General features: G+C 39.6%; 3 protein-coding genes across 5 annotated transcripts; 2 read left to right on the top strand and 1 right to left on the bottom strand.

The window, feature by feature from the left end:
- The first annotated feature begins 13,686 nt into the window (after nt 1-13,686).
- Nucleotides 13,687-37,998, top strand: WBP4 (WW domain binding protein 4). Its single transcript, XM_059821931.1, has 10 exons — nt 13,687-13,712; nt 19,928-20,000; nt 21,547-21,609; nt 21,708-21,831; nt 22,633-22,854; nt 23,741-23,796; nt 26,932-26,998; nt 28,959-29,119; nt 30,163-30,389; nt 32,787-37,998. Coding segments are annotated over exons 1-10 (1,203 nt in total). The 5' UTR covers nt 13,687-13,710; the 3' UTR covers nt 32,995-37,998.
- A 5,952-nt stretch (nt 37,999-43,950) lies between these two features.
- On the bottom strand, nt 43,951-59,600 carry MTRF1 (mitochondrial translation release factor 1). Of its 3 annotated transcripts, XM_059818000.1 has the most exons (10): nt 59,578-59,600; nt 56,493-56,951; nt 52,504-52,595; nt 51,582-51,663; nt 51,247-51,354; nt 50,985-51,157; nt 49,668-49,785; nt 48,334-48,470; nt 46,612-46,710; nt 43,951-45,254 (listed from the first exon to the last, which is right to left on the bottom strand). In XM_059818000.1, the coding sequence occupies exons 1-10, from the start codon at nt 59,588-59,590 to the stop codon at nt 45,132-45,134; spliced, it is 1,404 nt and encodes a 467-aa protein (XP_059673983.1). In that variant the 5' UTR covers nt 59,591-59,600; the 3' UTR covers nt 43,951-45,131. The 3 variants fall into 3 exon arrangements, with proteins under 3 accessions (XP_059673983.1, XP_009813271.2, XP_059673990.1); XM_009814969.2 differs by lacking the exon at nt 59,578-59,600 and having other exon boundaries at nt 56,493-56,976; XM_059818007.1 differs by lacking the exons at nt 51,582-51,663; nt 52,504-52,595.
- Nucleotides 59,601-77,606: 18,006 nt separating this feature from the next.
- On the top strand, nt 77,607-136,806 carry NAA16 (N-alpha-acetyltransferase 16, NatA auxiliary subunit). Its single transcript, XM_009812694.2, has 19 exons — nt 77,607-77,727; nt 79,969-80,073; nt 84,257-84,414; nt 85,548-85,682; nt 91,754-91,907; nt 93,434-93,553; nt 95,692-95,787; nt 99,468-99,574; nt 125,677-125,749; nt 125,991-126,160; nt 126,533-126,685; nt 127,556-127,684; nt 128,256-128,469; nt 130,517-130,710; nt 131,447-131,555; nt 132,059-132,157; nt 132,744-132,887; nt 135,577-135,674; nt 135,944-136,806. The coding sequence occupies exons 1-19, from the start codon at nt 77,607-77,609 to the stop codon at nt 136,142-136,144; spliced, it is 2,580 nt and encodes an 859-aa protein (XP_009810996.2). The 3' UTR covers nt 136,145-136,806.
- Nucleotides 136,807-144,179: the final 7,373 nt, after the last annotated feature.

Raw genomic sequence — 144,179 nt, 5'->3', positions numbered from 1 at the left:
GGATACTAGGCATGAAGTGAAATTAAGAAATACTGTTAAAATTCAAAAACATATGTATGAAAGAAAAGGTTAGATTTTTCCAAGAATAAGGAACAATCTTTCCAGAAAGAAAGTCAACGTTGATTCTTGAAGTAGATCAGTGATGGACATCATCCCACAAGGTGAGCTTCAGATCCCCCACTATTCTACTCCTTCAGAGCTCTGTTGCTTTAATGGGATGGTTATGTTTCACAGAATCACTAAGGTTGGAAAAGACCTGTAAGATCATCAAGCCCAACCATCAACCCAACACCACCATGCCCACTAAACCACGTCCCTCAGTGCCACGTCCACACGTTACTCGAACGCCTCCAGTGATGGTGACTCCACCACCTCCCTTGAGCAGCCTGTTCCAATGCTTCACCACTCTCTCAGTAAAGAAATTTTTCCTAATATTCAGCCTAAACATCCCCTGGTGCAACTTGAGGCCATTTCCTCTTGTCCTGTCGCTAGTCACTTGGGAGAAGAGACCAACAACCCCCTTTCAGGTAGTTGTAGAGAGCGATAAGGTCTCCCCCCTCAGCCTCCTCTTCTCCAGACTGAAGTAATCTTCAGACTGAAGCTCAGGAATCTGTGCAAAGATATTTTTTAAGAATACAAACTCAGTCTAAAACTATTAGAGATGCTACTATGCCAGCAGTGGTAAACTTAAGTCTTTGCTCTTTTCCTTCCTTACACACACACACAAAATTTTAAAAATCCAGAACTATTTGTAAACATGTTGTTCTGTGGGTTTTGTTTTGTTTTTAATGTTGGAATTTTGTCATCCCTGATATGACAGAAAAAAAAAATATTAGGCAAATGAATGAATAGAAATATATACCAAGTGAAACTATGTTGCAAATACACACAGAAGGAACAGAAAAGCAAGGATTGGGTGGGTGTTATATGGTCAAACAGTGGTTTCTTAACTGGGACACTCTGTAGTCCACTGAGGAATCCTCATTAAAAAGCTATAACTGTATTTTTCCTCTTCTCATTCTGTGAGTCACTCATTACATTTTTGGATGTTGCAACACATTAAAGAATAATAAACACATAGTGGGAAAAAGAAAAAAAAAAAACCCAGTGTTCACATTGGATTTTTTAATGTCAATATTTATCAGTATAAAAATCAAATCAAGAAGGAAGCTGAGATTTGTAAAAGTTTCTATGCAAGGAATGCTATTAATCACAGACAAAGTATTTGGTATAGCCAGAGACAAGCGTACAGATATGCACAGAAGTTACAGCACAGCAACGTTAGTATTACTATTATCGTTCGGCCTTTATACAGAGCGAGAGGATAGGGGGAGGGATCATAATGTTCCCCATCAAACTCTCTCCTAAGGGAGAACAGCCAGGCACCGCCCTTAGCTAGACAATTCTGGACCCAAAGCTGTACTTCTGCAGCTGCCTTTTTTTTAATTAATTTTTTTTTAAAGGCTAGGGAGTTAGGTTGCAGAGACTGCGCAACCCCAGAAAGTCAGCTGCGCTATAGGAAATTATTGTTGATATCTTGAAAAAGTACCAGGGAATTATTTATCCGCGCTTGTGTTTTAGACAGTAACAAAGAGCACTTAGCATATGCGCAGGTCGGGGTGGTTGCTGCAAGGTTTTCCACTGCTCCAGTCAGATGAAACACTGTTTGCTTCTCTTCCAATTTTTGTTGCCCTTTCAATCCCGCCGTCCCAGGCAAGCCATATTGGCTACCTCGCACACTTGTGCCGACTCCCTGTATGGATACAGGCCAAATTTATGGAATTAATGAAATCCAGATAAACATCAGTTTTAGAAAAATGTTGAGCTAGAGTTCCACAAATATTTTAGATGCTCATGAGAATGCAACAGGGTATTTCTGCACTGTTCAGGATGTGAAGACAAAGGAAAGGAAAGAGTGTTTATTACTGCTCTTCCAGCTGCTCTAATTAAAAGAAAAAGATAAAAGTGCTAACTTGGAGAGACAGGAGGAAAAAAAAAAAGTTGTGCAAAAAAGTAAACTCATGTGAATGAATCCATTTTCCATCGCAACTCATTCAGATAGAGAACTGGCTATTGAAGAACAGTTAGCTAGAAACACGACCCGATTACTTGCTTGTTCAGGAAACAATCAATACTTTTAGTAGCAGGCTTACCTATGTAAATACATGCTGTATTAACCAATTGGTGAATAAATAAATCATGGAGAAGAGGATAGAGACACTGAATATACCTCCATTGTACCCGGAAAAAGGAACAGAATTGTCTTTGTCTCATCTCTAAACCTTCCTGAGACGACGACGACATTTTGATCTCTCAACTATATTTCAAGTTGCACAAACAGCAGCCTTGCATCTCCACACTGATCTTCAGCCGGGTGAGCAGTCCTACCAGCAAATCCTGTAAGATTACAATCCTGTGGATCACTCCAAGAAACCAAACCATCACGTCTACTATTGTCACTTGCCCATAAAAACGAGGAACAGCAGTCGGGCATATCCTAGAAGATACCATTGCACACACACGTAGAGGCTTGGTTCCATAGAGAATTGCTGCTATTACGATGTGTTTTCCAAAAGCCTCCCAGGAATCATCCTTCTTGACTCTGTGGTTTAGGGAGCCCTGAAAACAAAATTGGGAACTAGAAGCTAAGAGAATGAGAGGATATTATGGTAGGCATGGTTTTACAGATGTAATTTTTCTCTTGCTTCCCACTAACAGAGGTCATTTATTTAATGGAGGGAACTCAATATTCTCCACGAGTAACCTGTCATAAAGACTTAGTATTCTCAATGCTCCATCCAAAGTCCTATGTATACATTTCTGTTTATTATTTTAATCTAATATTGTCAATTTAGCTTTTCCGTATATATTTTTAACCTTATAACCCATTTTGTCCTGCATTTACTGAGGGTCCATCAGCTTTAAAGATGTCTGTGCTCTGGAAAACATCCCACTAGCCAGAGTGGAATGCTTTCAACTCCCTCTACCTTCAAGGGACAGAGACCTAAATTTGAGGGCAGAGTGCTCACGTTCTAGGATGGTAGCCTAAATTCAGAGTGTTTCATCCACTGTAACAAATTTTATTTCTTCAACTTTTACTTTTAATGCTCTCCCTTTTTAGTGAGACACATTAGAAATGTTTTCCAGCTTTGCATATCAGACAAAAATATGCTATTTGTGACTGTGGTCACGGAAATCTTCCTTTATTTCAACCACTACTGAAGAATAATATCAAACTAATTTAATTTTAAAATTCAGAATAATTAAAACTGCTTTTCTGAAGACAGATCTCACTCAGGAAGGTGAAAGAGTAAAGAAAATGACTTTTTTATTTTTATTAATTGCCCACATCCTCAGGCCTGTTGGTTTTATGATACGCGCCCTTGCTCCTTTGCATGAGCTAGGCACAGCTTTGTCCCTGCTACTCTCTATTCTGTGAGAAAACTAACTCTGCTACCTTAAACAAGCATCCTTTCATTCCTTTATTGCTAATCCTTAATAGCATGCAGCAGGCTGCTGCTTCACCAGAAGATCCCAAATAACCTATCCGAAGGTTTTGGTTCCAGGTGATTCTAATAGGGTTAGGCACATTATTTCTACCTACTTTCTGAAAATACACTAATTTCCCTCCATCCTGTTTGATTAAATGACATTATCCAGTGAGCATTTTCAAAGCTACATGCCTGTATCGTATGTGCACCATTCCAGCAAAAGTCAGATCTGGAGGTGCAGTAATTATGCAACAAAATTATACAATACATTGGAAAATTCACTTGTACCATTAAGCGCCAGCTAGCAACAGCAGGCAGCAAACAGGAAAGATACCACCTGTATCATCAGGAGATGCACATTTGCATTTTTGAGGTGAAATGGCAGCTAGATACCATATAGGAAGGGAAACGGGGAGGAGGGAGCACCACGCTTTGGATACAAATCCACAGGAAACCTGCGTGTTTACTTTTAATGCCCAGGGAACAATCCATGTTTAAAGGCAGAAAGTAGCAGGCTGAAGATCTGCAGGCCAAAGTTAATACAGCAAAGACCTTTTAATCCTACATAGACAAAACAAAACAGAAGAATGGGGAAAACAGCATATAATCATTGACTAGTTGTGCTGGCTCAAGGATTGTTTTCTTCCACACTTCTGTATTCTTCAAAATGGTGGGGTGGGGGTGTAATATAAGGTGTAAATATATGGCCTTCTCCCTCCTAGTACTACCTAACTAAAGAAAATTACAGTCAGGCTCTCACCCCTTTGCCCATCAGCCTTCCACCTTGCAGAACATCATTACTGGCATAACCACACAAGCCTTAAGAAAAGGGAATGACATTTACTAACATGAGGTCATTCCCCTTACTCCTATGACCAAAATAGTCAAAAAATGCTGCAAAGTCAGTTCTCCTAATGGGATTTGGATGCCAGTATTTCTGCATGAGAAGACTTGTGTTAGGTGGTTAGAAGGTTAGGCACCTTCCTCCCTGTTTGTAAAGCACGGCAAAGTAAGCCCAGACTATCTAAAAGGAATTGGGAGATCTTGAGCTTGAACTCTTGGTCATACCCACTGGGAAAGCTCTTGTGCTTCACTGATGGCTACTGCTCACGTAGAAAATCTGATCATTAATTAGGTGAAAAAACTGCCTGTCCACACTTCATGCTCTTAATCTCCTCAAAACTACATCATGCTAACACAATATTTGGGAAAGGAAGGGAAAGAAATCTAAGCTGTAACTACAGATGATTGTTCTTCAATGTTACTTGGTAGCAGCGTTCAGATTTGAGTCCAATTTCCTCACGTTTAGTAAAAGCTAACATTTTGTTCTTAAAAAGAACCCAAAAAAATCCTTTGATAAACAACTGTCCACACACTAAGTTGGGCGAGAGGAATTTAAATTTCTTACTCTGGGTAATGAATGCAACTCAACGTTCTTCTGTACGCACTGATCTAGCTCCCAGTTATTCTATAGCAGTTTAAATTATCTCCATTTTATCAGCAGGACTATTCAGAGACTACAAACCCCCATTTCTGATGCAGCTTTTATTTCAGAGGGACAAAACACAACACGTACAAAAGTTAATGTACGGGTTTTCTCACAGAAAAAAATATCGAGACCTCTTAAGCAAACAACATCCTGAAAACATGCTGTGACTGTTCAGCTGCCCAACCTCTGTTTTAGACTGCCCCAGAAACTAGGTCCAGAGGCAAAGCAAGTAGCTAGATCAGACTTAAGGTAATATATTTGCCATACTTCACCTTGAATGAGGTACATAATGATGCAATCACCCTCTCCCCTCCTCAAAGAGTACAAAAATGATAAAAGTAAATTTGATCACAAGGAAATGAAAAATATTTAACATCAATAGATGTGTCCTGGAAAATTTTCACAAATGGTAATTTGCCAAGAATATAAAAGTATATTTCTGGCTCTCCCCATCTTGGCTGCAATTTATTTATGGTCAGAAGCCAGTTCATTCATTCATTAAAATACACCTGTAATGGTTGAAAGTTTTTACTATGCCGTAACATTAACATTTGAAAACTGAATTTGAAAAAGCCTTAGTAAAATGTTTACAAACCCTAAAGACTAAATCTGTTAACCCATAAAATTTGTTCAACTAGGAAAACCTAAAAAAAACCCCTAAAGGTTTGTTTTGGATGGCTCTTTCAAAACAAACGTATCTGTTGTCATTCTTTTGACCAACACTGAAAGACCTTGCAATTTCTCATTGAACTTCCCCTCTTAACAAAATTCCAAGAGCAGAGAACAGATGCCAGGATGCTGTTCAACCCCCTCTTGCCCAAAAAAGGTCTCTGAAGGTCTGCAGCAAGTTGCGGGTCCTACAACTTTCCTACCAGCAGTTCCACTTCTCAACCACCAACTCGTGTCCCACCCTGTAGAGCCCAAGCACACCCCAAAAGCATCCGATACATGCTTAACGTGTGAGCTGCTGGAAATGACACAGGAGCAGCGTCTCTCCAAGCAGCGGCAGATGTTGAAACACAAGCTGCAGCAGCAGATACCGTGTGAGCGACCTTGGAGCATGCTGGGCTTCCTACCTGAATACATGACGCATAAATGAGTTGCAGAACAAGGTCAAGCAAGCTGAAACACCTCATTAAATTTTGTCAATGCCTGTATAACCAGGTACTTCAGACACTGTAACTGTTTAATATCACTGTTGTATTAAAGGAGGAAAGAGACAGGAATATCACGCTGCCTAGAGCACACAGGGGAATCTGAAATAGTAGGTTTTAAAAAGAAAAAAGATATTTCTGTATACAGACATACATAAAAGAAGGAAATTAAACTAATACTGGGGAGCAGGCAAACTTACATCTTCACTGGCCACAGATGTGCTGGACTAGGGACTGCATGGGAAGTTTGCACACACACGGCAGGTACAGAATAATACACTGAATAAGAACACCTAACGTGACTATCTTGATTATAGTTACATTTGGCACCAGTGAGGGGATAAAATCAAACCTGGCAGAGAACTTGGTCCTACTACTATTTCTAGCCTTTGTTAATTAGGTTGTCTGGGTGCATAATTATCCTACGTGCACACAATTTGTGCTGCTAGGCACACAGTCAGTTATATAGCTCGGCTATTTAATAGTACTATGTTCAAATTTGATATGCCCCCGAGATGGACATAGGTCACTTAACAAGTCTGTAAATTTTTATCTCAGCCTAAAACACTGCTTCACTTCACAGCCAGCAAGGGAGTAAAGCTCATTAAATATTACAAACACAATAAGGTGTCATCAGGTGGGAAACTACAACCCATGACTGCACTGTCAAAACAGATGCCATGTGGCGATACTCATTACCATCTCCATATTAACCCGTTTTATCCAACTAGTGGAACTTTAAAATAGGATTCAAAATTTACTGTTGATCCTTTGATTTTGCCATTTTCCAAGAAGTTGTTTATTAAGTAACCTAACTAGAGCTCTTAAAAACTGAAAACTTCCAACCCGATTTGTACTTTATTAGTGAGTTGGATCGTGTATCTCCTGCAAATCAATAGAGCATTATTAACTCCAACGAACGTAGCGATAGGCTTATGGGCCAAACCCTAGAAGGCTGTACTGTCATTATTTTCTCAAACATGCACATCTCAATAAGGCAGCTGAGGAAAGTGTTTTTAGAAATCGTGTTTGAGAGGAGTACTTTAGCACTTAAGTATTTCCAAGTAAGTGGAAATACTTATATGCATGATTTCGAGAAGTCTAGATACTGATTTACAAGAACTTAGGCTCCTCAAGTTTCAGTTCTTCTCAACAGGGAAACTTCCAGTAATGTCATCCTGTACAGAAAATGCAACTTGTTACCTTGAAAGATTCATAGGATATTTTAAAGTGTGAATGAAAAAGTCCAAATCGAGACCACTGTGTGAAATATTGCACCTCAGATCCTGGCATGCTTTTTCATACCATGTACCCTAGAGTAGGTAAAATAAAATAGATTTCCTACAGAAATAAATACTTTAACATTAAAGTATATTTATTCTAGTTCAGATGCCAGAGGAAAAAATGTGTCTGCTTGTTATATTAAAAAGAATGAACTATGGAACTACAAAACATCATCTCATAACTATCTAGGCTCAAGTGCAATTCCCAGGCCAAATTAAACCTTCAGCTTTATTGTGAAGCTGCCTGAAAAGGAACTCTGCAGGTAATGCTTGAACTTGATTCGAGCAGTCAGTCATGTGTTTCAGGTTACAAAATTATTTCACTGCCACAACTTCGGTCGTTTTAGTGACTGTGGGGGTGCTACGCTGCCAAGCCATATGCACGCGTACCTCCGTCCCTGTCTCTGGTGCCTGCTTGCGGCAGGAGATCTGGCGGCAGGAGAGGCATGCCCAAAGGACAGAGAGGTGGTTAAGGGGAGAGTGGGCTTTCAGGCACCCTGAGCCCTCAGCAGCTGACTTCTGAACGGTGAGTGACATCCTTGCCTGTCTAATGGTGTGGAAATTTCTTCATCCCTTGATATAGCTGTCTGTATGCTGAGCAAAGGAAGATGGTACACCAACCTGGAAATATGAGGGGGCTCTGTACTACTGTCAGAGAGACGTAAGTGAGAAAGGTGAATACCCAATATCCTGTCTCAGCTGCCACCAGATGTTGATGCTCTGGAGGAAAGTGAATAGTATGCAATAATTAATCATAATCCCAGAAGTCAAATTGAGCACCAAGAAAAAATGGTCTTCCTGACCCAAGAGAAAACCAGCCAAGTTCTGAAGCATGACATTTTATTATAATCTTGTCCAAGATAGCAACATGTGCCACAATACACAGAAAGCACTACAAATAATCTTGTTTTATCAATCCAGTGAAGAATGTAGGTGGATAGAGCACAGTCCTTCCCCCTTCTACACACACTGGAAACGTCCTCCACCGAACCAAGCCAAAGCCCGCCCATCTTTGAGAAGGAAATCCCATCTCACTTTAAACACTCCCAGCAACAGCAAATCCATTACAATGCTTTGTGGCCCTCATTGCTACTTATTATTTCAAGGAACAACATATCTAACTTCAGCTCACGGACACTGGATGCCTCAGTAGGGTCAAGTAAGTATCATGCATTTTCCTTACGCATACGAACAATATATACAGGCATAATTTCCCCTTTCAGTTTCTTCTGAGCTGAATAAACTCTGTACACCCTGCATTGTGAAGCTTGGTTTCCAAACTCTGGATCACTTTTGTCACTGCGCTCTTACTAATATGTCACATCATTCCTCACATGTGAGCGGCAAAACCAGATACAGAATTCCCGTGATCTTACTAATGCCACGTACTTTCCTATTTCTGTGCAATATTTATATTGCTGTACTGCCAAAGACCACACTTCAGTTGCAGCATTACAATGAAAACTCCTGTTGAGATGATTCTCCGCACAAATTCTTAAGCCTTCTTTCAAGTTACCAGTTCCGAAGACAGTCTCCTATCCTGCTGGTGTAACTGCATTCCTGGTTCCTTTGTATCTGGGTGCATGAAAAATGCCTTCTGCTGGATGCTACCCATTTAAAAAAGCGATTTGGAGTACGCTGTACTAGTAACTTGTTCCACACGTGCGCAAAACTGCATGTAATCTGTTGGTAATGATGAGATGTTGTCACAAAAACTGCGAATATAATGATATTAAACAGCCTTACACCAATATCCAGCCCCCGGGGGACCCCACAAGAAACAGCTGCACTCCCATAGAAGAAAGGCACGCCTAAGTTCCTCTCTAAACTAAGAAAGATTTATGAAGCAACTTTGCCAATGTTTGTGGTATTTATTCCACAGTGACTCCATGGCACAATTGTTTTAAACTCACACTTCACTGCAGACTTAATAGATATATCAGGGACACAATATAGGGTGAGTCTGCTACAATAGAACAGTTGATGAATAGCTTAGGAATTTGGGAGATGTGGTTTTTTACAATTCAAAACGCTGGGAAGCAATTTGCTCTAGTTCTACTGTAAATTGGTCTTTAACAATTGTTAAGTCATTCTGAAAGATTCAGAACGAGTAAGCCTTGGCTCGTCATTTATTTCAGAGGCTCCATTTTGGAGTTTTCAATTTTTCAGCCAGGAAAACAACAATGAATAGTGTGAGTAAGGAAAAGCATTCATACAATTAGCCAAAGAGTTTTAGGTTCTATTCTCTATTAAAAAAAAAATTCAGAAACAACTGGGTGCCAATTAGTCAACTGGGTAACCTATTAATTAATATTATAGTACAGCAGCATATTTCCATGTACACAAACATATACACAGTATTGATGAAGCTTGTAGCACCGCCTGTTAGGCGGTTGCTGAACACTTCCAATGCAAGATGCTACTTCCAGCTGCTTGTAACTTGGCCAGACTGTTTGGGTTGAAATTTTCCAAGTTGAATGTCTGCCTCAGGCTAAATTTTGTTCCATGTGTTGTAGAGGTTGCCTCTGAGGGAGGGGTGCAGAAAGAGGTAGACTGCAATGAGAAAAACTCAGCCAAAATACTTCAGCTGTTTTCAGAATAAGACCGGAGAAAATGCTATCTTTCAAGGTTAATAGAAATCTCTGGCAAACTTGGAAGGTTATAGCACCCTTCCAGCTCTTGGTGACAGATCTGAAATCCGACATGAGGGCTGGAGCCGCTATATTGGAGGTGTCCTTTGTGCTGCCCCCATGAAAAATCCACCTGCATTTGGTCAAGCGTCCTAAGACGAATTGCACTTTGTGCATTGTCAGTAGGTATTTGCTAGGCCACGTCCACATTATTCTCAACTCCTCATGCCGATCAGATGACATAGGCCATCCCCACAGCAATAAACAACTTCTTCCCCTGCAGCCGTGCAGGACAGGGCTGCAGCTCAAATAACCGCGCTCCAAGCCAGGGAACAGCAGCAGGCTCCAGGCTTTCCATGTAGGGGCTGGTGGAGGCCATGATGGCACGAGATACTTGGGACACGAGCGGGAGTCCTGCTTCTCCTTGCCCTTTCCCTGCCCCATCCTGTGGGTCTTCGCAGCAACACGGGCCACAGCCATGACCCACCACCACCAGTTATCCTCAACAGAGAGCTCCAACAGCAGAGTCCCAGGTGTTACATTAGGAATCCAGCCGATGAAGGATGGTGACACGAGCACGCTACCCTAGGCTGCCTATCTGCTTTTCAGCTCTTTTCCTAAGGGAAAAAAACCCTAGGAAATTACACACAAAAAGCAGTATTAAAAATGTGTTTAACATGGCAGAATTCAGGAATTATTAGAACTAAGTGGCCTATGGTAATTAAAACTGTCTCCTAGTGCTTATATGCACAGAGGTCCATCTCTAATTGCGAATGACCTGGGCACATTTTTTTCCCCATAGAAGCTTTGCTATAATTAACACACAAATTCCTCTTTTTGCCCTTGTTCTCTAGAGCATCACTATATACTTTCAAACCAGAGAGGGAGTTATTTCTTTTCTCCCAGGTTCTTCTATGGTTCCCATCACTGCAGTAATCCATAAGATAAAGCAAACTGTCACCCATGTTTTTTTAAAGATGGGAAACTAAGATACGAAAAGATTAAAGCAAAAAGATGTGGACCCTGAGGACCAATTTTGACGCTCAAGACTTGTATTTCCAACAGGCTTAGACCTACAAAACATCTTCTGTACGTCAAGAGCGAACAGCCGTTGACTTCTGTCCCATATGGACACGTTCAGCGTAACTGCACAGCAGATCCCAGGGACTCAGGCCAGGCACACAGAAAAACCAACAGCCCACGTGCAAAAACCTTTACGTTTACATGGAAACCCTATGGGACAGGCAGGGACTGCAAAATCCAATTCTCCAGCCATCTCAGGCGTGAAACTGCCTCTCCCTCTGCGTATAATCATCTGCCTTGGTCACATCACTTCTCACTGCTGCCCAGCCGGGGAGCTGCTACACCTTGGCGGATTCACCCGAGCTGGCCGGGAAGGACGATGGCAGGTCACGTCACGATGGACGCCATCATCACGCACAGGTCCAGCATGGCCAGATAAGCCCGGCATTTTTACAACTCCTGAGCATTTTGCTTTGCAAACTTACCGATGGGGTAGAGCTGGGCAGGGAGGAGAAGTAGTAAATGTATAGAATATAGAGTAATATAGAGATCAGCAACATCCACTGGGTGGCAGGCATGTTTCGCGCCATCCAGATACGTGTACATACAGAGGTACAGAAATGAAACCTCTTAAATACTGTGCTTGTTCCCTGTCTCAGAAGCAGCATTTGAACAGACAGGGTAAAAAAAAAAAAATACATCCCACAGAGCAAAGTTAACATATTCCGCCTTCATTTTAACACCGGCTTCTTGCCCGCAGCGCTCATGCATTCAAACCATCCTGCCACTCGACGGTCAGAGCTGTGCGGACACGCGGTGCCCCACGTCACTTCTGTAGGTGGGTGCCCTGACGCGAGGCGGCACGGACCACGCAAGACTCTCTCTCTTCAGAGAGTCTCTGCGGCACTAATTGACGCGTAAAGAGCAATGCCTGCAGAGGCCAAGCCTTTCAACTCTTCCCCAATTTAACCAACTTAGGGGGAGGAGAATTTTTTTTGGACTAACAGCTGTAAATGCATCCATGTGTGTAAGCAGCTAAGTTTTAAAGTTCAGAGCAACATAAAAGGCAAGTATTTTCCATGGATTTTCACTTAGCATCTAAGCACAGTAATTTCAAAGTTTGGTTAAAAGATGTTTCTGGAGAAGAGGCCGTCGACCAAGTTTCAACCCAGTGCATATTTTTATAACCAAGTTGTAAACTACATAAAAACTACACTTATAATGGAAACGCTGACAAATGCATAACTACTGCAGTTAGCTATGACAGTCTGACCACAAGTCCTCCTTCAGGAAAACGCAACGTTTAATGCCCCCCCCTCCTTTTTCAGGCTGCTGGATAGCAGTCTGGGGTGGGGGGGTGGTATGTACGGTTCCCTCTGTCTCACTCTTCCATTATGAATTTAAGCAACTCTTCTTCCACTTATTTCCCACATGTTGAATGAGCCACCCCCCGTTTTTGCCATAAACAACCAGAGGGCCTCTTAAGACCATGACTCACTCCGCAGGCTTCTCCTCCGCCCTTGTGCGCGACCATAGCAAAAAGGTTGCCAGCTGTAGTCGGTGAATTAGCATCAGTTTTTTCGCGGCACCGTCGGGAAATCAGTCACGCAGCGCTGGCGGGGGGGTGGAATACAAACCCGGTGTGACTTTTATTGGGGTCGGGGGGGGGGGGAGCGGCTAAGGAAGGGCTTCTCCGGCTTCACCAGCCCCGGCCACCCGAAGGCACGGCAGGAACGAACACCCCCGGGTGGCAACACGGCCTGTCCGGGGCCGACGTGCCGGGGGCGCCCGTGTCGTGTGCCGTTCCCCCCCTCTCGGCCCCGGGGCCGGGGCGGCGCCGGCCCTTGGCCCCGGCGCCCGCCCCCGCCGCCTCAGGCGCGCGCGCACACGCACGCGCCGCGGCCTCCCCGCGCCGGGGCGCGCGGCCGCCAACCGTCCCGCGCGCGCGCTCCCGCCCCGGCAGCGCGGAGCCGCCGCTGCCCCACGACGGCGGGGAGAGGCAGCCGGCAGGGAGGGCAGGGCGGCGGCGGCAGCGGGAGGAGGCGAGGTCGGCACGCAGCGCCCCCCGGCACACGCGCTGCCTCAACTCCTCAGAAAGTTGTCAGGGGTGTCCGGCGGGACGGGGCGCCGCTGTCCGCGGCCCCAGGGCGCGCACCGCTGTCCGCACGCACGGGGCCCGCCGCCACCTCCCTAGCCCCTTCGCCCCCCCCCCGCACCTCCAGTCTCCTACAGCCGCGGCGGGGCAGGAACAGCCCGGCACGGGGAGCTGCCGGCGGCGGGGCTCGAACCCGCGGCACCGGGAGGCTCGACCCCCCACGGGGGAGGGGGGAGAGCCTCCCCGTCCCCCCGAGCGCGGGGCTCGCCGCAACCTGTGGCGGGCGGGCGGCACTCACCGAGCGGCGGCAGCGGCGGCTCCCTCGCCGAGCGGCTCCCCGCAAAGCGCTCGCCTCTCCCGGGGGCGGGGGAGGAGGAGCGGGCGAAGGCAGGAGGTGGGGAAGGGCGGGGGAGGAGAGCGCGGATTGAGCCCTCCCGGCTCCCGTCGCCGCGCTCCCTCCCCCCGCCCCGGCCCGCCCCAGCGGCGCGGCGCGGCTGGCGGCGAGCGGAGGGGACCGGCGCGGCGGCGCTGCCGGGGACGCGGCGATGTGAGTGCGGGGGGCCGGGAGGGAGCGGGCAGCGCCGGCAACGCAGCTCCGCGCGCAGCCCCCCGCCCTGCAGGCCGGGGCTGGGGTCGGGCAGGGCCGGCCACGCGGGGTGGGAGCGCCGGCGGCAGGGCCGGGCCCGCCCCCGGTGCCCGCTGGCCGTGGGGAGGCCTTAGGCAGCCGGGCTGCGTCTGTGCCCCAGCTGCGGCCGGCGACCCCCGCCTCGCTGATCGAGGTATTTCCCTCTCTCTCTGGTCCCTCTGCTCCCGCCCGTTCTCCCCCCACCCCCCGGTTGTTTGTTTCTGCTGCGCTTTCGGTCCCTTATCTCTCCCAGACACGCCGGGCAGCTTCGCCTTCCGCCTGCGGGGGCCTTCCCGTCGTGCGGGGGTGGGTGTCCCGCCGTCCCCCCTGCCCCCTCCAACCCAGCCGCCTTTTGGCGCCTCTGGTCCTGGGTGAAGGGCGTAGAAGAAAGCCGCTATGCCTTGGCTTTGCTGGCCATCGGGATCTCTTTTAAGTGTTTAATTAGAGAATTTGTGGTAATACCTGAGCACATTTGGAGGGGGGAAAGATCCAAGCTTTGGGCTTTATTAAGTGAGGATGTCATATGAATGGCATTTGCTCGTTTCTGTTACTTTTCAAGATATCCTGAAAATATATTCAAGATATCCATGCTGAAAAAAAAATAATGAACCTGATCAAAAATATCTTCAGAGATCTTTTTGGGGAAGTCTTTGATGGTTAGGTTGTGTGAGCTTGGCTTGCAGACTGATACTACATACAGCAATGTTCTTAATTTTAGTTACTGCTAAAATTACACCTGAATGGTTTCTTGACCCAATTTATGTTGCTGGTTTTTTCCTCTCTCTTCTACTTCTTATCATATTCTTCCTGACATAGCCCATATCCTCCTCCTGCATCTAGAGCAGCAGACCTCTGCTCTCAGTAGATATGCCTGACTTAAGATATTTAACTTTTGAAGGCTGACTCAGGTAGTTCGCTTTAGGTTCCCTGTATATGGAAGAAACATGCATGTATGGAGTTCAGTTTGCTTCTCAGATGCCTATTTCGGATGGAAACAGCAGCATTTTGCAGATGACAGTCTCCATCTATTGATACAGAGAACTTAAGAAAACTTGATATCTCACTTTTTGGACAACTGAAGTTAGGGGAGATGAGCTTCGTTGGAGCTCTGTACATGCAGAGGACTGCCTGCCCTGATATTCTTGTGCATTCTTGTATATTGTTAAAAATATTTGTAACATTACCTTTCAAGTGATTTAATTTACAATTTAGAAAAGAGGTCTGGCAAAGCAGATCCATGCAAATGATCTTCAGCACCAGTACAGGTCAGACTGAGTGGCTTGTGCAGACTCTGCTCTCCGCTCAGACTGTCTTGTGGGGTATTATGATTTGTATGTTGTTCAGAGGGGGATAATATAAAAAGAAGCACCTGCTCAGGTTGTAAATTAGAATATACACAAGCATTGCAAAAAATATAATCTACTTGAAGGCCAGAAGAATGAAACCCTTCACAGAAATGCTGTGAAACTCCCATCCAGTATTACTGTCTGGGAGCCCACATATAGACATGTATTCTGCGGAATATTAGAAGGCCAACAAGCTAAGGTTAGGTAGAAGGACAGCCCCATGTACTCAGTGTGTCGGGAATGCCATTTTCCCGAGTCCTTATTTTTAAATACCAAAGAAAAATTAAGGGTATGTATCTAAGAAGAGTTTTTAGGGTAGGATTAGTGTGCTGTGAATGAATGTGGAATTGTTGTGAATCATTTGGGAGCGTGAGTCATTAGGGCCATGGCACTGGGACCTACTTTATGGTACAAGAAAACCCGTTCCTTTTTGGCCTCCTTCCCTGCCACTTTTAGCATTGCATTCTTAGGTCTTACCGATACTAGGATACTTGAGTTAGAATTATGGCTTCCCATGTGGAGGAGGGTCTATTGTGAAATAGATGTGATTTTTTTTTTTTCTTTTGTTCTTTCTACTTCTTTTCATTACAGAACTATTGCTTTTGGTTAGAAGTACACAGTATTCCCAAATAGAATTTATTACTATTTCCGAATACTGTCCTGTTGAGTGACTGTTATAGAGCAGCCACAATAGCTACTCTGAATTAATTTCCTTCTGTAGTCAGGAACTTGAATCTGTGTATTACTTACTTCACACACCTGTATTCAAGAAGATGATGTGTGCACAAGCTGTTCAGTGCTCAAACCTGCAGAAAGCTGTAAGATACTAATTTTATGTAAAGTCTTCAGATTGTAGCTGTTAAAGCCAAAGAAGGCTGCTAAGCATGTGTGTATTGGTTTTTACCCCCTAAAGGCTTACAGTTTAGACAGATACATCCCTGATACAAACCCCCCTGCCTGCCTGCCAAATTTCAAGTCTGATGTTTTAGAACAGACCTATTCAAAGCAAATGCTTCCAGATTTTGTTTGCATGGCTAAATTCCTTTTTTTCTTGTCTTCAGAACCACCTGAAATAGTTGTTTCTTTTTTTACCCCTCCCCCCCTTTTAATTTCAACCAGTGTGTGGTAGGAACAAAAGCCTCCAGCCGAGTCTCAAAGTAAAGTTTGGCAAAGCTGTCTCAGCTAAAGGTAGCTTCCCTATATAAGGAAGGCTGACTGCACCACCTATTAAAACATTAATAGTACTGTAAGTCACGAGGAGAAGCAGCTCACAGGTTGACAGTTTGGGGCTCTGGACCCCCAGTACTGCTGGAGTTACTCTGCAGGTTGCTTTCTGAACGTTGTCAACAGAACCTGTCCCCTTTGCGTGCTCCCAAACGCGTGGTTCACGTGCCATAGGAGAGTGTAACCCAGTCGTTGCAGCATAGGCTGCATGATTCTCATGGCTCAAGAAATTAATTAAGCAAAGTAAAAACACCTGAGTTTGGGAGTTTTCTTACCTTTTGAGATCGCAAATATGGTGGGCGCTGTTAATGCAGACTTGCTATTTGTTCTTCCTTGTCTTCTCGCTCCCTTTGAAGTTTTAAATAAATTTCAGAAATCTGAAAATGGTTTTAACATTGATACTATTTGCACTTTACAGCTGTTTGCAGCAAAGAGTTTGTCATTTCATTAAAGCTTCAAGAAAACGTTTTGATGTTCACCCCCTCTTTCTCCCTCCTTCCCCTTTAGCCCTCTAAACTGTTGCACATTCTGCCCCTGGGTGGTTTGACCAGTAAAAGTTGAAAGAAAATCACGGTTCTTTAGGAGACACATTTCTTGCAAGTTAGTACAGGATTTCCAACTCTGGCTGAAAGTTTACAGCAGTTTGTCTAGAAGTTGCCCAGTACCCATCTACATGGGCACCACTCTGTTCCCTGCGTGGCCAGTAGCAGGTTGCCAAGCTGACTTGCTCAGCCAGCTTTGGAAAATTGCGCTCCAAGTGGACTTTCAGAACCATTCCCGGGAGGTAGAGCTTCGCAGTAAAACTTGCACACCCCTCGGGTTCGGTGTCATCTAGCTCCCATTTGGATAGCCACGCCTGGGTGAATGTGTGCTGTGCTGTACCTCAACCCTGCAAACCTGGACAAGCCAGACTTGATGCACTTTGGACTGTCTCTTCGTTTTAGTGAAAGGAAGAAAGATGGTTGTGATGGTGATGGCTAGCTGGTCAGCTTTCTGGTCCTCAGCAGGTTGGCCCAGCTGTAAAGCTGACTTAACTTTACTGATGTAAGTGCAGGCAGAAGATAAGGCATCTTAAAGCTGTACCATTTTTGACTGCAATGACTTTTTAAAATAACTATGTTTCCCTTGATTTGTACACAATTATTCAAGTATAAAAGACCTCTATACCACTTTAACAACATCTACTCTCAAGCCTGTATTTGGCAGATTAATAAAATATTCACATACTTAAACAGTGTCATCGAGCTGGATTAACTTTCAGGCTTGTGACCAGAGCCTGTGAAGCACCTGTAGCATCTCACTGAAGTGGGGTTTCGGTTCAGTTGCTGCTCCTTTCCAAACACTCCTCTTTGGTTTGCTCTCGTTACAGCACCATTGATGCTTTACAGGCTCCATCGTTACAATGGCAGATGTTACTCAGGGGATATTTCAGCTCAGCTTGCTTTTTTTTTTGAGCACTATGAATTCAAGTGGAAAGTCTTTAAGAGAATTACTCAACATATAACATTCCTCATGCTTGTAAGTTGCAGAATTGGGACCATAATTTACACAATGAACTTCATTAATCATGAAATGCAAGATTTAAGGTTCCCAGGATATCAGGTCTTCTGCACAGAGTATCATTTACATTTATTTTATATGTAACAACAGAAAGCCAGCTCCAATCTTTATCAAAACCAATAGGAGATGAAGACAAAAGGCTTCTGTCATCAAGACATGGATTTGTACTTACGCCCCAGGTGTGCCTTCAGGTTCTCCAGCACGAGTACTCTATGCGTGGCTACAGTGGTTTGCAACAGATGTGATGTCCAGTAGTGTTTAGGAAAGAAATCAGTGGAAAATATAGCTGTGAAAATACAGTTCGTCACACTCTCAGGTCTTGACTTCTGGTGGGTGCAGCTGTACAGTCTTAATTTTAGCACTTAGGCTTGATTCTGTTGAAGAGAAGGAACCAGCCTTGTTAGGTTAAACTTGGAAATATGCGGATGTTCTTGCACCTCCAAAACATGCAGTGAGGCTCTTTCACAGTTTATGTGTTTTCTGTCAGAATTGGTCTATTGGCTTAGGAAGGTTAACCCAGCTTTTAGCTGGAAATTTATCTTAGATGATGTTGAAGGATTTAGAGACAATTTAGAAGCTATAGTTCAAATAGGAAAAAGGGCCTCGAGGTATTTCTGAGCTCTGAATTTCTCCCTCCTGCTCAGCTGGTTTTCCAGCCAGAGTGTTTGATTTCCCAGGCTTTGGCCCTAGTACATTTTGATATATAAATCTCAAAAGCCTTTTACTTAAATGTGTGACTAAGTAATCACCCAGTTTTAAAGTACACCATTTAGGGATGAGCAGATTTCTGTTTAAATCGGGGGAAGCCCAGATGCTTCTTTCTAGCTTTCCAGAAAATTGCTTGAAAAGCTGCGCATTGCTAACACAGTATTGCTTATAGGTTGATGTATTTTTGCAGAGCATATCCTTTGTACATTCACTTTTAAATAACTGTAGCCTCTTAGAAATTGTATTTTTACATTAAACACTGGTAGGAGAGCATATTTTGATATCTGCTTAAATTTTAAAGAGTTGAGTCAATCAGGTCTGTTTCTGTTATGAAAGATCTGCTTGCATGTATCATAAGGTTTGAGGGTGCTGTTGTTGTGCATGGAAGAAGTTTTGGTTTTATTGAATAAAAATGTCAGGAAGTATTTTCCTTGAACCCTGTACGTTGATGTTCAGACGGGAGGCAAAGAATCATCTTTTGGAGTGATCTTTTTTAATTCAGTGTGATCCTGAAATGTTTTTGTTCTCATCCCTCATTCTTTTTCATTTTAACTTACAAACATAGAAGTCTCTTGCTGGAATGTGTTCTGTTAACCAAAGCACTGCATGTGTTGCTGAAAGCCAATAAGAAATTGAATTATTTCTGCACAAGCCTCATCTGGCATTAGAAAGAGGTTTTTGATGAAGAAACAGTTGTTGAAGGGTTTGTTTGTTTTATTGTTAAATACTTTTATGTACTGACTTCTGAGCTCTGAAGAGTTTTCCCCGAGTTTCCTCACACATATGCAACTTGTCTAAATTGCATGGTTCAGAAATACTCATATTTTTACATTGAAACATCCAAACAATTTACTACTGTGTCTGTGACCCCACAGGTCAGAATCTGTTCTAGGATTCCCTGCAATAGCTCACGTTGCCCAGAACTGCACCTTTGTGTTGCTAAACTCACTGCGTACAGTTTCCAAAGTTCTGTGTTTAATTAGGGTATCCAGAGCTGCTTGTTTATCTCTGGCTTGCTTTCTCTTGTATTTCTAGTTCTTACAGCATCACCTCCATTGTAAAAATTTTGCAGTCTTCGGGGGTCAGATGGGCACAATCCCAGTACTGAACTGTGCTTTATGGGACACAGTAGTCAATATAGCTACTCTTGCTCCCCATGCTTTGTTAAAGAAAACCAAACTCTTAGCACTTGATCACCCAAAGAAGACTAGATTTAGTTTCTGAAGCTATATATGTATAAAAATCGGTGTCTTTGATTATTGGTTCAGATTATACATCTTTTTTTTTTTCTCTCCCCAGGGCCGATTACTGGAAATCTCAGCCAAAAAAATTCTGCGATTACTGCAAGTGCTGGATAGCAGACAACAGACCTGTACGATGGTCTACCGTACTATGTCAATGATTCTGAAATACGAGGAATTTGAATTAGTCTTTTAACATCACTTTTGATACTAATCTCTTGATGCATGAAATTTGTGGTTTAAAAATGCCTTTGTAATACTTGTGATATTTAAAATATATTACATGAGAGCCAGATACTGCGTACAAGATGGTGTGTGCTGTTCTACTTGGCAGTACAGATAAGAACTGAAATATCTGACCCTGCTTTTTTCTTCAGGTTCTGTAATTTAACATTTGGTCTGTCTTGAAAATTTGTCCACGCCTGTTCCTAGCCTTCGTATGCAAGTAGAAAGCAAAACCTGGCATACGTGCTCTTTATGTCTGGTAGGCCTGGTATAGCCAGCCCTCTGAGCATTAAAAGCAGATTTCTTTCATTTCACACAGCCCACAGAAACATTACTGGGTTACAGAAAGGTGTTTCTGACTTGCAGATGCCTTTTGCAGACTACTAGACCCATTGGTTTCTCACTTAGAAATAAGTTTTGCATTCCTGACTGGATGCCAGGGGTACTCCTGGAGCTAAGCTTCATCTGGCTTACAATTAGATACCTGCAGTACAGAATGACAAGTGTGAGCTGTTTGGTTTAGGTCTCTTCTTGTAGTCAGTGAAGAGAAATACAGGTTACAGGGGAGGATTTGGGTGACTTATGAAGTCTGTCTTTAAATGACATGAATCATCCCCTGGATGTACATCCTCTGCACATCAGTTTGTGCAAAGAAATTCTAGGGTTACTAGGTCAGGCTTAGGCACCTAACATTTGAACACCTAAGTGAGCTCAGATGTTTTTTGTGAGAACCACATGAAGACTTCCACTGTTGTACCTGTAGAGCTTCTGAACTCCTTCCAGTTCCTACTGGCTTCAGTCTTTCTGGCAGCTTTTTGGCTTGCAGACTGTTCTGTTGTCCTTAGTTACCCAGCTCTCCCACCTTGCCTTTTCCTCTCTCTCTCTCTCTCTCTCTCTCTCTTTCTCTCTCTCTCTCTCTCTCTCTCAGATTTGTGGACCTGCAGACTAGTCTAAGTTCATGGGATATTTGTGGAGCATAGCATAATCTAATTAAGGACCATAGCTAGTATTTGGAACTCTAAATAAGCCATATGGTTTTTAAAAGTTTGCATGAAAACAGAGTAAAAAAAAAAAAAAGGGATTATGCTTGGAAGGATAGCGTGGAGAGGGAGGCCAGATTCCCTGTTACTTATCTCTAATCTGTATGCTGAAAAGTGTTATTTGAAAAATTTTAATTCTTATAAATACAGACTATGAAATTTTATGATACCATTTTGGAGTGTTACTGAGTGTTACTGATTTTTTCATAATTTCTATGTTGAGTGTTTCTTAGTGTTCCTGAATTCCTATAGCCATTTTTTAGCTATAGCATTTGCTCCAAGTGTTTTCAGAACAGGATACGTTTAGGCTTGTTCAACTAAGTTTAGTCTAACTAAATTTTAAGTAACTAAAATTAACTAAATTAAAATTGTATAATACATATTACTTTTCTTGTTTTTTCTCGCTTTTAAGAGCATTGAATTTCATGAAAGAGGAAAGAATCATAAAGAAAATGTGGCAAAAAGAATTAGTGAGGTAACTCAAGTATCTTATTTGCACGAATACTTATTTTTAATCTCTTTCGTTATCAGGCTTGTTTAATTTATTCTCTTGGGTTTTTTGTTTTGTTTTAGATTAAAAAGAAAAGCTTGGAAAAAGCAAAAGAAGAGGAAAACATGTCAAAAGAATTTGCAGCAATGGAGGAGGCTGCAATGAAAGCATATCAAGAGGATTTGAAAAGGCTTGGAATTAAGCCAGGTAGTTCATATAGCTGCCAAAGGAATAAAAACAGAATTGAAAGAATATTGAATAGGAATGTTTTTTCTTAAATTAGGTTTTAGGAACATGAGAGGAGACTTCCAGGACTGTGTTTGCTCATTAGAAAAAAATAAAAAAAAAGAGTCTGCAAATTGCCAGTAGTAGAAGTTGCAGTACAGAATGTTTTCAGCTACGGTGTCCTCTGGTCCATAGAACAATCCAATTTGGAGTAGAAAAATCAAACAATGTCATAACAAAAAATAGGCTGTAGTTGGTGCTTTAAATCAGCAGTGCCGCTTGCCTTAGTTAATTTTATGTTTCACTTTTGCCAGTTGGACACAAAAGTTCCTGTTGAGTAGGAGAGGTTCCCACTGGTGTCAAACAGTGGAGATGAGAATTTCCTACTCCGCTTGCAGTTCAGCAAGTACCTTTGCTCTGTCCATGTGAAGACATTATCCTTTAAAAAAAATTTGTAGTTTCAAGCTCCTGTAGAAGCTATCTTTTTCATAACTCTTTTAGTTTCTTTTTTGTTGTTGTTTAGTAAGAGCTCATTGGTCCTTATAGTTTTTCTCTTTATGTTACTCATCTTTTGATATTTGGACTTTCTTATGACACTATAGTATTCCTACAATGCAAGATTCTTTGAATATAATCTTTTAAGTTAACCTGCTGTGAGTGTTATACTAATGAGTGCAAGTACTCATAAGAACAAAATTTCCTATTTGCTGTTGCTCAAGAGTGACTAATATTTCAGCTCAGAGTATTACTCTTTTTTTAAGAGAGTGTATTATTTTCTTTAAGATGATGTAGGTCCCAGTTCAACACAGATTAAAACACAGAGTAACACAGTGGAAACTAAAGGAAAGAAAGAAAAGAAAGAGAAGAAGGAAAAGAAGGAAAAGAAAGAAAAGAAAAAAAAGACACCTCAGGACACCTCAATGCCACCAAAAACTGAAACGAAGGAGTGGGTGCAAGGGTTTTCTCCCGAAGGCTATACATACTATTACAACACAAGAACAGGAGGTAAAAATGAGTGAGGAGCAAATGCAGATGTACTTATTGGATGTAAATGAGAGAAGACTACCTGCATTTCTTTACTCCTCTGCTCTCTTGAGTAGTAAGCTGATTATTAAAATGTGAACAATTAGATGGAGTTTTGATATTTAACATTCAAGGCTTAGGCATCCAGAACTTCAGACTGGTTTTGCTGTTTGTTAATAATGGGAGAATGCAGTAATTCCACAGTTTCTGGAAATGTTTAGCCTTTCAGAGGTTAAGTATAAAAAAGAAAGCTGTGTTCTTCCTAAAGAAGCTTTCTTATCAGGAATGTGAAATAAATTGGTTGTGCCTGACTAAATGAGAGTGGTTATGGATTGCTGTCTGATTGTTTCTTTCCACATTTACAGGATTTATCTAACTGACTGACTTCTGTTGAGGAGCTATTTGTTATGATCTACTTTAAAGCATAAAAGCAACCCTCTTTTATGATTAATGACTGTTACAAACTGTTTCTTAAAAATTTAAGGATTGACATTAGTATTTACTGTAGCCCTTCCTCACACAAGATAACTTCCAAAAGGTAAAAATCTTGTGTGTTTAGTTTCCTCTGGCCTATGCTACCATTTAAAAAACAAACACCTTTTTTGTACTAAAATTCCAGTATCTGTGTATCAGCCATAGTCTGGAAGGTGGTTAGTCCTGGTAAAACCAACTGTAATTATGATACTTTGGTTTATTGTTCATGCCATAATTTGATCAAGGATGATTTATATTCCAGTGAGGTGTATCTATATTACTTGTTTGTATGTGTGCACACATAGATGTCATATCCTTTAGATCTGTTTTTTCTAATTGTTATTAAACATAAACAGGATTGAATGATGGGTGAAACATGTTTTTGTTTTTTAAGAATCACAATGGGAGAAACCTAAAGGATTCCAAGGCAACTCTCAAAACTCACAAACGGTAATTGAATACTTTTATTCATACTTTTCTTTGTCCTTGTAAACACTTATCAGAAATAAGCTAAGCAATTTGCAAGTCTTCTGATTGCAGAAGATAAATTGTTCGGTCTTACTAAAGTTAGGAAAACATAATTTGAACATATAGAATGTTTTATGATATACTTGATGAAAACTGAAATTTTGCTATACAAATCTTTTTTGGCTAATTTGTTTATCAAGGGAAGAGAAGTGATAGTGGTGGTTGTGTTTTTACAGAATATGCTTTTTTAATGTTTCAGCCCATAAAATTGAAAGCTTTCGGGAAATTCTGAATGAATTCTGTTCAACCTTTTGTGACTGAAATGAAATTAAAAAAATTAAAACTTACACATTTGACATAGTTAAGGCTCCTTTATCTCAGGAAACATTAAGATTCCATTATCAGTAAAAAAAAAAAAAAAAGTGCCTATTTTTTGTGTTTGCTTTAGGATATGATGATGTGATAATTTGTCTTTTTTGTGGATTACTTATGGTCATGGAACCTATGTGCAAGCAACATTTTAGAATATTACTTTTTCTTTATTTAAGGCTCTGGAAAACTTGCAGGATAGTCCAAAGACAGAAAGATTTCTTATTATTTTTAATGGGCTTTCCCCTGATACTTAACCACTCCAGAATTTTTGTGCTTCACATTAAAAATAGGATTTTTACAACACTCCTGTGAAGTGATGTTACATTTCCCAATTTTCAAGATAGGTGTCATAGATACAGTATGATTTAAAATCAGTGTTGTTTGCTAATGTTGGATTTTATGTTAGAGATCAAAAAAGCCTGGCTTTTCTAGACTGCTTGACATTCTGTAGCTCTATATTGTTGCATCTGAGAAGGTAGCCTGTGCTTGGTACTGGTTTACTTACAGTCAGAGGAGAAAATGGTTATAATTGTGTATATTTTTAGACAATTCAATCAATTCAGAAAATATATGTGAACTTTTGTCTGTATTCCATCTCTTATTAAGGCAGTGTTTTATCTCAAAAATGCAGGCATTTTTCATCCAGTGTTCATTCCCAAGAGACTGCACACTTTGTGTCATAGCTGCCCATCACATGCTACTCTGCCTGATTCCTTTATCCTGCAGTTTTGCACAACTTGTTAACCAGCACTTCAACTTTATTTGTTCAGTCAAGGCATAGCTTTGCAATATTTATAAGCCAGTCTTACTTTATTTATAAGCCTTCCACTGAAAGAGGTGTTCCTGTGATTACTCTTCCGTGGTCTTTGGTGCATATTTACCCTGACAGTGAACTCGTTCAGGGAGTGAAGACATCAGAGTTTAGGTTGGTGCTTTGTAGGCTTACGTCCTTGCATCAGCTCTCTGGGTAATCAGAGAAATGCTGGTGCGGGGAGAGCAGATGGAGGAGAGAAGGAGCTCCCTGCTTGGCAACTATTTGAAGTTAGCTCATCTCAGCTATATCATAAACACACACCTTCAGCCTCGGATATCTCTAATGCCACATGGCTGTATTTTGCCATTCCTCCCTCACCCTGCTTGGTGACTTTGTGGTGTCTTGAGTTATTTTCACTATTGCTAAAAACAAGCATTTGATTGCTCCCTTATTTAGTCTGAGCTAAAGATATTGGGAACATTCCAGATCTCTAACAAGGACTCACACTGCCCAGAAATTAAAGGGCATGCTTGCAATACGTAGTGCAAGTGAGATTCACAGGCCCTTCTTGTTTTACAGCATGTAAGCTTGCTGCTTAGACTTCGTAAGAGGTGGAGAGAACAGAGTAATGAAAAGGCATGTTGAAGACTACCTACAACTTCAGTTAGATTGACATCACACATGTTAGCATTTATGTAGGATACTCGGTGTGCCTAATGTCAAATAACTGCTGAAAACCTCTTAAGAACTGGGTCTGAAACGGTTAGGATCTAACTCTTAACAGAAAGGATAGATTGTACTTAAGACTAGTCTTTCGTCCTCTTTCTACTCGTATAAAATAAATTTTCCTTTTGCTTTTTTTGTTGAAACTAGCTCACTGCAATTTTTGAGAGCAAAACCTTGAGGAAACTTGCTCACTGAAGGCTTTCTTCCTTTTCTTGCCTGCTCTGAACCTACTGATACAATTTTTCTGTTTCATATATAGCTTTCTACAGAGCAGGTGTGAGAACTTTAACTCCTGATTTTGTTGCATTTTAAAAACAAACCCCAAAGTTTTAATAGAGTATTAGGCAAATGCATAGGTATGTGTATGGAGAAGACTATCTAGGTATGTGTGTATATATGTGTACCCATAAAGACATTAATGCAAAATTAATGTCTGGTGAAGCTGTGTAGAAGTTCTGCCCAGTATAGGGGAATGGGCAGTATTAGTACTTAAAGAGCAGGGAAGTAGTGTATGTGTAAGTGTTGATGAAAATCAGGTTCTTAAAGAAGATGTTGTCATGTGTAATGACTGATTACCTAGCTGTGGCGGATTCTGCAAAACATCTTCATTTTAATTACACATCCACGAAGACATACCAGCAACTTCTGCTGCATTTCATATGTATTTATTAATTGTTTTGAAATTGATGCTTTACTAAGTAAGTAAAATCATGGCATACAGTCCTGCAAAGTTTGCTTCTTCAGTATTTTTGGTGAAGATCTATTGTGGAATAAATTTTAGAAGTTTTGGTCTTGTTTGTTTATGTTTAATTTGTGATAGTATTTATTGGTACTGCTTTTCTATAGCCCTCACAAAACCCTGAGTCTTCCAGAGAAATTTTTTCTTGGTCTGTACTTGAGACAGTGACAAAAACAGGAAATGTCAACTTCAGGTGTGAATATTTTGGAATGTAAAAAAACATGTAAAGTAATGGCCTTTATGGCTTTTATCATAATTTGAACTGTATGGCAACCTTTACTATACTGCCTCATATTAATTATCCGCTGTTTGAAAAAATTGTCTATGTGCATTTGCAGTACTTTAAGTTAAGCAATTTAATCTCATTTGAGTCAAAGGGAATACTTTCTAACAACTTTAGGGGTTCAAGCTTTAAAACAGTAATTATCATAAACAAAAAATACTCAAGGGTTGAATAGTCTTGTAAGTGATGCTTTGGCTGATTCTTAAAACTCTCTTTTAATTGGCTCCTGTATCTTTTTGTCAGGCAGCAGAGTGGGTAGAAGGTGTCACTGAAGATGGTCATACCTATTACTATAACACACAAACAGGAGGTAAGAAGAGCTTGTTTTCCAGTTAAGCTCTATTTCAGAAGAGAGGGTTTCCAGAGCAGCATTTTATTTTGCAAATAACTGCATTTTAAGGCTATTACTAAGTTTTGTATTTTTAAGCTGTTACCTTAGTTGAAATACAGTTGCTGCTTAAGTCAATGCTGGCTTTATAGCTGTATTGTCAGTGTGTATGCATTCGTGCTTCATAGGTTTTTTTAGACATTCAACTTACAACTCTAAAATATGGGTTCTTCTTTTCTACATATTGAAATTATAGTTTGGAAACCACAAAGGGTCAGGATTTTGTTTTGACAGGTATGTAGGACTGAATAAGAATCTCCTAAACTTTTCCTCTTGCTGACATAGCATTGGTAAGAGAGTCCCGAATCTTACCTCCTACTTCTTTTCCCCATTTTTTTCCCTACATGGGGAACTTTGTGGTAACTCCTCCAGAACAGGCATCTGTTTTCTAAATCTGTTTGAATAATGTTAAGGTCAGTGATGCCTCTCTGGAGAGCAAGTGATTTTATGCTGGCTATGAGTTTTCCTTCTGCTGTTGGGTATGAAGTGGCATTCCTGACAATGCCAAGAATAGAAAAAAAAAAACCCCAAACCTTTCAGTTTTTCAGCATGCCACTCCCCTGTTCAAATTATTTGCAATTTTTTTCTTTTGAAAAGGAAGTGAGATGCTGGTTATTTTTAAACATTGCCTTCTAAGTTCAGATACATTTTATGCCTTTGGTTGTATTGTTTTTTAAAGTTCTTTATGGACACGTGACACTCATGAAGAATGTCTTTGTAGTCATCATATTTAGTAAAATTTTGGCTTATGAGGTTTTAAAGCGATCCCTTTTGTATAGCTGTAAGTATCTTGGAAATGCTTGAAAATTAGTTGTCAGTTCTGTTAACACTTATCCCATCCTCTGAAGACAAGACAAATTGTTAACCAAGGGGACTGATTGTAGTGTCTCGTATGTAACTTAAAAGGCCGGTATCTCCAGGCTTAGCTCCTGTCACGCTTTGGCAGGCTGCACCTTACTCCACTGGCTTATGCGACACCTAGGAAAGTGAACCTTCTCAGTTACTGGTCTAAAGCTACATGACAGCAGTACTCTTAAGAGACTGTTTTGTTGGTTCAAAGCAACTCATTGCCAGTTTCTTACACCTTTACTTCTTCAAGAAGCATACCTGTTAAATGTTATTTTCAGTTAGGGATTTCCTTGGAAATAGATAAAATAATGTGAAAAATAGTAGTTTTATTACATTTGAAAGCGTAAATAAAATTATAGATGGAAAGTTGGTGTACTTTTGCCTTGTTGTTACTAAAAGCAGTTTTAAGACCATTGAGTCAACTTTTATTTAAATATTTCCTCTCCATATATTTGCTGGAATACTGCCTTCTCATTGAAAATGAGGTCATATCCCATAGATACTTTCATGTCTTTTCAGAATAATGTTTGTATTTCCTTGTTTATTTGACAGCTCTTTAATTAGAGACCTAATGTTACCGAGCAGAGTAGCACAGGGAAGGGGTTTATCTGCCGGGAGAGCTGAGGCTTGCAGTTAGCGTTCTTTCCTTATCCTGTCTTTGTAATGAATGGACAACTCAAATCAAACAGGTACCTCTAGAGGGCAATTTGTATGTCCTGTGTTAGGATGAGAGGGACCACAGTCTTGTGGACCGCAGTTCGCCGTGCATGATATTTCTCTTAAGCACTAATTACAACAAGCTTTATCAACAGTGAACTCAGCTGTCATGACAGTATCTCTGCTGGGAAATGAAATGTTACGTTTCTGTTTATGTTTATTAAAACAAACATACCAAACAAAGGCAAGAGCCTTGTGCTAAATTATTTGCTGTATTTTTGCGTAAGGCAGCACTGCTTCTGAAAGGTAATGTCAAAGCAATAACAGATCAGAATTAGCAACATGCATAATGTGGTTATTCAAATATCTTGGACAGTATCGACATGGGAGAAACCGGATGGTTTTGTTTCATCTTCAAATGAGAAGAGTCAACGTGACAAGCATTCTGAAGAGCTTGCAGAAACAGATTCCAAAGCGTCTGAATCAGACTCGGAAGATAGTGAAAATGAAGCACAGAGTTCAGAAACAAATTTCAAGGTAAGTTCTCTCTCCAGATTTATTTAACATAATGAATTTTCTAGCATAAGATGATTTATCTTTTATCTCTTGTAATAGGCTGTACTCATTGTATTGAGGTTAAACCATATGACTGAAAGTAGAAGTTTGCACTTGTTTAAATAGTAAAATGAATCTTTATTCAATTATTTGGCCCATTAATGGTACTGTTATGGAATAGAAAGCATGATCTTTCCTTCAGCCCACCAGAAGTAGATTTAATTCTGCAAGAAATGTGATGTTCTCTGAGAAAGGTCACTGTCATCTCTCTGAAATAATCCACAAAATTATTTGGATTTCAGTGTGAGGATATGACTTCTAACCTTTGTTGGTAAACATGACTGCCGAGAGACCTTCAGGGAATGCCTTTAACTGAAAATGACGTGGTTGTAGTTTCCTTATTAATTGAGAAAAACATTGGCAGCACATAGTACAAAACCTGTATCAATTATATATTTTTGTCTTCAGATTTAAAACATAAGATAAAGGGTGTGATTATGTCTCTGGTTGGGTCAGATGGCTTTTCTGGAACTGGTAGTTCAGAACAGGCAGAGACAGTGTAAATATAAAATGTATTCATAGACAGGTGTTAATTCTAAAATACGTATTTTTGTATCACTGTGCACCATTATAAACTACTACTAGGTATTAGCTATAAAGTGTGTGTATCTCTATGCACAGAAAGCTGTATGTGAAGTTTTGCCTCTTTTTTTTTTTTTTAAACATGCTACGCTTTGTTTTTGAGTAAGTTTGTACTAGCTACTCCTTGCTAACTTCAGCCTTGATAGACAGGATTTTCCAGCTTTAACTTTTTGTAACATTTAAGATTTTTTTTCAAATCTGTATGTGATGAAAGCTCAAGGAGAGAAATTTAAAGATTTTATTATAATAGGAGTTTATTGTTTCAACTTACTCTTGGTTGAAAACTATGAATAGTAGATAATAGTAAATAAAAAATGTAAAATAAAGATACATTGTGTTTTTATTTAGGCATTTTTGCTTAAGGTGGGTTTTTTCCTCTTTAGAGGAAAGGAGATAATGGTGACGAATCAGAGGAAGGGAAAAAATCTCCCAAAGCTAAAAAGTTAAGTCCTTATGGGAAATGGCGAGAAGTTAAGCCAAAAGAAACCGTTGATAAAGAGGAAAGTACGTCAGCTTCCCAAGAAACCTCCAGTGATGCATCTAACAAGACTAACCCTTATGGAAAATGGAAAGCAATTAAGGAAGTAGAAGAAGAAGAAGAAGAACCATGGTGAGGATCTTTTTACCGTAGTTATTTTCATAATATTTGTTTCCAGAATACTTGTTTCCAGAGCTGAAGCTTTTTCTTTTGAATTCTGGCAGAATTAGCACAGCAGTGATTTGAAACGTAGCCCAAGTACAATTCTTCCCTTGGTGATTATTTTAAGTAATAGCTCTCCATGGTGGATAGCGATGGTGTTTTGATTTTAGTGTAGAAGTTCACCATGAGTACAAAGTAAATTAAAGTGATTTAAAGGACCATTGTCATCCATTATTTTTCTCAGAGGCTGAGTATCAACTATTTAAATGTAGTTACTCTAAGCTTGTGTTCCTTAATGTCGTCTCCTTCAACAACCTGGTTCAGCTGCCTCAGGAGCTCTTACGATTGTTTTTTCAACTGCTTCCAGCCTTGGAACAGCATAGGCAGCTTTCTCAGGGCCTCTAGTTTCCAGGCTAAATTCTGTTTCTTTCTGATGAGTAATTAGTTGGGCTAACTCTGCCTGGAGTTCAAGATCTATCTTGATCTTCTAGGACCAGCAGCAACCTGATCTTGATCGTACTGGGTTAGCATTGCTTTGAATTCCTTCCCTGTGGAATCAATAGTTGGTGATGTAATGAGTATGCTTTTTTAGACTCCAAGCAATTTCTACTTAAGCCCAGTATGTTTGGCGGAGTTACTTCCACAAGCAGTGAATTATTTCTCACTTGTGTGGTATTGTACTGACTCTAACTGTTCACTTGAAGGACACAGCCTAAAAGACACTTAAATTTTTTGTCTTTCTTTCACCTACTAATTCAGTAAGAGACTTCTGGTTGAACTGTTTTTCTTGTTCCCTAATTTCACAGAATCACAGAATCACTAAGGTTGGAAAAGACCTGTAAGATCATCAAGTCCAACCTAAAAAAAAAAAAAAAAAAAACAAAAACCACACAACACACCAAAAACCAACCCACCCAACACCACACAGCACCATGCCCATCAAGCCACATCCCACAATGCCACATCCACACGCTCCTTGAATACCTCCAGGGAGGGTGACTCCACTACCTCCCTGGGCAGCCTGTTCCAATGTTTCACTACTCTCTCAGTAAAGAACTTTTTCCTAACATCCAGCCTGAACCTCCCCTGGCGCAACTTGAGGCCATTTCCTCTAGTCCTGTCGCTAGTCACTTGGGAGAAGAGACCAACACCCACCTCTCTGCAACCTCCTTTCAGGTAGTTGTAGAGAGCGATGAGGTCTCCCCTCAGCCTCCTCTTCTCCAGGCTAAACAACCCCAGCTCCCTCAGCCGCTCCTCATAAGACTTGTGCTCCAGACCCCTCACCAGCTTCGTCACCCTTCTCTGGACACGCTCCAGCACCTCAAGGTCTTTCTTGTAGTGAGGGGCCCAAAACTGAACACAGTATTCGAGGTGCGGTCTCACCAGTGCCGAGTACAGGGGCACGATCACCTCCCTGCTCCTGCTGGCCACACCATTTCTGATACAGGCCAGGATGCCGTTGGCCTTCTTGGCCACCTGGGCACACTGCTGGCTCATCTTCAGCCGGCTGTCAATCAACACCCCCAGGTCCTCCAGTAGAGGTTGGAGATCCTCCTTGGCTCTCTTTTTGTTGTTAATGTATTTATAGAAGCTTTTTTTGTTGTCCCTCACAACCGTGGCCAGGTTGAGCTCTAGCTGGGCTTTCGCCTTCCTAATTCCCTCTCTGCATGACCTAACGAGGTCCTTGTATTCTTCTTCACTTGCCTGCCCCTTCTTCCAGAGGTGGTAAGTTCTCTTTTTTCCCCCGAGCCTCAGCATAAGCTCCTTGTTCAGCCAGGCCAGTCGTCTTCCCCGCCGGCTCTTCTTACGGCACATGGGCACTGCCTGCTCCTGCGCCTTCAAGATTTCCTTCTTGAAGAAGGTCCAGGTTCAGATCAGTATTAGCTGTGATCCTGTCCTCCTGAGCTGCTGCTCCCAACTTGGGGTCATTGGCTGATTTTGTTAGCCCGTTCTCTGTTCTGTCATGCAGACCTTCAAGGATGGACACCTGTGGAAAACTGCTTAATAGCATTTTGGCAGTGAACCATTACTAATTACTCACTGACTACTGTCTTTCAACATTCTTTGATTTACACACATGTAGCCCTGTTGTCTTTTACAGGACTATTTACATGATGAGTGCTTGGGCCATGGTATAAGCTCTGTAGAGAACAAGGTGTTAGTTTTTTACTTTTCATACCAGCCCACACAGAAGAAACAAAGAACATGGAGTTTTTTTGATCCCTGTCATGATGATGATCTTGGCTAGAAGACTGCATCTAGCTCAAAGCTGCTTTGACAATTAAATATGGATGTTACTGTCTGCAGTACACAATGTTGTTTTCTCCATGTAGATTAACCCTTTTATGTTTTCCTCTCTTCTCCCAGTGAAAAAGTGGATCTGGAGCTTCCTAGTACAGAGAGTGACAATCTACCACCTCCAGTGCTAGAGGTTCCAGAAGATGAGACAGTGATATTTAAAGAGAAGACAGTCACCTCCCTCGGAGACCTGACAGAAGGGGTGCCAACATTTAAAAAGAGGAAATTTGAAAATGGAAAATCTAGAAACTTAAGACAAAGACTAAGTGATCAGTAATACTTAACAAATCATTTTAGATTCTGTTTAACCTAGAGTGAATCAAAAGTTTAATATTTTAAACAGGCTTTTATAAAGAAAATGTTGGATAGAAATTAAGGATTTATAGGTATTAAAACACGTGAGTTGTAATATTTTTTTATTTTGTTTTGATGTGATTGATTTTGGAATGGAAGTTTGTGGTATATTACTTATGCAATATTGTAAATACATTTATTTTTTATTTTAACCATGCCATCTAAGTTCAATTTGCTCTATGTATGCAGTTTTAAATAAATTGTGTAAGGTTTTTACTCCTTTTCTAAGTATGGGAGAATGTAGTAATCCTTAATCTGGCAAAAATTATGCAGACCTTTTATTTTTACAGAGGCATTGGATCAATGGCATGTACTAGAGAGTAAAATCATCCCCCAAGATTATTTATGTGGAGTAGTTTCCCAACTAATGAGTAAAAATATTGTGCGTACTAACCTTTGGCTAATTGCTTGCAAAAGAGTAGGTGGTGAGAGTGCCAACATTTCAAATAGATCATTTGAAAGCTGGTTTTAGAGGAGTTAGTCACATCAGTGCTACTCATTTCAAATAACGTTCTGAAAGAAATTATTTGTGTTACATACATGATAAACATATTAAACCTCTGCAGAAGATTTAAACTTGTTGAATCTTAACTTTTAATAACAGCATCAGAGCCAGCCCTGTTGTAGTAGGTATTTCTGTGGTGTCTTCCTGCTGTATTTTGCTTTATTATTGTCTCTACTTGAATTTTTCTTTCTTTTTACACATCAAGTTTTCTTTTTTTGGTCTTCTTTCTTTTTGTCTCTTTCCCTGTAAAAAAAACATTGCCTGATATTTTAATGAAAAAATGTTCCAAAGACCTGGCCCTCCTACAGCACGCAGCCCCCTTTTTGAGGCTGATGGGATTTGTCTGTTGATAGGAGGAGTGTGTTGAGTAGTTGCAGTGTTTGCTAAGCTGAGAGGGGCCAGATGTATTGAAGTTTCATCATTCTCACTACCATAGGAGAGGAAAACAAAAGATGGATAAGTAGAGCTGATGGCTGTACTGTCCAAGGTGGCTTCTTAAGGACTGTAGATTTGATTTCTTCACTTGGTGGGACTGATCTGCATTTAGCATCATCGAGATTCATTGGCTGTGTAAGAATACAGCTATGCTTATTGCTTCTCTAGGTATCAAACAGTGGACCATAAAGGTTCAAATCATGAATCCATTACAAAATATGTCTCTATTTCTAAAGCTCACATTGTTTTGTTCAGGAGAGTCCCGGTCAAAAACGGACGGTGCAGTTAAGCCAGTTGTCAGAGTCCAGCTACAGCAAAATAGAGTTGATAACTGCTGAGCCTGAACTTCATGGAGAAAATGACTGTTAACCTGTCAGATCAGCAGAGAAAGGAGTACAAGACAGGGAATCTGGTTTATCATGTATTACAAAGGAAGCTGAAGTCCTTTTTTCTATTCTGCGACATTTTCTCTGTGTGTAGAAGAGAATTAAGTACTGTATTAAATCCCTTGTGTTTCTTTGGCTTCATCAGGGTTGTTGTATTTCTTCTGATGTTGTGAGAAATTTGAAAGTTTCCTGTAATATCTAGCCCTGTATTGTCATTTAGAGAAGCAGGATGCATGCTGGATGCTCTAACAGTCATAGATGCGGGAATGTACAACATGTACTCCACATGAAAGACCTCACATGCAAGGCTAGAACAGAAATGTCCTTTCTACTGAGGAGAGGTTGTCAGGTTTCTTAAAAAGCAGATTTTTCAGATTTTGTTCTTACTCTTATTTGAACATTACTTCAGCAGCTAGGAGCCTGCTCTAACTTGAAGCCTCCATGTGTTTGCGACCAGTTTACACTCATTTCCTCCCAACTAACACAAGTACTGCCCCTTCAGCTAAGTAGCTTTTCTTCCTCTTGAATCCATCGTGTCTTTTCTGAGTCACATAAAGCATCCTTCTGTGACAGGACCTTCCGTGCTCCACCAGCACTTCTCTTCCTCCATTCCAGTCTGAGTTTGCCTAGGCTCTATGTTCAAGGAAGATTTAAGGCCACACGTGATGTCACTAATACGTCCTTAGCATATTGGAAATAACTTCTGATACATCCCTAAACCACATTTGCCTTTCACATGACTGCATCATGTTGCCTGCCGTGGGTGCCCTGTGATTTACCAGTACAACTAGCTCTTTCTGCTCCATTGCCATTGCCAACTGCGGAGTTAACAGCTGATCATGCTTTCCTTTCAAGCACATTTTTTTTCCCTCACAAATTTGTTTTGTATTCCTGTACTCATCCTGTTTCTGTTACTCCAAGCCTAAAGTATATTTATTTCTTTATGATATCTGTAAAATAATTATGTTGTTATTTATTAGTACAGTTTTATACAGTAGTACAGGTTTTTTGTAGGCTCCACTTTTAATATCCCCTGAGGAGGACATCTTTCCTCTTCTAGTGAGCGCATCTTTCCTTAAAAACGTTTTGTCACATTGAAGTGGTCATAGGCAGTGATTTAAGATACCTGTAACTAAATTGCTCGAGCAGATGTTTAAAAACATCTGAAAATGAAAGTGTTCAAAACTTGTTTCCTTGAGGAGCTGCTGTTAGTTGTAACATGAACCAAAGATCTTTGTCAAGTACTGTGTTTAACAGACAAACAAAACCAAGTATTTACATTAGGAAAAAAGATGAAATGTTTTCTTTGTTCACTGCTAGTAAATGGTTTAAATACCATACACTTTCTTTTGCTGATGTGACTTCTAAAGCCTGCATTTCACAAAGAAATACAGCGCCTCTCTTCCCACTGCCTCTGAAAGACAGTTTGAGGAGAGACCAGTTTATTCTTTGTCCTTAAGTGTAAATTATAATAAGGGCCCATTGAATCAAATTTGATATATCCAAAGCCCCTGTTTAATTTTACATCATGCTGTCATTTGATGTCCTTATTGTGTATCTAAACCAAATATTTTCTCTTCTCTACAAAAATACTGTCTTGTGTGAGATTTAAGGCAGACGCTGCTTTTCCAGGACATCTGTTCTGCACAGATCTCTCTCCCTGCAAAATCTTCTGCCTTTGGAATTTGCCGTAGGAATCCTCTAGGTATTACCACAGTTACACTCCTCATCTGCTAATCCTTCCTTGGGCTGCACTGGCTTTTGACAAAGGAATGTTCCTTTTACTGTTTCAGAAGAACAGTGTTTTCAGAAGAAGAGTGTTTTGGTTTTTTGACTAATCCATTTTCTATCATGCAGCATGTTTTTATCTGCTTGCCTGCTTTTATTGCAAGCTCCTTGAGTAAGGACTACATCCTTGGTGTTATAGGCTGTCTTAGACATTATTAGCAATATGAGAAGGAGGGTTGGAGGGAAAGGGGGAGCCATTGCAATTTCTGATGATTATTTCTTTTGTGTGATTTTGAGCAAGTCAATTCACTGCTCTGTATTTTTGTTTCCTTGCCTCATCTTTCACCTGTCTTACCTGTTTAGAAGGAGCTTCGCAGTACAGGATGCTTATCTTTGATGTGCATGTTTCTGCAGTAGGGCCTGCCTGAAGTTGGCGATGCTTTTAGAAGCAAACATATTGCATACACTAAAAAAGAAAATTATTTTGTTAGGCATTTGTTGTGCCAAGAACTGTGCAGAGGCCTGCTCAGTTTGACTCAGGTTATAGAATAATCCTTGTTTCTATTTAGGCTAAGCCAAATTTTAACCCTTCACCTGGGAATTTGTAGATTGAAATCCAGACTTTCCCAATAGGGTGAAGTGTTTTTTGTTTGACCCTTGTAGACAAAGTCTGTGCTGCAGCATCATCCAATCCCAATATTCAGATTTAGAAGGTGGGAAGGCTGATAATGACATGGATCTGAGTTAAATTCACTAACAAAACATTTCTCCTTCCCCCCCACCCCCGCAAAAAGATGTTATTTCAGTACATATTTCGGCATCTCAGAAAGGGAGTAAAAAACTATTTCATGCTGCTTGGTTTCCTTGATTTGCTTTTTGAGTTGCGCCTCCCCTTTTCAGTACTTTTCTTATTATTGCTGTCTTCCTCAAACTGTCTTCCTCCAGCATTCCTATATATGCAAATCTACACATCACCACTGTGCCGCGTTTCTAGCGTCCACCTCTACCTTACCCCCTGCTCTACTGAGATCTTGGGAAAGCTTCACGTTGTCTTATGTAGGCCACCGTTGTCTCCAGATCCCGGCTCATGCCGGGCGCTTCTGCTGCCTGTTTGCGTCATGCCCTGAAGAAGTACAACCTTACCTATTTTCAAACAACACGCAAGCTATTTCAAGACTAACTACATGTGCTCTGTGGATTTTCTTGATAATTCGTTTTCCTGAGCCAGATTTCATTCCATTCCTCCTACGGGGTTTGCAGCCCTTAAATCCTTTTGCTTGTTGGTACAAAAGCTGCCTGCACACTTTCTGCTATATATCTGCTGCGGCAACCCTTTGGTTGTGTTTTGTCAGCCACATCTCTTCAGTCTCTCTTGTATCTACCTCTTAAGTCCTCTTACCGTCTACCTGCTAAATTATTTAACTTAGAAATCCTGTTAACCATTTGTGTGATTAACCAATCTAGCTTTGTGACATGTTTTGGGTTATAGCCTGAATAAAAGTTTCTGTAGAAAGCAAAAGGTGTTGGAAATAATAAGCTGAAAAAGGCTAAATTTGCCCAAGAGACATTCCCAGAGAATGTCAGCAAACACAGATTTTATTTTACTTGTAAAAGCAGAAACAGCCTGTGTGAAAAAACAGCAGACAGCATTATATACAGAGCATGGGCTGAAGGCAGTGGATTTTAATGGCTTGCTTAACTGAAGATACAGTGAAAAACAGTGGGGGGATTGAAAAGCGCTTGTTTTGGTTTATAAGCATTGTCTGCAGAGTTAAACAGCTGGTTTCTCTTTACCAGCTTCTTAGTTGCAATTACAAAATACTGCAAGCTCTTGAAGTGGAGTTTATATGAAAATACCGAATAAAGCTTTCATTTGAACAATCTATATTACTGTTGTTCATCTGTCCAAGGGTTTTAGGACAACCTGAGAGCTTTGTGAGTGCATGTTCTGTTAAAAATGGGGCCCGGGGTAAATATAAACCAAAATAGGTATGTAAATATGGAAATGCTTCTTAAAAGAAATACTTTTATTTTGTGGTCACCAGCATAGCGTCTGGGTGCCTTCCAGTAGCGCATTAAGCAGTTACTGGAAATTGTTTTTTTCTGTGCGTCGATTATGAGTAACAAATGACCTGGGTTAAAATTGTTCATTTTAAAACTCTTAACAGAGTTCAGGTAAGGTTTGTTGTAGTTACTATTTAGTAACATTCAGAATACAGCTGAATATATAAACTTTCTGATGGTAACAGATTGTGATTGAGTAGTCTTCACATTTGCTGGTCTTAAGAATGATGAGCAATGCCCTGAGAGTACACACTTTTTAAAAGGTGGGGAATGCATGTAAATTATTTCATAACATTTCTTTTACTGAAAAAAAATCTTGTCAATGTGATCTTTTGGCAACTTTTTTCACAGAAAGTGAAAACTATTTAGCTGTACTAAGCAGCTAGAAAAAAATAAGCTACAATCCGGGCAAACAGTTCTGCCAGAGTAGGAAATACGTGTCATTGCTAACAGCTTTTGGTTCTTTCTTCCTTTTAGCGAAATGAGAACAAGCAGCTTGCTACTTCAAGTGAATAAACTCAGCTGTAGTTCCAGGATTTCTGAGACATACCCTTGTGCATTCTGTTGATGATTAAATGAAAGTAATCAAGGTAAGGCACCAGGGCTATTCATTTTATGCAGAGGGTAAGCATCCATCTTTCCACTGTCGTAAGAAGGGCTACTTCCAGGCTCAGCTTTTGTCTGGCTTCTTTCTTTGCTGGGTGAGGCGCTGCTGCTCAAGACCTCAGCAGGGAAAGGAAAGAGATGCAGGAGCTATGTTTCATGGCAGTCACCAGGAGCTGAAGAGAGGTAAGTCGGTGCCTTGCACCAGCTGCAACATCACATCCATGCGTAAGGTCTCAGTTATGCACATTGATGATCATGAGGGGAAGCCAGGGGGAGAGGTGGTATTTTGTTCTGTTTGTTATAACACAGGGATCAAGAAGGACTTTAAGGCACTGGGGAGACTGGTTGAGGGATCAGGAGCACAGGTGGTGTTTTCCGCAATCCCTTCAGTGGCGGGGAGGAATGCTGACAGGAATAGGAAAGCAAACATGGTCAACGAGTGGCTCAGAGACTGGTGCCATTGGAAGAATTTTGGATTCTTTGACCATGCGGTGGTCTACATGGCACCGGGCCTGCTGAGTGCAGACGGTGTTCAGCTATCTTCAAGGGGGAAAAGGATCCTTGCCCGTAAGTTGGCAAACCTCATCAAGAGGGCTTTAAACGAGATTGGAAGGGGGAAGGGGATGATGCCAGGCTACCCAGAGATGAGCCTAGGGGTGACGTGCCACTGTCGGGGGCAAGATCGATAGCCCAGCTCAAGTGCAACTATTCCAATGCACACAGCATGGGCGGCAAACAGGAGGAGCTGGAAGCCATCGTGCAGCGGGACAGCTATGATGTGGTCGCCATCACAGAAACATGGTGGGACGACTCGCATGGCTGGAGTGCTGCGATGGAGGGCTATAAGCTCTTCAGGAGGGATAGGCAAGGAAGGAGAGGCGGTGGGGTGGCTCTGTACGTCAAGGAGTGCTTTGATTGTATAGAGCTCGATGATTGTCATCAAGTGGTTGAATGCTTATGGGTAAGGATGAGGGGGAAGGCCAACAAGGTGGATATCCTGCTGGGGGTCTGTTATAGACCACCCAACAAGGATGTAGAAGCTGATGAAGCGTTCTACAAGCGACTGGCAGAAATCTCACAGTCGCAAGCCCTTGTTCTTGTGGGGGACTTCAACTTACTGGACGTCTGCTGGAAATAAAACACAGCAGAGAGGAAACAGTCCCGGAGGTTCCTGGAGTGTGTGGAAGATAACTTCCTGACACAGCTGGTAAGGGAGCCTACCAGGGGAGGTGCCCTGCTTGACCTGCTGTTTACGAACAGTGAGGGTCTGGTGGGAGAAGTGAAGGTCGGAGGCCGTCTTGGGCTTAGCGACCATGAAATGATAGAGTTCTCAATTTTTAGCCAAGTAAGGAGAGGGGTCAGCAAAACTCCTGGACTTCCGGAGGGCAGACTTTGGCCTGTTCAGGACACTGGTTGAGAGGGTCCCTTGGGAGATGGTCCTGAAAGGCAGAGGGGCCCAGGAAGGCTGGACCTTCTTCAAGAAGGAAATCTTGAAGGCGCAGGAGCGGGCAGTCCCCATGTGCCATAAGAAGAGCCGTCGGGGAAGACGACCAGCCTGGCTGAACAAGGAGCTTTTGCTGAGACTCGGGGAAAAAAAGAGAATTTACCACCTCTGGAAGATGGGGCAGGCAAGTGAAGAAGAGTACAAGGACCTCGTTAGGTCATGCAGAGACGGAATTAGGAAGGCAAAAGCCCAGCTAGAGGTCAACCTGGCCACGGTCGTGAGGGACAACAAAAAATGCTTCTATAAATACATTAACAACAAAAAAAGAGTCAAGGAGAATCTCCATCCTTTATTGGATGCGGGAGGGAACATTGTCACGAAGGATGAGGAAAAGGCTGAGGTACTGAATGCCTTCTTTGCCTCAGTCTTTAATAGTCAGACCAGGTATCCTCAGGCTATCCATCTCCCTGAGCTGGAAGACAGGGATGGAGAGCAAAATAAACTCCCCATGATCCAGGAGGAAGCAGTTAACGACCTGCTATGCCACCTGGATGCTCACAAGTCTATGGGGCCTGATGGCATCCACCCAAGGGTACTGAGGGAGCTGGCAGAGGAGCTTGCCAAGCTGCTCTCCATCATTTATCAACAGTCCTGGTTAACAGGGGAGGTCCCGGACGACTGGAAGATTGCCAATGTGACACCCATCTACAAGAAGGGCCGGAAGGAGGATCTGGGCAAGTACAGGCCTGTCAGTCTGACCTCGGTGCTGGGGAAGATTGTGGAGAGGTTCATCTTGAGGGTACTCACAGGGCACGTGCAGGACAACCAAGGGATCAGGCCCAGCCAGCACGGGTTCATGAAAGGCAGGTCCTGCTCGACCAACCTGATCTCCTTCTATGACCGGGTGACCCGCCGAGTGGGTGAGGGAAAGGCTGTTGATGTTGTCTACCTGGACTTCAGTAAAGCCTTTGATACTGTCTCCCACAGTATTCTCCTGGAGAAGCTGGTGGCCCGTGGTTTAGACAGGTGCACTCTTCGCTGGGTTAAAAACTGGCTGGATGGCCGAGCCCAGAGAGTTGTGGTGAATGGAGTGAAATCCTCTTGGCAGCTGCTCACAAGCGGAGTCCCCCAGGGCTCAGTTTTGGGGCCGGTCTTGTTTAATATCTTTATCGATGATCTGGATGAGGGGATTGAGTGCTCCCTCAGCAAGTTTGCAGACGACACCAAGTTGGGCGGGAGTGTTGATCTGCTCGAGGATAGGAAGGCTCTGCAGAGGGATCTGGACAGGCTGGATCGATGGGCCCAGGCCAACTGTATGAGGTTCAACAAGGCCAAGGGCCGGGTCCTGCACTTGGGTCACAACAACCCCATGCAATGCTACAGGCTTGGGAAAGAGTGGCTGGAAAGCTGACCAGCAGAAAGGACCTGGGGGTGTTGATTGACAGCCGGCTGAATATGAGCCAGCAGTGTGCCCAGGTGGCCAAGAAGGCCAACGGCATCCTGGCCTGTATCAGAAACAGTGTGGCCAGCAGGAGTAGGGAGGTGATTGTGCCCCTGTACTCGGCTCTGGTGAGGCCGCACCTCGAATCCTGTGTTCAGTTTTGGGCCCCTCACTACAAGAAGGACATTGAGGTGCTGGAGCGTGTCCAGAGAAGGGCGACGAAGCTGGTGAGGGGTCTGGAGCACAAGTCTTATGAGGAACGGCTGAGGGAGCTGGGGTTGTTCAGTCTGGAGAAGAGGAGGCTGAGGGGAGACCTTATCGCTCTCTACAACTACCTGAAAGGGGGTTGTTGGTCTCTTCTCCCAAGTGACGAGTGACAGGACAAGAGGAAATGGCCTCAAGTTGCGCCAGGGGAGGTTCAGGCTGGATATTAGGAAAAAGTTTTTTACTGAGAGAGTAGTGAAACATTGGAACAGGCTGCCCAGGGAGGTGGTGGAGTCACCCTCTCTGGAGGTATTCAAGGAGCGTGTGGATGTGGCATTGTGGGATGTGGCTTGATGGGCATGGTGCTGTGTGGTGTGGGGGGGTTGTTTTGGTGTGGGTTGTGGTGTGTTTTGTGGTTGGGTGGTTTTGGTTTGGTTTTTTTTTTTTTTTTGTGGTTGGACTTGATGATCTTACAGGTCTTCTCCAACCTTAGTGATTCTGTGAACACTATTTGACAACGAAATAGGAAGCTGTGGGAGAAGGCTGTTCCTACCAGATGAACCTGCTCTTGCTCTGCACTCCCACAACCAGTTGTGCTGTCCCCAGGGGCTGTTCGCTGCCTTCCAAGGAGCCGCTTTCCCTTTCCTTTTCCTCCCTCTGCTTTGTTACAGTGATTTTTCCTGCTAGTGGTTTCACTGCTACAAGTCAGGGTTGCTGGCAGGAACTGAAAAGCCCAAGTTCAGAGTATTCCATCCTGAAAATGCATCGGAGATGGCATTGTTATACCCCACACCCCTCCCTCGAGGACAAGTGCCAGCCCACAGCCAAACCCTATCACAATCTGTCAGCTCTTACAGCCCATAGAAAGACAGGGGTGGAAGAACTTAAAACAAAACACGGCTTCAAATAATATTTTGTAATAAGTTAGGAGAAAATACTGCTTCAAATAAGGAGAAGAAAATATATCTAGTTCTAGTAAAATAAAGTGCTACAGGCAATGACCTCCCACAAAAAGGGGTCTGCTCTGTATCAAATTCTCTGTCATAACTGAGCATAGCAGTATTTTGCTGTCTCATACACAGGTATGAGCAATTGCAGGGTAAGCTTTGTAAGACAAAGATCCTTCAGAATGCCCTGGAACAGGCTGGGAGAAAGGATTTACTTGCTAAATGTCAATGCCTGCATTGGGGACGTCTAAAATCAAGGGGACCTGCCTTCTGCTTTCCCCTTTCTCATCACTCTGCACAAAACCATCAACAACAAACAAATATTTTTCTGTAGCCCTTAACTTTGTTGCAAATATCCCTAAGGTCCTGCGGTCGAAACATGACCATCATTCTTCCAGTAACATAGGTGAGGCTCATTTTTTACTATGAAAAAATACTGAAACACTTTTAAAGAACTTCATAGGCATTAACTAAGCCTAGAAGTACAATCTCATTATCTAAAATGCGTACTTTGTAAGAAGTTTCCAAGATTGTTCAAGATATATAATAAATACATATTTATTTTTGCGTCATGAAAGTGAGCATGGTAATTGGATAAGCACGTTAACTGGATACTCTCCTGTTACAGCTGATCATACTCATTACTGCCAGCCTGTCAGCACTGTGCAAATATAAGCTGAGTTGCGTATCTTCCTGGAGGTCTTTTTTTCTGAACTGCTTACTGCAAGAAGTCAAAGTTCACATGTGGAAATTACTCCTAAATTGCATGGTAATGTTTCCTGATTGACTTAAAAAGTTATAAATTAAAAAAAAAAAAACACAACAAAAAAAAAAAAACCCAAACCCAAAAGCTTTTGGTAATTAAAATGTTGGAAGCAAGTCAAAAATTGTCAGACAAAGCTTGCTGATAAGAATGTGTAAACACACAAAAGAATTGAAAAATAATTCCGGAATTGAGAACCTGAGTATAGTTTTCCTGTTTTCTTCCCGGTACAAATTCTGTCTTTCTTAATATAGCTGAATAAAGATAAAACTGCTGTTTATTACATATACAGTAGTAAAACCAACACCATTTAGAAGAACTCAGTGTTGAAATAATTCTTCTTAAAATAACCGACATTTTCTCAGTCCTATATCATTCATGATCACAAAATAAATGTGCAAATATAAATCAACCACAAGGCGTAATTTAAATTGTAACAATGAACTGATTCTTCGCATGCAAAAGATTGCACAGAGCAGCTTCATAGCATAACCTGGGAAGAGCAGGATAAAAAGAGAACACCGTGATCTAGCAAGTCAACCCAGTTCAGCAGAGCGCTCGCATATTTTTGTGTAACATTAAACATGTGCACATTCCTGAATCGCTGCATACAACTACTGACTGCCTACGCACGTGTGCCTGTCAGCATACTGCACAACATGCGCTTAGGTGAAAACATGAACACGAGTCCTATTAAAGCCGAGTGTGCTCCACAGATATCTGGATCACCCACAGAGACAGGCACATATTCCCAGAGACATCACGGCAGAAACTGAATTCCAGAGCTACCTGCAGCTAAACTGCATCTATGCTATGAACTCTGTTTCTCTGCCAAGAAGCAGGGAGCTGCCTGTTATCACTGCTAAACTCCTTCCAGACTCTCATCAACTTAATTTGAAACTAGAACATGTACTTTTACACTCCACCACAGCATGTGGTCCAGACCCACTCTAAGCTGACCCAAGAATGGCTGGAAGTCTGACAGGCTTCTCTCTTAAGATTCTGGCCCCTTGCCTGAGATCGTTCCCTATGCTTTTGTACACTCACTCTAAAAAAATAAAGCATCATAATACAGAGTTATTTTTAAGGGACTACATTTAGGAAGCTCACCGAATCAATGGATAAAAATCAGTAGTATTCATGAGGCCAGATTCTAGACTATGTTTGGGGAGCTTAGGTTCTTTCACCTGGAGAGGAACATCTCTCATGCCCGAAACAAACTTGCACTCTGTGCTATTTCTTCTGCTCCACCACTGTGATTCTGTATCTTCCCAGCTGCAATATGGTCAAGAGAAGAACCAGCTTAACAAAGCCACACTGCCAAGACAGAAGGTATGTGTACACAGTACTCCAAGGTTCTTTTCTGCTAGGGCTGCTGTAATATATTCAACCCATTTGCACCAAAATATAAAAAAAGAGTAGTATCACACACTAAAAAACAGAGGCATAGATTTTAACCAATCTATCATCGAACAAATGCATCCATTTTATTTTGCTACCGAACACAACACTTCTGCTTTAACTGTACACAAGGTCTTCAGCAGCCTCCTCGTTCTAAAGCCTGCAAATTTTCTAGATATTCGGTGACAGCCTCTATCTCTGCAAACTCCAGTAGTCTGTTGATTAACTTATCCAGTGCTTCTTTCCCACTTAGAATTTCCTATGAAAAAAATAACAACAGACAATAGCATTACTACATCAGTATTATTCTGAAACGTTGACTACTCAAACTAGGAGCTCCTGGAATGCGCTTTGCGGGGAGTCTTATCTTAGCGAATCCACTCACTCATCTTTGCGGCTCCTCGTGTGAAAGCAACAAAGCAACGTGGGGTGGTGCACAGCAGCAGGACCGCTGCTGCCTGCCTGTGAAAAAGCACATTGATTCTGGCAGCAACAAAAGGAGCTGTTGGTGCCTTCCTGCCATGCTTTCATGCAACCCATGCGTTTACATGAAAATCCCCTAGCAAGAACAATCAAGGACTGAAGGATCTAATTTAAATACTGTTGTTCATGCCAAGAACTAGTTTGTTTTGCAAGTGAACCTTAACTAACTTTTCTTAGGCAGTTTACAGTTCCAGTTTCACTCAAGAAAAGTAACAAGTTCCCAACACTAAGTAACTGAAAAGCTTGACTAACAAAAGTCGGTTTTATACAGTAATGGAACATCTTCCCATTCTCCTCCATCGTGGTATTTGTTTACCTATTCCCCACTCCATTAAATATGTATCGTTCCATATTCAGCACGCCCTGTGTTCTCTGAAGTTACCTAGGACATCTGTGGATACAGTTTGAAAAGTGTTGCTTCTTATGCAATAGCACTTAAAGTAAACTGGATACCTAAGCCAAATATTGAAGGGTCACCCTAAATTTTATCCTAAAATTCAAAACATTTTCCATAAATTTAATGCACAAAAATCCTTTTTCCTGTAAAAAAACAACAAATAAATAAGACTCAAGCCATATGTAGAGATTCACTCAGAAATAAAGTATCAGCTAATCTTAAAATGAAAGCATTCACATTCATTTCCTTTTAACTATGGCATACAAGGCATAAGGCATACAAGGATAAGTTTTTAATCTTTCTTCACTCCAGCATTAAAGAGTGGAGGAAAGACTTGGCTTAACTAAAAAAAAAAAAAAAAAATATCCTTGTCAGGTTTTTCTTTCGGCTGTACTACACTTCAGGAATCTCAAATTTCACTTGGCCAGTTTGGCCAAGGGACTCAAGAGTTCACTAAAGCAGACTACACGCTTAATCATTTTTCACTCATATAGCAGGAGAAAAATAGACAGAGAAGTAGGCCAGCGAGTTGTATCCTGTGCCAGTCATCTTTAACACTACTCTACAACAAGGCAGAAAAGAAAGTTTATGCCTTCTAAATCTATGACATTCTGTCAGAGCACAACTGGCTATCTGATTTCCCCACACATATTAAATTGTTTTCACTAAGCTGATTTTTTGTTCTTATGGTACACCTAAGTATCTAACTTTACAAACTCTCTTAAGCAACCATTACCTTGATATTGCGTGCATCATACGAGATCCTGTGGTCAGTGACTCTGTCCTGGGTGAAGTTATAAGTACGAATTCTCTCTGACTGAGCTCTTGTTCCCAACTGTAGCAAAGCAGCAAAACCCAAATTCTATTATATCATGTTTAAAAAAAATAATCAAATACTACTTTCAAAACAGCATATCTAGAATAAACTTTAATGGATCAGCCTGTTTTATGTACAAACCTAGTGGTCAATGACTTAGCATGTATGGTTTTTTTAAAATATTGTGGCATTACTAAACTGCATTATTTGTGATTTTGTATCACAGACCAAGCTTTTACATCCTCCAGTACACTTCTGTTCCAGCTCTGTAGCTGGAAGAATTACACAACTCTCAAAAGTCATGTAAGGCAAGAGATATGTCTATACATGTCCTTAGTTCAAAAAGTGTGTTTTTCTTTTTTGGGGGGTTGCAGCTCCCACAAAAGATAATGAGAGTAGGCACCTTTAATAACAGAAGCAGCACAGTCAACGTGTGGCAAAGCAGTTCCACTAACATTTGGCTGTCAGAAATTAGCACTGGAAGAGGAGTAAATTGAGACTACGAAGAGTAGTCCTCTAGTGGTAAAGCGCAAGAGTACAAGCAATTCTAAAAGTTTTAAAAGAGAAATGCAAATGTAGCATTGTTGTGTGGTTAAATGCTTTATTAAAATGGAGAATTAAATGCTAAAAACTGCTTCAAGAAATGGGTGTCTGCCTCAATGGGCTTTTTTGAAAATTTCATCTCCAACCACATGTATATGTCAAAACAAGGAATTTATTGAATAAATTCTGAAACATTAGGAAAGGTAATTTACTTTTGCCTGATTTTCTGTAGTATTCATATAATTTTATATCTAAGTCCTATATGCAGCTTTGAAGACGCTCAAGCTAAAATTAATAACAAAAGATAAATGGCTCGCCACTTACAATGACTGAATTAATGATCTGCAGGAACAATACATTTAAATGCAACCTGAAATTAGTGATTAAATAGCTAACCTGGAAACTCCGCAGTACTGAATAATTCTGTAATTCTGAAGTATTTTTATTCCTGTTGATCACTGTTGAAGTTTGCACCACAAATGGGAAAATACTCAAAGAATGGGAAAAGAATGATGGCACATTTCAAGAGAAAAGCACACTTTGCAGCATAACTTGAGGTAACTCTTTCATGGAAGCTGTTTCTTCCTTAAAAGGGTACCTAAACCGTATCAAACAAACGGCTACTTAACTGTGAAGTGGCAGGATTTTTCATATACTTGTTTCTTTCAAAAGCTCTGTATAATCTTACACATACTCTGGTTTAGAAACAGGTTAAAATACAACTGTGAGAACTTCTGATCCTAGTTTTCATGGAAAATAACTTTTTACTGCTGCTCTAACTGTGTAACTGTGGCCCTAACAGGGGGATTCAATACACGATGTTGAGTGTTCCCTTTTGGATAATTCCAGCTAGTCTTTTGGCTCTCTTCTTTCTAGCTACAGTTGATGTCTCTTCTTCACAGCCTGAGAAGTCTGTACTAGCGTTGAACTGGGGTAAGTAAAAAACAGACTTACCATTTTCAAATACAAGATCCTCCTTGGTAAGCACACCTGGTTAGACACACACACTGACTTGCTCTGCCACTGTCACTCAAAAAGATCAGAAACAAATCCACAACATAGCATCCTCTCCAAATTTCAGCAATCACGTGTTCTCACCTGCAGTTTTCTGGCACTCTGCTCTTGACTTAGTTGTTTTTCAATGATCTGCTGGTACAGCTTAGCTCTCAGTGTCCGCAGAGCTATTTCCTTGTTCATCTGCTGTGATCGCTCCTGCTGGCACTCAACTGCTAGTCCTTTACAGAGGGATTCAAGAGAGCTCACATCAAAAGCCCATTATAACAAAGAACAAACAAGCTAAATTAATTCTAACACATTAGGCAAATGGAACCTTCCAGAGTGCTGGTTTGTAGGGCCTTTCAGCTGTAGGATAAAAAGTCATTTTAACACACTGGCCAGAAGCATTAGGATGTTTTTAAACTCTTCACAGCTGCACCAGAGGCTTTGTTCAGTACTACAGAAAAGTCAGGGATATTTTAAAATTTCATGAAGCAAGCGGGTTTCTGACATTGCCTCCAGAAAACGGGTTCACTCCAATTAGCTATCACATGTTAAAAATGTAATTTGCACAGTCTACAGAAGCATGTGTAAAACAGTGTAACACAAGTTTTTAAAGTCTTAGTCTAGATAAGCTGTTGCAGACTGGAAAATTCATTATTCTAGAAGAGAATGGCATCTAAACAATACTGGAGAGTCTTGAACTTAATTATGAATAATGAAATAAAGTAAAATAAAGGTCTTTCTTTAAAAGAAATTTAGTACTTATTTTTACTTCTCATTTGATTTCTGAAATAAAAAGGCATATAGGAAACAGCTGTTTTCAGGTCCCTACTGGAATTTCCTGTGCCTAAAGAGATTCTGCATCTGGACAGATAGAAGCCCACTGAATTTCAATAAAAACAAATCCTGAGGAAGACAGAGTGGTGCAGTATATACACTACCTTCCCATTTTTCTTCCTATTCAACGTATGATAGCACTGTCTAGTACTGAATGAAAATGTTCAAGTCTCCTTTTTTCTCATTCTTGTAACTACCCAGGTTCCCGCTAGGCAAAGCGCACCCTCAGTTGCCAATGGCCATTATTCCTGAAGATACAGAGCACACAGCACAAATTATTTACATCTTCCATCCCATCCCTGTCAACCTCCATTTGTTCTTTCATCCTTTAAAGACATTGTATTCATTAAACACACCCTCTGAAGAAAAAATTGGCATAATAGCAACATGCTGACCATTGTGTCACTGGTACCTATCCCTTTTCTCCCACATTGCCTTGCTAGAAGAGAGGCAGAACAAGAAGGGGCTACTTCCTTTTTATGGTGTAAGGCCCAACCCTGCAAACTCACCCTAGGAGACAACTTGCAGGATCACAAGCTTTCTCTTCAGGATACAGATTTAGGGTGACCAGAAGTATGAAATACAGCCAGACTTACCTGTGGGAAGGTGTACAATTCTCACAGCGCTATCAGTTTTGTTAACATGTTGCCCTCCTGCTCCTTTGGCCCTGAATGTATCTATACGCAAATCTTTGGGATCCACTTTAACATCAACCTAGAATCAAAGAAAATTACTACTTTCTGCTCATTCTAAAAGTATTTTGATGATAAAAAAATATTTGCAATGACACAGTGCAAAAAAACCCACAACCCACTTCTCAAAAAATTGCTCCTTTACAACTGTTCCTGCGTAACAGCTACAATTATTATACTTCAAAAAAATGCAATGTCAAATATCTCTGCAAAGCAAATGAATCTTTAAATATTTCACTTATTTTTTCAAACTCTTACTCCAGGTCCTTCAAAAAACAAGGTAGGTGTGTGTGTGAAACAAAACAAAATCATCAACTTTTCGTGAAACCATTAGCTTTGGCAGGGAGACTAAGAAATAGGCAAATAATCAAAAACTACTTCTAAACAGCAGTGCAAGGATCTTGTTCATGAGTCAAGCCTGAATGATTCTTTCAACAGTGTTTAAAAACATCTGAGGAAAAAGTGGGTGTATCCAGATCCAAGTAAGGATTGCAGCATTGGAAATATGAGTCCATGATGACCTGGACCATAGTTTGAGCTCAGTGGATGGGAAAGGAACATTCAGATCTGATCAATGTTGCAAGGAAAGCATTACAAGGAAGCAGGAGAATGTGCGGGGAAAGCTTACAGGATCTGGTTTTGTTTATTTTGTGTATAAATTGCTGGTTTAGGTGAGAACTGCCAGTAACACTGGGATCTCAGAAAGACTAGCCAACACACTCTCTCATTCAAATTCAAAACAGACTGTCCTTGACTTAACAGAGGAGGACACCGATAATTTAAATGAAACCCAAAAAATCAAAACAACCCGCAGAATCACATTACTATGCAACACTGAATATTTTCTTGGATATATTCCCTGTCTTAATACATGACGTAATTTAAAATTGGCTTACTCATAGCAGTCAGCTTCATGAGTGTTGGGGCTGGTATACTCATTGAAACGATCATTGATTTACATGCCATTTCAGGCAATAGCAGATGTCTGCAAAGTTGCTTCTGATGACCCATTTAAATATATAACGTACAAAGCCAAGGATTATCGCCTTCCAGAGTCAGAGAACTTGCGGCTTACTTACTGGGACTTTCACAAAGCACTTGGGTATCAACAAAATCCCAAAACAGTAACAGTAACGTGGCTTTAAACAACACCTACTCCAATGCCAAAATGGGTAAGCAGGGATACGCCACCCTACCACCCTGATTAACAGTTAAGTTTACCTCCTCTGGCTGAGGGAGGACAATAACAGACATTGTCCCAGTGTGAATACGCTGCATTCTTGATGATAGGCCTGTCTCAGGGATTCGCTGGACTCGATGAGTCCCTCCTTCATATTTCAGATGCCTGTAGACATCATCTCCTGAAATATGAGCAGCGGCATGATGCAACCCACCTAGAGAGACAAGTAATGTGTGACATATAGCACAAAACCACAGCTTTTAATTTCATTGTCTTGGTGGAATGTCTGAAGAACTACTCTACCTATCTCAGCCGGAGTGTAGTTCACAATGTCAAAGGTCCAATGTTTATAGTCTGCATAGTTCTGGTACATCTCAAACATTTCTTTAGTGAACTGTTGGCAGATGTCTCCTAAAAATATAAAGGTGCTACAACATAAATAGCAGTTCACAAAATGGCAGCCACCAGTTTTTAGATTTAGCTGCAACTCTAACCACAGTCATTAGATTGATACTCTTCTTTAGAAAGTATTACTTTATACCACTGAAGTATAAAAAGGCATTAAGAATAACCCATAGGAGGTTTAATAAAGTTGGATGGAGGTTTGAAGTAATCTTTACTGTGGGGACTTTGCTGACCTCCAGTTGTTCTGCCAGCTGTCACTTCTAATATGACATGACTTCTATCATATTTATCCTTTGGCACTAGAAGCTGGAAAAGCTGAAAAGGGAAAAAAAAAAAGGAATGTCATTATCTCCTTCATGACTCTGTATCTCCTCTTAATCAAATTTAGAGCCAGCCTTCACAATTGGCACAGCTTGAGCACACAGAACCACTGATTTCTTTTGGCAAACTAGTAAGTAGGACTAAAAACTGTCCAATAGCCATTGCAACTCAGTGCAATTACAGTGGAAATGGGATATGCTGGTGCATCCACAGTAAAGCTAGCTGAAAATTTGATCCCACAAAGTCAGGTGCCAGGTGACCCACTCCAGCCTCAACTACCTAGGAATACAAAGTTATTAGCTATAACCCAGCCAATCTTTACATTAATCTTATTTTTCAGAAAGTCCTATTTCATATTATTGCAATGTGAACATAGCAATGAGCCCAAAGATAGAGCTCTCCACTGAATCGTTTCAGCTTCTCTGCTTATAATTAATTTCCCCACTCATGGGGTGCTGTCAGCTAAAGGAAAAATGAAAGACTGCAAGTTCCAATCAGAAATCTTTCAAGAATACACGCTTCGCTGCCACAAACAGTTACTAGGATGTCATGTCAGGTCTCAATAGCCCAGACTCACCATTTTTTCAATCCCCTTCAGCATCTGCAGGCAGACAAGCAAGCAAGCAAAAATGACTACAGTAATAAGCTTCTAAGACACAATTGTCAGTAAGAAGCTTACTAATAATTAATGTTGCCACCTCTTTTCAGGGAGAATAGAGAAGCTGGACTTCTGTTTCATTAAATGCAAGTGTCAGAATGTATTGGTAAGATCACAAAGAAATATTTTTCTGACAACTTTATTTACAAAGCCGTATAATTTTACCTCAGGCTCACCTTTCTGCACAACATGTTGAATTTTTTATCCAGGGTTTCCTTCTCTTCTAAGGCAAGCTCTAGAAGCTGTTTCTCATGTCTGCTGTCTAGCTCTAAATTCCAACAACAGGAATAGATGTTAGCCAGTCTCACCTAGCTTAGAGCAAATTGTAATACAGCTGACCAAAGACATGCACTGCAGCACATAAAAGCTTGCAATTGCAGTTTGCTAGCATGAAATAACAAATAAGAGCAGCCCAAGACAGGATGCATATTGCTGACTCGGTATTTTTCAGGTGTGCTGGAAAAAGTAGCGGATATCTTACCTCTCAATAGCTACTTTATGGCTCAAAGATTGCATCAAATAGATGCCAGTCCCACCTGACAGTTACTCACTCTCAGTTATACTGATGGTTATGTCACACACATTGACAGTCCAGGGGTAAATCTACAAATGGATCTGACAAAACATGTCAAAAACATGCCTGCAGACAAGAAGTGCCTCAGTTTCCCTTATTACAGTTTTTCATGCAACAAATTTTTTTGTTTCTAGACTTGCCTAGAAAGACCCCTATATTCACCAATTTGTAGGCAACTCATTAAGGTGAGCACTACAAATAATGGTATGATGATAATAATGAGGTTTCTAACTTTCTGTCTTCTGCTATTCAAGAGATCACTGAGATGTGGGAGTTATTGATGGAAGTCATCAGGGTGTGGGAGACCTCACTTCAACTCTTTGCTTTGCTTAAGGAGATTCCCTTCCCCTCTCCTCAGCACATGAGACCACAATCTGGAGTACCGTGTCCAGTTTTGAGCTCCCCAGTACAAGAAAGGCATGGAAATACTGGAGTGAGTCTAGTTGAGAACCACCAAGATGGTCAACGGCTGGACCAAAGGACGTACGAGAAGAGGCTGAGAAAACTGTGTTTGTTCAGCCTTAAGAAAAGCAGGTGGAGGGGAGGTTTTACTGTAGTGTACAACTACCTAACAGAAAGACATCGAAAGGATGGAGACAGACTCTGTATATCATGATAAAAGGAGACATAAGCTGGAATACAGGAAATTCTGATTAGATATTAGGAAAAATATTTTCACCCTAAGGGTGGTCAGACACTGGAACGTGGGCTCAGAGAGGTTGTAGGATCTCTATCTTTGGATATATTCCAAACTCAACTGGACAAGGCCCTGGGCAACCCACTCTAACTGGTCCTGCTTTGAGCAGGATATCAGACCAAATGACCTTCAGAGGTCCCCTTCAAACTACATTATTCAGTGATTCTGTGATTAGATTGCCCGTTCTCACATTTTCCTACCAAACTAGGAAACATTCTCAGGTAAAGCTAGCAGAAGCTCCAAACCTTTTCTGCTATGGAGGCTCCAGTTTACAATGATTAAAGATGCTGATCAGTTAGCATTAGATTAGACACTAAGTAGAAACTTGGAAGACAGCTGGAGTCAAGTAGAAAACCTGCCACTGCCAAAATAGGGAGCACCCTCTCCTTTTCATCTTTCTTCCCACTATTCTACCAGCTGAGGGGTGGCTCTGTCACTAATCTCATCAGAAAGTAAAACAATTCAACTCACTGAAAGAAATAAACAGGTCTGGTTAAATAAATGCATTTATTTTACCATGCCAAGTTGAACTAGATTTCATTTACAACCGGACAATTACCAGCACAAATGGGGGAATGGGGGAAGATAGCTTTGAACAGCTGGGAGAGAGAGCGAGGAAAGAAAGCAACAAAGAGGAGAAAGTCTTATGCCTTCTGGCCAGAATGGAAACCATAGGTTTGCTTCAGATGCGGCATAAAACCAGACACTCAATAGCCGAATGCGTGTCCTCGCCTCGCATGACCAGTTGCCTGAGCTCTGGATTCTGTGTCAGGGATCAGGTATCTCAAAGGCAGGTGCAAGGATCGCGGTCTCCACATCTCTGGGCATCTGGCGCCTGGTTCCCGTTCACAGCAGCTAACACACACACACACACATTTACTGGTGGCCTCAGCAGCGAGTCTTAAGAACTAAATGGGCTCGGATGTTGAACCAGCTTTGTATACTGGGCAAGGACAGCAGCGGTTCCTCCGTATCACAGTTTTTAATTTATGCTCTGGGTCCTTTTTCCTTAAATAAAAGACGCCAGATCAACACTTAAACCTGGTATCTCCCGTACATAAGGCAAGAACTGTGTAACTTTCTCTATCAGTATGTCATAACTCCAACCCAAAGCTGGTACTGAGTCAAAGGCTTCTAGCTGGTCCAAAAAGCATCATTATTGATTAGTTAGATAATATCGAATTAACTACCGTGAGCAGAGATGAAAGAATTGTCTGGTGGTGACCAACAAGCTGGAGGTTCAAACAATTGGTGTCCCATTCCTACCTCCCTGCAAACCTGACCTTGAAGAATTCACTTAATCCACCCTGTGATTCACATCACCAATGGCAAACCAGGAAGTAATATTTTTCTGCTTCACTGAGTGTTGCAAATATAAAATCCTATAGCAATTGTGAGGAATTCAGGTACTACAGAGAAGAGGGTCAGTTAGGGAGCTAAATGGGAAACAAAGAGCAGTCAAATGAAGGGAACATCTATGTTTTAACTTGGCCACACGATAAACACTACAGATAGAATAATTTGGCTCCAGTTAATTAACTTCTTGGCTGTAATTTTCTCTTTTCCCTTCTTTCAACCAGAACTCACTCCATTCATCCACATCATAATTTATGGAATTAAAAAAAATTCATTATATTTACTTGATCCAAAAATAGCCTTTTTAAGTTGAAGTATGAATTTTGCAGTGTTTTCTTAATATTTTCTAATTCTTCCAAGAACACTTCTTTTTCAGTGTTAAATTTTTGTCCCTCCTCACCTTCACTCCTTTTCCTCTTTCTTCAGCAAAGAGAACTTGAGAGGGTTGGGGATTAAAACATTTTCAATAACTACCATTTCTTCCAAAAGCATAAATATCTATTTATTTCTAAAACTAAAGAATACACATGTTTTCTACCTTTCTAAACAAGTTACATTTTTACCAGCTTTATTTCAGTATGGCTTTTACTGTTTTGTCAACACCCCGTGGTTCTCTCTCTGAAGAGCACCATGAACTTTCACCCTCCTCCATTTATACCGCTGGCTACCCATTTCTCCTGTCCTTTGCTTTTCCTTTGCTTCACTTCTGTATTGTAAGCCCCGTTCTCTCCAGGTCAATGTTTCCCTCTCTTGGCTTAATAACTATCGGTGTAGCAGAATGGATGACATTTTTTCTCTCCTACTGTGTGCACCTCCTCACACTTCCAACAATATTTTTTTCCTCAAAATGTTGCACCGTTACTTATTTTGTAAATTCTTTTACTCCCTGTGTACTTTCTTATTCCTGAACAGTATCAAAAACAGCGACAATTTCTAATTCTTTTTTAACTCAACTTCTACTGAAGCAGCAGCTTCTTACACAAACATAAATTTTTTATTCCTTGAAGGACTCCTCAAATATTTTCAAAGAAATATTAGCTTTTGCCATTTAATTGGAAGCTGACAATTCAGGGCCTAATGAAAATTCATGTAATTTGCTCAATAAATATCAATGAACTGTCTAGATGTAATCCCATTTTAAATAATATGAGTGAAGTCTGCATCTATCAAATGTCTTAGGCTCGCTAAGTTTTTTTCCTTCAGTTCACACTGCTCTGAGTTCTATCAAAAAACAACCTTAAAAAAAAAATTTCTAAACTATTTCTGCTAGACAGGTAGCCCTGAGATTCCAGATGATCCCCACTCTCTCAAGTTGGCTGTATTAAGACCTCAAACTGAAGGGAAGTGAGATAAAAAACAGAAGGATGTGGCTGGATATAGAAAGCCCTAGCAGCATGCAAGCTCCCAGGAGCAGACAGGACCAGACAGTGTTCCAGGGGTGGCTTAACTTAAAAGCCTTTCCTCAAAGGCTGGGCAATTAAGTTTATTGCAAGCAAAGCTACTGTTTTGAAACGAGTAAGTAGATGTGTTCTCCTTACCTCTGCACATAGCTTCTAACTCCTGAACTTCCCTTTCAGCCTCTTTGATTTCTTGAAATGCAGCTGCAATGGGGGACAGATCAGCACATCTTCTCCTCAGGGTTTTTTGCTCAAAGTCATTTATTGAGTCAGCATTTAACAGATGACTAACCTGCTGGTATTCCTTGCTTAGAGCCTCCAAATACTTCTGCACAGCCTCATGCTTCCACAATGCTCGGGAATCCTGATGTTTTTTCCTACGCCGGCTGTTAAAAGACAGAGTGAATCCAGCCATGTCCAATAAAGATTTTGGCCTCCAAAATCCACAGTTGTGCAGTCCCACCACATAACCTATCTTCTTTGCAACCGGAGGGAGAAGACAGCTGTGAAGTTGACTGTGATAGTAGCAATTGGCAAGCAGGCTCTTAAAAAGACAGACACTTCGGAAAGGTTTCATTTTGTTTCTTATTTTTCCACCACCTGAAATTAAAAGTAGACAGTACATTGACCACTGCTATTATCTAGAAAAAGAGAGCATTGTATCAAAAAACCCAAAACCAAACAAACACAAGAACTGTATCAGGCCCGAATACTGTTCTTGATTACACCAACACAAATGCAACTGTCATGGAGAAAACTACTCCTGGTTTAGTCCCGATTTAAACCAGAAACTCTTATCAGCACCATTATACTGACGGAGGGTTGGAAGAGGTCTCTTCCCTCACCTCCTCGGTTTATTTATGCTGTGGAAAAGCTACCGTAGATGCAGCTTTACAGGCTTCATTTTGCCATACGTCTCACTGGAAAAATCCAACCATTTCATGCTTTACCAGCAAAAGAAAAATGTTGCTCAGAGAAGACAAATCTATACTAGAGGTGCACAATTATCTAACAAGAATGTATGAAATGTGCAGAATTAATGTGCAAAATTATACCCACTGCCATAACAAGACATAACTTTGTCAGGAGGATGTTAGTAACATTGAGTTGACCTTGCAATGGATTAGTCAATGGGACTACAATACACCTGCACAAAATTACTCACCCATACATGTACTATGTAAGACATGGTCGCAGTGCTTTATGTCCCCTGTGTACTCCTTCCCACGATATATTTACATGTAGGTGTTATAAACATTTTTTATCCAAAAAGCAATTAAGAAGCTGGTACTCTGAAATACAATTCCTGTATTTTTCTGAGACATTTGGCCTACAGTTTTGCAGGAGGCTCCCCTTAGCATTGCTCTTGCTCTAGGAAAGATCTTTTCCACTTCATTTCATATCATCAGCATTGCAAACTATGCTATGAATTCTTACTGTACTCTAAAAATTTATATTGGAGTGCAAGGGTCTACCAAGAGGACTAAATTGAAATCATTCATATTCTAGGACTACTGACACAGAAAAGATTTAACAAATAAAGAAGCACTCCTTTATATCTCTGCCAGTGCCACAATCCCATCTGTCTACCGATTTTTACAAAAAAGTGGATTCAGAGGAAATGACAGCATGCAACTTTTGCAACAGGATCTCCTTGAAACATACACTTCAGTTTTCTGACACAATTATTTTTTAGTCCTCAGTGACAAGACCTTCTGTGCATCTTCAGGCATTTTACTAACAAATTAGTATGACATTCTAACTACTCGACTCACCCATTACCCTCACCTATTTACTTTTATCCATTTGTCCACAATTAAAAAAGAGCAATATGCAGTAAAACCAGAAGTACTGCGTCTTGCTTGCGTGGATGTTTGTTTTACTACCTACAGAAGGAGGGAAGGACCTTTATTGTACTTCTGCACCTTTCCCAGATTCCCCAGCGGGCAGGTGCTATGGAACCCACAGCAGCAACTTCAGGAGTGCTTTAATTGACAGAAAGCCAACAATACCCCTCATGGATTGCCCTAGTGACTAAAACCAGCTGTAGCAGAGGGATCATGTTCCCTTCAGCAGGAACACAGCAAAAGGCACAGATTAGGCTCATCATCTACAATCCTGGACTTAGCTGCTCAGGGGCACGCGTAGACTCAATTCCAAAAGACCTAATTCTGCTGATGGTACTGGAGTTGCTCCACACCTGCATGGCCTATCATCGTTTGGTCACATGCTAATCATCATTAGCGCATTTTTAAAATATTAATGTTATATTTTATTTAAATTAAATAAGTATATTAATCATAACTATCTAACTAATTTTTTCTGGTGTAGTTAAAAGTGGTGTACTTAAATAATAATAGATTTCTACTATAGTTCTGCCTGAGCTCTCAAAAATAAAATTCTCGCTTTTAAACGCCTAAAAAGCCTAAGTAATGGCACAACACAGACCTTCAAGGAAGTCAGAACTTTCAAAATAACTTTTCTGTTAAATAAAAAAGGTATCTCCTTTTCAGAGAGACGTTGCCACGTAAAACTCTTACAGCACTATTAGCAGTAGATGACCTATTACCTGCCTTCCAAACCAGATTTTAATAACTTTTTAAAGTGACAAAATTACCCCATGCACATCACGAATCAAAACCAGTAAACAAAAGTGACAACTGTAATTGTCTCATTAAAACAACGAAATAATAAAATAGTTTAAAAATCTGATTTCCAGTCACGAAACAGTTATCAATGTTGGGACCACTTTAAGAGGTTTTAAAAATAATTTCTAACAACCAAAGGCGCTATTATTAACTCCACGCAAATGAATTCAGCCACGTAAGAAGACGCAGGTACACGGAAGGGGCACGTATTCAGTGCACGCGGTAGCAGGAACAGCGCAAGGCCGTGCCACCCTCAACACACCTCTGCCTCCCACCACAGCTACCCCCAGCAGACCCCCGAAAACCGAAAGCCGCGCACGAAGCCCCCCTGGCCACCCGCCCCCATTGCAAGGGTTACGGGTCGACGGGGCAGGGAGGAGCAGGCAGGAGCAGGTGGAGGTCGTGCGGCGGCTGTGAGGGGCGGCTGTGAGGGGCGGCTGTGAGGGGCGGCTGTGAGGGGCGGCTGTGAGGGGCGGCTGTGAGGGGCGGCTGTGAGGGGCGGCTGTGAGGGGCGGCTGTGAGGGGCGGCTGTGAGGGGCTCGGCTCCCCCGCACCCATCGAGGAGCTTCGGCACTCACCGTCCGCACGCATCGGCGCCGGACGGATCCTGCTTCGACACAGGAAGCCACGGCAGACGGGAAGTAGAGCGGAAAAACTGCCAGTCCCAGCATGCCCGCCGCGACCCGGGACTCCCGGCATGCCTTGGCTCGGGCCCGCGTCGTCGGCCGGCCCTCCGCCGCGGGGGCAGCCGGGGGAGGCGGCGGGGCCGGCACCGGAGGCCTGCCAGCATCGCTTGAGAGACGCTGTCAGTAAAGGCAGGCTTTGCTTTACTTTGTGGAACGCAAGCCTCGAAATAAAAAATGGGGAACGCGACCTGTAAAGTAGGCCTTCATTTTCGGTATCTTCCTCACAGCGGCATAGTAACACACTCTGACTGCAGTAACGCTGTGGGAGAAATGGCAAGAGAAACAACGAATGGGAATATTCACTTCTGCTTCCAAGCTGTTACATTACATACGCTTTTCCATGTATTTTCCCAAAACGTGGGCTGAAAATGCCGGTCATTTCAAATCTGGTTATTCAAAGGTTAATTTTGGAGAAGTTTGCATAGAACAACATCAAGTTAAACTTTATGTCAACGCTCACTATTCAGTTATATATATTCTTTTTAAGAATTACTACTATGCTACTGAAGACAAACATCACTTACAAGATATTAAGAAGCATAACCATTCAGATTATCATTACACTAATAGGCTATAGCTTCCTAATAAGGAATGCTTTAAAACATACTATATATGTGCACATTTTAATAGATAAACAGATTATGCAACTACCTCCCTAATTATATTTGCATTTTAAAAAGACTTAAGTAACACTGTTTTTTTATACCCATAATCGCACAAAAATTCAACTTACTTACTTTTTGCTATATATGCTATAGGAGGGAAATGTACTGAAACAGTTAAGAAGAAAATTTCTGCTGTTTGAGATTGTTCTACGTTTCCCTTAGGTGCACCATGTGGACTAAAAAGTCATTCTTTCTTCTCAAATCTGCTTTATTCCAGTAACCTTCCCCACTTCTTTTATATTTGAGCGAATCCAGCTCTGCTGTAAATCCTTTAAAACCCAGTGTTCCGAGTTTCTTTCTTCCCAGTTACAGTCATTCAACAGGACTAAAAAAAGGGTAAAATTTGGTATTTGGCACATATAACATCAGCGGGGTTTGGTAAGGTAAATATTCCAAAAGACTGAAAATGAAACTGATAGGAAGGATTTGAATCAAACCTCATCAGCACATGAATGACAGCTAACCACTTACTTAGATTTGAGGCCTGATTCTGGTGCTGCTCCATCCCCTGGGACAGAAGGCAAGGCAGACAGATTAAAAGGCTCTTCCAGAGAATAGGACCCACCCTGGAGCTGATCCAACCTACAAAGTGGCCACAGCAAACAGCACCCTGAAACCTCAAAGGCGTTCCCCAGACCTGAACCTGCTGTGCTGCGCCATGAGAGATGCCACCATCCAGACACCGTCCCCACCACGCCTCGCTCTTCTTCCACTGTGACTTAGACCTCAGTGAAAGGAAATAATAAAATTATCCTTGCATTGGGACTCTAAATATGCAATCTGATACTTAAAAATCTTGGGAAGGTAATCTATGGGAGGACAACCAAGAAGCTAGTAAGAACATGAAAACTGTAAGCAGACCACGCTCTCAAAAGTTGATTTTAAAAGAAGAAGAGTAGGCTAAGGAAAATCAAATCAGCTTCTACTCCAGCCAGTAATGGTTCTGACATTAAATCCTCTGATTAAAAGCAATCCCAATTCAGTTTCAGTTATGCCTTGGTGGTGAGTTCTTTAACTTAAGTGTGAAAATAGAGACTGTAACAAATTCTCAGCGTTGCCTGCCAGGCAGCAGACCACACAGGGACCACATGGCTAAGACAAGGGCTGGGCTCTGTACTGTCAGCAGGGTTGCGAGATACACCATCAACCACAGGACCTAGTCCATGCATCTCATATTCAAAACATATAAGATACACTCTTCCCCATATTTACTGTATGCTTTTATAATACAATATGGGAATTGAGTATGAAGGAGGGGAAATCCTGTTGCCATCTGTGCTTCTACCTCCCTCATGGTTTGCTTTGATGCCTTAAAACCTATGTGGCTGAAGCAGCTGCCTATGGAGCTGGTGAGGACCACAGGTTATGGGATGGAAGCTGCTTGGGGCAGGGTGCCACTGCCTTCCTCAACCACCACGGCAGCCCACGGGGACGTCGGGTGCAGAAGGGATGAGTGACAGCAGAAGTACAGTGAGGCTTCAGGGCTTCGGGACAGACACGGTGGTCCTGTACTTTAAAATCTGGCAATCCTAAGCTGCCAATTCCTTTAGAAACTGGAGGCAAAGAAATGGCTCATCAGACAAAACAGGCTCCAGGCCTTACAATGTGCTTGGCTTGAAGGCAGGTCCCTGCCCCCCACGAGGCCCTTCTTCGCTCCGGGTTTAGTGATCTGCAAGCATCATGCCACGGCTTCTACAAATACCAATTGACATTGACAGGTCACAGAGTAAAGTGAGAGACAGGGCAAAATCACAAGCTTGCTATAATGTATATATCACTTTAATATTTCTCCCCCCTTTCCACCCAAATAGTTTGTCAATAGACTTCTGAATTCTTTCTGTTTGAAGGAAAAACTGGTGACAGAATCATACGCGTCTTGAATACAGTCCTGTTTATTAACAAAGCCTGTAGAAAGACCTTTGTTTTGCCCAGCACAGTGGGATTAAATGACAAGAAGTTTTCTTGACTGCGCTCCCAAACCTCACTTTCAACTAGAGCTCTGCCTCCCCCAAAAGCTCATTTCTTTGTTTATTCTCTCACAGCTAGTCTACAAACGTTTCTTTTATTGCCTCCTTGCTTTCCTTTTCTTGCTGCTTTTAACACATATTTTTAATACAGACACATGTCTAAATGCAAATTGAACCCTTGCCTCTTATTTGCAATTTGTCTATTTTCAGACAGCATTCTTTCCAGTATTTGGACTAGCAGGAAACAGAGACCTTGAGCTGTCAAGACCAGCCTTATTCCTTCAGACCAAAGGTCCACCTAGCACAATATTTGCCTGACCATCTCAGAGATGCATCTGTTTATCACTCAACCCAACCGGCAGCACAACATGCCTTTTGCTAAGACAGAAATCTAAGAGTTCATAAAGTCAAGGCTTCAGCTAGTTATAAAAAGTGCTGATTACATGCTGTGGTGCAAACAGGCTCTGAAAATGATACAGCAGGGCAAAGTCAAGTTGGCCATCCTTGTGAACAGTACTCCTGCTTTGAAAAAATCAGATACCGAATACTGTACAGTACTACACCATATAGCAGAAAGAACAGTGAAGTGGTTACAGCATGTGGAAAATATACACACTGCTATCATTGATCCAGGTGACTGACATCATTAGAAGCATGTCAGAACAAAAGTGAGAAATAAACACAATACAGATACTCCTTCTACAAAAAAAACTTATTACAGACCACACATCTTAACAGATTAACGAAACAACACTGAAAACAACCACCATCTACAAAAACAGTGGCTATAAACTGATGCTCAGCTAGGAAGAACTAGGACAGCATATGCTGTACTTCTTTAATACTCCTCGCCTTTGCTATTTGCATCTCAGAAGGCTTCCTAAGCCTACAACATTTTTTTTTCTAATTAGTAGTCCCCAAGTTAAGCCGTCATCCAGGTTACTCTTCCAAGAAATTGTCTGCTCTCTTATTCCCTCCTTTAGCCTGAAAGGAAAGCAGCTATTGTGTCCATCAGCGTCAGCAAGGCTTGTGACAAGTCAAAGACACACTGCTTGGGATCCTTGGTCACAGTCACATAGCCACCTACTTTATGTGCAACCAAATAAAATACGTTAAGTACACAGCTTTTCTAACTGGCTCTTGTTATGTACTATTTTCCACACACTTGCTTTACTGTGGGTATCTATTGTGTTCATCATCTGGGACGGTAGGTGGATAACCATATATTACAAAATTAATACCCTTTTAAAACATACCAAAATATAATTAATATTTTTAAAGGGGAATTACATAAACAGAGATTCTAATTGAAGCTGCCTAATTTTTTTCCCTGTAAGATGGTCTTTTTAAGTGGTTGTAACTTTGACAGTTTAACCAGTTTTCTTTTTGAGTCAATGCCTCAGGCCATGTGGTTTTAGTGTTTCTGGTTAGTTGTTTTTTTAATTTTTGCTAATATTCATTTACGAACGATTTCTGGGAATAACAAGAAGAAAAATTTATTTCCAAAAGACCTTAAACCTCCTTTGGCGAAGGAGCCAAGCCATGAATAAATGCGTGCTGTTCTAAGCATGCACGATAGTGCTGGGAAGTTTTACATAACCAACTGCTGAAAAACGCATTAATGCCATAGACGACATCCCCGCTTGCTAGAAGCCTGACTGCTAAGTTTGCTGTTGTTTCCTTAAATACCAGACGGGGCACAGCAAGCAGGCAGCCTCTCAAAGGTCTGCAGTTTACCGAGGCTTTGCTCTCTTCCAACAATACCTCCCAGGCTTCCAGGCAGCCTGGCTCTCCAAAATACCGGTTTTAAGCGAGCCGTTGGGATGGCGGCCAGTGAAACTAGGTTACTAGGGGCTGAAAAGCGGGGCAGCGAGCACACCAAGGAGACTTCTGCCCTCCCAGCCCCGGCCGGGAGAGGCCGAACACTGCAGAACCTTCCACACCCCGCCTCGACAAACCCCCGGCTTGTCAACAGCCGCGACTCGGGCCTCGGGCGAGCGGCAGTTACTAATTTTACCCCTTCCGCGGGTGGGAGCCCCGTCCCCCTCCTCCCCTCGGGGCGTTGCCGAGGGCTCGCCTCCTCAGGGCTCCCCTCCTCGGGGCCGCCCGCCCCGCGCCTCACGGCAGGTAACTCCCCTCAAGGCCGCCGAGAGGGGAGAGCTAACATGGACAAACAACACAGCCGGTTCTCAGGCCGGGCGGGTAGAGCGCCTAAGCGGGCAGGCGCCGCGGAAGATCCCCTCGCGCCCCGACTCGACGCGCAGAGGGGGTGTGTGTGAGGGGGAAGCAGCGGGGGGCCGCCAGGCGGCGGTGCGCCTGCGCGGAGGGGACCCCGGCTGCCATTTTGCAGCGTCAGGCGGGCGGCGAGGCCTCCCCGGCAGCTGCGCAGAGGGGCCGCGCTCGCGCGCAGCGTCGGAGGGGAGCCGGCGGGGAGGGCGGTGCAGGCCAATGAGTTGAAGAGTCGCCGCCGCCGCTCGGGCCGGAGTCGCGCCGCCGCCGCCCCGCGGAGTTGGGGGTTTTCCTTTCCTCCTTCCCCCCCTCCTCCCCTCCCTCGTACCGACAGCCGCCCGGCCGCCTTTCCCGGGCCGCCCCCACCCCCGCCAGCCTGCCTCCCTCCCTCCCGCCGTGCCTGCCCTGGGGCCGCCCGCACCATGCCGTCCGTGCCGCTGCCGCCCAAGGAGAGCAACCTCTTCAAGCGGATCCTGGTGAGCCACCGGCCCCGCTCCTCTCTCCCTTCCGCCGGCGCTTCTCCCTCCGTTTTCCTCTCGCGCACCGGCCTTGCTCGGTGCCCTCCGACCCGCGGCGCGGGCTACTTCGCCCGCTGCCGGAGTTGGCTCCGGCTGAGCGAAGGAGGATGCGGCGGCAGCGCTCGCCCGGGGGGAGCCGGGGCTGCCGCCGCGTCCCGGCTCGTCCCAGTTTCCTTCCTTTGTCTGGGGCCCGCCGGGCAGGCCGAGCGAGCCCCCCTCGCTCGTGTGGGGGGCCGGGAAGGCTGGTTGTCGCCCCCGGCCGGGCGAGGGCGGGAAGGAGGGAGGGAGCCAGCCAGCCACCCGCCGCTCCCCCGGGGGCCGCCGTTCTCCTTCCTCCCCGCCCGCGACGGTAACTCCGGGGCGAGCTCCGGCCGCGGGGCTCGGCAGCGCGCCGCCGCCGCTCCGTCCTCCCCGTCCCTCCCGCCGCAAGCGGGCGGCGGCGGCCCTGCCGGCGGAGGCGGGCCCTTACCCGCGCCCGGAGCGGTCTTGCGGGCGGCTGGAAACGGTGGCTTGGGGGGAACTGTCATCCCACCCCCGCCTGCCCTTCGCTGGCGGCCTGGGTTAGGGGCTGGTGTGCTGCCCACCGCAGTCGCCTCCTGCCCGTGACACCGCGCTCGGGAGTGTGGAAGAGGACCTCGAAGCACGGTGCGAGCGTAGCAGGGATTTGGTGTTGATGAGTTGATCTTAGGTACCTCATGTTCGGTAAGAACATCGGTTTTAGTATAGGGACTAGATTAAAGCTAGCTCTCTGAGAAATCTTACGTGTAGTTGAAGTCTGGTGGATTAAAGTATCCTGACTCTCTAGGTCCTTTGGAAGACTTGTTTCAACTTTTATGTGCTGGGATACTTTGACTCCATTATTATCTTGGGCTGCTTCAGCTCTTTGAGACTTAATGGCCCAAAGGACATTTAGCGTTTGTGAGGTAACTTTAAAGAGCGAGCTCACTTTAACTGTACGTTTCTGCTCAGTCACTGTATATTTTATAATGCTAATTCTTTATGGAAGGAAAAAAGCGGTCCCTCCCTCCCCCCCCCCCCCCCCCCCCCCCGAAAAAGACCACAACCCCCAGCAAAACATCAGTCTCCCCTTTTCATGAACTTTTCAGTGTGATAGTAATGGAGTTCCAGCCTCAACAAGGTTGAGACATTTTGTGCGAGTTTACCAGTCCGCAGGCAGAAGAGGTCTGCGTAGCATAGTGGTAATATGTTGGCAGGCACAAATTTCTTCGGTTATATCAGAATTTGTTATGCTAGTCTCAATAACTTTGTGGTTGAGAGGTGAGTATTTTGGCTTCAGGAAGCTGAGCTCAAAAGAAACAGTGTGTGTAAGCCTGTGTACTCTGTATGTAGCTGGTGCATTTCAGCAGGTGCTTCAGAGCTGTTTTAATTTAAAATCTGTATACTACCCAAAGCAGGTAAAAGACTTAATGGTTCTTAATGCTGATTTGTTGCTTACTGCATGCTTATGGTATGCATCTTAGTAAGTCATTCTCGCACTCCTCTTTCTCTCTGCTAAAAATAAATAACTAATATTAGAACAGTTAAGTGATTATTCTTACTAGTAGCAAACAAGTTCACAGTAGCAGCCACTTCTCAAGTTTTTCAAATGAATTATAGAAGGGCTTTTCTGGAGATCATATTTTAGACAACCTATTCCCTTTTTTTAGTAGTGGACAAAATATAAGTGCTTAGGCAGGGAAGAAAAGAGATGCATAAAACTTCAGTGAAGCTGATATGGACACTTACTTGCTTTCTAAAGCCTTCAGAAGGTTTAACTGGTGCTGTGTAGTGGCTAGTCACAGTTCCTAAAGTGTTAATAACAAACTTTTACTTTTTGGCTTGTCACTTCGTATGTTGATGCTTCTTGAAGCTTAATTTCTTGTTATTTCTATCTGGCTTTGACTTTTTTGTGGCTCTTTCTCTTTCTGGAGTACTAATGTCTAAATAGTACAAATTAAACCTTTTGCTTGCTTGATATGTTTCAGAGTATTTTAGTGTAGTAATATAACTTGGAGTGCTTCTGTAATTGAAGCAGCTTTTGCCTACTTTGGCACTGCTGGAATACTTGAAATTACCAGGGATGCTATGGGCATCTTAAAAATGGGGGTGGGGAGGGGGAATTACGTGGGAGGCTGTATTATAAGACCTTACAAGCATGAAATGATTTAATCACTTGGAACAGATGCAAGGAAACTGTACTTATATATGAAGATTAAGTATTTTTACAAACGCTCTGTGGAGAATTAGCAGTTATGAAATGGGAAACTCATTTAGCAATAATGAGAATTACTTAGGAGTCAGTGACTTGGTGTGTCTATGTAATGTGTGAGACAGGTTATCAACAGTCTGAACAAGATGCCCATGTAACAGCAAACCAAGCTTCCAGAGCTGCCCAAACTAGTGTGGCCTCCTGCAGTTCAGTGTCAGCTGTGAAATCTGCTCAGGAAGCTGAGTAGATAGTCTTTAAGCTACATCAATTTGTGTGCCTGCATGTTTCGCAGTACTTGAACAAGCTGATTTAGAGCTAGCTGTGATGTGATTAGGGAACTAATAGCAATTGCAGGCATAGGTGATAGATCTCAGTACTACTGTAAGGTAATGCTAGAGCTCATTTCTCTTGCTGTCCTGACTTCCAGGTCTGTTCTGTTTTTTAAGCCTTACTTTCACTCTTCTACAGGGGCTGTCTCTCAGACCAGTGTTCTTCCCCTGGAAGCTCTGATGGTGCTTACAGGTGTGACATTGCTTGGAAGGGAGGGGCTGAGCAACTTAAAAGCACTTTCACTTCTCAGTCTCACAGAAGGCATGGAGGAGGTGTTTGAAAGCTTCCTGTCTCTCCCTTTACAGAAAGAGAGAAAGGCATCCATAAAGAAGAATTAATACAGGAATGCTGGTGTGTTTCTTGCCACTTAAAATCAGTCCTCAGCTCATGTGCCTTTTTAAGTGAATGGGGCAGATGCAATCGAAAATGTACATGTGGTAACTTAAAAATGCTTCTTGTTAACATTGAAGTTTGTTAATGTGCATTTGGCATTTACTTCTAGTAAGCTTAGGCAGATCTTTTATTTTGTGTATTTAAAGGAAAGTTACAGGCTTGCCTTCAGAGTATGTTTCAGTTTAAGCAGCTTTTGATTTTTTTTTTTTCCTCCACCTGAGAACCCAGATTGTAAGCTATGTCTCATCTTAAAATCAGTTTTAAGCTTTGACTTTATAGAATCAAATCAGCTCTGTCTGGACAGGCATGGTTGTAGCCCTTAAGAGTGCTTTAGAGGAAACTCATAGGGTTGTGTCATGCTTTCATGGTGTGCTTGCCAAATTGTTTTTAAGAAATGCTTAGTGTCTTGTAGTACCTGTTGGTGTCTGCCCAGTATCACACAGTGTAAGGTATTGTCTGATGTTTGTTTCATTCCTAATATAATTGTGGATAGTATCATGCCTTTAATCCTTTGATTTCTTAGTGAATTCCACATATTGTTGTTGCACAAAATAAGGTTTGCTGCTCTAATTGCAAATGTGTTTCCCTTGAGGAAGGGCTAGCCTGTGAATATTTCATCCTGTTACGAGGGAGCTAGGTTCTAGTACGTCTTCAGATACAAGGCGTTACTCGTACTGAGACCAGTTTAGCCATTTACTCGTTTGACTTCAAGTAATTAAACACAAAGTCTGGAAGTGCATCTCTTTGTAGCAGTGACTTGTCACTGCGTAGTTCATTCAGGCATGTATCTTAGACTTTTCTGCGTGATGAATTCTTAAAAATTAACTGAAGTGCCCTATCTCTGAGGAGTTGCTCAACTTCACTGTAGTGTCCTTTTTGTTCCCCGACTTCTGCAATAATCTGAAGAGATTGCACCTTTGATAAAAGGTAAATATGCAAGTGTTTGCTGGTTTTGTTGGAGTTAATTAAATTCTTATTCATTAAATTCTAAAGATGTTTTTATTTAATGAAACAATAATGGATTACAAGCATGCAAATAGTCAGTCTCCTAGTAGTGATGTGAGGGAGTCACCAAGCCATAAAACTCAGTTGGGAAGGTATGGTGCAATGTTAATTAATGCCTTCCAAATGAGATGAAGTACATAGCTGAGGTAGCCATTGTAATCCAGTACTGGAGTAGTGGATGTTTGAAGTCTCTGTTAAAGATCCCTTCCTTTAAAGATAGCAGTATGGAGCTGTCAGTAAAAATCTTCTGGTGTAACTATAAGACTGATTTGTGGTGCAGTTGTTACTTATGCTGTGAAGGAGGGGCAGCATAGGAAGAGTGTAGGCTGTTGTCTTGATGCTGACTTTCAAAAGAGGTGGTGAGGATGCCTGGGCAGCTGCAGGCTACTAAAATGACGGCATTGGGGAAGATAGACTAATGGTAAGAGTCAGTAAGACTTTTATAAGGGAGAATCATGCTTTACAGTTGTCGGTGATTTGAGAGAGTCTGATTTGGAGAAGACGACTTTATCCCAATTAAGTATTCCTGTTTTAATTTTTCAAAAGGAGTTTGTAAATGTCATCATGAAAGGCTCATAAAGCAGGCTTCCATGGAATGGTGCTGGTTGTTTATTCACTCCAGACTTTTTTTAAGGAAAGTTCCTGTATGAATAAATGATAACTTTTCAGAATTAAATCCCATTGTGTTTTGTGCTGGAACTTTTTCTTAATTGCATATGGTTATATTGAACAGAACAAGCAATGAATAGCAAGAAGAGTTCAGTTGTACTAAACTACTCATGGCACAAGAAGCGAAGGCCACCTGAAAACATGCAGAAGTACTTCATGTTTCTGCAGTAAGTTAAGTCATAGCAAGTAAAATTGTAGATGAATGTTGGACTTTAAAATCCTAATTTAATGTAGACCTAGGTATGGGCTGTGAGCTGGATTGCTCCTACGATTTGAGATTTTTAGGGATTTTTGAAGTTCCATTAAAACAATTTCCTTGTATGGTAGTTGAAAGCTGGTGAATCCTGAGAAAAGAAAAATGCTGTTATGCCACTGCCCAAGTACACTGCAAGCCTAAATTTGCAGTGCTTTGTGCATTGCTGTTTCCCCTGGTCCTGCCCCTGTGCCTCCTCAGAAAGATGCAAGTATGAAATGATGTTCTTGAAGGAGAGAAGAAACTTAATACAAGACTCTGAAATTATGAAGAATCTGGAGATGTTATGTAGGACTTGCCTATTTTCAAGCTATCAGGCCTAGTTTTCGTTTTGGTAGAAATGGTGGCTGCAAAGTAGCAGGCTCCAAACAAAGTCCTTAGCAAAAAGTTATGCTGTGGAACCCTTTGCTGCAATGAAAGGGTAGCTATGGAAAGTTTTAGGTGCTTTGGGGTGTGTGTGGGGCGGAAGCCCTTCACTTTTCTGTGTGTGTGAAGATACACCCTTTGGCTCAGAGGATTGGTGAAGCACAAGTAAGTGGAGGGTGAGAACTGTAATAATGCTTGTCTTATTTATAAGCTTCTCCATGTGCATCTAACACTTGAATCTTACCTCTTGTGCCTGGTACCAGGTGGGTCTGATCTGTTATAATTCATGCAACTTCTTTGTCTGAATCACTGTGAAATCTTTTATGGAATGCTGAGGTGAAGTTAGTGTTTAAGGCTTGCATTGCTAATTGCCTTGAACTTGATTTAAGGTGTCTAAATAAAAGCATAACTTTTCTAAAGCCTGAGATTTATATATGTGTGTGTATCAGGTCTCACAAAACAGTGCTGATGTTGATAGCTTCATTTGCTTAACTGCTCACAGATGCAGTTCCACTAGCTGATGGAGCACCTGCTCAGTCTGAGTTCTTGCTAGGCAAATTGCAGTTTCATCCCAGGAGATGTGGCAGATTGGTCTATTCAGTACTTAGACACAAAGGGCAGATTAAAAACTAGCTGAAAATGTATGATGGGCCTATGACTTGTCTAATTTCTAGTGTTGCTGTTATGGTTTCTGCTTTGCAGAGGCATACACATGTTCATAAATGGTAGAGAACTCTACTAACTCAGTAAGTTGCGGATGCTAAGTGCGAGTAAGTTGCGGATGCTAAGTGCGAGTAAGTTGCGGATGCTAAGTGCGAGTAAGTTGCGGATGCTAAGTGCGAGTAAGTTGCGGATGCTAAGTGCGAGTAAGTTGCGGATGCTAAGTGCGAGTAAGTTGCGGATGCTAAGTGCGAGTAAGTTGCGGACTCTTTCTACTGCATGTTCTCTTGTTTCTGCCCCTTTGAAACAAAGGATATTGTAGGGATTCAAGTTGTATTGAGTGTGTGTGCACAGAATAGAATTAGACTAGATCTTAATTTAAGGCAAGCTTTTTAATAATGAGCTTCCCCCTTTAAAAGAGGCATAGTTTATAAGGCTGTTAAAGATGTCTCTGACAACAGGTATTGAAACAGCATTCTCTTATCACACATGTTCTTTCTGATAATAAATACAATGTAAGTTTTAATCTGTCAGTAACATACGATTGTAACTGTTACTGTACAGAATGCAGGGGGAAATGTTTTGTGTGTTCTGTATATTTAAACTTAAACAATTGAAAAAAGCTGGTTAAAGGAAAAAATGCTGTTGTATACAGAGAATCATGATAGTGAAAGCCTTAGATACTACTGTGACATTAGTACTTTGATCAAAATGTTACCACTATATATGATGCTGGCTGCCTGTTCTATTGTACACCACTATCTATGGGTCTGACTCAGCGCTATTCTGCATTGCCATGTCCCCAGGTCTGGGGAAGAACTATGTGGCGTGGCCTGTCCATTTTGACAATTGAAGCAAGCAAGGCTGGAGCTAGAGTGTCTTCCTCTTTTTATTTCAGCTGATGAGGTTAACCACTCTTACCAGCAGAGAATAGGAGTGGCCATGCATATATAAAATTCCAGTAGGGCTTGGGGGAAAGGATAGAACAACATGTTGATACTCTGGAAGGGTTGTCCTGGGACTAGAAATCTAAGATGCTGTGAGAGTGGGAAAGCAGTAATGAACTTGGCCTCCATGACCTGAAGCCCCTTCCAGCTGATACTTTTTTTCCATTCTCTCAAACATCAGTGAACTGAAATCAGTGCAGAGAGAGGATTGCTGTTTGGGGAACCTCATGCAGAGGTCCTTAGCCTGTCTCTGAAATTGAATAGTATTGTGATGCTTCCCTTTCCTATATCAGTATTGCAAAATATCCAAATATTTCATGATACAAGGAGCATTTCCAACACAGATGCTGAACTCTTCTGCAACTTAATTGTATACCATTCAAACAAGATGGTGTCAGACCTTGCTATCAAACTGGGGAAAGATTTAGTAATTATTATTTGTTAGCATAGGAACAGGATGTATTGAGTTGTGCCTAAAATCTGACTAAGGTACTTAGATAACTAATTTCATCAATTGTTGTGGGAAACATAGATTGTCTGTTAGATGCAGATGACATTGTTTTATAGATGTGCAATAAAACAAGGAAGGCATTTTAAAAGGTCTAAGTGTTAAATGCCAGTTAAGAATAATATGGACAGTATGCTGCTGTTCCTTTATTGATTGTGCCTGGTTTTGGTCAGAAATATGTATTAATAATTTGAGTGGCCCCTAAATAGTTGTCAGCTCCCAGGAAAAGTTGCTGATCAGAATTGCAGTCAGTGATAACTTTGAGGATTTTTACTGCTGAACTTGATCACCATTGTGGCTCGGACAGATTTCCAGCTCAGCTGACTTCCAGCATTCTTTCCATAGGGCTTGATGTGTAAGCCTTGTTGTTTTTTTTCTAGGCTCTGATGTTCCACATTTAGTTCTTGGGTTCCTTCCTTGCCCAGCCCCACCATCAGTGTTACATAGCAGACACACAGTTCAAAAAATTGAAGATGTAAGCATTGGGAATATAAGATAAAAATTTTGTTTAAATGAATCCTAGCTGTTGCCAAAAATCAAAATCTTGTTGCATCAAAATCTTGGCAACAAGAGAGAAGACACTACCTGGCAAGAAGAATGTTGAAACTCTGTCGAGTGCGGAGAGGTCTGCAAGCAGGATTATATGGAAGTGCGGTAGCAGGGAAGAGCAATAAACTTAAATTATGTTCTTCTAATAAAGCTTGAAGCTGTTTTTATTCAGTTACTTCAAAACAGTTATATCAGTTGAAATGCTTACTTTTTCTTATTGGTGGTTCTGATGGTCCACCATGTTTCTGGTGAGGCAGCCTATTGACGTGCAGACCTGTATTAATAGAGTTTGGGCTGCACAGGTAGAATCTGTTAAATTGCTAGCAGTGATTTGGATTTAGTGTTTGAGAAGTTCCTGTCAAGAGACAGCAAAACCAACTTCCAAATCGCAGTACTGTTATTAAAGAAAATTGCACATAAAATCATGGAACAGTTTGGGTTGGAAGGGACCTTTAAAGGTCATCTAGTCCAACCCCTCTGGAATGAGCAGGGACATCTTTTACTAGATCAGGTTGCTCAGAGCCCTGTCCTACCTGACCTTGAATCTTTCCAGGGATGGGGCATCTACCACCTCTCTGGCCAGTCTGTACCAGTGTTTCACCACCCTCATCGTAAAGGATTTCTTCCTTGTATTTAGTCTGAATCGACCCTCTTTTAGTTCAAAACCATTACCCCTTGTCCTATCGCAACAGGCCCTACTAAAAAGTCTGTCCCCCTTTACACATGCTCACCATGAGACTGGTCAGTGCGTCTCATTTGAATTGAACTTCTTTGCTGCAGCTCTGTTACAGCCACAGACCATCTTAAACAACTTAAAACTATTAAAACCTTTAAGTTGATCAAGTTGGTTGTTATGCTTAACACTGCTATGTGGTTTGATGTGATACCTATCCTTATTCTTTGAATGTGATACTACATTTTATTCAGCCTTCACATGAAAATGGTTTATGAAATACATCAGTACATTCAGAGGTACTAGGGACAGGGAGTAAGGAAGGGAATTGGTTGCTGCAACTGCAGTCTCTGTGAGTAGCCAGTTGAGACTTTCTTGTTGCTTCTCAGAAGTGAGTGTTAATGTCTGAGGGCTGTAAGGAGATGTTCTTCAGCCATAAAATTGCTGATCTGTGTATTAAACTCCATCTTCAGCATGTGGAAAATGTAAATGTTCTCTCAATACAAGACTTTTTTTAAGTGGCAAATGCTTTGTCTAGGGAGGTGTAGTCTGTAAAAGCATCCCTTTACTACCTGATGTTGCAAACAGTTGAACATAATTTACATGTAAATGGCATATGCGATTGAGCAGTGATACATGAAGTCCTTCTGTTTCGTAAGTAATGTTAGTGAGCTATTTAGATCCCTGATTCTGTTGATATTTAGTAGTGCAAGGGGGTTTTGTCTCTTTAAAAAAAGATGGTATGATATGAAAAATAAATTAGAATTTGTGAATGGCAGTTCCTTACGTAGAGGCAGCAAAGCACTGTAATGTAGGAGTAAAGTCTGTTCTTGCTCTTCATTGTTGTATCCTTGTTACTAGAACTTTTTACCTTTAGTTATTTCCTAGATGCTGTGCCTGTTTGACCTCTATGTAGAGGCGCTTGATACTTACCTGAAAGTGCATAAAATGATGTCTAGTGTAACTGTATGGCAAAGTCTACAAGTAGATTATATCTTTGAGTTAGTGTTGAAATGTTTAGATGTTTGCCAGAGGAGGTAACATCTTTCCAGGAATATCTGGTAGCAGAAGTTCTGGATAACATTTTGGCCTTGCCAAAATCTCCCTTTGAGGTTTCAAGTGTGTAAACATTCATGATTTGGCTTCAGTTTTAGCAGGAAATCATTGCCATAAAAGGGTGATGGGGAACCTCATGTTAAGCACAACAGATAAGGCTGTTTAAAAAGAACCAACCAAAACAACCCAGCATATTAGCTTGGGCTTTTAATATATCAAAGACTTAATGCAATGGGACAGATACTAATGAAAGCATTTCAGCTGTATTTGTCCTGACAAGTACAAACCTTGAGACTACATATGGAGACATCAGGTTTTTCCAACTATGAAATTCCCATCTGTACTGCAAAATGAAATGATATCGTATGGCATCAAAATCTGGTCTCCTGTAAACAAGATAGAGGTGGAGCATGGTGTGCTCACTTACAGGTTTTGGACCGACTGAAGTTTAAAAGCAGTCCATTCACAAAGTTTGGATGCTTTAAAGCACCAGGGTTGTCCATGTAACTGAATCTGTAAGCCTTTCAGTATATTTATGTATGTGGAGGATGACTTAAATAACTTGTATTGCTAAGCAAAGTCCTTTTCTCTTGTACTGGTATACATTTAAGCTGATGTATTGGTATACATACATAACTTATTTACAAATGCATGTGTATGTATGTATTTGGAGGGAGCGGGGCTGGGAAGTCACCTTTTGATTAACCGGCAAGGCTTGCCCCATGAGCAGTGGAATTGCATAAAGTTGCATTTTGTACTGATTCATTATGTTTCTGTAGTCAGCCCCTCTTTTGTCTAGTAACTAGTAGCTGGGAAAGAAATGCTGTGTTTTGTGTCTAGTTTTGAGCTAACCTGTTTATTGACAAGTACAAGTATGCTGGTTGTCTATCAGCAAGCCGAACAACTGTGAATGTTAAACCTGTGCTTCTTTCTCGGTGGAGAGCATTAACTTCTCTCTTCCATCCATCTGGTGGCCTTCAGAAAATGTGATCTTGTTTGTCCTCCAAAAATCTCAAATTTGTTTTTAATTATCTAAGTTCAGTTCTTATTCTAGGCCTGAGACTGAACTCTGTGGAATAAAATTGTCAGAACAAGGATAATAGATATGATTTCCTCAAGTAGTTAATCTATTTAAGTGCACACTTGACTCAAATAGCTTCTGTTCTGTGGTTAGGCATTGCTGTACACTTGGAGTTTCACTCAGCATTGCAAGAGTTGTAGAGTCATAGATGAGTGTTCACCCTGAATAAATTTAGAAAGCATACACAGAGTATTGTTGGTATTTTCTTATGATTCTTTAAAAATAATACTAAGCATCTCACGTTAAGAAAGAAAAAATAGATCAATGGGCAAATTTGACCTTCCCCTAGAGGGGACTCCAAGTCTTCCTGCAACCTGGGTTATTTCAGATAAAGATGTGGAAACTAGTTCTCAGTTTAAAATTCTCAAAGCGCTTTTGTTGCTGTTGTTTAAATGTTAATTGTCATAGTATAACTGTTTGCCTCTGATGGGAACTCCTTTGCCATCCTGCCAGAAGTCAGCCAGGCAGAGCAACCTGATCTAATGTCAATGTTAGCTCTCCTTTGTTTTGAGGGGTGATTTAGGTGATGACCAAAGGTTTCTGCTGACCTAAATTATTGTATCATTTAGTCTCCACTTAATCATGGTTAACTGCAAGTGTCTTGAGTTTCAGGCAACAAAGACTTAAAAACTGTTTGCAGTTAAGTTCTTTCCCACAGACTGGAGGAGAGCTCTTGTTTTGGCACCTTAGTCAATTACCCAAAAGTGAGCATAGGCATGTTTCTGTATTGCTTGTACCCTGGGAAGCAATGTGATGATCTATTATGACTGCAAAGGAGTTGCTACACTCTGCATTAATTTAACATAGATTTTTACCTCTGTCCTGGAAGATTGATGGAGTGGAAGTGATCTGTGAGAGACAGTTAAAGCACTCAAGCACATAACTGAAATGACATAGACAGCTATTCTCAGGAGAAGCTAAATTACAGCAGGACAATACACTTTATTAACTGAAATGGTGCCAAGTTAAGCCTGGTTTGTTCTTTTCAAGTTAGGAAGCTTAAATGACTTTAAACCACTTTCATGGTTACTGATACAAGCATGCCTTTAACTGGCTTAAGTGAATTTGTTTTAAAGTGATCAACTGTAGTGATCAGTAATTGATTTAAATTACTAAGACCTTACTGACTTATTAACATCAGGTGATATCTTTCAAAAGAAAAGGGACTCAGGTTCACATGTTTGTTTTTTTCTTGTGTTCCCACAGTTGAACTGCATTGTTTGCCAGTTGACCTAGTGATTAGGTAAATGGTACCCTAAATAAATCTAAAAGTAGCCTTTAGCTGTACTATTGCAGCTAGAAATTAATACATTTTTTTAATACCCAGGTAAGTTCTCCCTCCCCAGATATATAGATAGATTTTTGAGGTTACGGTAGGTCTATCTTACTTCATGGTTTGTCTCTTCCTTCCAAAAGTCAACATTGGCAACAAGGAAAGACTTCAGTCTGAGAGATTTCTTACTCTGGGAGGTCACTAGGCCAGGGAAATGGGTTGTTGAAAGGAGTGTCTAGACTCTTAAAGACTAACTCTTCTCAAAAATTATGTTAAGTCAAGATTTCTAACTTGGGTCTCTATTTTAATAATTTCTGAATTGAAGTAGACATTCCTACTTGCCTTTCCTATTTTTGTTGGAAAGGAATTACTAACCTTTTATAAAAAGGAGACCATGAGGTAGAGCATTGGCTGCATGTAAATGAAGGCAGATACTGTTCTGAATGCTGAAAAAAGGCAATGTAATATGGATAGTCATATTCAACTAGAGCTTTTTAGTGATATGATTACCATACCTTACTGAAAGAACTACTGCATTTGTAATAGTATGTTAAGGTACTCTGGTTTTAAATGCATTTCAGTCATTGTATTCCATGTTTTTTCCAGAAATGTTACGAACAAAAACAGTACAAAAATGGACTCAAGTTCTGCAAGATGATCCTCTCTAACCCGAAATTCGCTGAACATGGAGGTAACTGCAGACTCAAAGATTTATTTTTTCTCTTTTTGTGAGCTTAAATGTATAATCAGTCTATTCCATACTATTGGGCAAGAAAGGAGCCTGTTGCCGAGTATGGTCCTGTCCTTATGACTGAACAATTACTCTGGATTTTTGGTCTCTGTGCATTCAGACCAAGTTTCTACTCTAGCTCAGTCAAACACTCCTGTGCAGTGGGATGATGAAGGTCAAAATATATGGTGGAAGCACACCTCAGTGAAGCTTCCAAGTAAGTTGCCTTTCTAGGTTTCTGGGTCAGAATGCTTGTGTGGGTTTTTCTTTCCTGTTTAATAGTAAGCCCAGCCCTTTTTGAATATTACATGAAGGTATTCTGCCAATAAATTAAAAATCGTGCTTTTTTGTCAAGTTCATACTCTTAAATTTTCTGTACTGCATACTAAATTGCTACTTATAAGGAGCAAAGTTAAGTGTAATACTGTTGCTGCTAAGACTTGAAGCTAAAGACAGAATCTGGAGATCCTGTTCTGATACATATTGCAGGAAATGGGACAGCAAAATGTTGCTTCTATTTACATTTGTCAGAACTTAATAGGATACTCTAGTCTTACTGTATTACAGGTTTTCTGTTGCATGGTTGAGACAATCTTTCCTTCTGATATAGTGAATTTTGCTTGTTTGTCTGCTGTTGAAGCAACCTAACACTGAGTGTGCATGTACTGTGTCAGTAAAATTATTTTCCTATTTGACATTGTCAAATCTTGGCAAAATGTTTGACTAATCCTTTTTTTGTGCTTCCATCAGTGTCTGCTGTTTCTTTGTTGTCTTCATTACTTCCCTAGGGATAAAAGTACAGTTTTCTTGTTGCTTCAAAGCTAGAGCAGCTTGTCCAGCTCTGACCTAATGCATTTGTCTCTACTAGCACTTGTGATTTTATAACATCGCAGTATACATATTTCTTTTTCTGCTCTTGCTGCCTCTTAAACTTTTCCAGGACAACTAGCTGCCTTGGCAGTCCACATACTACTTGGGCTCTGAGCCACTAATAGCTTTGAAGCTTGGGAGCAAAGCCTGGCACGAACAGCTGAAGAAGAAATAAGTGAATGAAATGACCTGATGGGAGGCCACATTGTTGTCGCACTTAGCTTCAGAGACAAGGAATTTGAAAAATTTAGTGAGAAGGTGGCAAACAGATGGATTGCTGTGGCTGGACAGTTACCTCCCTGGTGTGGGAAAAGAGGAGTAGCTTGCCTTCCTTCCCACAGTGGGGATATTATTTTCAAGCTTCCTGATATGACTGGGAAGGTATAATTCTAACTTTCTCTGTTCTTACAGTGTGGAGGTTGGACATGTTAAAAACAAAACAAAAACCTTGGCTCATTTTGGGTTATCGTTCACTTTAAGTGTACTTTTTCAGGAAGTGGTGTTAAACAGGTCTATCAATGAAACTTCAAACTGTTATGTCTGACCTTGAGATGATGGGCCATTGCCATTAATACTGGGGAAAAGGTTGCAATTGGAGGAAAACCAGAGTACTGTGATGAAAATGTGACTAATATGCTAACAGCAGCCAAAACTAAGTGGTCTCTTACTTAGCAAAAAACCTGAAATATGAATCTGGAACAGCTTTCAGGCATAGTGCATGCATTACATGCAACTTGTTTCCCACAGTGTTACTTGAAGAATGGGGGAAGAGAGGGAGCAATAGTCATACCAATGTATTTTTTGGAATCTCGTGCCTCTCAGAATGTTGATTAAAATGCTATTGCTTTAAGAAAGTCTTTTACCCCCAAAATACTGTAGCAGGAAATATGGTCGTCTTAACTAATGCTTTGTAAGCAACCTGTAATAGCGGAGCTGACTGTGACAGAGATCTGTGTCATTAGGCTGTGTCATGCCATAATTTTTTTCTTGTTCTGCCTACCTGGAACTTGAACACACATTGAGAAGCTCTCCAAAATTGCTTTAGCTTGTTGTTAACTCCCTTAAAGCCAGTTAAATGCATTTTCTAATTAAATAAGTTCGTGTTGTCTGTGTTCATCACATCTGTATGATGCTCTGCAGTGGCTGTCTTAAGACCAATTTCAAGAAAGGAAATGCTTCCATATAACAGTCTTCAGCTGTGCTAGGCTGCTATCCTGATCTATATTTATCATTTAATGGGGAACTTCACTGTGGAACAACTTCAAAGGGTATCTGCACTGTGCAACTGGCACATGGGAAGTCAGAAACATAAGTATATGGTATTTGTTACAGAGACGCTCGCGATGAAAGGACTGACCTTGAACTGCTTGGGGAAGAAGGAAGAAGCATATGAATTCGTTCGTAAAGGACTTCGTAATGATGTAAAGAGTCATGTCTGTATCCTTTAATACAAAACCTGATCTTTTTGCTATGAGTTCTCACTTATGTGTGTATAACTTTGTTGCTACATCAGTACATACTTTTGAAATATATAATGTGGTCTGTATAAAAAGTTTTAAATAAGGTGTGTACAGTGAATATTAATTGGTAATGAAATACTTGAAATAAGGTTTTATTTTCCTTTCTACAATTTTGCAGCATCTTTTACATTTATATCTTAGAAAAAAAACATTTGTGGTCTTTACTTTCTGCAGAGAATAGGTATGGCTTGTAAAATATGGCCTTTTTTAAAGTTTTCTTCTCTCGTAGAAAGGTATTAAAGAAAACAATCTAGAGGTGATCTAAAAATACCTATTTGGCACTAAATTTTAGATAATGGTTTAGGTTTACTGGCTTGATGACTACTACTGTTTTAAGCTTGTCTTCCAAAAATTTTTACCTGTGAAATACTTAACAGCTACCCAAGAGCTTTGAGAGTAGCTATCTTCTGTTTAAGCCACAGGTAGGAGGCTGCTTCACATTTGCACAGAGTACCTTACTTATTCTGTATGAATTTGAGTTTCATGTTAAGGGGCAAATTTCCCATTAAGTATTTAAGTTTTTAACATGAAAAAAAAATCTTCCTTTAGTATCACAGGAAACACTTTCTGATGGCCATCTAGTTAGAACAAAGGGATGGCTGTTTACACCATTTCCATATTAAATGTCCAGGGAGCTTGAGGTTGGGAAAAACCTCTAAGTGTGTGGAGGTTATCAGAGTTACTAGAGGTATGCCATAGAACAATCCAAGATAATTTGTACCTTATTGATCTTAAAAGCGGAACACCTAAGGAATGCCAAAGCAACTTGAATCTGTGTGTAAGAAGTCAGGGAGCCAAAGAATATGGGCGAGTTAGTGGAGAGTTTTGGGGGATTCTGATTCCTAAACAAAATTCCAGAGTGGGAATTCACTAATTCTTGTCAGCAATTCATCCTGACTCTTAAAACTGTCCAGAAGACTTCCCTCCAAATGCTGGAGGGATCTGTGCTTTTTCAGATCTAGTTTGGGGAGTGGGGTGGTCAAAGGGACCTTCTTCCTGGACAAGTTTAAAAAATTTGATTTTTCTTTTTGGTTATGAGTTTTAGTGGATTTTTATCACTGTTCTACTGACTTCTTAAACTTATCTTAAGAATAGTACAAGGGTTTTCGTTTTCTGTTCAGAGAATGTGTAAACTCATCCAAATCCTATTAGGCACAAATGTTCTTTTTTTTTTAAGCTGCATCCATAGAACTAGCTCTGACAAAGCAAGAAGTTCCAACTTTTTGCATTCAAGCATATTGTTACAGCTCTACAGAGACTCCCATAGAGTAATCTGTCTATGCAGAATTACTTCTTCAGAGGAAAAGCTAGCTGATACTGAATTAATTGCAGACTAGGCATCAGGTTTGTCACAGTGCTTTCAGTTGTCATCTCTTGGTAAATTCTCAAGAAATAGCAAACCTCTTTTACTATTACCACACTTTAAGAGCACCTGATGTGCTATCATCATGTCACTACCCAAATATCCGAATCTTTCCTGATCGTGGGGCTCCAGGACATGGGGAAAGTCGAGACTAGGGGAATATATATTCCAGCCCATGAGAAACAGATCTGAGGCTGAGATTTTTAATAAATGTTCGTTCTACATTGTTTGCAAAGGCTTGTGACTAGCCATGAAGTTCTGATGAAAGCTTGAAGGCCTGTTGATCCTCAGTGCTACTTAAGCAGAGCTTGGGAGGTTCTCTAAAATAATGTTTACATTTCCTGTTTTTGTGTGAGATTAATGCCTGTCATTTGGTTTAAAGGGAGAGGCAGGGGGTAGCCGCTAAAGTCATCTTGTTCCAGTAGCTGGTTTCGAGAAGGTGCATCTATGTACTGTTATTTTTACATAATTTTACATAAAAATACATATTTTACATAATATGTCATGTGGTGTTACTTTCTTGTGGTAACACTTGAATGTGCTTTTGGTGTATTTTGTCATCTGTGCTTTTTAGAAAGCACCTGGTGCAGGGTGTTTAAAATACAGTTGGTCACTTCAGTGTTATGGCTTGTTTAAGGAGGAGTAGAAGATTTTAATTCTTCTGCAGTTCCCCGTATTGAGGTTTGGGGGAAAATGGCTGTTGTAAAATTGTTTAGAAATCCAGAAATTTTTTGGTTAAACTACAAATGAATTTTGACCCATTTTTGGATATAACTTGAGTAATGATCTGGTCAGAGATCTACACTTACTTCAAGAATAACAGTTTCAGATAATGGCATGTTATACTCAGGACACTGTAGGAATGCATTCAAGACTGCCCAGAGCTATTTACTATAATAAATTGGTGGCACTGTGCATTATTGGCTTGTATCAGCTGTTAAAATTTCTTATGCTTAGTCTTGACTTCTGTACACACTTCTTACTGAATGGGTTTATGCTTTCCTTGATTGCTTCGTGAAGAATATGATTTATGGAAGATAAAACCAGTTTACCAATTGAATCCAGGAATGATAATGATGCCTGATAAATTACTCAAAACATCATCTTGGTCTAAGTACACTGTTAAAGTGCACATAAATTCTTTTGGACTGAATTGTCTTGCTCTAGGCGAGAATATAAAATATTAGCAGTTCTGAGGCAGGTATATTAAGATGCTAGATTTAACTTTGATCCACATCTTGAATACTTGAACTCAAATAGGCAAGGGAGGATTTATAGAAAAAAGTAGCAGTATTAGACCAACTGCTGTAACTGTATCCAAAATAGTTTTGACCCCCTTTCCCGTTTAGTCTTAAATCATCACGGCAGCAATAGCAGCTTTCCTAGCAGTCTCTAAGATGCATATGGCGTTTTCATGTGCTTCAGCTGGCTGAAATTACTTTGATGTTCCTGTAGAAATGCGAAACAGGGTCTCTTGCTTGTGTATTAGAAGTTTACTTCAGATTATTCTGGCAAGTTTTTTCTTTTGGCTGGAGTCTTATATCTTTTATTCTTGATAATTACAAGCCTGTTTTATATCTTCGTATGTAGAACTTACTTCAGGACATGAGTCTTTCTAAAAGACGGAACTTAACAGTTCTGTTTCTTTGCTTAATTTGACCAGGTTAACCCACTGAATTTTTAATGTGCTTTCTCAACTTTTTGAGATTAAAAGTTTAGAAATGCTTGTATCGTTGGAGGGAACAGTTGCTTCTGCTTCAATTCAATAGCATAAGAATTCTTAAATACTTTATTTATTAGTGCTATGAGTTATTTGTGCCATCTTAATTGAAAGCAGGTGAAGCATGCATATACCTGTCCTGGAGACTTGCTGTATTTTGCTGCTTCAGGGCCACATGGGAGAGCTTCTTGAGAGAATTTTTGAGCCACTTCTAATTAGAAAATCAAAGTAAGTTCAGATTTACTGCTGTGGAGGATGTTGCCTCAACAAGCTGCTAGTAACCTGGAGTAGCAAAAGGTAGATCATATCAAGTGTTCTTTATATCAGTCTCCAAAAGTCATATTAAAATAGACACGATTGTGTAATGTGTTGCTATGACATATGTTGGTTTCATGCTTTGAATGCAGAATCTTTCCAGGATAGAAAAGGATGCTTGTGAGAGAAAAGTCTCTATTGAAATGACACACTACTGATGGAAATCTGAGATGCTGAGAATGTGACAAAGACTTCTGCAGAGAAATGCTGATATTTCCTTTTATCAATGAATAAAGTGTAGCTCTGTTTATCCCTTACTGTAAAATCTGGAGACTAATTGAGGTTACATATAGGCAAGTGAGGAAAAGTACAACTTGTACACCAATTGTATTATTAGAATGAGATACTTCTAGGAGTAAGAATTCCTGCTGTAATTACAGTAGTATGTTTTAAACAATACATCTCTAGAACACATCTCTAGGAATAACTCTTCTGGGTCTTGTGGAATTTGGATCATTTAGTTTGTATAACAATGTTTTGGGTGGGTTATGAATGTGACTTAACAGAAGGTTTTTAAATGAGACTTTCTTGCTTATTTGGCAACATTTATTTTAAAATATGTCAGTAAAGTCTGGCTGCAGTAATCAAGCTTAATTTATAAGGGTGCTAATCTTTAAGATGTCAAGTTGTTTGGTCTGTAACACCAAAGCACTGCAGTTACTTTCTGAAAATTGTGAATGTGTCTTCCTTAACGTGCATTAGGTTGGCACGTCTATGGTCTTTTGCAACGTTCTGATAAGAAATATGATGAAGCCATCAAGTGTTACCGGAATGCACTCAAGCTAGATAAAGATAACCTACAGATCTTGAGAGACCTCTCTCTGTTGCAGATTCAGATGAGGGATTTAGAAGGATATAGAGTGAGTATTCTCTTTGAATTCCCATTTATTGCTGTCAGCATTCTCTTGTTATTCTAGTCTATTAAGTCTTTTATTGGTAGCAATTCTGTTGCTACTTGTTTTTGCTGTTTCAGAAGTGTTTTAAGTTCTTGTTTAGGAAAGCATGAAAACGTATTGCAGCAGAGCTCCATATAACGTTGAGAACAGAACTGGAAGTACAGTTATTCTATACAATTTGACTTGTGGGTCACTTTGTAAAACTTTATAGTTCTCAACTCACTTTTCACTAAAATAGTGAAAATAAAAAGGATAAGACTTAAAGCTTAGCAAGTAGGAGAACTTACTGTGCTATTGTGAAGTACTGCAAATGGTGTTTTGGGTGTGTATACTGAAGGTGGTTTTGGTGAGGAATACACTATCACGTTTCTTTTGAGTATGTGGGAAATTTGCCCCATGATGACTGATTTCTTGAATCCCAATACTGATTTTGTCATAATAAAACCTTAAAATTTATATAAAAACAGAGTTAGTGGTTTCAGAATGGCTGAACTTGATTTGCCTGTGAAAGGGAAGAGTCTTTCTCCTCTTCCATCCTCAACTTCATTTGAAGTAGAGGACTGGATTGTGGGCTTCGGCATTAGTTGGTCTCTTTCACTGAGGATGTTGAACTTCGGAATGCAAGGAAAGGGAATAACTGACCCCCTTCCTGAGTCAGATCATATCCCTGAGAAGTACTGCAGTAGTTTAAATATGAGGACCTTGTGCCTGGGCATGAGGAGAGTGGGACTTCTTTTTCAGTGGCAGTGAGCTTATGCTTTCTAATGGTAACTCCTCTTGATGAGATTTCAAAGCTCTGTCTTTGGAAATAATTTAGGCCCTTAAGAGAGGTACTCTTGAAAATGATACCTTTTGTGTCCCAACAAATAGATTTTTATGCTTTGTGCCATGACTCCTATATTTAGAATGTAGCCTCCAGATTTATGAGATGGAAACATGCTGCTTTTCCCCATGCTGCTAGAATTTTAAAAATTGCCTAGGGCTTTTAAAAGATCTTTTAAAATATTAGACATACTGGTGGTAAAACACAATAAAGGAGTAGTAACTCTTTTTTTTAACATCTCTGTTATTTTTAAATTGCTTTTCTTACACTGAAGGAGACAAGATACCAGCTACTTCAGCTGCGCCCCACACAACGGGCTTCCTGGATTGGATATGCCATTGCATACCACTTACTAAAAGATTATGATATGGCCTTAAAACTACTTGAAGAGTTTAGGAAAACCCAACAGGTAAGACTTTCTATTCTGGAAAGAGAACACTTTCTGTATAAGAGACAGAATCTGAGGAATGAATTAGGAAGATCTAATTGGAACCAGTTAAGAATTAAGAAATTTGTTATTTGTGGAGCTTTGTGCTTTGAGCAGAAAGATTTCCAGCAGTTCAGCAGCTGATGCAAATTATACAGGAATACTTTTTCCCCTTGCAATAGGCTGTTAAGGTTGAGGATAATGAGTAGACTGATGGGGAGTAACTGAGTAACTTAATGTTTGAGGCTTGTAGCTGAAGAAAACCTGTGGTAGTCCTGTCCCTTTACAGTAGGTAAAACCTCAGGAAATACTGTTTAGTGTTGGATGTGCTTGTTTGGCCTTTCTTCTGCCATAGCCTGGATGCCATTGCATCTCTACAAAGACTATGAAAAGAAATGTTTTCATTGCTTTGTATGCATCTGTATATTATGCACTTAAAATCAGTGCTTGGTGTCAAAGCAACGTGAAAGCATAGCTGAAAATTCTTTGCGAAGATTTGGTGTTACTGAAACTTATTGGAGTAAAGTACTAAAACTTCAGCATTGTTGGTACAATGCTAAAATTGCTGAGTAAACCTTTTTTGAGAGACCATTCCCTTGTTCTGTTATTGGTAATGCAGAACTATAAAGTCTGAAGTAACAGAACAGAGTGCATATGTTGATTATTCTGTAACATGGAAAGAAAAACCATGTTTGTACGTGCATTCAGCTTGGGAGGCGTGCTGGAAATATCATGTGCAGATACTAAGATATTACCTGACCTACAGATTGTGACTTTTTTAAACAAAAATCTTGCATCCTCTCTGAGAACTGCATTTGAGATCTTACACAGCCAGAATGAGACTAACTGTAAGAAAGGAAATTAATAGTTGCTAGGAGGGAGCAGTGTTTGTGCCTTGATCATGTATTGTGGTCAAACAAAGGATGTTGCAAGCCAGGTGTATATAGCCTGGTATTTCAAAAGAGCTGTAACTTCAGTGTTGAATAAAAACTGAAAACAGTAAGTTTAAATGAAAATTGGGTCACCTTTTATGAGTGTTTGACAGCCAAAAAGTCATGGTTCTCAAATGAGTCAGCAGAGCCCAATTGGAGTTCAGTGTCAAAGTGACTGTTTGAATTAGAAAGAATATGTAATAGATAGAAAAACTGCAAATGAAGTGTAAGAAATTGAGGTTATTTCAAGGACTAAGAGACCTTAACAGTGGTATTGGCCCCTTGGAGAGATTGGAAGTGATTCCGTTAATGTTGTCTTTTCTAAAAGGTTGTGTGTAAATATACTTGTTTGAGGGCAGTCATGATACACTTTTCAGTCTAGTGACTAAGCCAGGTTTAAATACTATCTGCCACAGATGAACTTACTAAATCAGTTGAGTCTGCTGTGCAAGTTACCACAATCTTAAATCTCACCCTAAACCAAAGAAATCCTGAGAAGATCTGAAGCTGTGATGCCATTTCTTAGTAAAACTGGAAATATTTGGGAAATTTCCATAAATAAGAAAATGGTTTGTACTTGAACAGTGAGCTGTTTAACTGTTGACTAGCATAATAGCAGTCACAGGCAAACAGTGGAAAAGCTGGTTAAGCATTAAATGACAGAAATACGCTATGAACGTTGGACACCGTGAGTTTACAGAAAATTAGTTGTGTCAAGTCTCCCCTCTTTTTTGAGATTGGTAGAGACAGTTAAGTGGTATATTGTGTTTTCTCCCCCAAAACACTAAAAATAAGGATGACCACATTAGTTTCATTTCTCTTGCAAATAGTCTTGTGCTTTGCTATGCTAGCTCCTTGAGGAGTGCAGGCCCGTGTAGAGTCCCAACCACTGGAAGAAAGAATCTATGTGTTTAGTCCAGAACAGTCAGGAGAGCTCAAGCAAACTCACAGCTCAATTTTGCCACACTTTGGCTCTTCCGCAATAGTCCCTTAATGTACTTTCTATGTGGTTTCTGGATATTTAACAGTCCTGCACTTAAAATAGCTGAGTTCAGGTATTTCGTAGATCTTTGAGGAGGCAGACTTCTTGCTTACGTTACTTTCCAAGCCTCTCCCCTTGCCCTGTACACTGTATTCGCTCCGAGTCAACAGATGAGCTTTTGTGACTGACTTTATAGAATATTGCATGTGACTGTGATAAAAGGGTGTTGTTCAAGGTTTGAAAGGAGGGTTGAAAGACTGAAGGGTTTTCAAGTCACTAGTGAATGGGAATCTTCAACAAACTGATTTCAAGGAGTTCTATGGCGATCTGTATTAGGCCTGATACCATTTACCATTATTCTTGTTGAATAAAGAAGTAAATATGACATGTAAAATGCTTCTGTCTTAATGATTGGTAAATAATGGTGATACAGGGTGATCATATGTACTTGGATTACTCAGGCAGCTCTGTCCATTCAGATGTGAATTAACACAGCCAAAACGAAGCAGTAAAACTAAGAAAAAGATCAAGGAACTGTCATTTTAGTGATTGTAGGTGAGTATCTGAAGATGTAGTATTACAAAATAATGGAGCTAATCCAGCTACAAGCTGTTGCCAAAACCAGCAGTCTGACTTTTTCCTGTGTGCTCCCACTGCTTCCTTGTGCAGCACTGGTTGACTCGTGGAGGGCTGGTTCAGGAAGCCAAAATGACAGAAAAATAATCACTCTGTTGAAGGATTGATTGGCTGAACTGAACAACTGTGAGGTGAGAGGGGAAAGAGGAAGGGGAATAATAGAGGGAAATGAACTGCCTTTGTTGATCCAGGCTGCAGTTAGATTGACTTAGCTTGTAAAAATTGTTCCTCGGGGCAGACTTGTGGGTGAAAAGTGGGAAACCACCCTTGTTTCTGAGAAGGAGCAGGTGTTTTCTCTATAGAGCACTGATTACTGGGAGATCAAGACTTACTGATGACAACTTAAAAAGTTAGAAAATGAAAACAACAATATGGAAAGATAAGAGGACTAGAGAAAGCGTTGTCTAGTGAAGGGCAGAGATTCTCTCTGTTTACTGTATGCAGAAAAAACCTAGGTGTTTTTAGTACAGTTTAGATACTGATTTTGGGAAGCATGATAGCTAGAAGATTGCTTAGTGGGGAAAAATAAGCAACAAGTAGTGGCAGGAAGTTGAGCAACAAACTCAAATGATAAAACACTTTTTATCACTGACAGTTTTATTTTAATGGCTAAGTTATCATTGGAAATGGTGAATTTTTTGTCTCTTAGTGTATCCAGGTCAACATTGCCTGTCATCTGAAAGCTGTAAATTAGCCAGATGCACAATATTTCAGTCAAAAACAGGTTATGAGGTTGAATGCAGACATCACTGCAGGAAATATAACAGCCTGTGCTGTCCAAGTTAAATCAAATGATTTAAGAGTCACTTCAGAATTTAAATTTTGGGAACCAAGGTGTAAAACAACTATGCAATTTGTTTTACTGTTGTATGTCCCATTTTTCCTTTCTTCTTTTCCAGAACAAAATTTTTATTCTTAATTTTTATTTTATTCCTAATTTCTGCATCAGGCCCACAATTACAGATATGGACAGAAAACCTCTGGAGTTTTGGGGGTCTGCTCTTAGGTATGTTTTGGCTGCATCTTGTCACATTATTTCAGTGACAGTTATGTTAGGGCATCTACAGTTGTAAAATTGATTCTTTTTTTTGGTCCAGGAGAGGAAGAAATTTATTCTGAAACAGTAGAATTGAGTTCAAGAGCAAGTTGGACATCTTGTGCAAGAATCATAACTCTTCTGAGGGGAGGGAGAAGTAAAGATGTATTGTGCAGCAGTAACAATGGCGTGGAAAAAACTTTTTATAGAAAATTTTGTTCTTTATAAGACAATCTGATTATTCAAATTAAGTACTGGAGTTATAAGCTGCTTGCCTTCTGATGAATTGCACGTTTAAATCATTTACCTGATGAGATTTCGAAATATCTTTACAATCAACTTTTCTTAAAACTACTTTTAAAAATGGCTTTTCAAATGGAGCGACAGTAAGTGCAGTATCTTTTTGGTGGATTTTCCCTATGTGCAGGGGGGAGTTCATTTGATCTTTTTTGACATTATGTAATTTCTTTTGTTAGTCCTGCCAAGCCAGAAGAGCTACGAGAATGTTAATTGATATCTGTTTCTTGTCTTTCTGTACACATTTTTTAAGTGTTTTTGGAATAATCTGTTGGGATAAGGCCTAAAAACAATTCATGGTGTGCCAGAAAGCTGGGCTACTTGTGGAATTTAGCTATGTATATTGTATTGGAGGGGAGGATATTTTTATGGGGAAGTGAAGGAGGAACTAAATTGGTGCTCTGCAGTTTCAGTTCTGTGATATTGCAGTAAGGATAAGCAGGAATACATGCTTAAACGCTTAAGCCTTGTTGCATGTGTCAATTATGTGAAGCAGTTAAAAACGCTTTCCAGGTAACAATGTTTTTATTAGTGTCTTCCAATGTTTAATATGGGTAAAATTTGAGCAAAGGTGGAATCAGAAATAGAGCTGCAGATAGAGGAAATATTCTTTACGAAATGAGTGGGATTCTGTGCTACCTGCTGACTCTTTGTGCAAGGTCTAGTCTTGCTCCATTAGCCATCATTTGCTCTAATATGTTAGCGTTACTAAAAAAAATACTTGAATGCTGTTATTTTCAGCCCTAAAACTGATGTTCATTCTCAGTATAAACTTCCTTACAGTATTTTATTTAGTTATACTGTCTTTCAGAACACTTCTATCTAAAAGGAAATCTTCTAAAAATTCACAGTACTATAAAAGATGCCTCTAAAAATTCATACAGCATGTAAACAGAAATGTGAAATCTCATAGAACTAATCTGTACTTAGGGAAGGGCTGGAAGTAGTGGTTTAGGACAAGATTCTTTTAACATGAATGTTAACTTCAACCAGTTTAATGTTTTGGTTTTTTTATTGTTTATTAAATTATTTGGTTCTTTAAAGACAGAGGAAAAGCTTTACTCAAGCAACAGAAAAGTAATAGTAAACCGTTTGGTGACCAATGTGACTTCAAAGTGTTGCTTGTTCAGGAAGAAACAAAGTATGTAGTGTCATGGGAAAGAAAATCATTAACGTTTATCAAGCTCAGCTGCTTGTTATCTATTTTTATTATTAAAAAAATGTTAGACTATAATTGTCTCTCCTGCAATTTCTGTTGAGGCAGTATATTTCACATAGTGAACTGTTGTATAGATCTGCTGGGCATTGCAGACTTCTGCATTTGGTCTCTGAAAATCTTGCAATTTACTTGTAATTGAAGTAGATTCTGTGTATATTAGTGAAGAGCATTTGGTATGAAATAATTATAACTCTGGCAAGACTTTTCATTGCCTAAATACACTTTAGGGAGTTATCCCTAGGAAGGAATACTTCTGATTGTCATCCTGTTTCAGTGGCTGATGTATCACTGGAAGGTGGATGACCCACTAGTTTTACTATAGCCTGTAGACAAAGTCCTAGCTATGCAACTGGAAGCAGACCTCAAAATAATTATCTATTGCTTGAAAATACTCTGCATGCTTGTGCACTGTACTTCCTAGATTCAAATGTAGTACAGAAAACACTTGGTTAGAGAGAAATAGTTTGTTTCCTGTCTGAAAAATTCTAGTTGTCAGCTATGGCCAGTATTTGGGTGGTTCATTGCTCTTGGAAATAGTTTCATCCAAAATTTTTGCTATGCTGAAAATGAGTATTGTGATATTCCAGCAATCTGCTGTGGAACTTAAGTCAAAATTGTTACGGAGTATGTGAGTCCTTCAGAAGGAAAAGATTACCAAGATCTTTGCAAATTTTATTGAATTGTATGAGAGAAGGCAAGGATTCTGTTTTTTAATTAGCTCACACAGTGATAAAAAGAGATACAGGAATTCTTTTAAACTGTTCTCTAACAAAGGAGATCCTGAGTGAGTAATTTGATTATGAACAATGGGAGTTTTACATTTTCAATGTTTGGATGTATATATAAATAGACCTGATACATTTTGTAGCCTGAATCTTATGTTCTGTAATATTGCATACAGTTGAGGTCCAGGTAAATGTTAACTAACCTATTGCTTTTTTCCCTCTCCAGATTCCTCCTAATAAAATAGATTATGAATATAGTGAACTGATTTTATATCAAAATCAAGTGATGAGAGAGGCAGATCTATTTGAGGAGTCTTTAGAACATATAGAGACATATGAAAAGCAAATATGTGATAAATTAATAGTAGAAGAAATCAAAGGTAAGTTACTCTTCCCTCAGCCAGTTTTGTTTTAAACTTTTGCTACTGACTTTCGGATATGATAAAGCAATAAAAGTAAAAAACATGTTAAATCTTTAATTGATTTGAAACAATTACTATAAGGAAACTGGTAACACCCAATTTACAATTTTGTGCTCAAGTAACTTACCCTACCAAAGTGAATAGTGGATGCAGGTAGTTTAACTTGGGTTGACACAGGAACAGAGATCTCAGAGATTATTATATTGGTGCATACTAGAGTAACTTTCTGTAAGTCAGCGCTTGTATAACCCAGTTTTAATCTCATGAAGAATACTGTTTGTACTACGAACTGACATATTTTTTGACTGCAGTATCAAATTCTTGTTCCCATGTTAAGCTTTCTTATGTACCTACTTGTATTGCCCTACTTCAGTGAATACTGAGGTTGACTTTTTTGATTAAAAACAATGCACAGTTGTTTTGTGGATTTGAAGTACTGAGTTCTGAATACATGCAATTATATAGTGTAATAGTATGTGTTCTTCAGCTGTTCCTTGCTTGCACAATAGTGGTGGGTTGACCCTGGCCAGCAGGTAATCCCCCCACAGCTGCTCACTCACTTCCCTGGCCTCCCTCATCAGGACAGGGGAGAGAATAGGAAGAGTAAAACCAAGACAACTCATGCATTGAGATAAAGCTATCTAAGTGAAGGACAGGGGAAGGAAAAAAAACAACCCAGATGCCCAAGTGGTGCAAAGGCAATTACTTGCCACTTCCCAGAAGCAGACTAATGCTCAGCTAGTCTCCAAGCAATGGCCACCTACCCAAACACTCCTTCCCCTCAATCTTTATTACTAAGCATGACACTATATAACATGAAGTATCTCTTGGGCCAGTGTGGGTCAGCTGTCGAGGTTGTGTCTGCTCCCAACTTACTCCTTGCTGGCCTCCTTGCTGGGTGGCACAGTGGGGGTAAAAAGAAAGCCTTGATGCTCTACAAGTTCTGTTTAGCAGTAGCAAAAACATTGGTGTGTTACCAATGTTTAATCACAAATCCCAAAACACAGCACTGTGTAGCCTGCTGTGAAGAAAATTAGTTTCATGCAAGCCACACCTGGTAAAACAACTTACGTAGTAGCAAACCAGTGTGATTAACTGGTTGAAAACTGGTTAGCTGGTGTGAAAACTATAGGTGTAGTGAAGTAAACAGCCTGGTAAGAACTGATGTAGTCATGTGTTGGAGTCCTGCAAGGAAGAGTCGCTTGTTTCTTTGATAATCCCAATAGCTATTTTAAATACTCAGATACAGACATTCAAATAATCTTTGTTTTCACAGGTGTTGAATACTCCAAACTGTGAGCTATGTGTGGTAGCTTCAAGTGGTACTTGTAATATACAGTAAATGCCTTTGGAAAAATAAAGCCTCTTTTTAACTGTCTACATATGATTCAGCCCAATTTTATGTATCTAGTTTTATAAACTTTACTCCCAAGCCATCAGTGTGTTCTCATGTAATTCACAGTTCTTTACTGCATTGTTTTTAGGAGAGATGTTACTGAAGTTGGGAAGACTGAAAGAAGCTGGTGAAGTATACAAAGAGTTAATTGAGCGCAACGCAGAAAACTGGTATTATTATGAAGGCTTGGAAAAGGCCCTGCAACCTAGTAAGTTAAGATACGCAGATACATGGAAAATACGGGTGATACAGGATATACTTAAAACTCCTGTTTGATATGTTACTGGTTTAGATTAAAAAGGTTTAGTTGGCAGAAAATTATGTACCTTCTAATCTTGAGTATGATATAGTTGTGTTTATCCATTTTGAAAATGTTCACTGAAAAACTTGTATGCATGAAACAACAGCAAGTCTTTCTCTTCTTGGAGCTAAAGGTGGCATTTGCTAATGTGGTTACAGGAAGAACACTTCCTTGCCACGCATGAACTTGGAAACCAAATTGCAATTCATTCCTGTCTAGTAGTTGATTGTCAGACTACTATCATACACCACAACATAAAATTGTCACTCTGAAACTTGTTTACACAGTAACTCTTTCTATGGGCATGTAGAAGAATACTCAAATACGTATTTCAGACAGCCTTTTAAAGATAGGCCATCTGAAAAAAATTCTTTTTTTTAAGCTGACTGTTCTTTGGAGGAAAAGGTGATAAATGTTATAAAAATCTTTGTTATTCCAATGCTAGTTCACATTACTGCTGTTCTGTCTTTCCAGGAAAATAACTAGTTGTTGTTTTAAATTACAATATTGCAACAATTTATACTATAGTAAGTGTTTTTCAGTGGTAACTTTCCCAAGTGTTTACCTTTAAACAGGAATGGTTTCCCTGTATTTTAGTCTTCACTAGTTAGTGGAAGTTTTATTGGCGTTATTCTGATGACATCATAAATCATAAGCCCACAAGGATAAATTATTTGTAAATATCACAGCTGCATTATATTTCTCAACCAGCTTTCTTCTAGAAAGTTTTACAGTTAGGTTTCATAAGGTCTGGGAATATGACTTGTGATTGGGAAATGAAAATGATTTCATTTTTTACATCTACAGAGAGTAGTGTTGCCCTTTGAATGGTTTTCCTAGTGTATCCATAGAGTTGAACATCATGATTATTGTCTCAGAAAATAAATTACCAAAAAACTTGATTATTCTGTTTGATATAATAAATATGTCGATGAAAATGTGTAGTTCTTAACAAAGAATGAATCCAGTAGTTTATTTGGCATATTAAAATCCTATGTAGATTAAAACTGTACCAATTTATAAAACTAATAATGCTACTTTATTTTTTAGGTGGTCTTAGGACTATTTCCTCCCCCATGGTAAGTTCTGGAGCTCCAACTTGTGACTTCAATTAGGGCCTTTATATGCTTTAGTTCCAATCCAAACATTATTTTAGTATAACTTTTAGAACTCTACATTTCTTGGAGCCACTGGGTAACATATTCCCCCCCCTTCCCCAACATCTGAGCTCAGTGACAAGATAAATTGTTTTCCTTATGAAAGGAAAACAGATACATTTATTAAATATCTATTGTGTCATAGACTTGATCTGTACATTCAGTTTTATTTAAATTGCTTGATGAATTTAATATTTAAGCAAAAATGATTTTAATTGTGTGAAAATAGCATTTCAAAGCAACAGAGTAGTTTTATTTAAGTTCTAACCACATTGGAGCTCCAAAGCATATTATGGGGGAAAGGGGAGGAGTGGGAAGAAAAATCTCTAAGTAGCTTTATTTTTGTTAAATGTCAAGGTATAAAGAGTTCTGGTGCTTGTACTTACACTGGCAGTGTTGTGCCTGTTTTTGCTGCTACCAGAGGACCTGTAAAAAAGGCATGCTTATGTAGTGTGCTGTTTGTATACCTATGATGTAGAAATGCAATATATTTCTCCGAATGCTTTAAGTATGTCTGCAATGGTTGCATAGTGAAAAAACCAGTTAATAGGAGCTATGAATGTCAAACCACTGTGAATGGGTCTGCACAGCGTGTAACTGAAAGAAACCAAACTCTAGTACTGTATGATTGAATGTGCAAGGTAATTGTCCTGTTTGCAGTTAATCCTTACAGTGATTAATGCTGGTAGTTGCATATTGTACATACAGGGTGCTTCCAATACAGTTTTACATGCTAATGTTTATGATTAACAGGAAAAAAATAGCTTGAAATGTTTAAATTGTTCCAAATACAAACTGTATGAGAAGTCTAGCTCAATCAATTCTCAACACTGGAAAACATTTAGAAGAATAGATTTTAATCTGTTACTTATCTATTACTGATAATAGGCACTTTAGAAGAGAGGCTTCAGATTTATGAAGAAGTTAGTAAAAGACATCCCAGAGCAGTTTCACCTAGAAGATTACCTTTAAACTTTGTTTCAGGTAACATGTTGCATATCTGTTACATAATAGCTTTTTATTTGTTTTTTTAAGTTTTTATCAGGCTGTTGAATGGGCATTTAATACCTATTTGTGCATTTAATACCTATTTATTTGTACATGTGCACAAATCTCTTGAAATAGACAAAATTATTTGTTATGTTTTAGAAGTTGATAGAAAAAGTTCATGTGCTCTAATATGGTGATATGAGCTATGTAATGTCTGTATTAATAAAACTACAGTGCAGAATGGTATATAGATTGTAGGAATTCTTGTACGTTTTTCTGCATCATGCAAGGTAAGAATCATAAGTTAAAAGGTATAGGGTATAAGAACATTTGAATTAAAGGTATAGGGGTGTATATGTATCTTTAATATACGTGTATATAAGCTAATTTATAAACACTGAAACCAGGTGTAAATGATGCATATAACATTAACAATAGCATAGGACTGATGAATTTCCTAACAGTTTTTGTATTGTACAGTAAACACCAAATCTCTTTTTGACTGGATATCTTATTGGGTGTACAACACTTTGTTGAAGAACCATTAGAACTTAAATCTACAGCATAAACTAACTTTGTGCTGATAACTTAATAGGAACAAAAAGCAGGTCTACATTGTTATGTAGCACAAATTATTTTATTTCAAATTTTACAGCTAAGTTCTTTCAGTGACTCTGTCCTTTCAAAGGTTGTTTTGAAATACAGTGCACAAATATCCTCAGTTCTAGAGGGAATATGTATATACTTTTTAAAACAGAAAGCTATGATCTTCCAAAATGGAAGGAAAGAGGCTAAATGAAATGGTAGATCCCATAAAAACACACACTTGGTATGTAGCTGTCTAACTGCTGTAACTCCAGTAGAAAACTTTTGGAAAGAAATATAAAGTACCAAAGTTAAATATCAAATGCCATGGAATTTAAGTTCAGCTGCAAATACCCAACATATCTGCTCATGCTTTTTGTGAGATTAGTTTTTAGTTTGGCTCATTTACTGAGCACTGCATTTGTTGTACCTTTGAATGCTGCAGAGCATAGCTAGTCCACTTTTCTGTTGTTGCTTGGGAGTCGGAATGTGCACATATCTTTCCTGTGTAAAATCACAAGATTTTAACTGCTTCATAAGAGATTTAGCCCTGCAGTTAACACTTGTGCCTTACTTAATCCCAGATATTTCAGTTTCTTTGAAGATACAATGGCAAATTTTAAGACAGTTCAGCTAAATTTGAAAAGCTAGGTGACAAGTAATTGTTTTTCTCCTGTAATAAAATGTCATGGTAATACATAGCAAACAAGAAAATAACCTGCAAAATGCTTTTCTATATCTTTTTAATAATAGCATGTTTTGCTGTTGACTTCATTTCACTGTATGTTTTGTACTAGGTTACCTTATATCTGTCAGTGTAGTTTCACAGCTAATATTTGTTTAAATAGAAATATGTTTGGTAATAAGGATTAGTTGTTCCTAATTTAGCAATAGTCTAAATGAAAGCAAAATTCATTATTAAATCAATTGAGAAAAATCTTTCAGTACGCTACTTTCTGCAGTGTTTCATAACAAATAAGAGTTTTCCTAAATGGAAACTTCTGTTTCTGTTAATCTGTTAAGCTTGTATCAGTTATGGATGTCTAAGACTTTTGATCCTCTCAAAATTAATCTACTTACTACATGATTTCTTGTGTTTATAAGTACAGCAGGTAAGAATTCTTGTTGGCAAAAGTTACTAGTGAGAATGTGAAGGTGTAGAAACAAACTTTTTTGCAGAAATGTATTTGCAAATTTCAAGAGGATAGACTTTTTGGTTAAATGAGGTTGCTGTTCCAGTGTGGTCACTGACCAGTTGCTTGCAACCAATGCTGGTTGATTCAGAACTGGCTTAAAATACTCTTAAAAAGCAGGCTTGTATTAAAAGGGCAGTCCTTCTCAGACCTTGCCATGCATTGCATCTTAATAACCTTGTATTTGATACGAATCAGCTCCTTGATCCAGCTGGAAACCACCTTTATGGAGGAAGGCTGTTAAATTAATTTTCAGACTGATCAAGGGTGGGGGGGTTGGAGTCTGGCCATCCAGTGTTTGATTTGTTTATGCTGCTGTGGATTCACTGTTCCTGTGGTCAGGTCTTTTCTGTGCCTCAGACTACATTTTGAGCTTGGCTTTGTCATAGGTGGGTGCCTAGCTGTGTGTTCTGCATTTTTCAGACTTTGTTTTAAAGCTGTTCTGCGTTCCATTAAGTACATATTTATTTATAGAAACTTGAATCTTGCTTTCTTAAATTCTGAATTACAGTTCTTCCATCAAGAATATAAATTACAATAATTAAACAGAAGAAATTGAGAAACTGAGATGGATTTTTTGTCAAGTAGGGGAGTTTCTCGTAGTGTAAGAAAACAAGTTTTAATCAACCTGTAATAAAGCATGTGCTTATAGCCCAGTCTTGGATCCCCATGTAGTAGAAGTTTCTATATACAGCAGTTTTAGTACAGTGAGGCCAGAACATAAGTTACTTTTATTAGTCTCTAACAGTTCTGATAACAGTAAGCGTAGGACAATTAAGAATTGGTGCAGGTACATAAAAATGTTATATACAGACCATTAGTATCTTCGTTTTCTGAATATCTATAAAACAGCCTGATAATCAAATTTGTAATGTTGTCTTAAGGAATTGAAGTTTATTTCAACAGTTTTATGTGTGTATGTTAGCATTATGTGAAGTCTATGACTCCTTGTTTAAACAGAAGTCCACAACAGAGCAGGAAGTAAAGTGTAGCAACTCCATCCCTATGCAAAGCAAACAAAACCAATAAAAAACTTTAAAAAACCCCACAAACAACAAACCAAAACCAAAATTGAAACAACTGAAAACAACAACTTTTCATCATAGCAATGAAAACATGAAAGCCAGCTATTTTCCTGTCTGGATATCTTTTGAAGTCCTGGTTTGGTTTTTTTTGGAAACAGCATTTCTCAGAAAGGTGTCATACTGCAAGTGTACTGTAATTTTTAGCTGAAAACATAATTAAATCAGATTTTTAGCTTTTGGCCAGTATATTTTGATAAAGATGATTCTGATATGCTGCTTATCCTTCTGAAACCCAGTCTTCTATTCTGTTTCTGATTCCAGAAACAATCATATTATCATCGGAAGTCATGTCCTACTCACAAAAAATAGGACTAGAAGAGAGGTAGAGGGTTCATTTCATCCATACTTCTTCCTCAAAGCAGGATAATTTATATCTGCAGTATTCCTAGCACACATTTGTCTAACTTAATCATAAAAACTTGCAATGATGGAGTTTTTACAAGATCTCCAAGGTAATCCATTCCAGTGCTTAGTTATTCTTACCATTATAATTTTTCCAATGTTTGTTTAAGTGGCCCTTGCTACATCCTCTGTAGCCAGCATGTAATACTTACTACTTAATAGATTTTACAGGTTTGAGGACTGTTACCATGTCTTTGTTTGCAGTCTCCTGAACACTAGCAACTTAAGCATTTTACTCTGATCTTTTTTATCCAGACCGTATTTGCATCGTATTCTTAAATAACAGGAAAGATTAAAAACCTTTAATTGCAGTTTCTCAGTTACTCTATTATCCAGAGTTGCACAGCAATTGGTGCTTATATAACACTTCCAATCACCGACATGTAACCAAATACACTTTTGTTTTTAGGTGAAAAATTTAGAGAACTAATGGATAAGTTCCTGAAGGTTAACTTCAGTAAAGGCTGCCCACCCTTGTTTACCACTTTGAAATCATTATATTACAATCCAGAAAAGGTAAAATTTAGTATTTATTTGGTTTTAATGATGTCTTCTGTATTGAATTTCTAGTAGACTGTCTAACTGTTTTTACATAGATTTTCCTGTAACTTACCAATAACTGTTGCTGAACATTTTTCTCCTTAATGTGGTATTTTGTCATATGTGAGTGATCATTTGATGATGCTTGATATGTGTGTGAAACTTCACTTCTGTAGACAGTTCATGTCAAAATGATTGAAGTTCGATTGGTGCAGAATGCACTGAAGTTCTTAGAGATAACGAAAAACTTCATTTTTCTATACTTGGAGTGCAAGTGTGTCAGGATGCTTTCAACTTATGGTTTATGATGTCACCAGAAGTCATGATTTTAAAATGTCAGAGATGGCTGTTGTTCTACATACGTTCTGAATTGCATGAATACATTAGTATTTACCACAAAGGCTTATTTCCCATTTCAGTCTTTAGCTAAAACTTCAGTATTTAATTTTTGTACTTCTAAACTCTCCCTGTTTTGGCAAAATTGTGTCACATAACTATTGTTTCAAATGTAGTTCCTCGTTCCAAGCTTGTCAGTAAGGTATAGTAAAAATAAATTTTCAAACTAAAGCATGTTACTAAAACGTGTAGAAAATAAAATAAAGGTCAGTCTATTCACATGTTTCTATCTTTGCTACAAGCAATAAAACTCTGGGCATTCTAATCCATTCATGTCTAGGTAAGAAGAGGTTTTTGTAACTGGAAAAAACCCTAAATACATGATGCAGACTTTCAACCGGCAGTGGATATTCCTTTAATTGGACTAAAGTTGTTATTCTTTCTAAGAGTCTCTTTGCTAGTTGTCCTAACAAGAAATTTTCAATACACTTCTTTTAGGAGAATGTAATCTGTACTGTGCCTCCATGGTTGACATAATTTTAGTAAATTCTGATATCATTTATATTACAAGCTTTTCTACAATGCCTATTGCTAATGCATACTTTTCAATGTAAACTTTTGAAACTGGACTGAAATTTTTTAAATGATGATACATTGACTATCTAGACAGAAGTACAGTCAGCACTGTGAAAGTTTTACCTCTACTATTTGAACTAGGAAAATTTAGAAGCTAAAAGACACATATAAACTCACTTGGTGTGTGAAAAGATTTTTAGCACTTAATTGTTTTTTGCATGATATGTTAAAAAAAAAAAAAATGAGGACTACCATGTTTTGGGGCAGACTTATCCAGAAAGGTGCCTTGTTGCTAGTTACATTTGTTGTATCAAGTCAGTGCTGTTTGGAACTGCCAGCTTAATCCTAAAAAGCAATTAACATCAAGAGCCTCACAATTTCCAAATATGCTTGATTTGTTTGTGCTGTTAACTTCTGCAAAAGCATTTTCCTCTTCTTGTCCTTCTGTTACCAAGACAGGGTCTCTTCCACACTTCACTTGGTTGGGTTTTCATGTAACTATAGTGTAACAGAAGGATCTTTGAAACTAAGAGAAACTTTCATTTTAGTCTCTGACACTTAATTTTAGAATTGCTAGAATTTAGGGGTTAGGGGGCAGAAAACTGTAGCAAATTAATGTGTGCTGCACCTTTCAGGAAAATGTTGTATTTCAGTATCGAACTTGTCTAAGTCGGTGCTTAATACTAGCTTCTCACATAAATTACTGGTATATTTTGACTGCAAATAGAAAGAATTGTAGTTAGGATCATGTTATGCCTGCTAGAAAATACCTAGCAAATTACTGAGTTCTCTACAAGTTGGGAATTAATAGTTCCCCATTTATTTCTTTGGAAACAGGTGTAATTTGGTGTAGTCAACTGCAGTTGCACTTTGAAGTGGCATAGATATGAGGATTTTATGAAAGAGTTGGTATTTAAGCCTAGAAAGTTCCTACTTTTTAGAACACCAGGTAGGTCCAGGATCTTTCATAAACCATGGTTTTGGGGGAAAAAGGTGAAATAAGCAGTAATTATATTAATAGAAGTTTTCTATTTGTATGTACTTAACTCAGATTAAAAAAATAGTGCTGCAATATTTTATATGTAGGAAAGGAAAATGTGAATTAATTCAGTACATGCAAGATTACAGAGGAGTAGTGGGGGAAAATATAGCTTTACTTGCTCAGTGAAGATAAGGATTATATTTCTCAGTAACATTTTGGTGTTACGAACACCTTGTACACCTGAGTGGGGAGACCAAAAGGTAATGTAAACAGTAGCTGGTTCTAGAGGAAAAAATATTGATGTCTCCCCTTTGTTTGGGGAGGGCAAGGGTAAAAAAGGTGTTCATATAGAAGGCAAATGTTGGTCAAACATGTTCAGGAAAACGTTGTTTGTTATCTAATTGATATAAATTGGTATTTCATATTAAATGTTTTAAATAAAAATTGCTGTCATATTTTGATTTAAAACCAGATTCTAGCCTACTAACACTTGTTAACGGTTTTGGGTGAAATCTAGCTGCAAAGCTTTAGGACTTGCCCAGATCAAAGCCAAGACTACTCAGGTAGGTTTTAGAACCTCTTCAGTACTTACTCTGCTTAGAAGGGCTCCAAATACCAAGGTTATAGTTTGGAAGTTATGCTTTTTATTCCGATACAGACATTGTTGTGACAAAGATCTAAACCAGATTTGCTGTACTTGTGGAAGTAACATCAGAAAATAAGGTGGGAAAAATTCTGATTTTTGGTCTGTTTAAGGAGTTGAAGTTCATCTGTGTTTTATGATGATCAACTAGCAGTATTTTAGTATGGTAGCATTCCCTTGATCAAAGACCCTTTAGGCAATTAAGGAGTTTAAAAGGTAAATTGCTCAACAAATAAGGAATCAAATCCACCAAGAATACAGTGGAGTAATTTTTAATTTACAAGTTGGCCAAACATAAATTTAACTTCTTTAAACTACAGTTATTTTTGTTCTGAGAATTGTTTGACAAAAATCTTTTCTGGTACTGTTTTTATGTATTTGTTACACTCTGAGTTGTTTTAGGGAGACTAGAAGTATCTGTTATTTGACTGAATTTCTTGTGGTGTTGTTTGAAATCTTATTGAGACCTCATTGGAGATCAGTAAGGATCCTGAAGACAGAGAAGGTAGTCCCTTTGTTTTAACATTTCTAGGAATAGGAAAAAACCATAGAATTATCTTTGCATAGTGTATCATAAAGGGTATATTGTGCTCCTGTACATTCCTGCTTTCAGATAATTTCAGTGTATTTGATTAAATCAAAAAAGTATAGTTCTTGTATGCTAAGCATAACTTTTTTTGACAAAATAAAAAATTTGGCATGCCTGTCATCCAATAAAAACGTGGCTGAAGTAGTTACCTTTAGCTCTGTTTTCTTGTTTCTATTTTTTTGGGGGGGTAGGTGAATTATTTCAGGTGAATGTGTGTTCAGATTTTGAAAATTCTGAGTTTGGCTGTTTGTTCCCAAATTCCCTGGAATATGTTTTTAACAGTCAAGGAATGATACTAAGTTCCAGATTCAGGCATCTGAATTTAGGTCAGTGGACATAGAGGACTGTTCAGCTCACTACCATATGTGGTTTCCTACATAGGATCATTTATCAAGGCTCCTTTTGACTGTGCTAGGTAGATCTGATAGATCTGTCTTGATTGTAGAGGGAGCACAGGCACCTGTATCATGGTTATCTAAGTATAGGTGTCTGAACCTGAAGGTGCCTGCTGTCTGTCCCATCTGTTTCACTGGGATGTGTTGGTAACTGTTTATATTTGTTCCCAAAGTATCAATTATATGAGTACTTCATATCTATGAAACTAATATTGAGTAAGCTTTATCAGTTGCTTCTAGAAAGAATTAATGAATGTCCCACCAAAAACCAAAACTGAAATAACTGAAGTGCGAACTGGGTGTAGGGGATGTCACCTTTTCAGCTACCTAATTAAGATTTGTTTGCATACTTGTGCGAATATTAAGTGGAGGCAGGTGTGGAGTGCAACTGGTACTTCATCACTTCACTAAAGAATATACTTTGGTTAAGGAGGAAAGATGTTTTTAATCTTCCTTTACACTTAAAGTAGAACTACTGGTTAAGATCATTCAGGTGAAGTCACAGAAGGGTACTGTAAGTTTGTTTATGAAAAAAAAGATCCTAAGGTTATTGGTGGAAGAGACTTTCTTTGAGTAACCAAAGGCATGAGGATCTGAAATCTGTTCAGTAAAGAAAGATTGCATATAGCTTTGTTGTATTTTGGTGTTATCAAAGACTACTTTTGAGGTAAAATCTTCCCTAACAAGTAAGTCTCTAATGAGTTAAAGTATACTTTGTTATGCAATCTGTCTTCCCTAAAACTCTGGAGCAGAAAAAAATCATTGATGTGTTGGCCTTCTGTTCAGTTTGCAATGTGCAGAGGTTTATATTTGGCTGCACAACTGGGTTGAAAAGGTAACTGTTCAAGATCTGCTAACTGCTTGAAACTTGGACACTTAAGAAAGTAACAGAGATGGTATGGTGAAACCTGGGATAAGCAGGTAGCTAGCTGAATGTTTTATCAGTCTCAGCAATATTATTTGTTACCATCTAGGAGTGACTTGTTAACCCACTGAGATTTGAGATAATTATGTTTCAGAGGTACTTGAGGCAGGCTTTAAGATAACTCTGGAAGCTGATGGAGAGGGGAAGAAAGTGTTAAGCTTGCTTTGCTGTAAATTACTGTAAGCCCTTCTGCAACAAGATGCAGTTGCCGATTCTGTGGTCCTTCACTGCTTTGCAAGCAGTGATCTGACAAATGTTTTTCTCCCTAGTTTTAGAAGGGAGTTATCCAATAAATTGTTAAATCATTCAAAGTTCTTCAAATGAGGTTGTAATTCTTAAGGTTTTGTGCTGCTCTGCTAGTCTGGTAAGTAGCATCTGAACTGTCCTTTGACTGTTTCTTCCTCTTTGTCAAGCCAGCTAGACTGGAGGAGATACAAGTAGTAGGGACTGAAGGGTGAGAAGCTTGAAGAAACGGAGCCAACAATTGTCTTTTGCCTAGAAACTGTACTGCCATTTAAACTTGATCAAATGTGTTGTGCTGTGGATAGAGCTTTTAATTATTAAAATACTGTATAATTAAGAAATCACGCCAGATGTTCAGTATCCTGAGTGCACTTCTATATCATGCTGTAGCATAAAATTACTCTAATATTGAAATAAGAAAAAAGAGGGGTCATTGAATTGCAGGAGGAAATGTTGGACAAAGGCCAGCTGAAAAGCAAATGTTTGTTTTTATCATTTTCTATAATATTGGCAACTGATCTTTTTACAGGTAATGTGGCTAGGTAATGGTTGGATATGTTATGTAAAGAGTTCAACTTTTCTCAAGTGATAATTGTTATCTGCAAACAGGGAGCATAATACCGAAGGCATGCACTAATCACTTCCTAACTTGCTACGCTGGTACACAGCCAGATTCTGTGTCTTTACAACTGAAGAAAAGATCAATTAGAGGGTGATAGAGACTGTCAGGCTGAGTCTTACTGTGTTTTCCAGAGTGTCTCGTTCAAAACAAGTTTGTAATACTATATAGACTATGTTCAGTGCTACATCATTGCTGATAGTCATAGATCACCTTTTAACTACGACATAGTAGAGGAATCATTTGATGAAAAAATGTCTGGATGGCTTTGTTCTCATTTTAAAAAAACATTTTAGTAAGAATAATGTTCATCACTGTATGTTTGTTTCAGATGACTCTTGAAGTAGCCACTGTATGTTGTGAAGAAATTGGTCACGTCTTCCTTCTATTCATTGTATGGCAGCCTCTAGGGAATGCTGTAAATACAGCTTGGGGCTTTTTAAATGTGAAAGCTCTTGGTCACGATGAAGTGAGTGTGGTTACATAAAAGACAAAGTTCACAAATGTAAAAAGTACTGTACCAGGTTCTACTTACCTGTTAGGGTTGGAAAGGAAATGGCTGGTCTGAACAAGAGCCGAGACCTTCCTATACAGGTTACTACTGTAAAGGAACAGACCTGCTTTCTGAGCTCAATATTTATGTTTTCAGCTGATCTTGTAGTGTCTTGTAAGGGCGGTGTGTTTGACTTGGTGTGTCAATTAGCTAACTTCTGGGTTGCTGAAACAGCTAGCAGACTCTTAAATACCACTTAGGAACTCTTCTCATATGGAACAAGTGCTGGGAAATAGCTTTACATGTAGCAAAGCACTAACAAGCAAAATGCAAAAAAAGTAATCTTTTCAGAAAATTAGGTTTACCCATTTTCCTGCATAAATTGTTACTATAGCTGTGTGTGTTGGATTGAGTTGATAACAATTTCATTAGTGTGTATCGAAGCAGATTTTACTAAAGTACGGATAAAAAGAATACTCTTGATGGTTTTGTGGTGTGTTTTTTAGGTGGTTGCTATCTGTTTTTCAGAAATAATTTGCTGTTTTCTGTCAAAAATAGAAAATTCAGTCTTCAGAACAAGTTTTAATTAATCAAATTTTAATTAGTCATCTACATTAATGTATGGCTGCTAAATTGAAGGGAGAAACTAAGATGGGAAAATACGTGTATAGACCTGAAGTGTTTCTATAATTTGTTGAATGTTGTTTCATGTATTAGAACAAATGCTAGCAACTTCTGGTTCTTTTCTTCAAGAATGTCTGATATTTTAAAATAGCTTTTAGAATATCAAAGTGTTACAAGATTCCACAGTAAACACATGTGCCTTGGCTAGGAGGTCAGTCGCCTTCTCAAATACCAGCCTGTGCCTGTTTGTACGATTCCTCTTGAAACACGCTTGGTTCTGGCTATTGTTCAAGACACCAAGAGGGAACCCTGTGAATGTCCTACTGCTCTGCAAAACTCTTAAGTTCGTTCCATGTTTGTTTCTTGGGACTTTTTCCCCCAATGTTAACTTCATTTTGTGACAGAAATTATCCAAATAGAATAATTCTGGGGGAAGAGTTACGTAGGAAGGGAAGGTACTCTGTGCTAAACACCATCATGGTGGTAATAACACTAAATCCGCAGTTTAAGCTGGACCCTTCATGCATTGAATCTGTGCTTTTATTAGGCAGATACAGCAGATGCCTTGTCTTCCTGGGAGGAAGACATGTCCCAAGCAGGTACTTAGTAGGTTTTTTCCTTCTCAACCTGCATCTTCCTGCATCCACTAGGACCAAGACAAACATTGGATATGGTGATACTTTTTATTCTGGTCTTCTAGGTATCATTCACTCTGATAGGACACTCCTTAGATCAGAAGGAAACTTGAAGTAAGGCATCTGCATATATTCTGTAATTGACTGTGTGCAACAAATGGCAGTGGATTGCTCAACTAATGCCTAGTTGGTGCCCTTAGTGCTGTCTTGATGATATTTCTGTCTGTTCTCTTATGTGTCCAAGACTGGATTCCTGTTATATATCGAGCAAAAGCAGAAGATGTCAATGAAGTCACTGACAACTGATAACTTTCACTGTTGTGCTAAAAAACCCACAAACCTTTTCATGAGGCAGAATCCAGAGAAATTCAGAGCACCTTTCATGATAATGCTTTTAATCATCTTTCTGAATGAGATTCTCATTTCAAGCTCAACACTTGTGGTAAATCTTAACGCCTTCTGCGAGTTGCTGATAAAAATAGCAAGTTCAGTATACCAAGGCAATAGAGAACGTACACCACTTCTGTGACTTTTATTTTATTTTTTTGGGCCTATGGGTGTCACTTTAATTGCTTTCTTAAATACATATATCTCAGTAGAGGAGGATCAGGTTACAGAACTTTTAAACAGATTGGATGTGCATATGCCCATTGGATCTGATGGGATGCATCCACAACTGCTGAGGGAGCTGGACAGTGTCACTGCACTGCCACTCAATCTTTGAAGGGTCATCATGATGGGTGGAGTTTCTTGAGGACTGGAGGAAAGCAACTGTCACTTCTGTTTTCAAGAAGTACAAAAAGGAGGATCTGAGGAGCTGTGGGCCAGTCAGCTTAATTTCAATCCTTGTGAAGCTGATGAAGCAAATAATCCTGGAAACTGTTACCAAACACATCAAGGACAAAGTGTGGCTGGGAGTAGGTAGGATGGATTAATGAAAGGGAAATCATGCCTGGCTAACTTGATAGCCTTCTATGACAAAATGACTACCTCCAGTGGACAAGGGGAAAGTGGCTGATACTGTTTATCTTGACTTTAACAAGGCTTTTGACACTGTCTCCTGTAATACAGGCAAACTTTAAGTACAACTGACTACACAGAAAGGTGGACTGAAAACTGGCTGAACTGCCAGGTTCAGTGTTGTGATAAGCAGCATGAAGTCCAGTTACTGTCCCCAGGTGGTTAGCACTGGGGCCTGTAGTATGTAATGTCTTCGTTAATGACTTGGTTGATGGGGCAGAGTGTACTCCTCAACAACCTCACAGATGATGCAAAACTGGGAGGAGTGGCTGATGCACAAGAGGATTGTGCTGTCATTCAGAGATCTTGATGGGCTGAAGAAATGGGCTGAAGAAAGGAAGTTTAACAAAGGGAAATCCTGCACCTTAGGAGGAATAACTTCATGTTCTAGTATAGGCTGGGGACTGACCAGCTGGAAAATGGCTTTGCAGAAAAGGACCTGGGGGTTCTGGTAGACAGCTAACTGAACATGAGCCACCAATGGGTCTGGAGTGTCTGGCATGAGGAGAGGCTGAGAGGTAGGGTTGTTGAGCCTGGAGAAAGTTGGGTGGGTTCTTACATGTATACCTGTCTGAAGGCAAGAGTGAAAAAAGACAGCCAGCTGCCTGTCATTGGTGCCCAGTGAACAGACCAAGGTATTATGTGCACAATTTAAAATATAAGAGAATATTAGAGCAAAAGAGAAGACACTTCCATCATGGGCATTGTTAAACATGAGAACAGATTGTTCAGAAAGGTAGTGGAGTCATCCTTGGAGACAGTCAAAATGTGACTGGACATGGTCAGGAGTAACCTGCTTCAGCTGACCTTGTTCTGTAAAGGGGGGTTGGACTAGGCGGTCTGTAGATGTCTCTTCCAACCCTAATGATTCTGTGATAGTATCTTACTGGGTTTCACCTTCAAGTCTAGGATCAGCTTGCAGCCATTGACTTGCTAGCTAGCAAGCTGGTCTGCAACTGGTACTTCAGTACTGGAACAAGTGCAATTTATGCAAGTCTGGGAACACTAAGATCCTATAGCAAACAGTGCAGAAAAGCACAATAAAGACAGATGTGCCTATACACGTGAGTGCCTATATGCAGAAGCACCGAGATCCCTAATCCAGATACTGTGATTGGAATCTTTAGTTGTAATTTTTATGTTTGCCAGCATAGCCCTCCTAATAAATTCCTAGAATTTCTTACTTTTCCCTTCTCAGACCATTCAGAAAGGGAATTGTCTCAGAATCTGCCTTTTAGAAATGGATTAACTTCAAAACACAACTGCAGACTTGCCTGAGTACTAGGTTAAATGTAACTACATGCATGGTTCACCACATGTCAAGGGAAGCATTTATAATGGCTGCTTCAGGGTAGGCACTTGCCAAAAGAGCAGGTTGTTTATTCAAGAGTAAAATGAGGTTAGGCTGAGGATGCTATCTATAGATATGAAGGGATATAATAATTGTTTCAGTACAGTCCTCCATCCATTATTCTTGATTTTGGAGCTCTCAGTGGCACATACAGAGGGATGCCATATTTCTGCGATGTTCTACGGTGCAAATGTAATAGTTGTGCATTTGGTGTTTTGTCAGTGATCACTACTCTTAGTCTCAAGTAAAGAGAGAGAGCTGTGTGAAGAATACTTCCAACTTACTAGAAATCAGCAGTCACTTGGCCAAGCTGTTGATGTAGATATTCACTGAGGTTGAGCTTGCCCTCATCTAGTTGGTGAAGGAAGAGTGGAAGAAGAGGTACTGATAAAATTCTATTAAAGTCATAACTGCATCCAGATTATTTCTCAGGTCAGATAACTCATGTTCACCTTGAGTAGTTGCCTGCTGATGGAGACAGTTTGTTCCAGCAAACCTGCTGATGTTCGTAATGTTATACAGCAGGGACTATTGGTGTGGCACTGCAGTGGGGTCTGTGTGCTGTGCTACTACTCATGACTTCCTATGTTAATGCGCAACTGTTGACAGGTGATCAGTGGAGCTGTTGTCTTCAATGCTTGATAAATGTGATATGCTAGGCTTTAAATGAGGTGCTGTATTTTGGAGATCAGTTTTTAATGAATGATAACTTAAACTCACTATCCCAAGTACCTGTTGCTTTCCTGTACTCTACAGTGACAACTGCAATGGCATACATTTAAAGAGAAAAGGGCCTTTTACCCTAAAATAGCCTGCTCTATGAGAGGTGATAACACAGGTTTCATGATCTGTTGACTTCATCTTGGAGTTTTAATTTATATAATTTCTGTGCCAGAAAAGTTTATGATCTTTGTATTCTCTGTGTGTTGAAGGTGAGAATAACAGGCACAGAATTTGTGGGACTCAAGCAGATGCTGCTGCTCAGGGAACTGATTCATAAGTGTGTGTGTCATGCAATTCAGAATGGGTTATTGAAGGGCCCTGACTTATGGACGGAGTGATTAACATTCCCAATTGTCCATTCCACCCTTGTCCTTCAGTTGCCACTTGCTGAAGAAACAGTACAGGTGTTTGAATACCAGTTTCTGAATCTGTACAGCTTTAAATTAGTACTATTTTTTGGTTTTTAATATGTTGTGCTATTTAGCTAAAAGTGCAGCTGCTCAACAAACCATTTCCGTAGTGGCAATCTCTAAAAGAGGGTTGGATTGAACATGTGAAAATAAAAAACACTAGCTGTCCTCATTTGAAAAATCCACCCACATCATTTAGAAAGAATTCAAATGCTATGAGAGAGGTGCTTGTGTGTAGTGGGGCCAATGTTGATAGTGTCTTTTGAAGAACTGTAGTTATTTCTGGGAGAAGTAGTTTCTTTTACTGAAGAACATTATTTAAAACATGTGCTTCCCGTACTGCCTTTGGGGATTTACTCACTTGATTTTCTTGATCTTGACGTAAAATACTGAACTAATCCATCATTAATTTATAAGCATAATGTGGAGGTAACTTGAATTTTAAAGTGAATTTGTTGTCTTTGTTACTTTTAACCGTGGACTAAGTAGTAAGAATTGTAGGTGACTTACTAAAATGAGTTAATTCTAAGCAAGTGAGATATGTGGGAGGATAGCAGGGGAGGCTATAATAAAAGGGCAGCTTCATCCTACATAAGGAAAATTGTAGATTTGTGATTTGGGGTTTTTTACTAACAAGGTGTCCTGCTTTCCTCTAGAACTTTTGAAATATTGTCTAAACAAAACAAGGCTTTAAAAAATGTGAATATAGTGGAATTTTTTACTTCGGGTTGATACTTCTAAAAGAGTATGAAAAGTTTAATTTTGATTTGTGGAGCCTTTTGGAATAACCACTTAAAGTCACTGCCATGTGAATGAAAGGTTTTGAAATGTGACTGTATATATGTTTTATTTACATGATAAGACATGGAGCATTTATAAGGAAAATGTCTCAACACAATACAGCCTGTGTGTACGTGAGATACTTTGATACAGGTGTCTTAATCCTTTTCTCTGGTATAGGAGACTGCTGGGATCTTCCTCTTCTATGTTACAAGTGGGTTTTATAGTTTTTATTCTTTGCTTAGTGCTTGAGATTCTGAAGTTTGTGATTATTAAAAAAATTCAATAAGCTGCCATGCTATATAGCAAGCTTTTTAAATTAAAGGTTTAGCATTACAAAAAACTCAATGAGAATGGTTGCTTTGCTGATATCCATTTTTTTGGGGGGGTTCTTCTAGATTCTAAATAGCAAATATACTTGGATATTTAAACTAAATTTTTCATGTTGATATCTTTGTACTTGAATGAAATTAACACAGCTGGTACAATACATAGTCTGTTGGGAAGAAACTGTAGTCTTTTTGGCATATTCAAGAAGCAAAAACTTGTGTTTAGGAGTGCCACAGCATTATTAAGAGTTTTGTTGTTCATGCAAAGTTACTGTTTAGGGTGAATGTACCTGTGGCTCTTGGCAGAATGCTTCTGCTGGAAGCTAATAACCTGAAGTACAAGCAATTGCATGGGATATAGAAATTTTCTCATTCAGTAAGCTGCTGTCCAGGTGTATTAGAAATAACTGTGAACAGCCTTACTTGTTACTGTTCCTCACAAGAGAGGGCTTTTGAAATGCTACCTCCACTTCCCCCAGAAAAGTTCTTCTTGTACTTGAGCGATATTCAGAAGTACTCTTTGGTATCCCATACATGCTGGTCTCTATATTCATGAGATAAAAGTCCAAAGAGTGAAGATCTTAAATTAGTCAACATCAAGGTTTGCGTCGATTGTGTTGCAGGTGCGTTGGTTGATTCCATTGAAGCTCGACATTAGTGCACATGTGCCCTTTTTCTGAGTAACTAAAAACATGGAGACTGTGAGGAAATACTGGATGAGAGAAAATGTCTGGCTGGAAGAAACATCAGAAACAACAGTCTCAAAAAAAAGGTGTAAGACTGTCTACACAGGAAGGTAGGCTGTCTCCAGTGAAGATCTTTCTTTAACCCTTTCAGGAAAAGAAGGCATTTTCCCTCCTTGATGTGGAAAGCTAAAGGAATTTAAAGCAAGTTGCAACTGTTTTTTTTGTAGTTAGATTCCTTCTGTGAACTATTGGTTGATTACATAAGGAAGTGAAAAACATTAGTTCCACTAGGAATCTCTCTACATTTCAAGAAGAAATAACTCTGTAAGATCAGCAAAGGACAGCCTTTTGTTCATACTCACTCTGTCAGTTCAAGTTTTAAAAAGTAGTATCTCCGAGTTAAAATTTCAGGAGGGGGAATATGGTAAGTGGACTTGCTCAGGATCTGGTTAACAACTGGTACATTCATAGCAAGAGATAGCATTTCTGCTATATAACCATATCTTAAGGAGGAGTAAGGACACTTTAAAAAAAGTGGAGGAAGGAGAAGGATGAAACGTCATTGTAGGTACTGCCAGGATAGGATGCTTCCACTCTGTAATGAGAATGGGTAGTGTAAAACATGTTGGCTGATTATTTGGGTCCCTGAGGTAACATGTAAGCCGAGAGCTGACAGGTGTAGCAGCTGACTTATGAACTACTTGATCAAGAGAGCTTTTTTAGTCTGAATGCTCTACATTGGGAATAACTGCTCCAAATACCCATCTGAAGACCCACAAGAAATGCTCTTAACGTCTCTGCTCACATGAAATTATTTGCTTTTTTGTTCAGTCCCCAAACTTGTCCAAAAGCTTCCAAAAAAACATTTGCTCATGAAATCAGTTGTGTGATGACCACAGTGACACCTTAGAGCATTGGTTTGCTCTGAATTTGTATTCTTGTAAGTGTCTTAACAGCAGTACAAGTTTGTACTGAAAGTTTTAACTTATTGTGTCAACAGTTTTATGACTGTATCACTAGGAGTAGTAGTAAAACTGTAAAGTCAAGTGCTCTAAAATGAAGAATACTATTTTTCTGAATGTGTTCACATACTGTGGTATAATGCAAATTTTTTCTTTGGCGGTTTTCTTCTATGCTGTGGTCTGTGTCACATCTCACAAGTTATCAGTCTTGACACAGTACAATAAAGAGGGGAAGTATTATCCATACTCCACACATTTAAAACAGGCAGTAAGATGTCAAGGCCAAATTCTGCAGGCAGTGATCATATAGGCCAGGAGTTAGTTTCAGGGATGTTTATCTTCAGAAGCATTCACTGACCTCCATTGATGTGGAATGCTCAGCATGTTGGCAAATCTGGTTCTGCATGTTTCAAGGCAATATGAAAACGAAAGCAAAAATGTGTTTTGTGTGTGTCAGTACTTTCATAGAACATTATCCTATTTCTTTCACACTTCATTCACTTTCTGGTGTATGTTAAATGAGGCAAGCGCTCTTCAGGAAAAAATGTGTAACAAAATACTTGCTTGGTATCTGTATTTCTGTTGCTTTAGAGCGGCTCCTTGATTTGTACCTTACAACCTGTTGTCTTTAGTGTAATTCAGACACGTGACTGCTGTTAGAACAGTAAGTCTGAGCTAGCCAGTCAGCTCTGAATTTTAGTATTGTTTTTCTTCTGTACTACACTTATATCAAGAAAGTGTTAGTTGTTTTAACTGATCAGATATTTACAGTTCACTATTAAGTGCAGATTAATTTGGGGTGGAGTGAATTTAAAAAAAAGGGTCAACTTCAGATCCTCAGTCCTCCATATGAAGTGCTCTCCTAGTACAACTTTGATTTGTGACTATCTAACTGTAAGTTTCTGTTTCATAAGGCTCCATCATGTCTGTAACAGTATGTCTGGGGAAAAATAACCATTTATAGTGTGTTTATCCTTTTGGGCTAATTCCTGGATGAAAGATGTTTAACACATTTATGCAGTGTGCTTTTTCTAGAGGTCTCTCTTTGTGTAATTGGAAATAGCAGATAAATGAGTAGGCTTCTCTAAATTATATGCAGACTTCAGTAGTAGACTGGCATGTTAAATTGCTGCAGCTTATTTTGAAAATGCAGTGAAAGATCAGTGTTTGGAAGCATAAAATCAGAAAAGAAACTTTCAAATTAAGCTTTTAGTAGTCTTTTATGCAGTTCCTAGGTTTTTATTTTAATTTCGTGTTGTACATTTTACAGCTTGACCACTGTGGGAGAGTTTTCCTGGGACAGTACGTCTGTTCTGACTGTGGTGTTGCTGTGCTACTGAACTCTAGGTTCCTGCACAAAAGATTTCTAAGTTGTGTAACTTCTCATTGGCAGTTTTGTAAACTGCTAATCTGTGTTAGCTTTCACTTCCAAGAAAGATAGCCTATGTAGAAATCTGATATGAATACCATAGTCAAATTAGTTAATATTTATGATACAGCTGAACATGAATGTTCGTACTTTGAAGTGTTCTGTAGCTTTATTGTAGGCAGTGTATTTGTTGCACCTGTAGCCAATACTGAAGTTTCCTTCAGCTTTTGAGGGAAGTTAAACTTTGTATTATATTGATAATGTAGTTAGATGTGTAGTTGGGTTTGAAAAAATATTTAATTACTCTAGTCATGCTCTTTATTTTCTGAATGGAAGGATGCTATATCTTACGGAAAAGATTTAAGCAATTCTGACAGTTCCCAGCAATCTCAAAGCTAAGACGTTATTTCCAAGTCTGGCTGAACCCTACATTTTTCCTCTACAGTTTGTTTATAAAGATATTCAAGCAGTACTGCTTTTTGGGAGTTGTTTTGATATTCAACTTGTTAGATTTGGAGCGCTCAAAATTAATGGCTGGCTCTTGTATTTAGAGTCATCCTACTTAAAGTTTGTTTTGCTTAACATGAGACCAATCTTGTACTTCTAATACTGTTGCACAGCTCGAAAGGAGCTTGTGCAGTTGTAATTTTGATGTGTAAATGTACATGTGCTAGATCTTTCCAAAGCAGCAGTAAATTCTTTAATGAAGAATGTTCTTGTGACTCATTTGCCTTTCTGCTTGAGTAGCCTGCTCTCTGCAAAGCTGGCATACCGAGCAGCTTTCCCCTAGCTTGAGAGTTCTCTCTGCTAAGAATAACTTGGAAGTGCAAAGCCTGTTACATATAGGACAAAAAATGTTTCCAGTGCAGATGTTTGAGACAAAAACTCAATGCAGTAAAATATGACTCGAAATGTTGTATGGTTCAGTCAAAATTACAAAAAAATGCAATGTTTATCAAATGCTATTTGTACTATGAACTTTACAGTTCATTATGCTTGTACATAGCATGCCCTAAAAAAGAAATAACGCTGTTTCAGCTGGGCAAGTGTACAAAATACCATGTTACAAGTCACTTTTTGAGTGACAAATACAAACTAAACTCATTTAGATAAATGGAGGAAGCTTTTTCTTCTGGAGTTCAGTATTTCCAATTGCCTGTGTGTTCATCGGTGGTATTGACACTAGAAAAAAGTATCACTTGTTCTTGTTTCAGGAGTAGCTGTTACAAGTGCTAGCAGCAATGCACAGCAATAGTAATCTTCACTTACACAGCAAGTTAACATTATCTTGAGATGCTATATCAGAGTAGGATTTGGTGGTGTACATAGTCAAGTGCATATAGATTACAGACAAACTTACTGCAGTGCAGCTGTACTGTTCAGGAAGACATGCAGTTTACTAGCAGTGATATGTATCATAAGGCACATCTCCAAACCTAATTCAGGGTAAAAAGGAGCTCTAGCTATGCTTGATTTTTAGCAAATTTTAAATTCTGAATGTGTGTGACACTGCATTGGATGTATTTCACATTTGAAAGTGATTACAAGTAATTAATGGAGGTGTTTAGTTGTAAGGAACTAAGTGTAAAGAAAAATCTAAAAGCTAATAAAGCTCTTGTATCTCATTCTTTCTATGAAAATATATAATAAACCAAAATCTGTGAACTTCCTTAGAGTGTAGATCAGCTCTAAAGAAACAAAGCTAATATAAGGCTACTTTCTCTACTGCTTACAAAACATGTAACTGGTTTCTCAGATGGTCAGGGAACAAAGAAAATGTAAAACTTTCCAGGGTTGTGGGGTGGGTTAGTTTTTGCTTTTTATTCTGTTTTGTTTTAAATACGGTACTGTGGAGTTAATGCTTTGTGGCTAGCCAGTCCTTATAAGCTGGTAGCTCTTGGTGAAACCTTGAGAACTATGTCTGCTTAGCCACCACATACTGAGAAATGCTGAAGTTAGTGACATAGGATTAGCTTTATAGAAAATTTTGATCATTTACTTTGCTACTAGCTGGGTCAAGGTGGCCAGTTGCAAGCTGACTGGAAAGGTGTTTTTACAGGTGCTTGAAGTTGACTGTAGAATACTTAGGTTTCCTCTGAAAGGGGGTGCAAGATTCTGTGCAGCTGCTTAGCACACTAGATCACTAGATCTGAATGAAAACGCACTGTTTTTTTTGGCAGTTGACTCATTTATGGAACTTCCCTATAGATGTGTATTTTACTGCAAGTGACAGATTTTTGTCTTGCCCTCTGTATGCATGACCATATGCACACATTTAACAGTGCTTTTCTTAGGGAAGTAGGAATGAGTACTGATGGCTCAGTTGAATAAATTTAAGAATAGAGATGTACCTACATCTGAACTGCTGTTAGTTTCAAAACAACACTTTCATTGGGTGTTACACAAAATAGTAAAGCTTCTTACAGAAACAAACTTGGCATATGTATATGTCAAATATCTAAGCAATTTAAGGAGTCTTGTGTTAAGTGGAAGGCTGCTTGTCGTGTTTTTCTATTTCTGCTTTCATTGCATGAGGTGGTGAAATAATTTTTAATGGGTTGTGATTTTTATTGCATTCAGATGTTAGCCATATACTAAAATGTAAGCAATGGAAGTTCTCCATATGAGGCTAAATAGCCTTTCACAATTGGAGTAGTTTATTTGAATAGTCTCTATGGGCTTGTTCTGTGGTTCATCCCTCATTGGGTCACGTAAATCTGTATAAGCTATACAGCAAGTTGTGGAGCAGAAACTAAGACTAAGGCAGTTGTTGCAAGTAAGTTAGTGTGTAGCTTCCTTGAGTAAAAAATGGAAATATTCAGTCATTTGCATGCCCTACACCTTTTCTTTTTGATATTGATAAATCTGAGTGTTAATATCTTACGTTTCAAAGCAGCTAGATGGGACATTTTTTAAATAATGGAGGAACATTGCTTTAAAAAAAACCCACAAGATCAACCAGCGTTAGCCTTGCTGAAGAGGTTTTTGGTTCTTCTGTGAAAAGTGTAAGCTTATAAATGTTGTGATCTTAGATATTCTTTTAGTTAAATTTATAGTAAGCCATAGGAAATGGAACTTTAGGTGGCTGCCCATATACATATTCCTGTGTGGGTACACTGGAAGAGGCTGAACTCAGACCTGTTGTGCAGTGCAAGTGTGCCAGCTGGCTCGTGTGTTTGGCATGCTCTTTTTTTTTGCTGCCTCAATAAAAAGCACATCTCAATTCATGCCAATCGCCTCTTCCCTATAGATGAAGATGCTGCTTGTCTTCGTTAGTCTCAGGAACGGACTGATAACGAAGACAAGTCAAGAAAGGGGTGGTTTAGTACTGTTACTGTGTGCCATAGACCAGCTGCGAGCCCTGTTCAAAATGTCATCAAAGGCCTTCTCCAGAACTCCGAGCCAGCAACTGCTTTCTGTTTTTTTCTGTCTTATTTGGTACTAAGTTAATAAATATTTTTCAGGGTCCATTGATTCCACTTCTGCACATTGTGAGCACCTTCTTATCTCTCTCTTAGATAACATCTCATCGTAGTGAAGACTTCAAGTATTGACGTAGTACTCTTACGGACTGTTTTTATTGTTGCTTCTCCATTTCCCATGAGGCATTTAGAGTATTGCTTCAGGGTATGTACCGGATACTTCTTTCTGTCTTTTGAAAGATATTCCTAAGAATTTGACCACAAGGACTTTATCTGTTTATGTCAACATGGTTTTCTTCTGGCCCAAGGAAAACCCTTTGCCACGGCTGCTGTTGAAGGGCTTTGTTTGTCATTCAGTCTTTAGGTATCCTATCTTTTCTAGATGATTATGGCTCTTCTGGAGTTGCACAACAATATCCTTTAGGTACTCTGTAGCAAAACAATTTGCAGATGGTTTCTAGATATTTTGTACTGTTGAACTATTTCTCAGTTTCTCGCACAGACATAAGGATTCTTACCAAGTCTTGTGGATGCCTCTTCTGCTGTGCTGGAAAAGTGGTATCACAAAGTAAACTCCATGCCTTTCTCCTGAATAAAGAATACTTTTCTTACTCAGGAAACCAGACAGCTTTTTTCAAATACCACTGCTTACAATACTGGTGATGTGAAATACTGGCAAAATTAAATTGTACTTTGAGATGAAAACAAATGGTTTGATTTGAAGGACAAGGAACTGCTGGAGAGGGTACAGCAAAGGGCTACAAAGATGATTAGGGGACTGGAGCATCTTTGTTATGAGGAAAGGCTGAGGGACTTGGGTCTTTTTAGTCTGGAGAAGAGAGGACTGAGTGGGGGGGGGATCGTATCAATGCTTATAAATACTTAAGGGTTGGGTGCCAGGAGGATGGGGCCAGTCTTTTTTCAGTGGTGCCCAGTGACATGACAAGAGGTAACAGGCACAAACTTGGTCATAGGAAGTTCCATCTAAACATGAGGAGGAACTTCTTTCCTTTGAGGGTGGCAGAGCACTGGAAGAGGCTGCCCAGAGAGGTTGTGGAGTCTCCTTCTCTGGAGACATTCAAAACTTGCCTGGATGCATTCCTGTGCAATCTGCTCTAGGTGAACCTGCTCTGGCGGGGGGCTTGGACCAGATGATCTCCAGAGGTCCCTTCCAACCCCTATCATTCTGTGACTTATTCAGCTTTGAGACGTGCTTTTCTGCTATTAAAGTGGAATTTTTGCGTCTTTAGGAATTGGTTTTTTAATAAGTACTCATCGATTCAGAGACGTTTGATTTGTTGCTGGCAAATCATGTGGTGCTTCAGGATCAGTTTCTGTGACCTGCAGGGCCACTGTTGTCAGCACCATGCACATTACCTGCAAGAAAGAAGTTTTCTTCAGGAAATAAACTACTATGAAGAATTCTCGATTTAAGAAGAAAGGTTTTTAATTCCAAGTTTCAAGGACAGATAGCATAACCTTTCTTTGAAGGGCAAGAACACATGCTCTTCTCTCTCCTGTATGTATCCTGTCACCTTAAGTGAAAATGCAACATGCAGAAATATTGCCTTTGCAGGTTGTTTTTTGCAGTCCTTCTCCCACTTTAGATCTTCAGAACTAGCTGAGAAATCAAGCTTCCCAGTGGTAAAGACCACTCATGTTTACACTTTGAATTATAAGAAAATGCAGCTGCCTGACATCTGAGCCAAATTGTCAGATTCTAGAATTGAGAACATGTGTCTTAAGAAACATTTTATTTCCAGCACAGAACACCTTCATCTGGTGGAAGATGAGCAAGTTCATGAAGGGTATCCCCTTCTACCTGCTGTTTTCCCTCTCTTTTTCAGGCCCTTCTGCAGTAGATGTCTTTTTGCTAGAACAGTAGATGTGCTTTATCAATATAAGAGAAGATGTTTCTGTGAAATTACTCCCTTTGAAGGAGAGAGAAAAGTTTGGCAGCAACCTATCCACCCCTCAGGAAGGGCTACAGTTGTCTTAAAAATTGTCTGCAAACTGAAGTTCAGAAAGGTAATGCTCCTTGTAACAGCTGCCTCTGAAATTAAGGGAATGCCTGTATAGGATATCTCTGATACTTGTGCCAAAATACAGTTAGTGGTTGAACTTTCAGGCTGTTAACTATTTGGAAGATACCTACTCAGTAATACCAAGGCAGTTCTGATTCCTGGATGTTAAAAACCTTTTTCTGCAACTGAAGGTTTTATGTACTGCTTCAGGATTGGGTGTCTCAAAGGAGAGGTGTGTGTTTGTGTGAGCCTGTGCTTGTGTAGATGGGGAATAACAAGCACCCACACTTTCAGCTGCTTGTTTTTTTTCCATCCTAAGTACTGATACTAGATGGCTTTTGAATATAGAATGATCCTTCTATGTCATCCTTCTCTTACAGTTTAATTCAAGAGCTTTCTGAGACAGATGAATCTGAGTAGGTGAGATTCTTGTGAAATTTCTATTTTTTTATATACTTATCTGCTGTAATTACTGAGAAGTAAATACCCAGAAGTTTCTTGAGAGGCCTCACTGGGTCATCTACTGGAAGCTGCAGAACTGTTGGCTAATCTTCTTCCTCTTGCTCTTTGTGGAAGGTTATGAAAGGGATTAGACAGTGTTCTCACATGGAAAAGTCTCCAGCTCTGTCGTGGCAGTCTCAAACTTGTAGTATCCATTTAATTCTGTTTGAAAAACAAGGTACAACTTGAGACACTGAAGCTTGTAGATTTGACACTGAGCTTGTAGATTTGACATTGAGGTGAAGTTGGACTGTTTTCTGAGACAGCAGCATCCTCTTAAAGATAGCAGTTACTGTTTTGGAATGGGTTGCAGTGGACTCTGCAGCTGCTTGGAGGAGTTGTTACTCTCATTAAAGTAACTGAATAATTAAAATTATTCTGGATGCAGTATAGAACTGTGAATTCTAGTCTTTCAAAAGTTTCAGTTCTCTTGAAAAAGAAAACCCCCAACATGCAAATACTTAGCTTCTGGTATGTATGATTATTAGGCATTCCATAAGGAAACAGTCAAAGTGGTTTTCTAAAGTGTCAGTCTCCTAACTGTGTGGTAATTCCCAGAAGTGATCCATTTGATGCATCGTGATGATGGGCCATTTTAGTGATTTAAATGTCACTCTGCACATATCTGTGCTAAGTAATGTGTGATCTTGTTCCTGTCTGCTGTCCTTTCGCTCTTCCCCACTGTTTTGCATCCTTTTCATTGATGATGGCGTTTAAGGCAAGATAATGTACCCCTTGCCTGTGTCTTAGTAGTGTAAATATGTATGAATTTTGTAACAGTTAAATCTTTTTATAAAAGCACATACTAGAGCACATCTTTCTAAAGTATTTCTGGGATTTGCCTGAAGATTCTTCTCCATTAATGCATAACTAAATTTTCTTAAGTTAACTTAAGATGACCGTTGCATCTATCTGTATCTATACAGGTCAGTAGCATATTTTCTTGTTTGGGCAGCTTTATAGATGCATCTTGAAACTTTATATCTCAGTACCAATATTCAAACTTTCCCTTTTGATTGTTTGCCTTTGAGAACAGTGCAGATAATACTAAACATGTTCTCAGGAATTCAAAAGGCAGGGACTCAAACCTGTGCCAAATGTTAAATATATGGATTGCTTCTGAAACTGCCTACAGTAGTTTTTAACCTGTTTGTGCACTGGAAGTGCTGGTAACTTCTTCCTGATTTATAATGGCAGCAACTAAAAAAAAAAATACTTTAGTGATTGTGCCTGATAAATTAACAAGCTGAATACTTTAAAAAAAAAGGCTGTTGACACAGCTTGTCTGACCACTTCATAGTACATTACAATATTTCTATATGATTGGTGTTTGATAATTCAGTTCTTTTTTCTTGCAGTCGTTCCATTGAAGAAGGAAATACAGCATTAGTGTTTTGAAGGTTGTCATTGAAACAAGTCTATTACAAAATGTTTTGCCCAACTGCTTTAATAATATGATATACAATCAATTTACGAATTTAACTTACATAATAATGAGCCAGAGACTATGAACCTTTTACTTGAAAAATTGGCATCCCTGCTTTGTGCTAGTGGGTTGTTGATTTCATCTTCTGTTACTTATTTCACCTCACCTTTGTTTACGTGTTTTTCCTAAAAGCCTTTCCGTATTGCTTTTCTCTTTACTTTTATTCCTTTGTCATTCCATTCAACTTACCTCCTACATGGAGTAGAGAAAAAAAATCCAACTAGGATTTAGGCTACTGTAGCCTTAACATCCCATTTTGGATCCCCATATTATTGTTCTTACCTTCATAGTCCTTTTTTTCTCTTTGTCTAAAGAAAAATCTCTGTGGCAGGAATCACTTGGTATATGGCATGGCATGCAGCACAGATTTCCATTTAATGACTAGCCCATAGGTGCCACAGTAATAACTACAAGTGATGATAAAGGAATTCTAGCCATCAGCCATTTACCTGGAAAACAAAAACTTTCCCTTAAGCTGTCCTTACAAAAGAGAACACAAAATATTTCTCAGTATAATCAGATAAGTAAAAACTAATGCTCACAGGAAGAAGTAATTCAGAATTGGGGTTCAAGTTAATTGTGTTCCTGTTGCTTACAGTTTAAAAAGAAATTAAGATGTATCTGCATGATATTTATTCCAGTCTCAGTTTGTATTCCTCAAATACTCATTTTAAGGCATTTACTCCAAGTTTACTTATGAAACCATCCTTTCCAATGGAAATAAACTGCACAGGAATAGAAAAAAATACCATTATGGCCTTTGTGGAGTCTTTGCTTCAAGTAGTACAGAGTGTGGAAGATGCTTTCTTAACTTTCAAGATTATTACACTTGACAAGAATCTATACTGGTTTGCAAGCATGTGCAATTTTCATTTTTACATAAGGTATAGGAGAGAAAACGAGTATGTCACTTGTCTGTGCTAATGGGGAAGGCTAAAGCCCGTTTCCCCCCTACTTGGATTCATGCTTCCTAGCTCATTGTTCTTTCATAAAGAAATTGAGGTTGTAGGTAGTGACCTATGGAAAAGTTTGAGATTTGAATTTTGATTAGTTAAGAGGCTTCTGAAACTGGTGGCCCTAGTTCTGGAATTTGCTCTGTTTTTGTCGTAGTAAAACCTGAGATTTGTTGATGACTTCAGTTATACTTTCGTAATACTTAAAGCTTTGTCAGATCCATGGCAAGGGAATAACTGAAACTTTTCTCTAGAATAATACTATTTGAAATTAATTCATGTTCAGTATCATGGTATTTCCAGATAACTCAGCCTGATTTTTACAAATTGTGAAATGATCTTTATGAAGAATGCTGTAGCGTTTAGAAATAGTAGAATATTACTGCCTTTAAGATGGCAGTGGTGACTCTAGAATACAGATAATAGGTGGTAGTAAAATCTGTCTCTTGGATTTACTACAAAATTTGCAGTAAATATGGACAAAGAAATTAGGGTTCCTATTTCCAGATCATTTGTTCCCTGAAGCAGCACATGAACCTGGAATTTTTTTCCTAAATTACTAGCAAGAGACTGAAGCATAAGCATAAAAAGGGAGGAAAAAGATTCTCAGTAGTCATGAGAAAAAAGGTACTGTCATTTTCATCAAGAATGTCTGCGATAACCTAACTACCTGATTTGCATTATTTTTGTAGCTGTTGCTTTCACTGAGTACTTGTTTCCAAATGTATTGTTCAGAGTAGTTTTCAGAATGACAATTCCAGTGTAGTTTCTTGGACTGTAGAAGCCAAAACCACTGTAGAGTTCTCAATTTGGAAGAACTTAATATCTTCTAAAACATGGTACGGTTTGGTATTCTCCATCACCTCAGGATCAGAGGGTTTGATTTCATTGTTGCTGTAAGGTGATTGAAGATCCTCCTGCTTGGATAGGCTTTCTTACTGCCCCAGTTCTGTCCACTGCTAGCTCCCCCTGATGATGGAACTAGTAATTGGGCACCTGTATGCCGAGGTGGAGCAGGGAGTAAATCACTTGTAACCCTGCGTGCAGCCAGTAGCACTGATCCAAAGGAAGGACTGGCACGTGTGGCTCGGAGATGATGGCACCATTCTTTTTGGTGGTAGCATGGTCTTTGTCCAGCGGTGAGGCCATACTCCAAGTGTGCAGTAGTGGAAAAAAAATTGTATGTAGTGTTTGGTGGTGGCAGGGTGTGTTTTTAAAGAAATAAGAGGGTCTTTCCCCCTTTACACACAGTTCACTTGCAGTGTAGCAAAGATGGCTGGTCTCAAAGGAATTTGAGTTTACTGACAGCCAGGTTAGAATACTTTGGGAATACTTTGAAGTTGCAGTGAAAAGCAGCAAGGAAATTAACACTTACTCTGTTGCGCATATACACTGCAAGCCTGCTACCTGAAGCAGATGGTTACTTCCGCATTTAAACTCATTTTAGAGAAGAAAATCTTCAAAGACTTTCTGAGGTTGTTGAAGGTTTCTTTTAGTAAATAGATGTCTGAAGCCAGAGAAGAGCTCAATGCATTTATTTGCCTTTGTCCATTTAGTTGTGACTTCTTTACATTCCTTTATCACTTTGTAGTTATTTGAAGTCTAGCAACATTTTATTATATTTGATGAGATTTTGCTACCAGAAACCATTTTTTGAGATTTGTCCAGAGCTTTCCAGAATGTGTTATGTATTTTATTACACTTTTGAGACATTTACACTGGCTGTACATGACTTGGGTGTGTCACCTTCTGCTCTCTTTGAAACAGAATGTTTGGCATTTCGTACCTATTGTGCTGAATTAGGTTAAATAAAGTAGTATCCTTCAAACTGTATGCTTTGATCTTCTAGAACAAGGTTTATTCCCTTCCCCTCCTCTCCCAAAGTGTATCTTGAACTGGATGTGTGCTTTGTCAGATCTTGCTTTTTTAAATTTTGATGTCTCTCCATGACATTTTTTATTCTACTCTTGCAACCAACTTCTTCTAATGTAGAATCATCTTCTAACCATTGAAATTTTAGGTTTTTACCATCTATAGGTTTCACCTAATTGGTGAATGTAGCCATTATCCTGCTATGCTTACAGTCAGATCTTACTTTTTAAGTCCCTTCTGTGTTTTGAGTATATAGACATAGATCATAACTATTTCTTTCTTCAGTATTGTTCTTGTTTCCTTAAGAGTCTGGTTACTTGCTGGATATGGCAGGCATGTTTAGAATGTAGCTACAAAACAGGTTGAGCATTTCATAAAATGCTTTTAGAAATACTATGTGGCACTTGTAAGCCATGGACCTGGTATTGGAATAGTTTGTTGTCATGAAATGCACAGATACTAACATTCGTATGTATTGTAAATGTCAAACTCCTATAGTGTCAGTTCAAAACTGTATGGGTGAATTTCAGTCTTGAACTTTGGAATGAACAACAATATTGTTGACAAGGTCTGATTTCAGAAAGTATTCGCCTTAAATCAATCAATTTATATATTTTTACATTAAAAGATGCAGCCCATGTGCTAGGCAACAATAACTTTTTAACAAAAAAAACCTAAACGCTTCAATAGTACATTTCAATAGCCTGCCAAAAAACCACAGTAGTATCTTCTATATCTTCATTGTTATGGAAAATTCATGCACAGTCTTTTCCAAAGCACCTTTCTTCAGTTGGCTCAGTTTGGACACTTAAAAACTAATAGCATAAATAAATAAAATTTCCAAAATACAACTTAATGATGATACTAATCAAATGTACTTGATAAGTTTCTGCTGTAAGTTGCCAGATATTACACCTGTTTCCCTGCCGTATCACCAGTTAAAATGGATGATCATAGCTAGCTTGTGAAAGGTGAAGTAAACTATATGAGGATACATCCAATATTTTCCAAATTAATTAATTATTTTAGTATAGTTTCTCTAATTTTGCCCAAGTATTTTTTCAGTGTGTTAATTTATGTAAACATGATAATAAAGCATAACTTCAAATTGATTTTTTTTCTACATGAAGGTTTCTACAATCCAAGAACTGGTTACTGGTTATGAAGCCTCTTTGAAAACTTGTGACCTTTTTAGTACATGTGGTAAGTTTCTATGGTCTTGCATTAATTACACTGTAATTACTAATACTGTTTATGGCAGTTATCAAGAACTGTTGAAGTGCTGATAGTTTCTGTAAAAAATAGTTGTAATACCGTCTAGTAAATGAATGCATTACAGGAAATATTTGCTGAATTTGCCAAGCTTTGGTTTTTGTGTTTGTTTTTCAAATGAATTTTCAAATTCAACCTTATTGGTTACTGTAATTCTTCCATTTTGTTGCAGAAAATGGAGAGAAAGAGCCCCCAACGACACTGCTTTGGGTTCGATATTTCCTGGCACAGCACTTTGACAAACTTGGCCAGTGTTCTTTGGCCTTGGATTACATTAATGCTGCAATTGCAAGCACTCCAACATTAATAGAACTATTCTATTTAAAAGCAAAAATTTACAAGGTAAAAAGTGAATTTGGATATGTAGAGTACCTAGTTTAAAAAAAACAACAACAAACAAATAACCCATCAAACTGGTATGAATGTGTGGGTACTGTTGCAGTTAACAGTGGTTATGGGCATAGGTTTTCATGCGGGTTTCTTTTTGGGCAGTGTTCTGTCAGAAAGAAAATGAAAACCCCTTTCTTCAGGTTTTGCAAAGCAAATCACAACTTACAGCAAATTGTCATTCTGAAAAATTCTGGGGGCAGGGGCGAGCGAACAATAATACTGCATGTTGTTATTTGAGGGAGAAATACCAGTAACTATAGATTTTGGGAGTTGGTCAATAGCAGGCTTATACTGAAAATTAACTGTTTAATTTCTCCCTAACAGCATGTAGGTAATCTCAAGGAAGCTGCCAAATGGATGGATGAAGCACAGTCTTTGGATACTGCAGACAGATTTATCAATTCTAAATGTGCTAAATACATGCTGCGAGCAAATATGGTAAAGGATGCAGAGGAGATGTGCTCTAAATTCACAAGGGTAAGTGTATTGTTTTAATGAAGAGAGGTTTTGTTTGCTTCTGGCAGTTTATTTTTCATTTATGTAACTTTTGACCAAAATAAAAAAAGTATCTTATCTTAAAAATGGACACTAATATAATGCTCTTATGCTTAGTGGTAAATAACTATATAGAATCATAGAATGGTTTGGATTGGAAGCAACCTTTTTAAACATCATCTAATCCAACCCTCCTGCCATGGGCCGGGACATCTGTCACTAGACCAGGTTGCTCAAAGACCTGTCCAACCTGACCTTGAACACTCCCAATAATGGGGCATCCACAACTTCTCGGGGCAACCTGTGCCAGTGTCTCACCATCCTCACAGTAAAGAATTTCTTCCTTATATCTAATCTAAACCTACCCTCTTTCAGTTTAAAACCATTGTCCCTTGTCCTGTTACTACAGGCCCTGGTGAAAAGTCTTTGTCTTTCCTGTAAGCCCCATCTATATATTGGAAGGCTGCAATAAGGTCTCCTTGGAGCCTTCTCTTCTCCAAGCTGAACAACCCCAACTCTCTCAGCCTTTCCTCACAGGAGAGGTGTTCCAACCCTCTCATTTTTTCCATGACCCTCCTCTGGACCTGCTCTGACAGGCCCATGTCCTTCTTGTGCTGGGGGCCCCAGAGCTGGATGTAGTATGCCAGCTATATAGACCCAGTAAATACTGGAAAAAAGTGTTGTTTAAAGGTAGTTGTCCAGAAGTAATTTCTTATTGCCATACTTCTAACAGTGTGTACTCCAGTAGTTGAAGGATTGATTGTTTCCTACTAATGGCCTGAAACTAGCCATAGTTGAAAGAAGCAGCTGGTAATTTAGAATAGCAAAAAGTGCTAATGACACTTATTTCAGGAAGGAACTTCTGCTATGGAAAACCTAAATGAGATGCAGTGTATGTGGTTCCAGACTGAATGTGCCACAGCTTATCAAAGGCTAGGAAAGTATGGTGATGCCTTGAAAAAATGCCATGAAGTAGAAAGGGTAAGTAGGTGCAAACACCATCCATTTCTTTCCCAATACTTTTCACACTAATAAAGGTATTTGCTGATGTAATCAGCATTATTTTCGTTGCATGTAAAGTTTCTAGTATAATGATTTTTAAAAACAGGTTAATACTTGATGATTTACTGTAATAGATAAGATGTCATCCCTAGCTATTATGTGAAAAACGATTATTTGAAGTGAAAAGGATTCAATATAAAATACCATGTCTCCTAACTATACAACTATTTGTACATTAACTTTATACTGTCATTTGCCAATTGTTTTTCTAATGGGAACAATCAGATTTCAGTTAGCTTTTAAAAAGTGCCTAAGTCTTCGAACAATCACATTATAGTTCTTGTTAACAAAATGATTATTTTTCTGGGTGGGTTTTTTCTCTGCTGACAGGTTCTCTTGGACAGTCAGTATTATGAGGATATTTCTATGCCTGTTAAATATTGCCTGTAAATGATATCAGTTTTAATTTAATTTACTTCAATCTAATGAAAAAATAGACTAAGCAAGGGAAACGTGTAAGAGTTGTGTCGTTTTTCTTTTTTTCTTGAAGCATTTTTTTGAGATAACAGATGATCAATTTGACTTCCACACATACTGCATGAGAAAGATGACTCTTCGTGCCTATGTAGACCTTTTGAGATTAGAAGATGTGCTCAGGAAACATGCCTTCTACTTCAAGGCTGCTCGATCAGCAATTGAAATCTACTTGAAGCTCCATGATAATCCTCTCACCAATGAAAACAAAGAACAAGAAGTGAATTCAGGTATCTAGACCATAATGGAGGCTCATGTGTAGGACACATGTATGTTGCAACTCATATTTATAAGCTTTTACAAGTTTTTCCTCTTTTCTGTCATGATTTGATAACTGAAAAGAGATCATAGATAACATGCTACAGCTTTCTTGCTCTGTTCTCTTCTCATCATATTGTAAAACTAGTACATGAATGAACCTAGCTATAGTTGGAGTACTTGGGGAGGAGTGGCATTTCAGAATATTAAGAGGAAAAATCAAATTCAATTCAGCCATTTATCCATCTAAACAAAAGATAAATGTCATTAACAGATGAATTATGAAACAATGGATAGATTTTGTAGGAAGGCAGCCTGAATTGTAAGAATTTAATTTTGATCTATTAATTATTACATAGTAATACTAGTTAACACTGCATTACATTTTACCATTTTTCACATAGCTTCAGGACAAAAGAATACATGGATAAGTGTGTATTAGCAAAATTAGTACATTTAAAACTAATGTTAAATGGAAAGCCGACTTTCTTAGGAAATCAGTGGGGTGTGGTTTGGAAATCTGAGGATTCATTGCAAATGAGTTAAAGGTTTTTTCCTTTAAGATAAATAGTTGCTTCTCCATTTGTGGAATTGCAGCTACTCTCAGCACTGCAGTGGCTGTTGACTAAAGGGGTGAAATTAATGTCTAGCTCTTTGCAAAGGGAAGAATATTTGACATGGGGGGAAAAAGTTAAACTAAACCAAAAATGCCACTTAATATTGCCAATACAGTCTCATCTTTCATTCAGAGATGAATGTTTTTCCATATCTGCCTATGTATAATGAAGTACATATAAAAAGAGGCACATTTCACAGGACAGTTCAACGTGCGTCTTTTTTCTCTCCCATTTTAATTTGTTTCTGTATATAATGTAAGATTGCTGTGTGACAGAGGATCTTAATAGCAATATGTTATAGAAATTAAGGTGGGGAAGAGTCTAAGAAGTCATGTTATTTCATTTGTCTGCTGTGCTTTGGAATTCAGTAGGCTCATCCCCAGGGGAAGACAGCACTGTATGAATGGGGTAAAAAGAACGCTTGCTTTTCCTTGCTTCCCTGTCTTAGGATGGTGGCTGACCCCAGTGGAAAAGTCATGGTGCCATAGCCACAGAAAAACATGTTAGTCCCTTGGTAGCCCATTTTTCTGTTCCTTGCCACATTATTAGCACAAATCCTGTTCTTGGTGAAACACCACAGTAAACAGAGTGGAAACTACAGTATTCTGGCTAAACTGGTCGAGTCAGTGGGACAGCAGGGAAGGAAAAAAAGAGTGAATGGAAAGGCTGAAGGCTCCTCACTTCTATGGGAACCTGTAGGAAGCCATGTTTGTGTGTTCTGCTTTGCGTGCAACTGTTAAACCTTGGTTTATCTAAATGCTAGTCCAATCTAAAAATCTGGACACAGCAAGCAGCTTGAAGATTCATATAATGGTCCTGCTAATACTACCAGAATATTTTACTTTTCCTCACCCCAAACAATATCAGTTTTTGCTTGCATCCATTTAGCTATCCCATGGCATTTGCAGAAAATTAATGCAATTATCACGGCTGTATGTTGTTCAGACACTTTAATGAAAGGTAACAAGCTTGTTTTAAGATGGAGTGTAAATTTGTCTGTGTTTCTAGTTAGCATTAGAAGGAAGTTGGGCTACAGTCACTATGGGAGCTTAGTCTTAGCCTTGAAAACCATTGTCCTTTTTCTAAGGTAAAACCTGTCATAGATACGACTTTACGTAGTTAACCTTTCAAGTAGTTGAGGTTTCTATAACAACTATGTAAGAGAAAATATGCAAGATCAAGTGTTGTGTTATGCTGTAAATAGTCATCTGGTAGTAATGTTGGACTATACAGTGATGATAGTCTGGTAAGTGCTGATATTTATGGAAATTGCTTTAAAAGTATGCCATTTTAATATGGGGCAGGAGCGTAGTGGCATATCTGAGTGGTGTTTGAGAGAAACAAGGTTTTTAATTAAATACTCTGTTAATGTAAGTTATCTGTTCGTTACCTTAATCTGTAGAAAATCTCTCAGCCAAAGAATTGAAGAAAATGCTTAGCAAGCAACGAAGAGCACAGAAGAAAGCAAAGCTTGAAGAAGAAAGAAAACATGCAGAAAGAGAGCGACAACAAAAGAACCAAAAGAAAAAGCGAGATGAAGAGGAGGAAGAAACTAGTGGACCCAGGGAAGAGCTCATTCCTGAAAAACTGGAAAGGGTTAGCACGATCTTTCGTGTTAAATTATGTAATTATCATAAAAAGCCTATAATATGGGATTACTGTCAGGTTCTCCTGAAAGAACCCAGCATTTTTTATAAAATTATTTTTGCATACAAAGATACCTTTTTGTAGTCTATCTCTATTTACACTAAAGAAAAGTAATATTTTTCCTTTAATAAATCAAAGTTCTATATTAATAATATTGTTACTTTATTTAAATTTTGGTTTTTTGAACAGTAGGCCATCCTTCGTTAAAAGGGATACTGAACAAAAAGATGGTTCTTGCCTGAAGAACTTTTTCTTACAGTGAATAGAGAAAAACTAACAGAAATGTGATTGCAGTTCACAGAGTTTGAAGACACGAGACAGTATTTCTCCAAGCACAACGAACTATTTCCTTTATCACAGTAACTTCAGAAGTTTAAGCTTGTTGTCTAAGGTGGTTGTATTTAATTGTTTCCTAAATGCTAAATTACAACACTAAGTACATTACATAAGAAGTGCCAGCGTTAGCAAAGATACTGTCTTTGTCAACATGAAATCATGAGTAAACACTTTTAAATCTTGCTGTTCAAATAAAAATATTGTGGTTCAGTTTAATTCAGAAAGCTATCTACAGTTCACCTTTTGGCCTCTAACTATTTAAATACTCTGAATAACAGAAACTATCCTTGGTGTTTTTATTTGACATTTATTTCAAGCTTTAAATTTCACCATGTTTTTTTTAAAACAGGTAGAAAATCCACTAGAAGAAGCCATTAAGTTCCTTATACCACTTAAGAATCTTATTGGAGATGACATAGAAACACATTTATTAGCATTTGAAATATACTTTAGAAAAGGTAAAGTACTGCATAATTTTATTTTTGCTCTACAAAATTTTAACCCTTCAGTGCAGCCTGTGTTATCTGAGTGTAGCCTAAAATGGTCTGGAATAGGTATTTACTTGATTGAAGCTGGGGTTTGCATGATATCCAGTAGTAGTAGGGGAAATAATTTTTTTGTTTTTAAGGGTGGCTCAACAAAAATGCTAAGAGCAAAGTAAGTTGTAGTGTATACTAGTAAATGCTGTAGAAAGGCATTTGCAATGTGATCTTTAATTATCTAGGGGAAAACAAAGCCAAACAGATAGCAACATCATCTATGCAGTGTTGTCAGAGTTTGAGCAGCAGGCACTTCTATTAAGCAATTTGGATGGGAAAAATAAATCCCCTTTCTAATTGTGTCTAGGCATTGATGTTTCTAATGTTTGTACTAGATTTACTGACGAAAACAGTAGTTGATATAAAGAGAAAAAGTTCTGTATTTTTTTAATCTTGCTATGTTTTTTTTCTCACTCCCACAGGAAAGTTTCTGTTAATGTTACAGTCTGTCAAAAGAGCTTTTGCTATCAACAGTAATAACCCATGGCTACATGAGTGCTTGATTAAATTCTCTAAAGCTGGTATGTGTGTAGGAAGTACATATAACTTCCTGTATCTTTATACATATTGTACAAGGACATAACTACATATTTTGTAACGTATAAATACTCTTGAAACACAAACTGATATGAATAAAAAGAAATAGTATGTTTTCCATGGTAATACCCAAGAAGACACCGGTTGTGCTATGCAGGATACTGTGTGTGTATTAATTCTACTCCTTCCTCCATTAATCCACCAGGTGGACCCAATAACTCATTTTGGCTAGATTTCACAGAGGACTAGGTGTTCCAAAGATCCTTGAAAAATCTAAGTTTTAAGAAAATAAGTGGCAGATATGGGAGAAAGATTCTGACTGAAGCGAAGTACGCATTGTGAACTTGCAGCAGAAAGTTTACATGACATAGTGCCCGTTATGAATGTTTCATCTATAAATGCATCTGTAATGCTTGTGTTGACCTGTTTGGAATGGAAACTTGGGTTTGTTTCTGTACCCAAATCTTAAAAACGGGAATTTTAGCAGTGATGTTTATGGTTTCACACTGTTTTTCACAGTTGTTTAAATGGCTTTTTTTGCTTCTCTTCCTTTCACCTTCCCCCTTCTAGTATCTGACCATAGTAACCTCCCAGAAATTGTGAGCAAGGTCCTAACTCAAGAAATGCAGAAAATCTTTGTTAATAAAAACTTGGAAAGTTTTAATGAAGAATTTCTCAAACACAATGCTACCTCCATTCAGCACCAACTGTCAGGTTTGTTTAACTTCTTAATGCTCTTAAATAATCTCCTTTTCAAGTGATTTAAATCCAGAGTCTTTATCTGCAGTCCATAATTCATACATAAATTCCAGTGAGCCAGCAATTTACGTTTACATTGTGGTTTTTCTGCCTACTTTTACCATGTTAAAAAAAACTCATTCATTTTTTTATTAGATGTGTAAGGAACCTGCTTCTTACCTCCAAAAAGTGTGATCAAACCACCAGAGATATTCAAGTATGGAAGCACTGTCATCCCTCCTGTTGCAGCTTCTAGTTTTGAAATTCTTAGAGGATTTTTTGTTTTATATTTTCTATTAGAAGCAGTGCTTTTCCCTGTTTTCTTATCAGCTGGAATATCTCTGTTCCTGCTCATAGCTTTGTCATGTAGCAATGGCATCAATAAAAATATAATGAGAAACTTGTTACGCTACTTTTGCTTTTCTGCTTCATGGTCAACAATGGAAATCTTGAAATATGACACTCGTACTATTTGTATAGAAGATCTACGTGTAGCTGCTGGAGTTAAGTCAAAGGAAGTTGAAAGTGAAATGTATCATGTCTACTGAGTACAGAAAATTTTGGGTTAAAAATTGATGTTACCTGAGAAGGTAGTAGAGGAGGAATCAAAACACCTCTCCAGCAGTTCAGAAGCAAAAATAAGTGTATATTTACCAGGCACCTAAAAGTACTTAGAACAGTCCTAATCTCACCTAGTTTGTAAAAGTTATCCAGGGTCTGTCCAGAATGACTGGAGAAAGTTATTTTGAGAAGATTGTTCATCTCTCTTAACGGAAGGTTAGGTAACTTACCCCAAACTTAAAGGCCATTAAAAGATACCTGTTTCAGGACAGCCTCTTCAGAGAAATACTTGCACCCCTTTCCCGTGAGCAGGCCCAAGATTTGCGAAGTCAAGTACAGATACCTCAGCAGGCAATTGCTCCTGATTCTTAAAGATGTGTTCTTCCACTCTTGTCATTGTTAGGCATCTAACTGGATGTTTTCCAGGTTCTACTTTCTGGTCCTCCATTATAATGGAAAACAGGACAGTCACTTTGTCATAGTAATTGTACAGGCTAAGACTGTCATGCTTCCGAGTTTGGCTTCAGACTATCTACATCGTTAGAGCCTTTGAGAAGAACTCAAGCTAGATAACTGGCAGGGGTGGCACCCATGTTAGAGGGATGTCAGGGACCCCTTTGAAGATATAAGTCTAGTCACATTCAGTGGAGGTGAGGGGCTTAACTGTGTAGAAGCTCCTTAGGGTCAATCACTGTGATCCAACAGTATATCAATTTACAGGCAGTGGGAACAAATGTGGGATTAAGATTTTGAAGTGAAATCAGCAGTGAACTAACCATAGACATGTCCTTGGTAGCTTTAGGTCTTCATTTACATGTCAGTCTTCTGTTTATGCTGAAAAAGTGTGAAGCAATTGACTTACCCACTGTACAATTTGTAGCTTCTTAAACTGTCATCTTGAATCAAGTTTGAAAATGTAAAGGTCTGAAAGACCTAAACCTTCAATCTGAGAGTACAAATGAGTGTTTTCTTAGCTTAAAATGATTACTAGTAAAAAAAACATAAGCAGAATTTTTATTGCTCTCAATTTCCATAGCATATAGCCTCTCTGACTTCAAACAAATGTAACTAGGTTAAGTTTAATAAATTTTTTGACAGTGATAACTCAAACCCAAATCTATTCAGTCTAGCAATCTATTCTCTGAAATGTTCTGGATACAAAAAGCAGTAAGAACTTGGAAACTTTCTCTAATTAGGAAAACAAATTTAATAATTAGGGAAATGAGCAAGAGGAGACAATTACACTCAGAAGGTGGATTTCTAACTTTTTCAGGAAAATGTTTCTTTAAGCTTTTTGTTCTTTGTAGTAGATTATGTAGTGAGGTGTGCCTGGACTTTGTATTTGGGAAAAGGAAAGTATATGAAATGCCTACATGTTCATTTAAGATGAGATTTTAAATTAAGGCAGCTAGGATATGAGGAGCAACACAGTATTTTGTAGATGCCCAGACCAGTTTTGATAAACTGTTTGTGGTCCAAGAAGCTGGATAGTTACATTAATGCAGTGTCTTACTTCTCACCAATGTCGTCTAGTCCAGACAAAGCACCAGACTTGCATTATACTTTCCTTGTACCTAAGCTATTTCACTCAGCTCCAGCAGTCCAGCTTGGCCTTACTTCTTGCCATACAGACATATACTGGTCTGAGTTTCTTCTGGACTGTGTTCCACAGTTGTTTAGTAGCTGTATTGTTCACTTACCTCCAGTACTTTTCAAAAGAATTTAGAGTATCTCTGAGAAAATGTCTTACTCACTTCCACATTTGTAGGATGGGTTTCATTTAGCCTGCTGATTTGAAGGGCTTAGTCATCGATGTACTCTTTATGTGTATTTCTTGACTGACAGGTCTTCAGTAAAGTGAGGCATTTCACTTTTGCAGAAGCGGATCTCTTGTGTTACTCAATCCTTATGCTTTTAATAAATTTCAAAATAGCTTTAGTTTCATTAGTTTTAAGTTATAAGGGAGGAGAATATGGTTTATTAAAACTTGTAAGAAGTCCTAATTCACATTGATTTATAAGTTTTCAGATTCTGTGTGTCTGTGTATGTGGTACTGCATTTAGGAACACTGTTATCTAAATGTTGTGTTCTTTCTTGTGATAAGGTGCGAAGATGATGTATTTCCTGGACAAATCAAGACAAGAAAAAGCAATTGCTATTGCTACTAGATTGGATAAAAACATGAGAGACAAAAATGTGAAGGTAAAAGATAAACTATTTAAAGCCAAAAATGCGTGGGGTCTTAAATAATGTATACTTAACTGCAGGATAATGTACATACTTCATATATCATCATAAATTAATATTATTTAGAAGAACAAGGTTTCAAATTTTTATCCCTAATTAACTAAAGATATCTGAATACCAACAGAGAATGTGTTTGCTTAGATTAGTGTTGTTTAACAGTATATCTTTTTAGTAATAAAACAATTGTAAATCACATCTATTAACTGTTACTTTTGTTTCTTTAGACATTAACAAAGGTTTTTGAGGCACTGCTTGATGGCAGTTTTGGGAGCTGTCACACTCAATGTGAAGAATATCAAGCAGCATGTCATAAACTGTTTCCTTTTACGTCTGCCTTTATGCCTGCCACAAACGAGGACGATAGCAGCATTGCATCTGTGAATCATACAGCCATTAACCATGATTTGTTGTCCAATGAAATTTAAAGTAGTGTGTGCAAGCCTGTGTGCATGTATACCTACATGCACATGTGTATACAAAACTCTGACTCTCATTACATGCTGGCTGGATACAGATCAGGGTTACTTTTCCAGGTTGTATTTTAATATCTTTAACAGGTATAAAACAAAATATTGGGATAGTTAAATGAAGTGGAGTATGCTATTAGCTATTTTTTCTCCCAACAAAAACTGCCAATATTTATGTAAACATTATCCTTAATCAGCATTTTTCATGTTTATACTTGTACAGTTTTAAGTCTTTTAATAATCCATCAGCCCTCCCTCACAAAAAATATGGATGTTAAAGACTGCTTTCACGTAAGTGTCATTACATATACAGATAAATGTGATCATATCTTGTTAATAAATTATCATTTGAGCGTTTTTAGCAGATTAAGACTGAAGTGCTACTTGAATTGCCCTCTTTGTCTTTTACTGTTCTTTAGGGTGTTTTTCTGGGTTTGGTGGGTTGTTTTTTTAATTTTATTTTTCTTTGGTCAGTTTGGTTTCTTTTGAAGCACAGTGACAATGAAAGCATTGGGGGTTTGCATGTTTTTGTCAGATGTCTGTCTTATATGGAACCAGTGTTGATGGAGATGAAGATTAGGTTTGTGTTCAACAGAAAAAAAAAAACGAAAAAAAAACCAAAAAACCCCCAACTCCCCTCCTCCCCCCCCCCCCCCCCCCGCAAATAAGGCTTTTTGCAAACTATTCTATTTACTTTGTGTTCTATAGCTATTGTTTCCTTAAGTTTATGGTCAGTTTAACTTTTTTGAGTATCCCAAAGCAATTCCCTGTGAAAACATAATGAATTTATACTGTTGTTTGTCCTTTGTTCCATCTTCCCCTTCCTCCTTTTCCTTCTGGTTTCTCCCCATCTGTTCACCTGTTGACACTTAAGTTGAAAAAGCTGCTCCAGTTTTGGGCAAATGCAGAAGGTACAGTAATGGAGAATACAGTTCTTTATGTCATAAAAATTCTCTGGTAAGTTTACTGTATTATCTCCATTAAAAGTCTTAGTTGTCCACTTATGGCCAATACTCCAGTACTTCTAATACCTAAATACTATTGCTTTAGGTGCTGCAAAGCAAATAGTATGTGAGGAGTATGTTTTACATTTGAAAACTATTTAAGGGAGCACAAAAAGGCTGACTACAAATCGTAATTAATATTTTTCTTACTTTGTATTCTGGTGCATTAACTATTAAATATACAACACATCAAAATGGAAGTCTGAATCTAATATACCTATTTAAAGCATAGTATTGCTGGACAAAATGGCTACACATGACAGCTTTACATTCTATAAGAACTGCTATCAAAACATAACTATACTGTGGCTTGTACAGAAAAACCCGTTTTCTGGAAACTGTAATGGAATCATTCAATCTTGGTTTGTTTTTATTTCACTGCAATGTAAATAATTTCAGTAATATTAACTAGCCCCTCAAAGGCAAATATAAGTTCATGAAGAGGGGATTTTATTAAGACAAATAAACTGTTCTAATTAAAATTCTCCTTTGTGTGTCATCTGTTTAGATTCAAAATTGTTGAATGGAAAACTCACTGTAAAATATTGCCAACATATGTTATGCTGTAATAAATTATTTTGTACACACTTGCCTTCGATTCGGAATTTTTGTGTGTTTATGGAATCAAACTTCAGCCCATCACATTCATTAAGTTTTTTCTGTTCAGTTGCAACATTCACTGGTTTAACATGAATTTTGTAAGTAGTTAAAAAACTCCCACTATTTAGCACATAGAGACACATATCTCTCTCTATATAGTAACCTACTACCCTGAGGAATGTGTCAAGATGCTCTGTCTTAGGTATTCACCATGTGCCATTTGCTGTGCAACAACTTGCTCAAAGATGTCTCAAGCAGAGAGAGGTAGTTGACTGTGATGAGATTGTTTTGGCTCAGCAGTACCTTAGAAGCACTTCATCAGCCCACATAAGGTGAAGACATCAAGTGGTATGGTGGTCTTCTGTCTTTTATGGTAATGACACGTTGCTAGAGATTTAATTAGGCTGATCGATGGGCCGAGGCTAATTGTATGAGGTTCAACAAGGCCAAGGGCCGGGTCCTGCACTTGGGTCACAACAACCCCATGCAGCGCTACAGGCTTGGGGATGAGTGGCTGGAAAGCTCCCCTGCAGAAAAGGACCTGGGGGTGTTGATTGACAGCCGGCTGAATATGAGCCAGCAGTGTGCCCAGGTGGCCAAGAAGGCCAACAGCATCCTGGCCTGTATCAGAAACAGTGTGGCCAGCAGGAGTAGGGAGGTGATCATGCCCCTGTACTCGGCTCTGGTGAGGCCGCACCTCGAATCCTGTGTTCAGTTTTGGGCCCCTCACTACAAGAAGGACATTGAGGTGCTGGAGCGTGTCCAGAGAAGGGCAACGAAGCTGGTGAGGGGTCTGGAGCACAAGTCTTGTGAGGAGCGGCGGAGGGAGCTGGGGTTGTTTAGCCTGGAGAAGAGGAGACTGAGGGGAGACCTCATCACTCTCTACAATTACCTGAAAGGGGGTTGCAGTGAGATGGGTGTTGGTCTCTTCTCCCAAGAAGTGACTAGTGACAGGGCAAGAGGAAATGGTCTCAAGTTGCACCAGGGGAGGTTTAGACTGGATATTAGGAAAAATGTCTTTAGTGAGAGAGTGGTGCAGCATTGGAACAGGCTGCCCAGGGAGGTGGTGGAGTCCCCATCCCTGGAGGTGTTCAAGGAACATGTGGACGAGGCATTGTGGGACATGGTTTAGTGGGCATGGTGGTGTTTGCTGGTTGATGGCTGGACTTGATGATCTTACAGGTCTTTTCCATCCTTAGTGATTCTGTAATTCAGGCCTTCAAAAGAAGGCTGTGGCACTGTAGATAACATTGCTAATTCAGTCCTCTGATACCCATTTAGCTTGACACTTTAAATTGGACTTGAGCAAGAATACCTGGGTTATTTTTTCAGCAGTTTATTCCTTGAGAAAGTAATGGATAGTTTTGATTTCTAGCCTAAGAATTGCAGGAACTCTTCTCAGAGTTCTGAAAATATAGAAATCGAGTCTTCTGTCACCCAGTGTGTGGTTTGGTTTTCTCTTAGAACTGCTGGAGACATAAGCTGCTGAGTTTTCTTTAGGGCTGTCATCGCAGATGTGAACTGCTTGGGATAATAGGTGCTTGGCAATTCTGTAGACTATTGCAAAGAGCAAGTAGCATAGTATGGGAAGGGTAACAAAAATAATGGAGAAGAACATGTCAAGGAAAGGTGTTTTTCTTTAAACTATACTCTGAAAAGATTTGTTGTCTTTCCAGTAACTACAATTAGAAAAGGCATCAAACTTAACAGGCCTGTTAAGTTGTCCCAGAGGAAATGTGTTGTAAGATATGTGCTAATAGTGTTTACATGTCATACAATCAGTGCTTCACATTTCAATGTTTAAACTTCAAAATATATCAGCTGGCCTAGCTCTACCGTCTTCCGTACTGTCTTTTTCATTCTTGCTTTCTTCATCACTTTCTTGCTTTTTTCCCCTCTGTGCAATTTGACCTGATTTGTCATCTCAAAAATAATCCACTTTGACAGTCAGTTATAGTCATTCTTGCTCCACTCTACCATCCCTAAACTTTCCTTCTCTAGCAAATGCGGCATCCCAGGAGGTAGCATCTCTTTTCTTATCAGTCCATTGGCATCAGAATAACTGCTTTGCTGCATCAAGAATTTGTGGACAATCCACATTGAGTCAGCTTGTGGGGTGACTCTGAGGTTGAAGGGCTTCACCTCTCCTTTGCCCCAGCACAGTTGTACCCTATACCTGATCTTTTCAGATCTCAAATCTGAGACTGGCTATCCTCTCTCAAAGGAGGCTAGCTGAAAATATCCTAGGCTGAGACTAGGGTATTTCCTATTTCATTGACCACAGGGAGGTGGAAGGAGTGACCTATTTGTGCTACAGATCTTTCTTCTGTAACTCTGGCCTAGCCTTAATTAATGCATAAAGAGTAAGGCAGCAATTTCATCAGGCCCCAAGTAAGTTGCTTCAAGATGCTTCTATGGCCACCCACAAGCAGACCTGTGTCAATGAAGCTATTAATATATTGGCGTATTGCAATTGCAGACAGTCTTTGTGGTAAGGACTGGTAAAGTTTTGTTTGTAGCAGTGGTTCTGCTAAGGAAAAGTCACCAGTGTAGACAGGGAGTGAAGCGCTGATCATCTACAACTAGAGCTATAGCTAAGTCTTGAATACTTGTTCCTGATTCAAACCTGAAAAGTCTAGAAGAATTGCTAAAGACCTAAACAAATTCCAGGTCTTGTAATGTGCTTGAGTATTTTTACCCTGGTTTTTTTAACAAAAAGAAGCCTTTGACTGATCAAGGAAATCATATTGTTTTCCTTGGCAGATTAACATTTATATATAGGCCAGCTTTAATAGATAAACATTTTGTATCAATATATCACTATGCTTTTTTTATCAATTGTTTTTATCAATACCATATCCAAATGCTTCACAATCTTGTGATGCGTTCTCACAACCTTTGTTTTATCTTTGTTGCAGGTGGGCATGGCATGATGTGTGCCCTAACAACCTGCAGCTACCTTAAGATGGGATTTGCTGTCCAGGCAGAAGGAAAACATGCAAATGCAGCAACGGTCTAGGAAAAGACTGCCTGCAGAATGCAGGACCTTGTTTATCTCGACGTGCCTGGCAGTATTACATAGTTCAGGTCATTGTTTAGTGATGTGCTAATTCAGCTTGCTGAACTGGCAAAACATTTCACTTAATTTTTGACTGGTCTGATTTCTGGTGGTTAATGAAAATTCATCAGATGATCGTGAGAACTAGTGCAGGGGAAGCAGCAGGAGGAGGAGCAATCTGAGACAGGCCAGCTCATCTTCAACTGCAATGTGAGTGTGTCGCTGGGTAGCGTATGTGCCTCTTCTTGGGATTTGCTGCCAGCAGACTGAACCATGAACCATCGTTGCTTGTGACTTACCCACACTGACTAGCTGGGCGTCAAAAATGCTGCATGTCTTTTAGTGGCAGCCTATATGGCTGGGCATCTCAGTCCAGATCTGCTGCAGCTGGGGCTGTGCCCTTCCTCGAGGCCTGTGAAACAGTTTTAGGGGGAGCTGAAAAAGACAGTAGTAGCAGCAGTGCTTCTGAAGTATATAACTAACTTCACTGTGTACACAAGAGAGAGGCATGGGCACAATTCTGACTTGGACTTAGGTTAGGTGTGTTTGCTGCCATCTATAACTGATGTTCTGCAGCTATGCACTCATAGAGCACCTATATGATTACATTAAGTATTCTGCTATGGTGTGTATATATATAGATTAGTTAGGCTTAATTTGCTCATTATGAATCTTAGCAAAACCTTCAAACTGCCTTACTTAGTCTTGATGTGAAACTATTGATGCATTAATTTTGATTCCTATAAATGATAGTAAAAGTTTACTTACCTGTCTTTCCTTGTGGATCTTTGAAAACCTTTTGGTTGGAGCTGTTTTATTGTGGGTTTCTTTTATAAATCCCTATTGCTTACCTCTGCACAGACCAAATAATTGTGTTAACCACATGAATGTCACGAGAACTGACCCAGCATCCAGTCTCATGTAGGGTCCTGCAGTACTACTGCCATCTCACACGAGTGCCCCCTCTTTCTTTCTCTCGCTCCTGCAAGTGGGCAGGCAGAGAGGCACACCCTAAGGCTGACAAACTTCTGATTACAGGGAATAAGCCTGTTCCGAAAGCCCAGGCCCTAGTGGAAAATCCTGTACCTAATACTCATATGGATAACAAAAGTTCAGTCCATAATTAGCAATTATGGTGGAAGGGACAGTTTCTCGTATCTCTTCAGCTCTAGCATCTCCAGACTTCCCAAATAATGAATCCCTCAGGTAGGAAGAGGTCAAGCTTTCAGTGCGACACAATAGATTCAAGCATAATCGTGTTTTCATATGTGAATGCACTTGCCACTTACCGTTTCAACAGCAACATTATATGTACTTGTGGCATTTGTTTTTCCATGTCCGAACTGCAGGTGCTAATGAGAAGTTGTCAGTTCATGGATTTTCCACTAGAGGGAAGCCTTGCATCCAGAATATTTCCATAGTCACAAAAGGCTGCAGTCTGGTTTATTTTCAGGTGTTTCCTGGTTTTGTAGTAAGAGCGTAGGAAAATGCCTATCTTCTTTTTTCTTTCAGGCAACGGACAGAGGTCATCGGTGTTTTGTATGTGTTTAAATGGCTGAATTAGACTCGTATTCATATAATCTATCTCTCTGTCGGCATTGATTTGGGGATCTGAAGTTGAAAGCGTAGTTGCTTGGGCTTATTTTGTACTTGCTGAGACCAGAGACATTGGGAAAGGATATCTGAGCCCACAGATGATCAGACTGGCCTTTTGGAAGATTCTGTGTCTCATGCAGAAAGTATCAATCAACTTGGTTCTGCCTTACTCTCCTCATGCTGTTGAAGAAAGGCAGAATGTATTGGCCTTGAAGATGAGCCTTCGCTCCAGTTAATTTATCATGGGCTAAATACGCTGCCTGTTTACCACTCAGACTTTGCTGCTTAAACATATTTCAAGCCTAGACAAAGTATTTGAGAATGTGCTGTTAACATTTTAGAGGAGGTTTGGGGTTTGAGAGGTTCCTAGAGGTATTTTAGGTATGCAGTAAGGCGGGAGAAGGAAATACGTGGTATTTCTAGGACTGATTTCATATGATAAATGGTCAAACTTGAAGCAAACCAGGAAGCGAGGACCAGAGCAGGAGCTGTCTTCCTGTTCCCCATGCAGAGTGCCTAGCACAGAGCAGTCCTAGACAGTTCAAGACAAGGTTTTATACCACGAGGAATAAACTGTCATAAAACCTATCTATAAATGCAAGCAAACTACACCTGCTTGAGGCCTGGCTCTGTAAACAGTAGTGCAAAAGAGATCCAGGGATCCACAAAAGGCATCAGGCACCAAAGGAGTCTGTTAACTGTCACTGCAGGTGTTTAATCAAATTTTAGCTAATCCACACACTTGATTATATTTGAAATGAGCTCACAGAGTACCTGAAGTTGGAGGAACTTTTATTTCTATTAATAACATTCCCTGCATATTTAAATGTCTTTCTAGGGAAATTTGAACCAATGAACTAAAGCAGTTAGATTTGCCATGGATAACTTTGGGATCCATAGGAGAGACCGTGACCGTTTGCTCAGGGGTTAGAGGGGTGAGGCCATGTACTGGTGGTTAGCTTGGGCACTGCAGAGCATCCAGATGTGAACTGGTATAGAAATGTCAGCAGGTACCTTGCTGTTACTGTGCTGTTCAGGACTACGGCACTCGGCTGTGTGATTTGTAAACACTGAAGTATCCTCAAGGTGCTTCTCCAGGACGCAGAGGCAACGAAAAACAAACAGGCCTGTAGCAGCATCAATAGTTGTAAATCTTCTCTTTAGGAGCCTACAGCTTCACTAGAAACTTTCTTTTTAAGTAAGCAGGGAATTCATCAAAAATCAAAAGGTTGGACAACTCTGCTGTCAGGGAACCCCTATATCCAATTCAAAGCTATGGGCACCTCAGGATGCCAAACATCTAAAAATAGCTATTGCAATACTGACATTTGCAAGGCTGATATTCTTTTTGCTTCTAATGTGCCACCTAGACTGTAACACGTGCTAAAAGATGTAGGTCCACAGGATTTCTTGAGCTTATCCGACAATTTGTTGCTAAAAACTCTGTTTTCTCCCCGCTGTACTTCTCCTCCAGCTTCTCTCCCTGCTTCAGGCTCTGACACTTGCTGGTCACTTCTGGGAACAGATTCAAATCAACAGCTTAGCAGGAACCTAACCTGGCAAATGTAGGCTGGTTATCTACCAATTATATGTAGATAGACAGTGAAAAGGCAGTGATGTCTAATCAAATGTTTGAGGAGCAGCCCACATGCAGTTGTATCAGGCGATGAATATTTTGTTCATGGCCTTCCATTCACGGAAGGTACAAATTCCTCTCAATTACCTCCCAACGTAG

Source organism: Gavia stellata, chromosome 1 (genome assembly GCF_030936135.1).
Source record: "Gavia stellata isolate bGavSte3 chromosome 1, bGavSte3.hap2, whole genome shotgun sequence".
Classification (NCBI taxonomy): domain Eukaryota; kingdom Metazoa; phylum Chordata; class Aves; order Gaviiformes; family Gaviidae; genus Gavia; species Gavia stellata.
This window is presented reverse-complemented; position numbering and strand designations above follow the sequence as displayed.

Coding starts and splice junctions, on each gene's coding strand:
- WBP4 (XM_059821931.1), top strand. Junction 21,610..21,707: donor TGGCAAAAAGAATTAGTGAG/GTAACTCAAGTA, acceptor GTTTTGTTTTAG/ATTAAAAAGAAAAGCTTGGA. Junction 26,999..28,958: donor CTATAACACACAAACAGGAG/GTAAGAAGAGCT, acceptor TATCTTGGACAG/TATCGACATGGGAGAAACCG.
- MTRF1 (XM_009814969.2), bottom strand. CDS start 56,976: ATGTACTGTCTACTTTTAATTTCAGGTGGTGGAAAAATAAGAAACAAA. Junction 48,471..49,667: donor AATTGTACACCTTCCCACAG/GTAAGTCTGGCT, acceptor CCCTCTGTAAAG/GACTAGCAGTTGAGTGCCAG. Junction 45,255..46,611: donor ATGATGCACGCAATATCAAG/GTAATGGTTGCT, acceptor TTTTTTTCATAG/GAAATTCTAAGTGGGAAAGA.
- NAA16 (XM_009812694.2), top strand. CDS start 77,607: ATGCATTTCAGTCATTGTATTCCATGTTTTTTCCAGAAATGTTACGAA. Junction 99,575..125,676: donor TATATTACAATCCAGAAAAG/GTAAAATTTAGT, acceptor TTCTACATGAAG/GTTTCTACAATCCAAGAACT. Junction 132,888..135,576: donor CATTCAGCACCAACTGTCAG/GTTTGTTTAACT, acceptor TCTTGTGATAAG/GTGCGAAGATGATGTATTTC.